Source organism: Neophocaena asiaeorientalis, unplaced genomic scaffold, assembly GCF_003031525.2.
Source record: "Neophocaena asiaeorientalis asiaeorientalis breed wild unplaced genomic scaffold, Neophocaena_asiaeorientalis_V1.1 scaffold59, whole genome shotgun sequence".
NCBI lineage: Eukaryota > Metazoa > Chordata > Mammalia > Artiodactyla > Phocoenidae > Neophocaena > Neophocaena asiaeorientalis.
In genome coordinates, this window is record NW_020174268.1 from 6,032,995 (window position 1) to 6,177,173 (window position 144,179).

General features: G+C 40.1%; 4 protein-coding genes across 12 annotated transcripts in view; 3 read left to right on the forward strand and 1 right to left on the reverse strand.

Annotated features, from left to right (window-relative positions):
- The window catches only part of FNDC3A (fibronectin type III domain containing 3A), a 160,156-nt gene extending 134,185 nt beyond the window's left edge, over positions 1–25,971 (forward strand). For 3 of the 4 annotated variants that reach the window (XM_024755384.1, XM_024755383.1, XM_024755385.1), the window contains exons 15-26: positions 1,417–1,555; positions 2,016–2,084; positions 2,894–3,012; positions 4,982–5,087; positions 5,175–5,350; positions 6,804–6,917; positions 7,639–7,788; positions 7,888–8,171; positions 8,278–8,490; positions 10,866–11,032; positions 12,422–12,549; positions 23,475–23,789. In XM_024755384.1, the coding sequence (XP_024611152.1) occupies positions 1,417–1,555; positions 2,016–2,084; positions 2,894–3,012; positions 4,982–5,087; positions 5,175–5,350; positions 6,804–6,917; positions 7,639–7,788; positions 7,888–8,171; positions 8,278–8,490; positions 10,866–11,032; positions 12,422–12,549; positions 23,475–23,789 (1,980 nt within the window). Of the gene's footprint in view, positions 1–1,416; positions 1,556–2,015; positions 2,085–2,893; positions 3,013–4,981; positions 5,088–5,174; positions 5,351–6,803; positions 6,918–7,638; positions 7,789–7,887; positions 8,172–8,277; positions 8,491–10,865; positions 11,033–12,421; positions 12,550–23,474 lie in introns of all 4 variants that reach the window. The other variant, XM_024755381.1, reaches the window with a different exon arrangement.
- Positions 25,972–42,906: 16,935 nt separating this feature from the next.
- Positions 42,907–46,946, forward strand: MLNR (motilin receptor). Its single transcript, XM_024755312.1, is given in 4 exon segments — positions 42,907–43,210; positions 43,213–43,938; positions 44,732–44,843; positions 44,845–46,946. Coding segments are annotated over 4 exon segments (1,272 nt in total). The 5' UTR covers positions 42,907–43,032; the 3' UTR covers positions 45,101–46,946.
- Positions 46,947–73,951: 27,005 nt separating this feature from the next.
- On the forward strand, positions 73,952–110,444 carry CDADC1 (cytidine and dCMP deaminase domain containing 1). Of its 2 annotated transcripts, XM_024755651.1 has the most exons (10): positions 73,952–74,123; positions 74,857–74,954; positions 81,308–81,382; positions 84,793–84,970; positions 90,530–91,099; positions 96,772–96,821; positions 100,027–100,196; positions 101,897–102,086; positions 106,571–106,631; positions 109,966–110,444. In XM_024755651.1, exons 1-10 carry the CDS (start codon positions 74,042–74,044, stop codon positions 110,037–110,039), a joined length of 1,548 nt encoding a protein of 515 aa, XP_024611419.1. In that variant the 5' UTR covers positions 73,952–74,041; the 3' UTR covers positions 110,040–110,444. The 2 variants fall into 2 exon arrangements, with proteins under 2 accessions (XP_024611419.1, XP_024611420.1); XM_024755652.1 differs by lacking the exon at positions 81,308–81,382 and having other exon boundaries at positions 73,969–74,123.
- A 21,697-nt stretch (positions 110,445–132,141) lies between these two features.
- CAB39L (calcium binding protein 39 like) overlaps positions 132,142–144,179 on the reverse strand; it is a 96,480-nt gene continuing 84,442 nt past the window's right edge. For all 5 annotated transcript variants that reach the window (XM_024755600.1, XM_024755595.1, XM_024755599.1 and 2 more), the window contains 2 exons: positions 143,285–143,428; positions 132,142–134,437 (listed from right to left, as the gene is read on the reverse strand). In XM_024755600.1, the coding sequence (XP_024611368.1) occupies positions 134,258–134,437; positions 143,285–143,428 (324 nt within the window). In that variant the 3' untranslated portion in view covers positions 132,142–134,257. The remainder of the gene's footprint in view (positions 134,438–143,284; positions 143,429–144,179) is intronic.

Here is a 144,179-nt window from a genome sequence, read left to right on the forward strand (position 1 = left end):
GAACTTTAAGTTCAGTAGAAGAGACAGGTAAAAATATAAACATAGGGCTTAATTTCTCCTTTAAAAATATTGTGGTGGGCTTTCCTGGTGGCTCAGTGGTTAAGAATCCACCTGCCAATGCAGGGGACACAGGTTCGAGCCCTGCTCTGGGAAGATCCCACATGCCGCAGAGAAGCTAAGTCCGTGTGCCACAACTGCTGAGCCCATGTGCCACAGCTGCTGAGCCCGTGTGCTCTGAGCCCGTGCTCTTCAACAAGAGAAGCCACCGCAATGAGAAGCCTGCACACCTCAACGAAGTGTAGCCCCCGCTCGCCGCAACTAGAGAAAGCCCATGCGCAGCAACCAAGACCCAATGCGATCAAAAATAAGTAAAATAAATAAAAATTTTAAAATATATATGTAATTATATTTCTGAAGTGAAAAATATAATTATATTGAATAAGTATAAATTATTATAAATATGAATTATATTCATTGTTGCACAACTTAGCTTGAAAAAATGAACATTTTTTTATAAATGAAATGAACATTTATTTATCTCACAGTTTCTGTGGGTCAGGAATTCAGGACAAGCCTGGCTGGATGGTTCTGATGCAGGATTTTATGAGGTTGCAGTCAAGATATCATCTGGGGCTACAGTCCTCAGAAGGCTTGACTGTGGCTGGAGGATGTGCTTTCAAGTTCACTCAAGTGAACTTTTTGCCAGGAGTCCTCAGCTCCTTGCTGTCTCTTGGTCAGAGGTTTTAGTTCCTCACCACATGGGCTTCCCATAGGGAAGCTACACATACCATCATTTCTTCTACATTGTTTGTCAGAAGCAAGTCATTAAGTACAGTTCAAAGGGAAGAGGAATTAACCTTTATCTTTTAAAGAGAGGAAATTCAAAGAATTTGTGGGCATTTTTTTAAACCCCTGAAGAATAATAAAAGAATAAGTTAAAGCAAGCCTAAAGCCCATCAAGTATCACCAGATTATAGCTTGTTCCAGTGATGACTCTTGTTTAGTATCAAAATGTTAGACTTATACTTGTATTTTCAAGACTGATTCTAAAAGGGGATTATTTTATACCTGAATTTTCTTCATATATGCTAAGTCCCTTTTTTTTGTTTTTATTTATTTTTTAAATTGGGGTATAGTTGTTTTACAATATTGTGTTAGTTTCTACTGTACAGCAAATTGGTGTTCCCTGTGCTATACAGCAGGTTCTCATTAGTTATCTATTTTATACATATTAGTGTATATAGAGACGTAGATGGATCCCTTTTTGTTTTTAATGCTGAGTCCCTTTTGAAGACAAGCAATTCTCACATAAATCATTTGACTGAGCCTAGTTGTCTCTCATCACTTTTGTTCGTTAAGCCAATATCATTAGGTATCAAACATTAATTATTTTATGTCTTTGTGTTCTCATCATAGGTTATTGCTTATAACTCAGAAGGTAAAAGTAATCCAAGTGAAGTAGTTGACTTTACTACATGCCCTGATAAACCGGGAGTACCTGTAAAGCCCTCAGTTAAAGGAAAGATACATTCACATAGTTTTAAAATAACTTGGGGTAAGATATTATGCATACCTGTATATATCATTACTTTTATATTTGATTTAAATGATTTGAACATTTAGATCATTTTTAAGATACTTGAATAAATTTGTTAGCTCAAGTAAGTTCAGTAAGAAATGTGAGACTCATTTACTGTTTGAGGATGGCTTTGTAGTCACACATACTAAGTTCATATTTGATGGAGGAAGAACTCAGGGTCCACTGTAGAACTTTGAGCAGGGGCAGCAATGTGTAAAATGAAAGATTACTGAACTTGTAGCTACAGTTTCTTGTCATCCTGGTTTTCACGAGAAATTAAAATCACTTATTCATTTAAAACAAAAATTAAATCATTGCAGGTGATTCTTCTTTCTTTTAGAGTAATCCTGAGTTTGGTATTCTGTCTATTATGAGTTTATGTGATTTTTTTAATTGTATATACTCTGCCTAATAACACTTTTGCTTCTTTGGATAGACCCACCAAAAGACAATGGAGGGGCAGCCATCAATAAATATGTAGTAGAGATGGCAGAAGGTTCTAATGGTAAGAATATCTATTAAAAATTGATATTTATACCAGTCTACCTTTACTCTTCATGATTTTAAATTTTGTATAATCTCTCTTTTTTCCTCTTGATTTTTTCCTTTGTTTGTAGCATTTAAGATTTTGTCTATTATGACCCACTTTAAGATGTAATCTCCAGAAATACAGTGACTCAAATGCAAGACTGCTGTATAGCTATATTATTTTCTTATTTTTTTCCCTCCTTTGTTTGCACTACTCAGTTCCAGTATACTTAAAGTCTTCTGAAGGTTAGCTTACTAGATTTATACCCAGATGTATCAGAAAAACCATCTTCTAAAATTTAACTTACATTATACTAGTTTTAGTAATAAATTCTTTGCCTAGTAAAATTTATTCTTGAATCACACATTTAACAATCTTTATTTCTATCAAATGGCCTATTTCCTTGCAAAAAATAAGGATGTCTTTTAATGAAGACTAAACTTCCTATGGTATTGGTTCTTTCTATTCTTTGTGTGTTATAATGTTATTACCGGCCCAGTAAACACATTTAAAATGTTTAATTAAAAGTAAATTATCAGTCTAAGCCAAAGTCTGTACAGAGTTACAGAGATATTTCACTTCAACAAAGCCATGCAAATTTGTCTAGGAAGCTGCACACATAAAGAAAATTAGATCATTTCCAGGAAACTCAAAACAGGCTTAAATTGTTTCTGACAGATTACATAAACACTTACCTAGTGAAGCTAGGATACCTGCTGTGTCTGTGATACCAAAATGTTAAACATTACCTGGTAGCTGATTGAACATAATTCTTCACCTTACAGGAAACAAGTGGGATATGATATACAGTGGAGCTACTAGGGAACATCTTTGCGATCGACTGAATCCAGGCTGTTTCTATCGTTTTCGAGTTTACTGCATCAGTGATGGAGGACAGAGTGCGGTAATACTTACATGCAGATTTTTTTTTTCCAAGTTTGGTCAAATGAGATGAGATCATCAGATGCCACCTCAATTATTGAAATAAATCATAAATGTATAACGCAGGTGGTTAAATTTATAGTGACCAGACTATTCTAATACATATAGTACTTAGCTTATGGTCAAAATTCAGTGAATATCTATTGTCTGGTTGCTGTTTGGCTTTGGGAGAATAAATATATGAAAACATTGCAGACAATTTTATAAAGATAAATTTTAGGATGATGCTCAATAATAACCCTACCTAACAAAAATAGAAACAAAATAATCGTAGGCTTATTTAGTGTACTGTAAATTATGTGTATCAGGACAAACCATAAAATACCATTTACTGTTTAAATACAAATTCTAAATATCCACGTATTTCAGGAAAGTTTCGCAATTATTTCACTTATTAGAGACCCCAAAACCAAAATGGACTTATATGTGCCATTGATTATATATGAGACATTTGTAATGTTCTGGAGAAGTATGTTTTTTAATAGAAGTGATTTTTTTGTTTTTTAATGAATTCAACCAAGAATGTTTCTTGGAGCATTCATAATTGTTATTATTTTTCAAATGGGATTTAATGCAATGAAAGTAGGGTTTTTTAATGAATTATAAGCATTTTGTTGAAAATGAGAGAGTACTGTGAAACTGAGTTGCAAGTCCTGCCCAACAGGCTTTGGATCCAATTGCTTCATTTTCTTTAATAAGAAAATCTTCCTAGATTTAAATAAATGTGAACCCCCACTCCCCTCCCCCCCACCAAAAAAAACACCTATCTTTCTAATATAGCATCTATAGTATTCTTATATGAATGCCTTTCTGAATAAGGTGATGACCAAATATTTTATTTATGTTTGGAATAAGTTTAAGTGTAAACCTTAATACAGTGCAGATAATGAATATGGCACTGAGTTTGTGTCAGTGTTTTTAAGAGAAAGTTTTTTAAAATAAAACTAAAAGATTTTTTTAATAGCATAGAAATTAAAAGTAATACCAAATACCTGGAAAGATGCCAAATACCTGGGAAAACTTACCTGATTTTTAAATTATTTTTAGGGTGAAAGAAAGAAGGAAATATTTTTTTTAATAATAAATAAATTAATGTTTAGGTTAAAAATACAGTCAGGTGGACAAAATAGTCTAAACCTCCTGAAAACACAGCAGATAGCATTTACAGACTGTTAAAACATCCTTTTTTAGAAGAGGTTTGTAGAGCCATTTGGACATGATCAAAAATAATGTCCATTAGGTTATATGGAGGGAGGGTTTTGTTGTTTTTTTTATTATGGAAAGAAGAAAAGAGAGGTTTTTTTCGGGGCGGGGGGGGTCTGGGAGCTTTCTAGAAATTAAAAGTAATACCAAATACCTGGAAAGATGCCAAATACCTGGGAAAACTTACCTGATTTTTAAATTATTTTTAGGGTGAAAGAAAGAAGGAAATATTTTTTTTAATAATAAATAAATTAATGTTTAGGTTAAAAATACAGTCAGGTGGACAAAATAGTCTAAACCTCCTGAAAACACAGCAGATAGCATTTACAGACTGTTAAAACATCCTTTTTTAGAAGAGGTTTGTAGAGCCATTTGGACATGATCAAAAATAATGTCCATTAGGTTATATGGAGGGAGGGTTTTGTTGTTTTTTTTATTATGGAAAGAAGAAAAGAGAGGTTTTTTTCGGGGCGGGGGGGTTCTGGTAACTTTCTTTGTATCTAGTAGTCACATAATACATGTCTATTTTATTTGCCTGTATAAAATTTGAATTTTAATGATTTAATTGGGTTTGATTTTATTCAGAACTTTATTCCTTTTCTGTTGAGTCTAGTACAGTTTCAAATTATTGGTGCAATCTTTGTGTTTGTCTTATTTTCCTCTAACAAAAGCAGTCTGATTATTTGGCTTGGGGCATTTTCGTTTTGTTTTTGCTTTTGTTTTGGCAGGTATCTGAATCTTTACTTGTGCAGACTCCAGCTGTGCCTCCTGGCCCATGCCTCCCTCCCAGATTACAGGGTAGACCCAAAGCAAAAGAAATACAGTTACGATGGGGTAATTTTCACTTTGGTAATAAATTATAATTAAGTTAGTATTAAATATATTCCTCTTGCTAAATTGCATGAATTTTTCCACCTTTAGGACCCCCTTTGGTCAATGGTGGATCACCCATTTCTTGCTATGGTGTGGAAATGTCTCCTGTAGAAAGAGATGAACCCAGAGAAGTTTACCAAGGTTCTGAAGTGGAATGTACAGTGAGCAGCCTTCTTCCTGGAAAGACTTACAGCTTCAGACTGCGTGCAGCTAACAAAATGGGGGTACGAAGACGGAGCTGACTGAATTATAATCACAGTGGTATTTCATATAACATACGTCATTGTACCCATTATTTGACCATTTTGCTTTCAACATGCAACTCCAAATTTTACAGTTTTTAATAAGCCTCTGTTGATAAATAAGAGAGAAGTCAGTGTATACCATAACTTAATTGTTATAGAATCTCAGTATTTTCAAACCCCACTTACACTATGTGACACTTTGGACTTTAGCTAAGCTAAAGCTTGCCTTTCAGGCAGTGCTAATAGGGTTTACTTTGTGAAAAGAGTAGAAACATGATCATAAGATGAAATACTTAGAGTTATTAAGTGTTTTGAGGCTGGTTAAATGCAGCATTTACTTTCAGTTTGCAACTAGTTGTGATTCATTTTTTGCCTAAAGGAGAAAACTTACATTCTAAGCATTCTGGTTTTGTGTGGGTTTATTTAAAAATATGTATGTACAACTCCATAAAATGGACAAAACAGGTGATGTCTCCATTTTACTGCTGAGGAAGCTGGGGCTCAGAAAAGCTAATAGCTGCCCCAGCAGTCACACAGACGAAGAAGTGGTGGAGGCCAGCCACTTCCTCAGACCCCAGAGCCAGAGCCCTTTTCACCCAACTGTGACACCTACCGTCCCTCTGAATTAAAACTTCTCTAAGGACAAAGCAGTGATTTCTTACTTTAACTGAGTTAGCACTGTGTTTCTTTAAACTACAGTATAAAATTTCATAAACTGACAAGTCCCTCCCCATTATTTCAGATTTTAGTAAACTGTGCTGTTTTATGTCTCACTCTCCAACTGAGTTCATTATATCTGTAAACTTACTTTTACTTTTAAATTTCTTACATGTCAGTTTTATATACTTGGTTGGTATTCCTTGCGTACGTCATTCCTTCCTTTCTGAAGTCATGATCTTGTCAGCCCCTCAAGGCTGCAGTACACTGGGATTAACATCTTTAGTGCTAGTGTCTTTAACCTATATTTTCAGGTTTGTGATAACCTGTCAAAATCATCTTAATATTTGTTCTCTGTATTTCCAGAGAATTTAATTTTTACACCCTACTAAAGCTATTCTAAATTTTAAGATATAATTTATGCCCATCACCTCTCATGCCTTTAATTGGTATCCATTTCTTCACCCTTCACAGAATTTTTTCTTATTTATTGGACCAACCCAATTGCTGAATGCCCCGCCCTTTTTACAAAAACCAATTCATGAAGTAATGGGGCAAGTGAAGAAACTACAGTAAATGAAACTTTAAAACACCCCACATATTACTTCCATGATCATTAATTAAATCTTTACTTTCTGTGATTTCTTTTAGAATTTTATGTCCAGTTAGTCTTAAAGGAAAGGGATGATGAATTTGATTTTTTGTGAATATTTATGGAGAGCTGTGCAGTTGGTAGGTGAAAAATGAAAACACTAGTTAATATTTGTTTTTCTAGTTTGGACCATTTTCAGAAAAATGTGATATTACTACAGCCCCTGGACCACCAGATCAGTGCAAGCCCCCTCAAGTTACATGGAGATCTGCAACTTGTGCACAAGTGAATTGGGAGGTATTGTAATTTCCTTGACTTATATTAAGTGATTAAAACAGTTTATATAAAAGAATAAAGACACTGTGTATTCATCTCCATAAATTATACAAAGAGTAAGTCCTAGTTAAATTCACTTGGTAAAAAGTGAATTCTTTTTTCTCTTTGAAGCATTTAAATAAGGTATATTTACATTACTAGTATTTAGATTCTTGTTCGTGATGTGCTTTGTATTTTATCAAAGGCTTTGTCTCGGTACTGAGATATTTAGCCACGGTGAGCTTAATGTTCAGAGCAAACATTCATAGGAATTACTATAATACTATTTCTCTTATGTTTATTATCTCTAGTATATGTATTGCATATAGTAATAATCAATAATATAATTACGTTTTCATTTTCCTTTGAAATTTAACAAAGAAAATGTCCTTGTACAATTTAACATTTATATTACTTAATAGAATTGTTTTGAAGTATATTTACATTAAAGTACTCTTTCTAAAGTGATTCAGTGATATTTCTACTTCTAATTGAAAACAAAGTTATACTTTTTGACAAATCTTAAATTCAGGTGGCCTTAATGAATAAAAATGTAATATTGAACAGTTTAAATTCTGTTAAACATTTTTTAAAAATCCAAAAACAATTCAGTTTTTTATATGCTCAGGTAAAGAACATTTTTGCCCAAAAGCTATTTAATCATGTCAGGACTTAAGACCTTTATCCTCTTCTTAATTTAAAGGTCCCTTTGAGTAATGGAACTGATGTCACTGAATATCGATTGGAGTGGGGAGGAGTTGAAGGAAGTATGCAGATATGTTACTGTGGGCCCGGTCTCAGTTATGAATTAAAAGGACTTTCACCAGCAACTACCTATTATTGCAGAGTCCAGGTAAAGGTCGTCAGGGCCTTGTCACTCTATCCAGAGTTTTGCGTCTTGTGAGCATTTTCATGATCGCGTCTTTACCTTTTGGGCTCTGTTAATTTGTAGGCTCTGAGTATTGTGGGTGCAGGCCCTTTCAGTGAAGTAGTAGCCTGTGTGACTCCACCATCAGTTCCTGGTATTGTGACTTGTCTTCAAGAAGTAAGTGATGATGATATAGAAAATCCCAATTATTCACCGTCTACATGCCTTGCAGTAAGCTGGGAAAAGCCTTGTGATCATGGTTCAGAAATCCTTGCCTACAGCATAGACTTTGGAGATAAACAGCCCTTGACTGTGGGAAAGGTTACAAGCTACATTCTAGACAATTTGCAACCAGATACAACATACAGGTACACAGTAAAAACTATGTTAATTTTTGCCTAGACCAGAGGGACACTTTAAATAGAATAATCATAAACTAAACTTTTTCTTTTTTTTTTTTAATACGGCACTTAGAATACGAATTCAAGCCTTGAATAGCCTTGGAGCTGGTCCTTTCAGCCACATGATAAAATTAAAAACTAAACCCCTCCCTCCTGATCCACCTCGTCTGGAATGTGTTGCCTTCAGCCACCAGAACCTTAAACTGAAGTGGGGAGAAGGAACCCCAAAGACATTGTCGACAGATTCTGTTCAGTACCACCTTCAGATGGAGGATAAGAATGGAAGGTAGGTGTTTCTAATTGCTTCTTTATATAGTTTCTCAGGTCTTAAGTACATAAATTTTTTTAACAATAGAAATAAATTAAGTTTTAAAAAACAGAGTTAGAAGTCTCATAAATAATTTTCAAGTATGCCATTTTTGAAACATCAGAAGACATAATGAAGATTTTCTGTTTATAATTGGGATGCAAGAGAGAAAAAATTAGGGGTGATGCAAGAGAGAAAAAATTAGGGGAACTATTATTTGGCTCTCATCTCTAACCCATTTCCTCTCTTCAAGCTAGTAAAAGAAACGTAATCTGTGCTGGAAAATAATCTCTTCAGTGCTTATTTCCAGCAAGAGACAGTTTTTACAGTAAATCATTGATTGGCTTAAGGCCTTTGAGATCCTTGAAGGCAGGGATTATATCTCACCCTCCTCCACACCATCACAGGGCCTGCACACTAAGTGAATGCAGTAGTTTACTTCCTCACCATCAGATCTTAGACTCTCTGAATAAATAGTCCAGTCCCCTGGCTACTCAGGTTCTTCTCTGTGCTACCATCCTTTACAGTCTCGTTACATCCATGCCATATTTTACCCCACTAAATCATGCATTTGAATTATAGTGTTATTCAAAATAATTGTGGTGTAAATTATTCAAATTCCAGTCTGGGGTAATTTATTGATATTATATCCAAAATAAACAATGCCCATATATCTTTCACAGCCGTTACTCTAATCTTTTAAGAATTTGGTGGGTTTTTCTGTTGGTTTTTCTTTTTTATTTGTTTGCTTTTTCACTCAGTTTATTAGAAATAATTTGTATGTCTGATAGATTCAGAGTACCAGGGACAGTATTTCCCAAGATTACTCTTAGCCAAGTATTCAATAATGGAATATTCAAGGTACTTGTATATAAGTACTCTCTATCAGAAGTACTTACACATTTAAAATAGCATACAGAATTAAACATACTGTATCAACAGTAAAAGCATTACACAGAGCAAATAGTATTGATCATTTCGTGAAATCTGTGCGTCTATGAATGTTCACCTTTATTCTTGGCAGAATTTTATGTACTGTTTGTAGCCTTATCTCTGGAAGGAAATTCTTTGCCTTGCCACAGATTTTTGGTATAGCCATTTATCTTTAATATATATTGTTACTGTTAGGTTAATTAATTCTTTATTTTTATCCCCTTTCTAGCATTTACATTTGGGGTAGTGCAAGAAGATTTACTGGAAACAGGTTTAATTGGTGTTTGGTTGAAAGATAATAGAACAAAGATTCTATTAAGTATAGATTATATTAGTTTATATTCTTATTTTAGAATTTTAGCCATAATTAATATTTAGCTAGCATCTAGAGAATTGTTGTAGGGTATGGGGTATGGTCTTTGGCTGTGGAAAATAAATAAATTAAAACGTTTTATGATACGGTAAATTTACCATATAAACTTAATGCACTAAATCAATTTAATATCTTTAGTTACTTTCTTTTGACTTTTCATAACTCTTTACACTTGCTGTGGGATCATGTCAGAATGCTACCTCAGCTGTTCCCTGACCACAGGTTTTATCATCGTTCAGCTTTTTTCGACAGTGTTTTTTTCACTGGTTGTTTTCCTATCATTAAAAAAAAAAAAAAAAATTGCAGATTCAAAAGGCAAGGCTTATCTAATTACTGCTTCTTGGAAATACTCTTACTAAAGATTATTAAATATTTTTTCATTTTTAATCTAACTACAGTTTTCAGACTGTTAGAACTATATGAGTATTCATTATTCATTCCTCAGTTTCCAAAAATTTTTTAAATAGCCAATCAAAAATTTGGGGAACATTCAGCATACGGATAACATATATGATGTTAAACTTTCCATTGAACAGTTCAAGTGGATAATTTATGGGAAATTATATATTATCTCATACTGTTATGTAAATCTTAAGAAAACCTCACCAAATCAATTAAAATTATGCCTGGGAAAGGGAATTCTCTTTTTTATGTGACAAATTGTATGCCTATGACTCTAGTTAGAAATAATTTATATTGAAAATTGTGATGTACTGAGTATCCTTTAAAATGTAAACATTAAAAAACAGCAGTCAGAAACAAAGCTTATACCAGAAGCCTGAAGAGAAAAATTTAGCAATAAGTTTTCAGGAAACCATGTCAAATTGGGAAATTTACTAATTCGGTGATTTTCATCATCTGCCGAAAAAACACAGATTTATTGTGTGACAAACCATTCCTGGCATTAAATTCTAGAAGTAACTTATTACTCCTAGGAGTAACTTATTACTCCTAGATAATGTCCAAACTATTTTCTCTTTAGTGGTTTTTAAACGTTTTTCATAAGGTAGTCAAGGTTTATTTTTCATAGGAGTCATTTCCATTTTAGGTTTATATCCCTGTACAGAGGTCCATGCCATACATACAAAGTACAAAGACTTAATGAGTCGACATCTTATAAATTCTGTATTCAAGCTTGTAATGAAGCGGGGGAAGGTCCTCTTTCCCAAGAATATATTTTCACTACTCCAAAATCTGTCCCAGCTGCCCTGAAAGGTAAGTTATACATCCTCAAGTTATTTTCTTTAATAATAAATTAAATGCATTTTTCATAAAGTACTTTTGTACTATTAAAATTTATCATCCAGGGGGCTTCCATGGTGGCACGGTGGTTGAGAGTCCACCTGCTGATGCAGGGGACACGGGTTCGTGCCCCGGTCTGGGAAGGTCCCACATGCTGCGGAGCGGTTGGGCCTGTGAGCCATGGCCGCTGAGCCTGCGTGTCTGGAGCCTGTGCTCCGCAACAGGAGAGGCCACAACAGTGAGAGGCCCGTGTACCGCAAAAAAAAAAAAATTATCATCCAGGATGTGTCCAATATTTAAATTATAAGAAGGAAATTAGACAAGCCTACCTACTGGGACTTTCACTTAATAATAAAAGCTATTTTATCTGGCATATTGATCATCAGACAAGTGCTGGTTTTTGTCACTGATCTTTTTAAGAAACATAAAAGTACTAAACTGAATAGGTAGGCTCGTTTTCTAATAGGGTTTTTTGCTGTTTCCACTATTGTTACTTAAAGAAAAAAATCACAATTCTGGTTGTTTTGAGTCATTGCTGTTTTCATTCGGATTTCAGGGAGAGAGCCAGGTCATCTGTTTAGCAAAACATAAATAAATAGTTAACTTGAATTTTTAAATCAAATTTACATACACACACACATTTGTGTATATATTATATATTTAAAATTAATTTCAGCAGGGTTCTTACTTTAAAATGACCCTGGAAAGTAAAAAATACTAAAATTCCTCACCCTCTGAGGACAAATTACAAAGATTTCTAGTACAGTGTCCTGGATCATATACTTGAATGTATCATTTGTTAAGCAGATCCATAGTTAGCAAGACTGTTCTTTGATAGTCTTTCTAATAATGCTGATGGATTTCACTGAGTTATTTTTCTGTTCCCTCATCTGGTTTAGTGTCTCTTTACCTTAAGAAGATTGCTGATTTTAACACCTTTGTACCCCACTATTGAGTGAGGCAGTCATATATGTGGTCAGGCAGCTAGGTGTATTTTTCAACTCATTCTCTTAGAAGATTTCTTAAATTATAAAATTTCATGTTCTAGTTATGCTCTTTGAAGTACCATAAAAGATGCTGTAGAACTGCCATTGGCTTTTTTTAGCTCAGGGAAAATAGTACTTATCTTTACAGATCTTTTAATCAGTCTGGCCATTGGAGTGCTTGTAGATTGTATGGCCTGGAGATGATAAGAGTTAGCCATTGACCGTTTCTCTGAAAATTTCAAAAATTCACTAATATTTATTTCAAGTTTGTAACTATGTTTTAAAGTCTGTTGATTTTGATTGAAACAAGTGTCTGTTTGATGTGCCATGTTAAAAATCAAGTAGAGCAGATTTTATTTATATTTGTTCTCTACAGCCCCCAAAATAGAGAAAGTAAATGATCACGTTTGTGAAATTACATGGGAGTGTTTACAGCCAATGAAAGGTGATCCAGTTATTTACAGTCTTCAAGTTATGGTGGGAAAAGATTCAGAATTCAAACAGGTATGTGCCAAAATATAATTCTATAGATACACACTTTCACCTTTTTCATTTTTATGTATTTTCACTGCAGGACTTGACTACCTTTATCTTCCTAATTCAAAAACATTTGTTCAGTGCTTACTATGTTCCAAAACATAGTAACTACACAGTATATCAGGATTCAAAATCTTTTGGGTGTGAACTGCATTTAAACGGAGTATTCGTTCATTTGACAGGTATTTATTGAACTCTGTGCCAGGCACTCGGGATACAAGTGAACAAAAAGTCCTTGCCTCCGTGCAGCTTACATTCTAGTAGAAAAAGAGATTCTAAAAGCAGATAAACACATCAGTATATCATATGTTAGACAGTGATAAGCACAATGGAGAAAAAATAAAACTGGATAAAAGGATTAGGGAGTACTAGGGCGAGGGACAGCTAGTGCTATTTTATATAGGGCCGTCAGGTGACATTTGAACAGAGACCCAAAGGAAGTGAATATGGGGAGAAGAGTGTTTCAAGAAGCAGAAACAGTAGGTGCAAAGGCCCTGAGGCAGGAGCATGCTTGTTAAATTTACTGTACAAGACGAAGGCCACTATGGCTGGGGCAGTGTGAGCAAAGGGAGGATAATAAATGAAGTCAGGGCTTTAATGGTAGGGCGTCTATGAGCGGGCATGGAGATCGTGTAGGGCATTATAGGTCATACTCTGACTTTTACTCCATGTAAAATGAGAAGCCAGTGGAGGATTTTGACCAGAGTAGGCACATGATCAGACACAAGATTATTGTGACCAGAGTAGGATGAGGACAGATGCAGAGACAACATTGAAGAGGCTTTTACAATGTTAGTAACAGTCATAGTTATAATGCAGTGTTGTAAATATGACAATTGACACAGTTATTATGGAAGCCTAGAGGAAGTATCACCTTCCTGGTAAAATTTCAAAGACAGGTTCCTGGTAAACAGTGAATAGCCGATGAAGTGGGCAGCTGTCAGTGTCATTATGACTTTTATAAAGAAGTTTTTATGCAACTCAAAAGCCTTATTTCTGTAAGCATTTCATCTGCTTCTTCATTTTTGCTGTTACTCTTCTTGATTTTGAGAGCTTTTAAGCTGGGTTGTTTTCATTTTAGTTTCTTATTTATTTTGTATTTTCTCACTATTAAAAAATCATTCATCTGTTTTATTTCACTCTTCTGCTATTATAACTATTAATAATAGACTACCTTTCAATAAGGTATAATTTTTTCCTTTCAATTTTGCTAAATATGGAAGCATAATTTCTTAACCAAAATTACAAAAGGCCCCAAAGAGCTGGATTAAATTTGGCATGTGATTGTTTTTCTTTATCAAGCCATCTGCAAATTGACATGATAATTAGACTTGAATATGATTTACAGATAAGTAGGTTTCCTTCCAAGGAGGAAACAAAATTAATATTAAAGAAAATGTAATTTCATTACATGTTTAAAGGAAATAGGGACCCCACATTTGAGTAGTATATGAATTTTAATAAACATATATCACTACATGAAACAGCAGTGCTAATTCTAATTTAACTTAAAAGCTAAATTAACCTTATCACCAATTTTACTTTAGATTGTAAGCATACTGTAAAACTTAAAATACTGATTTCCTTAGAACTTCATCATATATATGCTCATCTAAATCTCTTAAATGTTTATAAAATTTTATGATTTATTGTCAAGTTGTATTCCAGAAGTTTAAAGGTCATTTTTTTAAGAGTTCAATCTCATTCGTGGGATTTTAATATTTTACTTAAAATTGACTTGCTATTCAACACACATGCATATGAAGAATTTGAGGGGGCTACATTATTAATAAGCTACTGTTCTGATTTCAAGAAAGTTGTTTATTAGACGTTAGCAAGCAAGCAGAAATTTCATAATCATGACATTCTATGTAAGCAAACAAATAAAAGATCATGATAAAGATAAAACATACGTTATTAAAAGGAATGATTTTTTTTCCAGCTGGACTTTGGAATGTTTTCCAAAAGGATTATCATTAAAGGGAGTCTTTTTGGGGAGCTGATGAGCTTAGGGCTCAAGAATGGAGTGTGTACAGTGGGGAAGAGCAGGGGGTATGCTTGTGGGATGAACTGGGAGATTGGGACTGACATATACACTAATATATATAAAATAGATTACTAATAAAAAATAAAGCTAAAAAAAAAAGATTGGAGTGTGTAGTGGAGGAGGCCAAGTCTTAGTGGGTCTTCATTCTACAGCAGTAGGAACTGTTGATGTTTTTAAGAAGAGGATTATTATTTATAAGTTGGTGGTTGAGTTTCTAGGCTAACTAGGCTAGCCTATTAAAAACTGTTTAACCTGTAGTGTTGCTGGGTTTGGGGACCTAGAAGCAAATTAGCCTAGCAGCAGCCAGTACTTACGACCCTGGGCCAAACTTAGAAACATATTGATTTCTTTACATTCTTCCCTTGCTTCATCCCTCTTTGATCAGTCAGTGGCTTTCACCAAACTCTTCCTGCCTTCTTGCTGCTCTGTGCCCTGCTCTGCAGCACCTCCCCGAGGCTTGGCCCTGTTCTCTAAAATTACACTCTTCCTCTTACTCTTGCCTCCCTCTCTCACATACATCATAATTCTCATATACACAGTATAACTGACCTTATTGCCATTAGGAAAAAGACTCTTTCCTTGGGAAAATTCATGTCAAAAGTCGAGTGTCTGCTGGCTCTTTAATCTTCCCAGAAGTGTACACATTTTTTAAAGCAGGTGCTTTTAAACCAAAAGCAGCATTTCAAGTGGTATAACAGGGTGAAGTGAAAATATTGGGGGACAGTAGAACCACCGTCAAAGCAGATAAGCACCATCTCGGAGTCTGTACCTAAGAGAGTTCTTGTGTCCAAGCTCATTAATGTTACAAGTGCCAGAAAAATTAATACAGATTGGCTTATAGGGGCTTCCTTGGTGGCACACTAGTTAAGAATCTGCCTGCCAATGCATGGGACACAGGTTCGAGCCCTGGTCCGGGAAGATCCCACATGCCGCAGAGCAACCAAGCCTGTGTGCCACAACTACTGAGCCCACATGCCTAGAGCCCATGCTCCGCAACAAGAGAAGCCACCACAATGAGAGGCCTGCGCACTGCAAGGAAGAATAGCCCCCACTCGCCACAACTAGAAAAAAGAAAGCCTGCATGCAGCAACAAAGACCAAACGCAGCCAAAAATAACTTTAAAAATTAATTAATTAATTTTAAAAAATTTCAAATTGGCTTATAAAGTATAAATCCTCTTAGGGAGAAGCCTGTAGGTAGGTAGGTTGATCGAGGAGCTTAATGAAGTCATCAGGGACATAGTTTCTCTCAGTGTTCAGTGCCTGCCATGGGGAACTTACACTTCCTTATTCACATTCAGGGAACTTACACTTCCTTATTCACATTCAGGGAGAAGATAGCACTTGAGTTACAAAGTCATCCCTAAAGCAGTGACTGTGCCAGGGCTTAAGCCAGCCAGGGCCCACCTCTGGACTTAAGCCTCGCCAGCTTCTCCGAGTACAGGGGCTGTACTTTGGATACCCCATCCAAAATTAGGGTATTGTTGGCAATGTAGGAGAACGGTTGCTGGGACAGTGGCCTGTTGGATTCTATACAATTTCTTCCGTTCTTAAACTTCTGAATTCTGAACTTGAGATTCTCAAAAACAGTTGTTCCTCAGAGTGGCCTGCAGACCAAATAAATCTGAATGTCTAGGAGTGGAACCCACAATTCTGTTTTTCTTTCGCTGGTTTTGTTTCTTTGTTCTTAAGTTCCAAGTGGTGCTTAAGCACCGCAAATTTCAGAATTGCTCTAGAGATAGCCTCATCCACCAGAGGGCAGACAGCAGAAACAAGAAGAACTACAGTACTGCAGAGCCTATGGAACAAAAACCACATTCACAGAAAGACAGACAAGATGAAAAGGCAGAGGGCGACGTACCACATGAAGGAACATGATAAAACCCCAGTAAAACAACTAAATGAAGTGGAGATAGGCAACCTTCCAGAAAAAGGATTCAGAATAATGATAGTGAAGATGATCCAGGACCTCGCAAAAAGAATGGAGGCAAAGGTCAAGAAGATGCAAGAAATGTTTAACACAGATCTAGAAGAATTAAAGAACAAACAAAGAGGTAGGTGAACAACACAATAACTGAAATGAAAACTACACTAGAAGGAATGAATAGCAGAATAACGGAGGCAGAAGAACGGATAAGTGACCTGGAAGACAGAATGGTGGATTCACTGCCATGGAACAGAATAAAGAAAAAAGAATGAAAAGAAATGAAAACAGCCTAAGAGACCTCTGGGACAACATTAAATGCAACAACATTCGCATTATAGGGGTCCCAGAAGAAGAAGAGAGAGATAAAGGACCAGAGAAAATATCTGAAGACATTATAGTCGAAAACTTCCCTAACATGGGAAAGGAAATAGCCACCCAAGTCCAGGAAGCACAGCAAGTCCCATACAGGATAAACCCAAGGAGAAACATGCCGAGACACATAGTAATCAAATTGGCAAAAATTAAAGACAAAAATCACTGAAAGCAGCAAGTGAAAAATGACAAATCACATACGAGGCAACTCCCATAAGGTTAACAGCTGATTTCTCAGCAGAAATTCTACAAGCCAGAAGGGAGTGGCATGATATACTTAAAGTGATGAAAGGGAAGAACCTACAACCAAGATTACTCTACCGGGCAAGGATCTCATTCAGATTCGAGGGAGAAATCAAAAGCTTTACAGACAAGCAAAAGCTAAGAGAATTCAGCACCACCAAACCAGCTCTACAACGAATGCTAAAGGAACTTCTCTAAGTGGGAAACACAAAAGAAGAAAAGGACCTACAAAAACAAACCCAAAACATTTTAGAAAATGGTAATAGGAACATACATATCGATAATCACCTTAAACGTGAATGGATTAAATGCTCCAACCAGAGGACACAGGCTTGCTGAATGGATATAAAAACAAGACCCATATACATGCTGTCTACAAGAGACCCACTTCAGACGTAGGGACATATTCACACTGAAAGTGAGGGGATGGAAAAAGATATTCCATGCAAATGGAAATCAAAAGAAAGCTGGAGTAGCAAAACTCATATCAGATAAAATAGATTTTAAAATAAAGAATGACACTACATAATGATCAAGGGATCAATCCAAGGAGAAGATATAACAACTATAAATATATATGCGCCCAACATAGGATCACCTGAATACATAAGGCAACTGCTAACAGCTGTAAAAGAGGAAATCAACAGTAACACAATAATAGTGGGGGACTTTAACACCTCACTTACACCAATGGACAGATCATCCAAAATGAAAATAAATAAGGAAACACAAGCTTTAAATGATACATTAAACAAGATAGACTTAATTGATATTTATAGGACATTCCATCCAAAAACAGATTACACTTTCTTCTCAAGTGTGCACGGAACATTCTCCAGGATAGGCCACATCTTGGGTCACAGATCAAGCCTCAGTAAATTTAAGAAAATTGAAATCATGTCAAGCATCTTTTCTGACCACAACACTATGAGATTAGAAATCAATTACAGGGGAAAAAAACGTAACACACACACACACACATGGAGGCTAAACAGTACATTACTAAATGACCAAGAGATCACTGAAGAAATCACAGAGAAAATCAAAAAAATACCTAGAGACAAATGACAAAACACGACGATCCAAAACCTATGGGATGCAGCAAAAGAAGTTCTAAGAGGGAAATTTATAGCTATACAAGCCTACCTCGAGAAACAAGAAACATCTCAAATAAACAACCTAACCTTACATCTAAAGGAACTAGAGAAAGAAGAACAAACAAAACCCAAAGTTAGCAGAAGGAAGGAAATCATCAGAGCAGAAAATAAATGAAATAGAAACAAAACAATAGCAAAGATCAATAAAATTAAAAGCTGTTTCTTTGAGAAGATAAACAGAATTGATAAACCATTAGCCAGACTCATCAAGAAAAAGAGGGAGAGGACTCAAATCAATAAAATTAGAAATCGAAAAGGAGAAGTTACAACAAACACCGCAGAAATACAAAGCATCCTGAGAGACTACTACAAACAACTCTGTGCCAACAAAGTGGACAACCTGGAAGAAATGGACAAATTCTTAGAAAGGTATAACCTTCCAAGACTGAACCAGGAAGAAATAGAAAATGAACAGACCAGTCACAAGTAATGAATTGAAACTGCGATTAAAAATCTTCCAACAAACAAAAGCCCAGGCCCAGATGGCTTCACAGGTGAATTCTATCAAACATTCAGAGAAGAGCTAACACCCATCCTTCTCAAATTCTTCCAAAAAATTGCAGAGGAGGGAACACTCCCAGATGCATTCTGTGAGGCCACTGTCACCCTGATACCAAAACCAGACAAAAATACTACAAAAAAAGAAAATTACACACACCATACACAGACGTAAACTCAAAATGGATTCGAGACCTGAATGTAAGAATGGACACTATAAAACTCTTAGAGGAAAACATAGGAAGAACACTCTTTGACATAAATCACAGCAAGATCTTTTTTAGAATCACTGGACCAAGGATTAATCTCCGAAGTATATGAACAGCTCATGCAGCTCAATATTAAAAAAACCACCCAATCCTAATATGGGCAGAAGACGTAAATGGACGTCTCTCCAAAGAAGGCATACAGATGGCCAAGAAGCACATGAAAAGATGCTCAACATCACTAATTATTAGAGAAATGCAAATCAAAACTACAATGAGGTATCACCTCACACTGGTTAGAATGGGCATCATCAGAAAACCTACAAAGCAAGAAATGCTGGAGAGGGTGTGGAGAAAAGGGAACCCTCTTGCACTCTTGGTGGGAATGTAAATTGATACAGCCACTATGGAGAACAGTATGGAGGTTCCTTAAAAAACTAAAAACAGAACTACCATATGACCTAGCAATCCCACTACTGGGCGTATACCCAGAGAAAACCATAGTTCAAAAAGACACATGCACCCCAATGTTCACTGCAGCACTATTTACAATAGCCAGGTCATGGGAGCAACCTAAATGCCCATCGACAGACGAATGGATAAAGATTTGGTACATATATGCAATGGAATATTACTCAGCCATAAAAAGGAACGAAACTGGGTCATTTGTAGAGATGTGGATGAATCTAGAGACTGTCATACAGAATGAAGTCAGAAAGAGAAAAACAAATATCGTATATTAACGCATATATGTGGAACCTAGAAAAATGGTACAGGTGAACCGGTTTGCAGGGCAGAAGTTGAGACACAGATGTAGAGAACAAACGTATGGACACCAAGGGGAGGAAGCCACGTGTGGGTGGGGATTGTGGTGTGTTGAATTGGGCGATTGGGATTGACATGTATACACTGATGTGTATAAAATTGATGACTAATAAGAACCTGCTGTATAAAAAAAAATTAAATTAAAAAAAAAGATTGCTCTAAAAGCTCCAAGTTCACTTACAACTCCCTGGACAATAATAGAGGGGAAGAATGGTAGAGACGAATTACGTGGTTATTTGTCCATATTCAGTTGTTTTTGAGGGTTTTTACTGTTCCCTTCATTTATTGATCACTAGGAAATAATTATTTGCAATAATACATTCATAAGTTACAGAAGGATCACATTATGTGACCATATGTGCCAAATTATATGACAACATATGCCTTATTATTCGTCTTAATGAATACAGTTGACCCTTGAACACCACAAGGGTTAGCAGCACTGGTTTTTCCCCAGTGCAGTGGAAAAACCACATAGAACTTTACGGTCGGCCCTCCGTGTTCACTGTTCCACATTCATGGATTTGGCCAGCCTCTGGTTGTGTAGTACTGTAGATTGTACTTATTGAAAAAAAATCTGTGTATAAGTGGACCCTTACAGTTCAAACCCGTGTTGTCCAAGGGTCAACTGTAATTACTTTTAAATGCAGTCAAATCTATAATAAATCTTAGGAAAGTTTTGAGTAAGTCTGCATTCAGTCTAATAGTAATGTATTGCTGAAATCATTGTCTTACACTAATTTCTATAAATAATACAGACTGTATTATTACTCATTATAAGATCAGATTGTGGATATGTAATGTACACAGAAAGTAGAAATAGTTAAACAGAATTTGTTCCTCTATAATGACGCTTCAAAAGTGGTTGTCTTTGGTAGTAAACACGTATACTTGTCCTTAAAAGGTAACAACAAGGACTGTCTTGAATTTTAGTATGGGTACTTGGTAAATTTATCTCACCAACCAAACAGATTTTTAGAATGTAGATATAGAGGTAGATATAAATAGGTAAAATAGTGATTTCAGTCTTATTGGCCCCAATTCCACAGTTGTTATTTTCTCCATGCTGTAAATATATTCACAAAGCTAAAGTAAGGATAAATACCAATTTATGAAACTCGATAAGCTTTCTATAAAGGTTTCCTGTAAATTCTGTTGCAGGTGGTGTACTGTTTCAAAGTTCTTGGCCAGCTAGATATGCACAAACTTTCCAAGCTTAAGTTTTAGTCTGCATTTCTCAGTTAAAATGCAAAGAAAGTGAAAACATTAATGTCTTACCTGCCATCCTCTTAACTACAAATCTGCATTAATTTATATTTGCCACATTCTGCCTTGGTAAATGGATAGTTATTGATAGCAAATATAAAGGGGATATTTTAGTTTTTCTTCTGATTTAATTGTATGTAATACTATCTGTGAGCAATAGCTATGGACCAAAACATTATGAATTTATTAGAGTTTTTACTTGCCCTCTTGTTTATTAGGGTCACAGAATTTATCTTGTCAATATGAAAGGGGGTGGTGGAAATGGTGTTAGTCATTTTAATTCTTATTTCTCATTCTAAGGCCTAACCCAGCTATCTTGAGCTTGAGACTCTTTTTGAATAGCTTCACTTAGATCTATAAAACTTTTAAAATCAGCTCTAGCAGATGTATCTGTTTTCTTCAGTCCTGAGTCTACAGTTAGCTATAGGATGTCTCCCTGTTTAGATATCTTCCCAACATCTAAAACAAAATTGAAAATTTGATCTCATCGTCTTCCTTCCCAGTCTCTCCTCTCCAACCTCTTCCTCATTCGTCAGAATCATAAACACTAACATCATTTTGGTCCCCAAGCTTTAAACTCTTGGAAGAATTTTTTTTTTTTTTTTGCCTGCCAACTTTTATTAAAATAAACAGTCACTTTTTAAGTGATCCATGAAAATTATACCAGGGCCTCATAACTCAGCAAGAGCCCTTGTCCTGCCCAACTCCCTCAATCCCTCTCAGCCTTATGATCAGGATTCCTTAAACAGTTTAAATATCACACACTACAGTGGCCCCTGTAGAATTAAACTTAAATTTCCAACTAGTGTATTAACATATTCCTCCTTTCAATGTCAAATCTCTTCACCTATCACCCTCATGCCATTTGTTGAGTTTTTTTTCCTGATCACGTTACCACGCTCATTTGGAGACAAATAGAAAGTAAAGAAAATTTTAAAGACAAAAATAAATATCACCCATTATACCCATAAGACAAATACTATTTTTTATTTTTACTAAATTGACTTCATTGTATGTATACTGTTTCACACTGCTTTCTAATACAGTCTTCTGATATACTTAAGTTCATCCTTTTACTGTCGCTGAGACATAAATCATTTCTACATTCTCACTTCCTGAAATGCTCATATGCATCTTCAGAACTCATATTCCGCATTTTTTTAAGATTTGTCTTAAAGCTTACTTTTTCAGTAAAGGTTCATTTATATATCTTCTCAGTATCTTCTGACATACATTTTGATGTATACACAGTACTAATTTAGTGGCCTTTCATTAAGTACCTATTATATGCTATATTCTGGAGACACAAAAATGAGGGAAAGATCTTACCTTTCTCCTTTGGAAGCAAACCAGTATGTAAAAATGTAGATTTACAACACAGGTACAACTGAAGCTACTAAAATTGCTTGAGGGAATGCTAGCCCACAGGTTTTGGTTGATCTCTTAATATAACCCACCAACTAGCTGGGGAAACTCAACTGGGAAATCACTGAGTCTTGGTCTTTTCATTTAAAGAATGAGTGAAGGGGTGCAGTAGTGGAAGTGATAGCTTCCATATATTGAGCACTCGCTATATGCTGGGCACTGTGCTAAGAAGTGCTTTAACAAGTATTAGTCTATTTCATTCTCGTAATTACCGTACAAGATAACTACTATTATGCCCTGGAGGAGTGTGCAGTGGTAGAGCAGAGCTTGGACCCCAGTTCCAGTACATATCCTCTCAATCACTAGCACACTGTCTTGAAAAATCTATGGAATTCCATTCTTGTTATTTCCCTTCTAAGGGATGAGCCAGAGGAGTTGGGTTTTAAAATCCCATTCTTTGATTCTAAGTGATCTCTCCTTTTAAAGTTTATAAAATGATTTGCCATAGGCACCTATGGAGAGCTCTCCTTTTTCAGTTATTGTTTCATTTAGCAGATCTGTTTGAAACTTTACAGAAACCAGTTATACAAAGATATCATGGGAGAGCAAGGTTAGACACTGTTCCTCCTTTCATGGAATCATTTCACAGAAGTCTGACTTCTTACATTTGGTGAAACCAGAGAAATGCCCGTGGGCTGATTTTGCTTGTTCTCTAGCTGTTCTGGGGACACATCTTTACTCTTCAGCTGGTCTGTAAGCTCTGTGAGGGTAGATATCACATCCTTACTTTTCAGATTTCTCCAGCCATTATACAGCAAACAGTTGAGTTCTTTAATGGATAGGTATTTTTAAAATGTCATTTAAAAGATACAAGCAGTGGCACTCACTAGCTTCCATGTCAAAAATAATTCTAAAACTAGCCAGTTTTAACATAGATTTTCTACCCAGCCTTCCCATATAATTCTTTTTCTAATATCTTACTATCAGATTTACAAAGGGCCTGACTCTTCATTCCGGTATTCAAGCCTTCAGCTGAACTGTGAATATCGTTTCCGTGTGTGTGCCATTCGCCAGTGCCAAGACCCTGTGGGGCATCAGGACCTCGTAGGCCCCTACAGCACAACAGTGCTCTTCATCTCTCAGAGGACTGAACCACCAGCCAGCACCAACAGAGACACTGTGGAAAGCACGAGGACCCGGCGGGCACTCAGTGACGAGCAGTGTGCAGCCGTCATCCTTGTGCTGTTTGCTTTCTTTTCCATTTTGATTGCCTTTATCATTCAGTACTTTGTAATCAAGTGAAAATATAACTTTATTTTTAATATTGTATTACATTTTATTTTGTCATGTACTAAAATTATTTCTGTATTGCTTTTACAAAATCAGTGACATTTAGCACTGGCATTGAGACTATAGTACATCATTTTTGCCATTTTTAATGCTTATATTGTTAGGTAGAGGCTGGCACCTTATAAGAATGCAAGCCACAGAAATAGCACGTTTCAGTTTTTTGTTCGGTTGGGGCTCTTTTTCTTTTTCTTTTCTTTTTCTTTTTCTTTTTTTCTTGTTTTGACATGCCTTCTTGTGAAACAAACTTTTTGAGAGGCAACAATATATAATTGATACTTTGACCGTCAGCATGAGTGTAACAGTGACAACCTGATCTGTTTGTTTTAATTATTACCTAGTGAAAAATTCAGAATGATTAAAATTTACACTAACATGCTATATAAAAATGTTAAAGTATGATGCTGTGAAAGCAATCTAGTGCTATATTTCTACCTCCTCATTTGTCTTAATTTGGTAAGTGGGATTATGATGAATAACTGGAGGGGCTTAGCAGACAAAAACTGGATGAAAGAATATGCATGGGAAAAAGAAGCTTCTTGTTTGATAAATGTGGAGTTCTTCATTATAAGTATATATTCATGAATTCACAGGTAAGTCACTTGAAAGCACATACCGTTTACTTGGCCTAAAAGTATTTTAATGTTTACTCAAAAACCCATCTTCAGGTCTTGAGAACATGGAAAAGAACAGAGGGCTTTTACATACTTTTTAAAAGTAATCATAATTCTGAACTTCAAACCTATTTAATTTGGTTTTGTGAGCCTTTGAACTATATGTGTGTGTATAAGGACATGCACGTACATATGGCTTTATATATACCAGGTGTAGAAATATACACACACACACACTCACTCTCACTCCATCTATCTGGTACAGGCTAATTTTGAAGAACTCCCATAAGTTTTGCTGCTTCTCCCATAACTACTGCCATCACCATCAGAATTCATAATCAAACCTAACCTTTTGTTTGGGGCACCAAATCCGAAGACAAAATTAATTTGCACCAGTAAACTTCAAGCTGCTTTCTTTCTTGAAAAACTAATGTTTAATGTAATGTCTGTTTGGATACTGTTCCAGTTGTTGATTGCATGTGGTTAATGTTGCATTAGAGCACTTTGCAATTACATAATTCGTTAATGTTTTGTGAGCTTGCATTTGTGAGTTATTGGGTGATCAGATTGAATTTTGTCAAGTATCACATTGTACATCTTGCATAGATGTCCATGACTGCCAGTAATAATAGTTTGTAATGAAACTATCTAAAATTCTTGTTTTATCACATCTGTTATCTGTGAAACACTTGTAACTAGACTTTTTAATTTATTATTTGAATTTTAGGATAGTGAGTCACTAATTTTAAGTTGCTGAGGTTAGCAGTTTAGTGATTACTAAGCACTTCTGTCAGTCTTTGAAAAAAAGGACGTATGTTTTGTGCTTTGAAGATCTCTGAAGAATTTCTTATATTAGAATGAGCATGTATTGTAATTGTTTTATGTCAAATGATCTGTGCTGTAGAAAAAACATTAACCTTTGTTCAAAAAAGAAATGGATAAACTTGGCCTTCCCAAGTGGTAAGAATGATCACTATAAAATACTGTATGTTTACATTTTATTTAAATTTAATCTCTTATGTGTAGGCTAACTTCCCCCAAAACAGTGATTGAGATTGTTTTCTAGAAACTTCTTAAAAGTGCCACATTTGGCAGTACAAATGAGTTTGAGTGTAATAGCCCAGAGATTTCTATATAGTTGAATGTCTAAAATTGTAAAATGTGCCACTGTGGCAGTTGCAGTGGCTTATGTTTTTCATAGTAACTCAAATGAACTCCTATTTTTGATAGTAAATGTCATTTAATAGTGTACTTGCCATTTGAGCCTCACTGCAAAATTAGTGCAGAGGAGAAACAATTTTTAATGTAATCTTGATTTTACCTCATATACTGTACATTCCAAAAACTCTAAAAACTTTTTAAAGATTATAGATACACTACCAAACGTATCACCTTGAAATTGTATAAGGTTGAACTTCATACAAATGAAAAAATATAATCTCTTAAAAATACATAAACTATGTAGCAAAAGTATCTTTAAATCCATGGAAAATAAAAGTTGTATCATTCTTTTTTGAGATGTGTTTATTGTATTCATAAACATTATTTGCTGCCTCTTTTGGAAAATGAAATGTTAAGGCCTCCCCTCTTGCAGTTGGCTTACAACAGTTTTCTCAAAATATTTAAATCATCAACGTGAGAGGATCCATATTCAAGAAGGTCAAGTTTTATCCTAGTGACCTGATTCTGTTGCACATTATATGTATTCTTTTATATATGTGTGTATATATATATATATGTATGTGTGTGTGTATATATATATATATAAAGGAAACAATATATCTAATGAATAAGGATGGGTCTGAGGTAAACTTCCCATTGGAAAGAAAATCGGACCATGCCTCACCTGTCCTGCATTCTTTACCTACTTCTTAGTACCTTCTCTTTCCCACCTACAGGGGCCCAGAACCTTCCTATTACTGGCACTGCAATCTGCCCCCAGGTCTGCTCTCCACCAGAAAGTTCAACGTTCCCATCTACTTAATACCACACCAGAAAGTTCTCACATGCACCAAGACATTCAACATTCCTCCTCAATCTCTTTAAAACTTCCATCCCACAGACCTCATCCAGGGATACACTGCTTTTTAAAATCCAAGTGGGGCTTTCCTGGTGGCACAGTGGTTAAGAATCTGCCTGCCAATGCAGGGGACACAGGTTCGAGCCCTGGTCCAGGAAGATCCCACATGCCACGGAGCGACTGAGCCCGTGCACCACAACTACTGAGCCTGCGCTCTAGAGCCCATGAGCCGCAACTACTGAGCCTGTGCTCTAGAGCCCATGCTCCGCAACAAGAGAAGCCCACGCACCACAACGAAGAGGCGCCCCCACTCGCCGCAACTAGAGAAAGCCCACACGCAGTAACGAAGACCCAAAGCAGCCAAAAATGAAAATAAAATTAATTAATTAAACAAAAAAAATCCAAGTGGATCTCTAATTGCCACAACTGCAGGCACCACAGTAAAGTTTACAGTGTTAGGCTGGGGAAGAGGAGATAAACTTTGGATGTAGGAGCGTCACTCCATGGAAGCAACTGAGTTGGAATCCAGCCTTGAGAACAATATGATACTGACTTACCTATCACCTCTTTTTTTTCTGTAGATTGGAAATAGGAGTATTACACGTTGTGCTTGAGCATTTTGTGGGTTGGTTTCCAACGTAAGTACCTTACCATCATCATCATGAACAGATTCTCTGCAGGAGGATCCCTGGTGTATGGTGGCTCAATTAGGCAAACAGACTGCAAGAGGAAATGGGTCCCCAAAATCTAACACCAGTCTTCCTACAATCTAATCACCTACCATCAACATAGGTGATGACAGTGCCTTGTATTTTTTAAACGCTTTTTAAATATACAGTTTTAGGATAATCTATATGCCCTCAAGAGTATCCCTTTATTCATTTGTTATTTTCTCCCTTACACTCTTAAAAGGGAAGTTGAGAGAACAACTAAGATTTTAATAGTTGGGGTCAGCAAACCTACAGTGTATGGAGTGGTGCCTTCAAATGTTTAGATGCTATAAGGACTATTTTTCATCTTATGTGACAGGATGCTATGGGAAATTTGCCAAGAGAAAAGTTTCAAAACTGGATAGATTTTAAAGCCGCATGACCATTCAAATCCTAATAGCATCTACTGACCACTCAGTGTGTGCTAGGTGTTGTGTTCAGGGCTTTACCTTAGTTATTTCATAATCCTCTTAATTGCTCCATGAAGTATAAACTGAAACACGGAGCAACAAGCATCTGCCGAAGATCACATGGCTAATAGGTGACAGAGCTGAGATTGAGGTTTGAACCCATGTGATTGGTCTAGTGCTCCCACACTTGACCACTACCCTCTACTGTCTCCCAGAATTCTAGGAAGGAAATCAAAATAATAGTTGACTTTAATATTGCGTTTATGATAGCATTTACTGAGAGCTTCCTGTATGCCAGGCATTGTGCTGAACACTTCCCCACATCCAAAACAACCCACAGCCCCACTAAGTATTGAACAGAAAGAAAACAGACTAGGAGACTGGTACAAGCGTTATCAGACAGGTTAAACACGAAGCTCTAATTTCTTTTCTCTAGAATTTCATCCTTTGCTACACTGATTCCCATTTTGAGCCTCTACCCTGCCCTAGGAATAACCCATTCTCTTAAATACTCATTCATCCACAAATGAGAGAAGCTAACTTGTCCAAAAAGGGAATATAGCTACATATAGCTACATGCTAAGTGAACGAAACTAGACACAGCCAGTCACATATTGTGTGACTGCATTCATAGGCAATATCAAGACTAAGTAAATCCATAAAGATAGGTTAGTAGTTGCCAAGAGCTGGAAGGAGGGAGAAATGGGGAAAACCTGCGTAACGGGTATAGAGTTGTATTTGGGAAATGTTTTGGAACTTGACAGACGTAGGTGGGTGTTGCACAACGTTCTGAATGTACTAAAAGCCACTGAAATGCTCACTTTAAGATGGCTGGTTTTCTGTGAATTTTTCACCTCAGTTTCTAGAAGGGATTATAAGACATTCCTAAACACTGATATACAGAAAGCACACCACTAGAGACTCCTGGACATTGAGTCAATAAAATAAATTCACTTAAGTCCATGTTTCTAAGGACACAGACCAACTTCTCACTTCCTTTTCAGACTTCCCAGACCTCCTTGGGCGTTCCTACTCCTTTGAGTCGGTGGGTTGTGCCTGGTACAACTGAATCTTTATGGATGTCATTGATAGCTATTAAATGAGTTGGCCTGCCCAAGCCTAAGTTATCAGCTCGCTCTCTCTTTTTTTTTTAATTTTATTTATTTATTTATTATCTTCCACTGCCTTGGGTCTTTGTTGCTGCGCATGGGGTTTCTCTAGTTGTGGTGAGTGGGGGGCTACTCTTTGTTGCAGTGCGCAGGCTTCTCATTGTGGTGGCTTCTCTTGTTGCAGAGCACGGGCTCTAGGTACGAGGGCTTCATTAGTTGCAACACGCGGGCTCAGCAGTTGTGGCTCACAGGCTCTAGAGCACAGGCTCAGTAGTTGTGGCACACGGGCTTAGTTGCTCCATGGCATGTGGGATCTTCCTGGACCAGGGATCGAACCCGTGTCCCCTGCATTGGCAGGCGGATTCCTAACCACTGCGCCACCAGGGAAGCCCCTCTCTGACTCTTAATGTTTCTAGGATGACCTGGTGGTCTTGGAGAGGAAATTACGTTTTACAGTTTCAGTTTACCAATGACAGCAGCTGTGTAGTAAGAAATGTTCATATACAGTAATATAAGACCTTTTTCCTCACAGCCTATATTCTGAAAAGCAACCTAAAAAACACTTGAGGAAAATTCATGTATTAATGCTCAAGTACTAATACTAACAGAATTAATTTGTGATTCTCTAAATTTTGATTCAGACCATTAAAACCAGCATGAAGTCTAGTATCCAGTCATGCTATGAAAAACTTGGAATCTATTCACTGTAAATCTGGCTCAAAATGACCTCAGACGGGTGAGGAGTGTAAAACTACAAAGGGTCCAGAGAGTACACCATTATTCTAGAAAGAGCACACGCAGTTTATAACAATATCGTTAACTTTTTTTTTTTAACAGGACACCAAATTTTAAAAGATACTATAAATCCACTGTAAATAAATGAGTATAATACTGCCATTCACTGGGGAAAATAAAAATAGAAAGACTCTGAAAAAGAGCAATGAGAGGGGATTAGCTACACTAAATTATAAAGATTTCATAACTGATAATACCAGTACAAAAAAATTAAAGGACAGAATAGAAAGCCCGTAGTCCCAAGTACACAGAAGAATTTAATACTTGATAAAGCTGACACCTCAAGTCAATGGAGTAAAAATGATCAAGTCAATAAATGATATTGGTACAACTAGGTAGCAACCTAAAAATTAAAGTTGGATCCGTATCTCACACCTTACACCAGGATGAATGCCAAATGAAGTTAAATGTAAACAATGAAACCAAATAAATGAGAAGAAGTGGGAATACTCCTTTATAATCCTGGAGTGGTGGTGACCTTTTGTGCCTCAAGATACAAAAGTCACAAAAAGGCTGATCATTTAAATGCCATAAAAATAAAGACTTCTGCATATGAAAAAAGAAGTTAAAGCAAATAGCAAAGCAGGAAAAAATACTTGCGCACATATCCCAGAAAAGGGCTAATCTAGTCTCTCTAACATAGGAAAATGTAGTAAGTTCTGAAATATGGAGATGAAAGGATTAATAACCCAATATAGAAACAGGCAGTTCACATAAAAGGAAATACAAAGAACTCAATCTCACACACAAAAGGAACACAAACTAAAAACACAGAAAAACCATTTTCACTCTCATTGGCAAAAATGCAAAACTTGAATTACACACTATATTGGTAAGTATAGAAAAACAAGACATCGCCTGTGTATGTAGCTTAAGCTGTACAGTCCCTATGAAGGGAAATTACATATTGTTTATACTCTGAGGAGGCGAATTCACTGACAAATATTCATCTACACCCACATGTGACACATTAGACACCACTATTCATTGCAGACGTGTTTGTAACAGCAAAAGACTCGAAATGACCTAAATGAGCAAAAATGGGAGACTGGTTAAATAAATTGTACACCCAATACAACGGAATACTATGCAGCTATAGCAAAAAGATTACAGCAGCCTTCTAGCTACCAATGTGGAAAGAAAGCCAGGATATATCATTAAATGACAAAGTGCAGAAGGCTGCAGCCTCCCGGGTCAGGTGCCCTAGTCCTCACATCTCCTGGGCCCAGGCCAGCGAGTGAATGAGCTTTCAGATGACGCCAGCCCCCAACTGTCTCCCAGCCTTTGGGGCTTTACAGCTGAGGCCCCAGTCATCATGGGGTAGAGACAAGCCATCCCTCAATTCCTGATCTGCAGAACTGGCACAATAAAATGGTTGTTTGAAGCCACAAAGGAGTCGGAAATTTTTTTATACAGCAATAGTTACTGGAACACATAATTCAAATTCTAAAACACATGGTTCTTGACCAAATATTGATTCTCCTTCAGGGCACTCCCCACACACCCGCCCCCATAACACTGAATTTGGGACTGGCCAGGTGACTTTCAGCCAGTGAAAGGTGAGCAGAAAAGACATTCACCCCTGTACTCGTTAGGGTTCAATCAGGAAAACAGATGCCACACTAGGTATTTAACACGGATCATTTAACATTGGGCATTTGGTTAACAAGTGTTAGAGGACTGAAAAAGCAAGCAGGTGGCACTGACGTAATAGCCGTATTTAAAATCTGCCACTTTGGGGGTTGGGAGCAAAGGAAAGATGTTAAGGGTTTCAAGCCTAACAGGTTGGAGGAGGAGCCCCGGGCACCAGGACTGAGACTCCTGAAAGTGGCTGCTGCCTGCTGCTGATGGTAGGGCTTCTGTTTGTGCCCAGAGAAGCTGCAGACTGGAGCCCATTTTGCCGGGAGGGCACGGGGCCGTCGTGGGATGAGCAGACAGGAAGGAGCCAGTGCCTTTTCCCCTCGCCTACCCGCTAGCAGCCCCACTGACAAGCCCAACGATGGGCAAAAGCGGTTCGCAGAATCCAAGAAGGGAGAGTTTAGAGCCCAGAGACAGTAGTTTAAAGCTTCTACTTTCCATTTTATCTCTTCCCCTGCCTCAGAGATTATGGGAGCATCTGCTCTTTACAGAGAGGCCGTGTGATCAAAGCAGCCTTTGAACTGGTGGAACAGTGAGCCATCAGAGAAGACTGCTCTGGACCGTCCCCCAGATGCGAGGCAGACTCTTGGGAAGCAAGAAACAGATGCGTGGCGTGTTAGGCTGTTGGCTCTGTTACAGAGTCCAAGCTTGTAGTGCTCACTGCACGACAGGCCAATAAATCAAGAGTTGTTGGGACAAGGAATAGCGACTTTGGCTGGAAAGCCAGCAGGCCACACAGATGGTGGACTTGGGCCCCAAAGAACCATCTTGCCTGTTTTAGGATTAAGGTTTATCTTATACTAAAAGGGGAGTAAAGTGAAACATTTCCTGGTTCCAGTCAGCCTCCGGAGAGGCTGTGTTCATTTCTTCCTTCCTGTAGTCTTCACAGGGGGGCCAGGTCTGGATGTTTCCTGTGAGCTAAACAAAGGCCTTTACATTTAATGCTCACTACCTGGGAGTGAGGGCTCCCAGAGACGGGCCATTATGAATAATTTAAGCTTACAGGCAACATCCCTTTAGTGATTAACTTGTAATTGAATACAAAGTTTCTTCCTTATTACAATTCCCCACTATCAATGTCCATTCCAGAATCTTGTGGGAAAAGGGATATAAACGGCTCTGGCTACTTCTTGCTGAACAGGCAACTAATATTCCTTAGAATCTCTAGTCAATCCTTTTTTTATGTACAACTCTTTGAAGCTGATGAAACCCCGCTTCTTCACAAAATAGCTATAAAGTCATTCAAAAGCCACCGTGAAATAAATAGCAATTGATCGTTTCTAACCATTAAAAGGATGCCTTTTTACTTCAGCATCAACCAACAGGGATCACAATGCAGTTGAAAGGAAACTTGGTCACTGCTGTGATACACAACGATTTAAGGTAATTACTGAAACTTGGTCACTGCTGTGATACACAACGATTTAAGGTAATTACTGAAACTTGGTCACTGCTGTGATACACAACGATTTAAGGTAATTACTGAAACTTGGTCACTGCTGTGATACACAACGATTTAAGGTAATTCCTGAAATTATGACTGATTACCATTTACCAGGATATACCAGAATTTTAGGAATTTCATGTAATTTCTAAAATGTGTATATTAATAATGTTTACCCACATGATACAATCTAAGAAGTTTTATCACCACTTATTTGACCGTGCTTCCCATGTAGTTTAACATACTAAATAAGCCTAATTAGTTTGATATTCCTCTCTCTGAGATGGAAAAAATAATTTGAGGTGTTCCAGGGACCCTTTGGAAAACCTCAAAGTTAGCTAGAGGTCAAATGAACTTCATTTAGAATTTGATCTTTGGGAATTTTGTCAAAAATATCAAAAACTTTTAACCAGTGATAATAAAATATCTCAATGGTAAGTACAGATCACTTAAAGAAACTCACAATTACCCAAAGTAGTCTGGTATTTTAAGAAACCTTTGTCCTCTTAGAGAGCCAAATTCAGGTTTAGTACCACTTTACCTTTAAAATTCATTTTCTTAATAAGTTCAATCGTATCTTAGCCAGTCCTGACCATGCACAAAACTCTTTAGCTGTTCCTCCTCCACAATCCTTCCACAATTTTTCTGTACCCATATTAATCTGTCCCTCACTTTCTTTTCCATTCATAAACAACCAGCTCTAGGACAAAACCACCTTCTTCCTTTAATAAAATGCATTTTCATTCCTCATACCTTCTTTGCTGAAAACACACGTCCTACATCTTTGTATATTGAAATTTTACCTTATAATTTTTAACCTTAAAACCTTCACCTCTAGTTAAAAAAAAAAAAAAACAAGAAGCAAGTAATTGTAAACTGTGTGTTATAACAGCATTTCCTGACTGACAAACTTACACTCTAGTCTTCCTCTCCTAAGAAGGCAAAGGTAGGTAAACTTAGACCTGCCCACCAATTAATGCTCTAATATTTTATCCTATTTGAAATGACCCAGATATTCAATGAATTCTCTTCGTTTAACTTAGTTTAGTTTCAAGTTACAGAACTCTGGAGAGACTATTTTAGATAGACATTCCCCAAATACAATTATTCCTATAGAGTTTACCTAAAACTCTTACCTCATTTATCTCTATTTTATTTACTTAAAAGCTCTGTCATATGGTTATTTTTCTTGCTGACAAACTTTGTAATAGAAATAATGTCATTTGATTTCCAGTAAACCTAGGTACAATAAAAGTATTATACTTAATGTTGATGACTCTAAAAACATGTCTGTATTAATCAAACCAACAAGCTTAAGCTATCTTTAATACCAGATATTAATTCAATACTGAATATTTCCCAGGTCATGTGAATGCAAAATTCATTCTGGCCAGTTTTTTACACCTGAGTATTTATTTAAATGCTTCATCTCCTTTAAGCCAATTAAATAGAGCTCTTTTACAAATTCATTTTGACAATGCCATACATCTATAACATGTACAAACACAGGGACCTCAGAGTTCCCATTCCAAAATTTCAGCCATGAATCAGGTACGATAATCTGTTCGGGTAAAACCCCTCAGTTACAAAAGAGGTTCGATTCAAACTGGGTTTCTGGCAGATGGGACCAATCAAGCTCATCTGTCTAGATGGCTAAACCCTTGTTTACTAATATTTATGGAAAAGACACTTCTATTTCTATTCATAGCTTTTGGTGACTTCAGGAACCAAGTAGAATCTTTCTCTTCTTCCTGGGAATGTCCCCCTCTTGGACAAGAACAGACAGGTTTGGTTTTGTTTCTGTTCCTTTCCTCTATTTGACATTAGTAAAAAAGTTTTTAAAATCACAAAACTGATTTGACTGTAAATGGAGAAAGAGTATCAAACAAAATGAAACAAAAAACCCAAAGGACAAACAGAAAATCCTAAATAAACCCTCAAGTTTGGTCTTGGGGTTTTACATATACCAATGACACAGGAGACCCTAAATTACACAATTAACACAACAAGGATCGCAGTACATGGTGCACAAGGCCCCAAGATAACCCTGCCTAAACCCCTTGTGGAGATCCTAACAAGTTCTGTGGCTACACATTGTTTCAATAAAATATCATCTTCCTTTCACCCAGGGGCTCACAGCTGTAATCAGATCCCTTATCCAAAATGCACCTCAGAGGACTTTCTTTTGCGATAGTTGAAACATTTCCCATTTTTGAAGACAGAAATTCAAGACAAACAAAACAAACTGCACACACAAATGATGGCATCCAAAGAAACAAATGAACCGGTTCACAAATCAGGTAAAGGTCCAACAACTCTTTCCTCTCTCCAGCACGTTACTGTAAGGTCAGCAGGTCCGGGGAAGGGCCCAGGGAGCCAGACGGAACCCCCGCCAAAGTGGCTAATGCAACCGACACCTGACATTGCCACACCACTCAGCCCCGGTCTTCCCAATCCCCGAGGGGCGGAACCAACGGCTCTGAGGCTGATGCAACCGACACCTGACATTGCCACACCACTCGGCCCTGGTTTTCCCACTCCCCGAGGGGCCGAACCAACGGCTCTGAGGCTGATGCAACCGACACCTGACATTGACACAACACCCGAGAGATTACCAAAAAAGTGCTGCTTCACACAGCAAGCACCTCCCCTGCGTCCACCCCTATAAATTTTGTTCGCGCCCACACCCGGGCGCGACTTCTCTGACCCCTTTCTCTCAGGCCAGTGAACCTCGCCCGGGAGCGTTCCCAAATAAAGCTTGTTTAAGCTCTCCTCCATCTTTGGTGCCGTTCCTTACAGTTACCCCACTCAGATACAAAACAAATTGGCTTATTCTGGAGAAAATGCCCCAAACGGAGCGGAAATAAAGTTCCCGGCTGTACACACCGGAGCGACTTACCCTACTGTAGCCCGTCAGCTCCCAAACGTCGATTCCTTGCTCCAGCTGCCAAGCACGGGGGGCAGCCAGGGCCGTTTTGCGGAATTCCGGGGGGAAGACCCTCCAGACAAGTGGTCCCGGCAGCTGCCAGGGCCTTACCGGAAATTCCCCAAAGCGGACTGGGAGCCACGAGCAGCAAGGCTCCCGGCCGGCTGCACCACAATTCGTCACCAAGTCCAAGCTGGTACTGCTCGCCACACAAAAGGCCAATAGATTGAGCACCTTTATTCAGAAAGCCAGCAGACCAAGATGGTGAACCGTCTTGCCTGAGTTAGAATTCAAGCTTCGTTTTTACTAAAAGGGGAGGGAGTAAAGTCAAACACTTCCGGGTCCCGAGTCAGCTTCCTGCGGGGTCGTGTTCATTTCTTCCTCCCTGCAGTCATTCACAGGTGGGCCTGGTTAGGTTGTTTCCCCGGAGCTCAACAAAGGTGTTTTAGCTCAATGCTCATTACTTGGGAGGCAGGGCTCCCAGAGATGGGCCATTATGTATAATTTAAGCTTATAGGCAAGGTCTCTTTAGTGATTACCTTGTAATAGAATACAAAGGTTCTTCCCCCTTACAGTTGGGCCGAAGAAGCTCTCCTCTCCTCCAGGCTGACCCTGCACTCCACCTGAGGACCAGGTGGAACTGTGGCCCGCCCCCAGGCACCTGTGCAGGTGCAAGAGGCTGCAGCCTAGGGGCAGCTCCCTAGGGAGGTGAAGGTGAGCGGCAAGGGTCTGCTCAGTGATGCCTCAACCCTACATGTCAGGGGTGTCAGGAGGTAACAAGGCCGCCAGGAGCATCAGGGAAGACACTTGCATCCAGATGAGGAGGTGGGGAAACTTCACCTGGAAAGGGTGACATTTTCGGTACCCTTAAAGGGCAATCGGGATGGGCTCTTGAGAGAGATGGAGCAAAGGCAGGAGTGAAGACATAGGGACCAGAAAGCACAAGATTTGGCCAGAGAAAGAACAAGATGGGGGCTAGTTTGGACCGAAGGACAGCCTCATTCTTTTGTTATTATTATGATTAATAAGAACTAATAGTTATAGAGAGCTCACTATGTGCCGGTCGCCGAGCTAAGGACTTTATGTTTTCTTGCTGGTACAATCCAATGAGGTGGGTCCTGGTATTAGCACCTCTATTTACAGATGAGGAGTAGAGACATTAAGTAACTTGCCCAAGTTCACATACTAAGCGGTAGACTGTGCCCCCTGGGAGCACTTCGGCATCCACACTCTTCATCTCTCCATTCAGGGTTCCCTGAGGAAAATCCCCACATTGACCCCTGCACGGAAGATTCAGGGATTCCCCAAGGACAAACTTCCTTCAATCTCCATTCCATTCCCCAGAAATGCAGTGAGAACACTCATATTCCTAATTCCTTAGACAGAAAGTTACACCTATGGGGCCCCCTTAGGAGGTAAAAAAATAATCAACGATAAAAACTCTGTCCACCTAGGAGATGAATATTGGGGTGAGGGTTGCAGATAGTGTTTTTTTAAACTCGAAAGGAGGGAGGTGGGAGCAGATGACTCAGGGGGAGTACTTGGAGGTGTTTCCAGATGTGCACTTCAAGTCAGTTGCATCAGAAACAATGGTTTGAGTGTTCCTTATTTTTATTTTCATCTTTCTGAACATGTTGGGATCTCTGCTACTACAGAGCAGTGAGACTTGTGGCTTACATCTCCCCGTCTCCTTAATTTGGAGGGCGGCACCACACTTCTAGCAGTGGTGGCTCCACAGCTGTGAGACAGCTGTGTCCCGTGGCTGATGGCTGTGGAAGTCAGTGGAAGATGCCACTGACTCCATCACGGCAGAGAGGGCATGTGAGGGAAGCCTAAGCTGGGCCCAGGTGAGCTGCTGTATTGTGGGAGGAGGATGGTCATTCTTGACCACAGACTGGGTCTTTGCACGTCCTATACCCTCTTCCCATCCACCCCTCACAGGGACTTGCTCCCTCTCTCCCACCCACCTTGATCATCGTGGCCATGGTGAGCCTGTCTCCCTCTTAGGAGGAATGGAGACCAAGAGGAAACTGCTAAAGCAACAGCTGCAGAGCAATAGGCCCCCAAAGTCTTGCCTTGAATTTGCCCTGCTGTGTCCCTGCTATGCAGAGAAACCTGGAAAAGCCTGAGGCCCCAGCTCCATGCATCCGTCAGGTCCTGGAGGTGAGGTCTGACCACAGCTGGCCCCTGGTCTTCTCTGTCAGAGGCTCCCCCACCAAGGCCAGCTTTGCCATCTCAGCACTGGATTAAATAAGATGCCGCTTGCTAGCACCTGGAGTCTAGAGGTGTCAGCAGGTCATGCCAAGGAAGCAGGGGCTGGGTGTGAAGCCCACACCACCTCTGTGCAAGCGAGGAGGGCTGCAGGGGGCAGGCACAAGGTGGCCTGTCCATGGGGGCAGCTGCTACTTAGCCTGGATTCCATGGCCTGTGGGCAGTGTGGGACCAGAGCAGATCTTCCCCTTTCGCAAGACAAGCTGGAAATCTGGAACTCCACATGAAGTTTCCCGACTCTAGGAGGTTGGCTCAGAGTGTTATGAGATGTGGGTCAACCACTGTACAAACTCACTTTTCAACCTCTGCCTCATATCCTGCTCTTCTATGGAGAAAAGAGTATAAAACCTATGGAGTTTTTGCAAGTTTCGACAGGTACACTGAAATTTATGGATGTAATGCAATTCCTAACGCCCCTTCAAACCTTCCATATCTTTTCAAATTATGGTTTTCTCTGGATATATACCCAGGAGTGGGATTGCAGGATCATATGATAGCTGTATTTTTAGTTTTTTAAGGAACCTCCATACTGTTTTCCATAGTGGCTGCACAAATTTACATTCCCACTAACAGTGTAGGAGGGTTCCTTTTTTTCTCCACATTCCACTCCTGGGCATATATCTGAAGAAAACCATACTTCAAAAAGATACATGCTCCCCAGTGTTCATGGCAGCACTATGTACAATAGCCAAGACATGGAAGCAACCTAAATGGCCATCGACAGAGGAAGGGATAAAGAAGAGGTGGTACATATATACAATGGAATACTACTCAGCCATAAAAAAAGAATGAAATGTTGCCATTTGCAGCAACATGGATGGACCTAGAGATTATCATACTAAATTAAGTAAGCCAGACAAAGACAAATGATATGCTTATATGTGGAATCTAAAAAATAATGATACAGATGAACTTATATACAAAACAGAAATAGACCCACAGAGATAGAAAACAAACTTATGGTTACCAGAGGGAAAGCAGGGGGAGGGAAAAATTAGGAGTTTGGGATTAACATATACACACTACTATATATAAAATAGATAACCAACAAGGACCTACTGTATAGCACGGGGAACTATACTGAATATTTTGTAATAACTTATAAGGGAAAAGAATCTGAAAAGAATATATATATATATATATAAAACTGAATCATTTTGCTATACACCTGAAACTAACACAACATGGTAAATCAACTATACTTCAAATTTAAAAAAAGAAACCAAACTTCTGTTTCCTTCCACAAAATCTGGTTTCTGGAATCCGAGCTGAAAAACACTTTCCTAGCAGAAGCCGATCACACCAACCACTCCTAAGGTTAGTTGTGCTATGGTCTACATAGCAAGAGGTCCTGTGCCCATGGCCTCATGGAAGCAGACAGCACTCCCATTTATTGGCTGCATGACCTAAGGCAGCTTCTCTGTGCCTTGGTCTTCTCATCTATAAAATGGATGTACTAAAAGCACCCACACAAAAGGCTGTTGTTAAAGACTCAACGAGTTACCATATGCAGGTACTTGAAACAGCGCCTTGTGCACAGCATGTGTTAGATTTATTTTTCTCCAGAACATTCCAACCTGTGAGGTCTCCAGCCAGGGGCCAAGTGCCTATTGAGGACACCAACCCTTTGCTTCCAGGTTAACAGGGGGACAGCAAGGCCAGACCTAGACTCAGTTTTGTCCTGCACGATCACCAAGTGTGGAGGTAGAGGAGAAAGGTATCCACACACCTTGGACACTACTGAGAACTTCCTCTTCCTCTCCTCAGACGAAGTATGAAGTCATGAGCTGGTGGATGACTTAGAAATACAAAGTACAAAACGCTTTAGTCATTCTTCAGATGTCTGATCCCGTATCTTCCTAAAACATGGAAGGCCAAGCCGTTATAATAGGGTTCAGATCTGCCCTAGGGGCCAAGTCATGCTTGAGCCAAAACATAACAAAAAGCCAGCCATGAATCTAATTCTCCATATCAGTATTCTATTTCCAACAAGATTATCAAGGAGCACTTGCTGAGCACCCACTATAATCAGCTGCTGTTTAGAATTGTAGACTGTTCTCAGCTGCTGGGAATTGTAAAGAAAATAATGGTACCTGGTTCTGCAGAAGCTTATTCATTCCTGGAGTTAACAAATATTTGTTAAATTCTCACTTTGTACCAGGCACTAGGGAAAGATTAAAGCCTGCCTCCTGGAACATGTGATGTCGGGAGATGGAGCGGGGCAGATAACAAACAAAGAGCTACGCAAATTCAATAGTAGGTCAGTTGGTAATAAGCTATACAGAGAAAATGCAGCAGAGCAGGGGAGTGTCTGAATGGAGGGTGTGTAGTACAGAACAGTCAGAGAGGGTAGAGTTGGCATTCATGAGCCTGATGGTGCAGACACTGTCTGAGCCCCAGTTAGCCTTTCTCAGAGCTGCTGTGGTGGTGGAGACAGGTGAGGGAGCCTTCAGCAGAGGTGGGCAGGCCACCAGGCCATGGAGCAGAATGGATAAAAGGAAAGAGACTCAGGGGGCTGCAGCCTGTGAGAGCCAATGGGAAGGTACCAGGTGCTCCCAGGAGCATCACTTGAGTCAAAGAAAGAGACCACAAATTCACTGGCCACAGACCTCTCCCTTTGGGTTAGCAAAGCACCTGGTGGCCAAGCGGGAAGGGGACACTGAACTAGAGTCTAGCAAATGCCAGCCTGGTCCCCCCAGGAACTGGTACAAAGCTAGGTACCCCTCTCCCTCCTAGTTTCCTAAGGGCCTTTAAGCCACCTGACCTTCCCTCCCCATCCACCTGGGCCCCCTTAGGGAAAGACAGGGCAGGGGGAGGAAGCCATTGGAGAGGAGAGGATGTTATTATCCAAGAGGACTGAACACTACCCAGAGGAGCTGTTTAATTCATCCAACTGGACAGTGCTATACTCAGGCTGGATAATTGTTTCTTGCTACCCGGTAGGTGAGAGTAGGCAAGTTGAGATCAACTAGAGATGGAGAAATTACATTTCCGCTGCTTAGGAGGAGGAGGGAAGGGGGGAGGGAGGAAAAGTGGAGAGAGTGAATGCAGAAACTCTTTTGAGTTTTGCTGAAAACATGGAAATGATCCAGAAGAGGGAGAAAATTTGATGATGCAAGAGAGAGAGAGACTTTCTAAAGTGATTTCTAGAATTTCGAGGAGGCGAATGAAGTGCTGAGGGGCAGAGTTCACTTCAGGCACAAGTACCATCCACTCATTCATCTGTCCAGGGGGTGGATGAGGGGGGTCGTGGTGATGGGAGCATGTAGTCCTCTTCCAGCTGTTTCTATTCTTTCCAAGAATTGGAATGCAAGATCATCACCTGAGAGCGAGGATGGGGACGAGGTCTTGGGGATTAAGGAGAGAGGAGGATGTACAAAAGAGTGGTTTGGAGGGCGAGAGAGCGAATTAAATAGGATGAGGATGGTGGGAGAAAACTAAGCATCCAGCTAGAGGTTGTGAATTTCAAGTGAAACAACTCTAGGTGCTTGGGAGCCTGCACAGAGTAAGCAGAGGGTTCCACTTAACCAGGGTTATGGTTGTGCTCTCATAAGGAGACAAGTATGACAACAGAGAAAAGAGCACGGGAATTGAGGGTGTTTTCCTTGGGGCGATTAGTACTGCTCTCGGAGTTTAAATCCATTAAAGTGGGGAAGCGTGGACTTGAGGCAGGTGAGGGACAAGGAAAAGGTAGGAGGAGAAGCCAAATGGAGGTCCCAGTGCGGTTGAAGGATTGCAGGAGTTGAGGTATTAGAGAAAGTGAGCTAGAAAGACAGAGGGTGAAGGTCAGAATCTGGGAGGGCTGAAATTGAGATGAAGGCGAGCTCCCAGGTCCTGGTACTGATAAGGTGTAAGGGATGTACACAGGAACCGCTGCCTGAGATGGGGGGGAGGACAAGACCATTGATAGAAAGGAGAGGCAGGGGAATTGTGCAGGGGTGTGAATTTTAGGAGGAGTGCTTGAGAGAGTGAAGGTCAGGCACCCAAATTCTCAAGAATGAGGGTGAGCGGTGGGGGAGGGGGCTGCAGAGGGCAGAGTGTGAGGAAGTTAGATTCAAAGGTAGGTTTTAGGATGGCTGGGAAGAGCAATGATGAGGAAGGTGACAGGTATCCCTCCTCACAGCCCATGGCTCTGCTTGTGAAAGAGGACCACGGGGAACGGGGCGGGGATGCAAGGCACTAGAGCAAAGCCTGGTTTCAGTTCCAGAAAGAGGAAGGGAACCTTGGGAAAAGAAGTTGAGGATTTAAACCACAGTAGGATGGATGGAAAAACCACTAGAGGAGCGTCCATCCATGAAGAGATAAAAAACTCTGTTCTAAGGACTTGAAGATTAAATGGAAAGCACAGCACCAAATACATCCTGAGCTCTCAGTGTCAGCTATTGTCATTAGGATCACAATGAATTGACTCATAAACCAGTTTTTAGTCTTTTCCCCAGAATTTTAGTTATTTCTGGTGTTGGCCAATACTCTGCTTTATTACATTTACAGCATATTTTGTACACAGGAACAAAATAGCACACGTTTAAGTACGCAGAGGTAAACGTAAATACTTAAGCCTTGTTCTTTAAAATGAATAGACGTGGTCATATCCATAGATTTCAAAGTCATAGACATCGTTGAAATTACTCGGTCAACTCCATCACCGCTTGAAAATTTACAGAAGAGGAGAACTGACTGGGCAAGCAAGGCTGGGACTGATCCGAGATGATTCGGTTGTTGAGCCGCGACCAGAACCCGGGAGGGGCTCTAGATTCTGGTCTAGGCTCCTCTCCTATTATTGGTATTGCGGCACCTTCCCGAACTGTCAAGACGCAGCCACCAGCCGAGGTCCCTCAGAAGGTCCCCTCCGAACCCAACCTACAAAAGAGCCCACGCTCCGCTGGGTCCAGCAACCAACTCGCTGGGGTTCACGAATCGCTTCCCGCGTCTGGGCGGGGCTCGTCCGCGGCGGCCGCCTCCAGCGTTCAGTTGGTGGGGAGGGAAGCGCCTGGAATACGTGGAATACCACGGGCCTGGGAGCGGGAGCGGGGCCGGGGCAGGCCAGGCGGTGGCTGGGGGCGGGGACTGCGCTTCGCCCGGTTGGCAGCCCTCAAGGCGGACCCTTCAGAACCGCGTTCCCGCGCGCGGTGCCGCCGGGCTCGGGCTGTGCGAGCTGCAAGGGTTTGGCGCGCCCAGCGCGCACCGGCCGCCAAAGGAAGCGCTTTTGCCGCGGGACCAGGCGCTAGGCTCCTGGCCCGGCCCGGGGGCGCAGCGCGCCCATGGGCAGCGCCGCGAACCGCAGCGACGGCTTGGAGGGCGCAGGGGAGCCGCCGTGGGCAGAGCTGCTGCCTTGCGACGAGCGCCGTTGCTCGCCCTTCCCCCTGGGGGCGCTGGTGCCACTGACCGCCGTGTGCCTGGGCCTGTTCGCCGTCGTGGTGAGCGGCAACGTGATGACGGTGCGCTGATCGGGCGCTACCGGGACATGCGGACCACCACCAGCTTGTACCTGGGCAGCATGGCCGTGTCTGACCTGCTTATCCTGCTCGGGCTTCCCTTCGACCTGTACCGCCTCTGGCGCTCCCGGCCCTGGGTGTTCGGTACGCTGCTCTGCCGCCTCTCGCTCTACGTGGGCGAGGGCTGCACCTACGCCACGCTGCTGCACATGACGGCGCTCAGCCTCGACCGCTACCTCGCCATCTGTCGCCCGCTCCGGGCCCGCGTCCTCGTCACCTGCCGCCGCGTCCGCGCGGTCATTGCCGCGCTCTGGGCCGTGGCGCTGCTCTCCGCCGGGCCCTTCTTCTTTCTGGTGGGCGTCGAGCAGGACCCCGGCCGCTACGCGGTCCAGGACCTTAACGGCACCGCGTAGCTCACCCCCTCGCCCCGCGCCTCGCCGCCACCGCCACTCCTCGGGTCCTCGCGGGCGCCACCGCTGTCCCCGCCGTCGGGGCCCGAGGCGGCGGCGGGCGCGGCGCTGTTCAGCCGGGAGTGCCGGCCGAGACCGGCGCAGCGGGGCGCGCTGTGCGTCATGCTGTGGGTCACCACCGCCTACTTCTTCCTGCCCTTCCTGTGCCTCAGCGTCCTCTACGGGCTCATCGGGCGGGAGCTGTGGAGGAGCCGCGGGCCGCTGCGAGGCCCGGCCACCTCCGCTCGGGAGAAGGGACACCAGCAGGCGGTCCGCGTCCTGCGTAAGTGGCGCCGCCTCTGTTCCAAACACCCCAACCCACGGTCCAGGCTGTGTCCCCTTCCCCTGGTCTCCCAGCCCTCGGCGCCTCTTCTGGCCACGTTTCATTCTGTCGTTCTACCCCAGCCTCCACCTGCTTCTCCTTCTAGTCTCCAGAGAAAACCATCTCCTGTCCTCCAAGGGCTCTGGGTCACCCCAGGCGTCCCTTGAGAGTGGGGTATCCGGGTCCTGAAAACAGCAATTATTTCCCAAAGCCTCTGTGATCAGCGAGCTGGGCTGATCCAAGATGGATAATTACAGGCTCTTAAGCCAACTGCCTGTCTCTGTTTGATGCTGCAGTTATGGAATTACAGAACCCTGGAGAAGACGGGATAGCTCACGCTAAGATAAAGTTTCTTTACTTAATGTTATGTTATCCTGAACACTAAAGTGAATCATGCCCATATCAAAAAAATAAATAAAGATTGTGCAGACTTGTTGCAGAGTTCTTTTCAACCGAAAACAGAGAACACGTCAACGAAGTGGGTTTGTGGAAGGAAGCCTGCCAGAACAGCTTGTTAGTAGAAATCACTCCTGGTTTATGTCAGGCCTTGATAGTAAACGTATGAGCCGAATACTCAGCTTTAAAGCTAATATCGATGCTGTCTGCAACCTGGTAGTTTTTCTGGGGTGGGGATTTGGCTAGGCAAGAGTTTTATTTATCTTGCTGTTACTTATTACTTCAGATGGTTTCCTGAGGATGCTTATTTGTTTTCAGATGCTTTAGCTAATTCTGGTGCCTATGTCTTGTTTTGCAGTGGTGGTGTTTCTGGCGTTTATAGTTCGCTGGCTGCCTTTCCACGCTGGCAGAATCATTTACATAAATACCAAAGATTCCGGGATGATGTACTTCTCTAGTACTTTAACATTGTGCCCTGCAACTTTTCTATCTGAGCGCATCCATCAACCCCATCCTCTACAACCTCATTTCAAAGAAGTATAGAGCAGCGGCCTGGAAACTGCTGCTAGCCAGGCGGTCCAGACAGAGAGGTTTCTGCAGAAGCAGGGAGGCTGAAGGGGACCCTGGAGGAGACATGGCTGGCTGCACCGAGACCAGCGCTAATGTACAGACACCGGAAACCGGCATGGCCAAACACAGCGCCTCATCCCACAGCTCTGGGACTTAAGGGAAAACAGGTCTGCAGGAAGAAAAGAACTGCGAGGGGGGGAACCGAAGCTGTTAGGGAGAATTAGAAAGAGTGGTTGACATTTTGCAAGTTGGTCAGCAACTTAGCATGATTTTTTTTTTTAAACAAAGGTATGAAATGTAACTGTACCAGTCTCTCTGGTTTTCCTTTCATGTACCCCCCTGGGGACGTTCATTTTATCCTCCTGATATCCACATCACAAAATGTTCTCTGGGGAGGTTTTGTAAGTCCTCATTCTTCTACTCTGGGGAAATATGACCACTCATTTTCCAGTTAACAAGTGATCCAGAGAGATGCTGTCGTAAAAATTGTCACCTGTGAGGTCAGAGGTGTATTTTGTTTTATGTTTTGGATATAAATGTGATGGTGCATCTACAAGGAATCCAGGATGATGAGAGTTTTAATCCAAGAAATTACTTAATGCTTATATATGACAGCAAAAAATGTTTAGAAACAAGTGAAAGGAATTCTGGGTAGAGTGCAGTGTTCAGGGGTCCCGCCTCTCTCAGGCTCAGAGCAAATCGTTAAGTTTAGGCACAGTACCCTCTTTCAGAACCTGGGTACCGAAGTCTGAGGGCAGGAAGCTGCAGCAGGATGTAGCTTCCACAGAGCGACTGTTGATCACATGGATAAGAGCTTTAATACGCCTTATTTGCCTCAGCTTGGTGGGATAAGCAATGATGGAACCAAGTCTGGGGTCTGAGTCTGAAAACTCTTAAGAGCCTTACCCACTCCCACCCCGAGAAGCTGCACTAACAGAAAAAACGAGAGTCAATGGATGTACTCAAGGGTGAGAGAGACTGTGCTGGACATTCTGGCCAACGACTCTGTAACGCTGTTTTAGTTTTCACAGTTTAAAACATAAACCTGTTTTTGGAGAGCTCCTACTGCCTCGCTGGACTCCAAAGGGACTCAGTCAACCCAGGGTCTTATGAATGGCGCCCCCTGGAGGTAGGCAGGATACAACTAGGTCCGCTGTAAACTACAAATGGTGACTCCATAAACAAGGGTCCGCTCCACACGCTGACAAGGTCCTTTGCTTTTTCATGTGATTGACTATGTACAGTGATGCCTTCAAGTCCCCTTGAAGTGTCCTAACACCCTGGCCTTGCCCTCAGCTGGTGTGGCAGTGAAGAAGTCCCCGTCTACACTGTGTTTCTTCCAACTTGGGGCAGTGGTCCCTAAATTGTGTTCTGCAGATTTTCAGGGAGTATTTGAAAAAAGGATTCTGTGGTCAAATATGGCAGAATAACAATGCATGCTGTACCCACCTTCCCAAGAGTCACAACACAAAATATCCCATCAGAGGCTCTGAGAAGTTGTTGCTGGGGACACTGATGGAGGGTCTCACGGTGCAGGTGCCAGCCTTGTGCCACAGCCACTCCCCTGCTTGGTGGCACTAAGTGGGGACGTCCTGGAGATGCAACCACACAGTCTTTCTTCTCTCAGGGTTCCTCTCTGGGACAGTCAGAAGCGGCTTCTTCCCTGTAGAAAATCATGGCTAAGAAACTTACTGATATGTTATATGTAGTATAATATTTTAGATATAGAAGCAAAGACCTCTCCTTTGAGTTTTCTTGTTCAGATTTGCATCACCCTTTCCTGTGACCTAGGTGTGTTCCCAGGTGTGGGCAGAGAGGGATCATCCTTTCTTGCCACTGGGTCCCTGAGATGGAGTATCTGAATTCCATCCCTCCTGTGGATTGCTGTGCACCTGTTTTCAAAATGCCTATCTTACCCATTAGTGGATTGTGAGATGAGTGGAGTGTGTCACATGTTTCTTTATTGGATTGCGAATAGAATAGAGAATCAGTGCATCATGTGTAGTAAGGCTAACTGTTGTGTTGTGAAACTTTTGTTTCAATTATATATTGGTTGGTATCTTTCATGGTTCGTAAAATAAAATATATTCTCATTGTGGGTCATGGTCAAAAATATTTGAAAAGCTGTTCTAAGGTCTAAAATTGTTCTCTACCACAGAAGAAAGTGTCCTCTGGTGTTGACAACTGGCTATAAAGGGGAGGGGCATGCTGGGAAAACTCGGGGTGGCCAAGTCAGGGATCACTGGAGAGGGATGGCCGGGCTGTGGGCCTCCCTCCACCCTGGGGATGGTATCCTGGATGCTGTGTCTGGGACCTCTCGCTGCCCTCGGATGAAGATGTGTGCTGGGTCCCTGCAGGGCTCTTTCTGTAGGCCAAGTTGCTTTTTTTAGGTGAGGCACCAACCTTGGGGAAGGGTTTGTGTTTCATTCATTCACTCCACAAATATTCACCAAGCAACTGCTAAGTGCTAGACGTGTATGTCAAAATACTCTAGAAACATTAGTCCATGTCATGGTGTTGAAATCAATCAAATTTTTAATGGTCTTTTTTGCCTTGAAATGTGTGATTGTTCATCTAGACTAGACATCTAGACTCAGATTCAGCTCACAGGCCAATAAAAGCACTCACATCGGACGGACCTGCAGAATTTCAGGTTAGTGTCATCTACACGACTTCCCTCCGCCTTTCTATAGGAGACTTTCCCACTTCTGAAGCAATTGCACAGCACCTCCGAGGACCCAGGAGTCCAGGGGACATGAGAGCAATGTGTTGATGATGTTTGAAAGTCTGAACATGGCCTCTCCTACAATTTCTACCCAGGTAACAGTAACATTTGCTAGTATGTGGAACCATTCACATATAAGTATTAGTGACTGTACAAGTGTTTTATGTGGACCTTTAATAAAAGGCTTTTCATAAACTGTGGGGCCATTTTCTATTGTGAACCAACTTTCTAAAGATTCAGAACTCTAAATATTACAAAGAACCTAGTCAGCTCTGAGCAGCCTTCCAAAATCAGCATCCGTGCTCCTAAGAGCACAGGAACCTTTGTCATTGAGAGGCGTGTGCTCTGTGGGTGGCATGCTTTGTGGCAGTCACTCAGCATGTCCCTCACTCTGTGTAAGCTACAAGGAGGTGACAGAGGCAGACTCTACTGGCCACCTTCTTAGGAAAACAACACACACACTTTTGAAAGATTAGCAGACGCTTGTGTAATAAAGGGCCAAAAAGTGCCATCCGGACCAGGAGAGCTGAGTGTGGGCAGACAGTCAGGCGATGCTGTATGCGAATCTTTTTCACGGCACTTGGTCCGTCACATCTTGGGGACTGGTTCCCAGAGTTTGTAACTTGCTCCCTAAGGACAGACTGTGCTTTATCCCCCTTGGCATCTCTTGCCCACAGGTAGATATGTGTTGAACTCAAGTGGACAGGGATCTTGACCCAGTGGGTGGACAGAGATGGAGGCTGAGTAAGCAGATGACTGGGACGTCCATTCTGAGCCATCGGTCAGCCCGAGGGAAAGCACAGGACAGGGGCGAAAACGGCACACAGGGGGCGTGGGTGCTGAAGGGAGGAGAGGACAGGACTCTGAGGAAGAGAGGAGGGAGGCAAGGGCACCGGTGTAATCAGGAGTTGGAGCCTGCAAAGCAAATGAAGCAGGGTCTGGGGAGGCTGAGCCTGGGAGGCCAGCTGGGACCAGTTAGGCACTGTAATCCAGGCACAGGGCACTTGTGGGTAGAGTGGTGACACTGGATCAGTAACACAACCAGGTTCAGCACCTCCCATCACCAAGACGCCGGCAACCTCGTGGCCTCAGAACAGGGAGCATCCCTTTCCCCACCCTCAATCCCCAGTGCCAGGCATTCCCACCTTATTTTCCTGCATCTGTGCCTTTGCGCCCCACCCCAGCTCAGGCAGGCCCACAGCATGACGCGTCCAGTAATGACATCTCCTTTCCCTCATCTTTGCAGTGAGTGTGCAAGTCTCGAAAATGTTCCAATAATTCCTATGACTTATGATGATACAAAGATTAAAAAAAAAACCTTAAAAAAATTTTTTTTGAAAACCTGCAGTTTTCAAAGTCGTGGTGTCTTAATTTTACTATAATGGTTATACCTGTTCATAACTGGAACACACATAGGGCTCCACGTGATCTCTCTCTGTCTTACTTCCACAAGAATTCATTACTTTGTCCTTACAGTGATTATTAGCGCCCTTCCCTCAGGCTTTTTATTCCCCTCTGTAATTCTCTACAGCAGTGGTTCCCAAACTTTGACACGCGTGAGAATCACTTGGAGGGAGAGTTAAAACACGGCTTGCTGGGCCTCATCCCCAGAATTCCAGATTCCGCGGGTCTGGGCTGGGACCCGAGAACGTGCCTTTCTCTCAAGTTCCCGGGGGATGCTGATTCTGATGGTCAGAGGACCACTCTCTGGGAGCCTCTACGGTAGATGGTTGCTACAGAAAATGTGAGCCAGAGCAGTGGCATGCGCATTACCTGGCGTCTTGTTAACATGCAGACTTTCAGGCCCCACCCCGGAGCCTTCTGAGTCAGAACCTGAATTTTAACAAGAGCCCCAGGCGCCTCCGACGCACATTAAAGTTTGAGAAGCACCAGTCGAGAGGCTAGATCGACGGTATCAGAACCTCTGGGGGTTGAACCCAGACGTGGTTTTTACAGCTCCTCAGGCGATTCCAATGTGCAGACAAGACTGCGAACCATCAGTAGGCTCTCCCTCACCGAAATCTCTTCCATTCTCGCTCCACCCTCTCCCCCGCCCCACCCCTTTCCTCCCTTTCCCCATATTTACCTCAGGATAAAGGAAAAGATACGAAGCCAGTAAACAAAGATACTGCAGGTGGCTTTGGGCGGTGGATCCATGGGAAAGTCATTTATATTCCAGCAGAAACTGGAATGACTGTGGTCCGGCGATGGCTCCTGACTCCTCAGCACCCCCCGGTCCCCTTAACGTCTCCCGCCCACGCCGAGGTCCTTCCACGCACGGGCCAGGCTGAGCCCACGCCTCCTCGACTGCTCCTTCCCGTCACCAGGCCTCCACCCCGTTTCCTGCTCTTCTAGACACCTTCTATTCTTCTTTTCCCTCAAGTCCTGACTGGCTCCTTGCGCTCTGCTCCATTTCTCCAGAAGAGGCCTTCTCAGCTCTTCCTGTGGCCTTCTCGGAGACGAGACCCCATGTCACCTGTGGCCCTGGGGGGCAGCCCCGGGACTTGTGCCTGGGACTGGTTACTGAGGTCAGCCGGGCGGACGGGCCGGGCTGCGGGTCCCAGGGAGTGGGCCTTGACTCTGCGAAGTCTCAACAAGAGCTTGCTTCACGCTCCAAAGCCACGTCAGGTCTCCAACCTTTCAACGTTATCGTAACTGAGTCCCTAAAACTCAGAGGCTGACTGCATAAGGAGAAGAGGAAGTCAGAACGCCAACATTTTAGGTCTGTTTGAAAGAAAAGGGACGCCAGAAGCCCGGGTGCTTGACGCAGCGAGCGGCGCGGGGCGTGCGCGCCGAGGTCTGCCGTCTGCGCCTGCGCGCAATCTCCGCACCGGCCCGGGCCTTGAGGGCGCTGGCCCCGCGGGGAGCCCAGCTCCGCTCTCCGTGCGTCAATTCACAGGCGGACGTGGACAGATAACAACAGAAAACGGTGTTGCAGCAGCGGGAATCAGCAATTTTGCACAGAGAGCTTTGGGAGATGTTGCTTACTGTAATCTGCCTGAAGTTGGGACAAAATTGAACAAACAAGAGGAGTTTGGTGCTTTAGAAAGTTTGAAAGCTGCCTCCATCAGAAGTAACTGAAATTAATGAAGCTCTGGCAGAAAATCCAGGACGTGTCCAAAAAATCTTGTTATGAAGATGATTGGCTGATCAATGTGACACTCAGGAACCCTTCAGAACTACATGAACTAATGAGTGAAGAAGCATATGAGAAACACATAAAATCTATTGAGTGAAAATGGAACCCCTAAATAAACTAGTATGAAACAACTTAATCTAGCATAGTTGTCTTCAATTAGTTGTGGACAGATTTTTTAAAAAGCAACTTGTAGCAAAGGAAACTACTTGCAACATGTTACCAGAAGAAAATACCCCCTAACTTCCTAATGACTGCAGATAAACACTATGCATCTTTTCCACAGCACCCTACGATTTTTAGGCTAGGCTCCAGTTTCCAATACTCAGAATTCCTGAAATTATCTGTGGTAATGAAACAACTTAATCTAGCATAGTTGTCTTCAATTAGTTGTGGACAGATTTTTTAAAAAGCAACTTGTAGCAAAGGAAACTACTTGCAACATGTTACCAGAAGAAAATACCCCCTAACTTCCTCTGCTGAGCAGATAAACACTATGCATCTTTTCCACAGCACCCTACGATTTTTAGGCTAGGCTCCAGTTTCCAATACTCAGAATTCCTGAAATTATCTGTGGTAAAACTAGTTATAAAAATTATGTAATTCAAGGAAAACATTGTTATCTTAAGCCTTGTAACAGTTTACAGCCATCCCTGGACTGGGTCAAAATACTTGATGAGGGCTTCCCTGGTGGCACAGTGGTTGAGAGTCCGCCTGCTGATACAGGGGACACGGGTTCTTGCCCCGGTCCGGGAAGATCCCACATGCCGCGGAGCGGCTGGGCCCGTGAGCCATGGCCGCTGAGCCTGCGCGTCCGGAGCCTGTGCTCCGCAACGGGAGAGGCCACAACAGTGAGAGGCCCGCGTACCGCAAAAAAAACCGAAACAAAAAATAAACTTAATGATCTTCCCGTTGGAAGTAGCTGGCGGTGGAGAAAAGTTTTTGTTAGTATTGTTCTTCATCTGACACTGTACAGCTATCTTAATTTTGCAACATACTGTGTTTGCTGGTGCTATTTTTATACAGTGAAGCTACAGCCTTGCAGGAAAATAAGAGTCTAATAATAAAATATTCAACTTAAAAAAATTAAAAAGAAATAGGCTGTAGAGGTGGTTTAGCAGGGGACAATAATGAATTCCATTTTCTTTTTTTAAATTGAAGTATAGTTGATTTACAACATGGTTAGTATGAATTCCATTTCAATTCATCTCTTTTCCAGTGACGCTGTCCTGTTGTTGCATCCTCCCACAACCACTGGGAAATAGGTCCCAATAGTCAAATCTTAAGAAATGCTGCAATACCATGGAAACTGTTTTTTGGGGGAGAGGTGGGGGGAGGGCAGGGAATTCCCCCATGGAAATTCTTTTTGACCATAGAGCTATGTTTTTCTTTCCTCCCATTTCGTAACATTCCACAGAACACTCCAGTTTGAAATACCAGAGGGAAGTGTGGGTATAAAATCAGGGCTAATGATAAAGATTGGGGAGTCAACAGCTTAGAAGTGATCATTTAAACAAGTGGTTCTCAAACTTTAGCGTGCATCAGAACTGACGGGCTTCTTAAAACACAGATTGCTGGGCCCCACCCCAGAAGACCTGATTCTGTATGCCTGGACCCGGGCCTGAGAATGTGCATTTCTGTCTGGTTTCCAGGTGATACTGCAGCTGCTAGTCCAGGACCACACTTGGAGAGCCACTGATGTAAGTGACAGGAATAGATGACCTCTCCAAGGAGAAAGCTGAGAGAGAGAAAAGAAGAGGCTTAGGGTTACATGCTGATGTTACAGCACAGGCTGGAGAACTCACTGAACCAGGCAGGAGGAGCAGAAAAAGGGAAAGTGATGAATTGATACTATCCAAAGGAAGAGAGTTTCAGGGATCAAGTACCCAGAGGATACAAAGAGAATGAAGTAGGGTTATTAGATAAAATACAAGATTACTAGTTCAATTTGAAATTTGGATAAACAAATGATTTTTTTAGTATAAGTTTAATAAGTATATAAATGATGTACTTAATCCCAATTTACATGACTCGACTTATGATTTTTTGACTTAATGATGGTGTGAAAGTGGTACGTGTTGTATAGAAACCATACTTTGAATTTTGAATTTGATCTTTTCCCGGGCTACCTATGTGCAGTATGATCCTCTCTCGTGATGCTGGACAGAAAGCCATAGCTCCCAGTCAGACCGTGATCACGACAGTAAACAACCTGTACACTTACAACAATTCTGTACCCAGACAGCTATTGTTTTTCCCTTTCAGTACAGTATTCAATAAATTACATGAGATATTCAATAACTTATTATAAGATTGGCTTCGTGTTAGCTGATTTTGCCCAACTATAGGCTAATATAAGTGTTCTGAGCACATTTAAGGTAGGCTAGGCCAGGCCAGGCCATGATGTTCAGTAGGTTAGGTGTGTTAAATGCATTTTTGACTTATGATGTTTTAAATTTATGACGGGTTTATCAGGATGTAACCCCATCACAAGTCAAGGAAGATCTGTACTAAAAATATCATTCGTTATTTATCTGAAATTCAAATTTAACTGGACACTGTATTTTTGTTAAATCTGGTATCCCTAAAAGAAGGGTAATGGAAAGGCCCCAGGATTTGGCAAAAGGAAGGAACTTGGAGAGCCTTTCAATGGAGTGTTGAGGGCAGGAGCCAGAAGCTGCTAAGTTACAGAGGAAATGGCTGTGGAACAGGGCTGAGGTGGTCCTGCCTTGGGGCTTCCATGAAAAGGGATCCCAGCAGCTGAATAAAGGGCTTTGCTGCTGGTCCTGCCCTAACTGTACCCCAGGCCAAGAGCCAGTCTCTCTTGCTGTGGCTTGTGCCCAAGCTCCTGGGAGCACGGGGCACTTGTGTGCTGAGTATTTGCAACTCGCACTGATGTTCTTAAATCACAAAACTGAAGAAATGTGTCTGATTCAGAACCACCTGAAACAGAGTATGTAATCAAAATGTGTTGAACTGAACACATTTAATTTATATATAATCCATTCCTGGCAACTTTGAAAGGGCTTATTTTTCTTTCTGCAAAGGTGTGGAGTAAAATAAAATTTTGTTAAGTGACCGATTAATTCACAAGGTTGCGGGGGGGATTCTCATTCTGGAAAAATGTATCTCTGTGTGACAACTGAGACCACAGATAATGAAGTAATATTTCACTGTATGTATAGAATCTGGCACCATGCCCAGCACATAGTAAGGACTTAATAAAAGTACTTGTATGTGTATAGAGGATAGTACATATTTTGAGCAGGGAGAAAGACTGATTTCTTAAAAAGTTAATGCATTGCAATATTATAACTGAATGTTTAATTACATAATTATTGCAATGTATTTATAATAATACAATGTACTTGGCACACCGTTCAGCATGCGGTAATCCTCAGTGTGAGCTAGCATTATTGTCCACAGTTCACATGCTACTAACTTTCCCTCGTTAGAAAGAATCAGTCTTTTTCCCTGTCCCTTCACACACACAGTGGAGCCTGATCGTGGAGTAGTGATGTGGTCAGGTATATACTGTGTCCAGTGAACTGCTTTCCAAAATGAAAGTCCTGCCCACCCAGCTTTTACAGAAATATTCCCAGGGTATCTATACACTCTGCTCTTCATGGAAAGTCAGGGCTTGTTATTGTTATTGCATTGAGAACACCTGAGGAAGACCGTTCTCTTTTTCAACAGTCGCTGCAGCTGCTTATAGGATTTGACAATGTAAGAGCTGCCCTTTTTTAGAGCATGGAAAAAGGTACACTAACTGGAGGAAATGGGCCTTCTTCAATAGGCAAGAAGATATTGTGCTTCTGAAATGTAAGTGGAGCTCTTGTAAGCCTTTGTTTTATATAAAGACAGTATAAAGAATGACACAGGCTGGAGGGAATAGCTTTATAGCTGGTCAAGCATTTGTGCTCTGTAGTATGTTAACAGATTTCTATTTCATTGGTTTCATTTGTCCTTCTTAAAAATGTCCCATCTTAACAAGAGCTGTTGGGGAAAAAAAATCCAGCGACAAACTTCTGGCATCTTTTTGGCAGCCAGCTGCTCGACTACTGTGTCACATTCACAAATCAAGTGATGGAAAATAGGGAGTTTTATTATGATTTCTGGTTTGAGGAAGCCACAGATTTGGTCACTAAACACAATATTCAAATGAAACTTTGTGGGAAGTTCTGCAGGGCTTGCCAAGGTAACCTAGAATCTCAACTAACCTTTGAAGTTATTATAAACAGTCAATGTTCCAACAGTGGAGGACATTATTCAGCAAGTTGGAGAAAGATTCCCAGATTAGCACCTCAAAGCCCTCACATTAAGACACGGATCATCTCCAGCTCAACATGTCAGAGGAGCACTGTGCCAACACGTATAGAGTGACTTACCAATCCTGACACTCTCTGTGGAGATTCATTCCCAGAGGCTCAAGTGGAAAAAGAGGAAAAGATAAAGTGCTTCTGTCCACAATTTATGACATTCTACAGCTGCCTGATATTTATGTATTTTTCCTAATGCTTCCGTATTGCTTAAGGTCCTGCGGATTCTTCCCAGGATGAAGATGGAGAGGAAGCACGAATGCAAGCATCACAAAACACACTCCGAAACACTGACTCAACAGAGGTCAAGTCACAGGGCTTTGTGAACGTAACTCTTAATACAAAACATGATCTGGATTTCATGAGACACACACAGAAAACTCTACACAATGTGTCAGAGCTTCCTAAAGTAATTCAGAAATCACTGAAAATATCCAAGAGAATTTTTAAAGGTGCCTTTTATTGGCTTATTAGGAGGCAAAGCTGTAAGGTACATGCAGGCCACTTAGTCATTGAAGGTAAATTGCCAACAGGCCTCTCACCAAATCCATCAGCCACTGACCACTCACCTGTTGAACAGCCACAATCTGAACTTGCAGACTTTGAAGACTTCTGAGTTCTCCCAGAAGATGGTATGGAAAGTGCTGCTTTGAGATTCCCCCCTGGTGGCATAATGGCAGGGCTGAAGTCATTTGGGACATGATGTTTATTATCATTGATCTAATGACCAGGATTTGAGTTATCAGTTCTTTGAGGAAATAAATGTTGAGGAGGTAGGGAGTGAAAAGGGAGGAGAACACATTTATAAAGTGCAATGGTGCTTCTGACTTAAGTACATTATGTTTGGAGTATGTTGTTAAAAATCTGTAATGGCTGGTTGTGGAAGTTACCAGAAAGTGACAGAAGCCATGTGCTCACCTGAAGAGGATTTCAGTGTAGCCTTTGTCCTCAAGGGAATGTAAGTCCACCAAACTGGACATCAGCTTTTTAGCAGATGTACCATGAACACTTTCACAGGCAAGACAGAACCTGAGTTCGCAGACGTTGATGACTGATTTGTCTGGTTTTGCCTGTTTTCCTTTGGGTGTTTTTCCATGACCATATCTGCTTCCTCATCTTGATTTATATGCATAACCAGGAAAACTGGTCTTCTTGCAAAAACAGGAGTTTTGTGGTTTATCTAGGAAGAATACAGAAAATATTGCTTTCTTGTTGGTGAAGATGAACAATTTTGTGGTTTATTTCAATCTAATAAAATGTGGATTTTGTTTCAAAAACAAACTCTGTCTAGAGTTCTTAGGCGGGATGAGGTGAGATAGGTGGGATGCACATGTCAGCCAAGAACATTCACCTTTGGTCATACAAGTGACCATCTAAATGTGAATACATTATGTTTAAGTTGGTGTGTTAAGATATCACATGTGGGGCTTCCCTGGTGGCGCAGTGGTTAAGAATCCGCCTGCCAATGCAGGGGACACGGGTTCGAGCCCTGGTCCGGGAAGATCCCACATGCCGCGGAGCAACTAAGCCCATGCGCCACAACTACTGAGCCTGCGCTCTAGAGCCCGTGAGCCACAACTACTGAAGCCCGTGCACCTAGAGCCCGTGCTCCCAACAAGAGAAGCCACCGCAATGAGAAGTTAGAGCACCACAACGAAGAGTAGCCCCCGCTCACCGCAACTAGAAACCCCGCGTACAGCAACGAAGACCCAACATAGCCAAAAATAAAATAAAATAATTAAAAAAAAAAAAAAAAAGATATCACATGTTTTGTTTTCTAAGTATACAGATACCAGCTTCACTTCCCCTTCATCCTCAAGGCACATTGAACTAAAGAATCCTCAAATTTGAACATTCTCTTTCTTTTTTTTAGTGAATTAGTTAATTTATTTATTTTTGGCTGCATTGGGTCTTCGTTGCTGCACATGGGCTTTCTCTAGTTGTGGCGAGCAGGGGCTGCTCTTTGTTGCAGTGCGCGGGCTTCTCATTGAGGTGGCTTCTCTTGTTGCGGAGCACAGGCTCTAGGTGCATGGGCTTCATTAGTTGTGGCACATGGGCTCAGTAGTTGTGGCTCACAGGCTCAGTAGTTGTGGCTCACAGGCCCTAGAGCACAGGTTCAGTAGTTGTGGCACGTGGGCTCAGTAGTGTGGCAAATGGGCTTAGTTGCTCCGTGGCACGTGGGATCTTCCCAGACCAGGAATCGAACCTGTGTCCCTGCGTCGGCAGGTGGATTCTTAACCACTGTGCCACCAGGGAAGTCCTGAACATTCTTTTTGATTTAAATGAATTTGTATTCCAAAAAGGACAGAAGACAATTTACAAAAATGCCCCCAAATAAGACAAACATTAAGGAAATGGAGAAAGTAGAAACTAAGTAAAAACTAGTGTAGGTAACATAAGATTATAACACCAGAGAGAAAGTGAGGACACGAAACTCATGCCTTGGTGTCTGGTTAGGAAGGTCACATGATTCACAGGAGACAGGAGAGTTTATCCTGTGGGGACTCCAAGATGACATCCTATAAGCTAGAAAACCATAATAATCTTTACAGCATAATAATAACCAACAGTAATCCTTACAGCAATCAGCACTGAGTACCATAGGGCTTTTTCTCATCAGGCCAATGAGAAAAGTTATCCCACACTTGGAAAATGATAAAAGGTGATTACTTTTTTTAAATGCCTTTTCTATTATTAGAAAATAATATGGCTGCTTGAGTAAAAACAGGACCTTGTCAAATGGAACTCTCACTTGATATTCTCGGGGAAGGTAAATTTGTTGGCACACTTTTTTTTTTAAATTAATAACACAAATGATAAAAAACAGTGACAATTTATAGCCTGTGAGATGAGAGGTTTGCAGAAACTGATAAAGTATTAGGATTTTATAGCCTGGTAGAAAAGTTACCCCAAAGGTGTTATAGTTTAATCAGCCTGAAGAAAGTTAACTAGGCATATGGTATGGAGGGGGTTCAGAACAGGCTGCCCCAGAAAGTACCACTTTCACATGTGGATTATTTTGAACTGAAAGCAGTCAAGACCCAGCAGACTCAGAAAAAGCTTTTTAACTCCCTCTTAACTGCCTAAAAGAAATTAGAAAGGGGCCCTGTACCAGGAAGAGAGCTATTACCTAATATCACTTTTTCTTCTGTGAGACTTATCTGCACCTCTGGCAAACATCTGTTCACCAAACATCTGCTCTTCTCTTCCCATGAATGGCCCTCCTCCATTTGAAGGCCCAGACCCTTGTCCCTTTTCTCAGCTCAGGGTGGTATATAAGCCTCAGTTGCCTGGCTGCCTTTTGAGTCTCCTATCTTTGCAGCTCTCCCTTACATAGTAATTAAAATGGTTTTTCTTTTGTTAATCTGTATTTTGCTACAAGGGCGTCTCAGCCAAGAATCTAGAAGAGTAGAGGGGAAACTGCTTTTCCTCCCCTACAGTATGAGCTACTTTACTTAGTCCTCTCCTTTCCAAATGTTAAGATCCCCATTCTTCAAATCCGCTCTGCACTAGGGCATGCTGCCATCACCAGAGGTTCCCTCGGTTTTGAGTTAAAGGAGGGGGAGTTGATTGAGTTGTACTGGAAAACAAACACACTGATTTGTTTACATACTGACCATGGCTGCTTTTGTGACATGACAGAGACCCAGTGGCCCACACAGAGTAAAATATCTACAGTTCGGGCCTTTACACAAAAAGTCTGTCAACCCCTGAATTAAAATGAAACTTTGACTCCTGTTCCTAAACTGGTATGAAAATTTTGCTTTTCAATATCAGCTAATGTTGGTAGATGATGTGATGCCAAAAACAACTTATGGAAGCAACTCTACAGAGGGCCAAAATACTGCTGCTAAATACCAGGGACTCAGCATCTCCAAGGGTGGGTGGGGCCCAGTAATCCAGGTTTTAACACGGTCTCTGGGCGACTCACATGCACGTGCAAGTTTGGGACTCGCTGGGCCCTCTGGTCTAGACCGGTGGTTCTGTCCAGATTCTGCCTTGGTAGGTTTGAAGTGGGGCCAAAGATTTTGCATTTCTAACAAGCTCCTGAGTGATGCTGATGTTGCTGGTCCAAGGGCCTTAGTTTCTTGCCTGTAAATTGGAGATGATGAAAATCTATATCATTGGGTTGTTGTGAGTATTAAATGAAGTGATGAACATATATATCCTGCTCCCACCCCTCTCAAGCTGTGTCTGCTTGATCAAGGTACTCAATGTCTTGGTTCTTATAAGCAGGGATAATAATAAAAATACCCACTTCATAATAAGGTTGCGGAAAGGAGTAAATGAGATAATATATGTACAGTAGCTAGAACGGAGCCTGGAACATAGTAAATGCTGAGTAATGTAAGATAGCATTATTATTATTACCATCATTGTTACATAAGCTGACTGATGCAAGCAGCTATTCCATCAGCATTAGTTTCCTCTTTATTTCCTCTTACCTGTCCTCTCATCCCTACCCCTCCCTCCAAATTCTGTTGATTTCTAACATGTCTAATTAGAGAACCTCTTCAGGCTGCTGATTCAGAAATGCCCAAACCCAGTCCAGAGCATGCCACACTAATGGGGACCCTGACCCCATTTGGACCGTGGTATCAGGCCCATTGCCTGCCCACTCCCAGGCTGCCTATGGTAGAGTGACCCAGGGTAACATAGGAAGTGGGCTTGCCTGTCCTTCCCATCTCATGGGGCACAGACGTTCTCAGGGTTCCTGGACAGTCTTACTTTGTAGCACATTAATCTATGTGGCACCCAAGTTTACTTTTCTGGGGACACCATTAGGGACAATATATGAAAAACCTGAGAAGTCATTTCTCTTTGGCAGCACTGCCCTCCATAACAAAGCAAACGTTCCATGAAGGGTATCTGGATTTTGTTTTGGCTTCTCTTTGCTTCTTTGGGGTTTTAGTGCTGCCAGGAACTGCCTTCCAAGAACTGCTTGGGAAACCTTAATTTCTGGATTCAGGGTGGTGTTTATAGTTACATCTTTGCCTGAAATGACCAAATTAGGGCCAATCCTTTGTACAAGGGTGCACTGGCCACCAAGAGTCCCTATTGGTCCTGTGGCCGCCTCATCCCCAGGCATGCAAAAGACATGGTCACCGGTCATGTGTGCCTTCCATGTACGACAGCAAGACCGAGTGTGAGGTACATTTTCTTCTACAAGCCAGGTATTCAGTCTCTGCCAAACATCACCAGTATCAACAAATCCAGTATAGATTCTATGTATGGATGATGAGCTCCATGGGACCTCAGCTTGTTTTGCTGTGAGAGGATTCTGTCCAAATAAACACACTGCTAGGACCAAGATTCCCAACCAATAGGACCTAGAATAAAAAGAAAAGATCTGGGTTATCTATAGAGAATAAGCAAATGAAACAAAGTGGGGAGGGATACTAATTAATGATGCTGAGTACCTATTCTTTGCAGGAGCTGTGCTACTTGGAATCATTTAGTTTTCAAGAAAATTTGTGATAAACATATATCCCTCCCTCCCTTCCTCCATCCCCTCTATCCGTCCCTCCTTCCTTCTTTTCTCCCTCTCTGAATAATTCAGTCAAAAAAACCATTTGACAGGACTTCCCTGGTGGTCCAGTGGTTAAGACTCTGCACTTCCACTGCAGGGGGTATGGGTTCAATCCTTGTTAGGGAAGTTCCACATGCTGCACAGTGCGGCCAAAAAAAAAAAAACAAAGCCATTTGGCAACCTCCCCTCCCCTCCTTTTCCCCTCCCTTCCCTTCCCTTGAAGGCAGAAGGGGCTGTAGAGGCAGCAGCACAGGGGCTGGGAAGCCAAGGAGGTAGCCACTGTGCTAGGGAGATTGGTCACATAGTGGGAATTGAGTGGGGGGAAAAAAAACTATATTGAGAATAATGGGAGCCAGGTTTCCTGCTGTTTGGAGAAGAGATTTGCAAGTGTGGCAAGGGGGAAGGCTAGAAAAAACCCTGGTGTGCTAGACTGGAATTGAAGGTATTGGTGTGAACTCTTTTAGATAGTTAGCTAGCTAGCTATTGAGAGAGATAGAGTTATATAAGTGTGTGTACATGTATTTATACACACATATATAGATATAAATGTTTTGTAGATCTAGCCTCTCAGAGGGTCTAGTGGTAATGACATACCAGTAGCAATGAGCACACTTACTGCCTAGATCTTAAATTTTTAAACACTAAGGAGCGGGGGATTGGAAACAAGATGGTGGAGTAGAAGTCCCTTGAGCTCACCTCAAGGTCTCATGACAACATCAAGAACACAACTAACTGCTGAACAGCCATCAATAAAAGAGACTGGAACCTACTAAAAAAAATATTCTACATCCAAAGACATAAAAAAGAAACCAAATGAGACAGTAGGAGGGGCGCACGTGTGATCTAATCAAATGCTATACCTCCCGGATGAGCAACCTACAAACTGAAGAATAATTATATCACAGAAGTCTTCCCACAAGAGGAAGAGTTCTGAGCCCCATGTCAGGCTCCCCAGCCTGAGGGCCTGGCATGGGAAGGATGAACCCCCGGAGCATTTGGCTTTGAAGGTCAGTGGGGCTTGATCACAGGAGCTCCACAGGACTGGGGGAAACAGAGACTCTACTCTTGGAGGGTGCACACAAGGTCTCATATACACTGTGACCCAGGGCAAAAGCAGTGACTTCATAGGAGTCTGGGCCAGACCTACATGCTGGTCTCAGAGCGGGTTGGGGGGAGGGTGGCCATGGCTCTCTCTGGAGTCATATAAGCCGGTGGCAGAAATATCAGGGAGTGTTCATCTACTTGAACTCTTGTTGGAGGCAAACATCTTGTTTGGGTAATTAGCACCAAGATCTGGCTCCATCCAGAGCCTGTAGGCTCCAGTGCCTCAGGCCAAACAACCAACAGGGCGGGAACACAACCTATCCATCAGCAGATAGTCTCCCTAAAGACTTCCTGAGCCCACACCCACATTTAGACATGCCCTGAGACATGGCCATGCCCATCGGAGAGCCAAGAACCAGCACATCCACCAGTGGGCAGGCACTGACCCCTCCCACCAGGAAGCCTGCACAAGCCTCTAGACCAGCCTCATCCACCAGAGGGCAAACACCAGAAGCAAGAAAACTACAATCCAGCAGCCTGTGGAACTGAGTCTGCAAAGGCAAGTCAGAACCTACCCTGGGACCAGCTGGTCATTGGCCCTTAGATGACAAGAGGAGAGTGCACTGCTGGGACATACAGGACATCCCCTACAGACGGCCACTTTTCCAAGGTCGAAAAACATAACATTCCACATACATAAAAATACAAATAGAAATTGAGACGAAATGACATGGCAGAGGAATATGTTTCAGACGAAGGAACAAGATAAAACCCCAGAAGAACAACTAAGTGACATGGAGCTAGAAAATCTACCCAAGAAAGAGTTCAGAGTAATGACTGTGAAGATGATCCAAGAACTTGGGAAAAGAATGGATGCACAGAGGGAGAAGTTACAAGAAGTTCTGAACAAAGAGTTAGAAAATATAGAGAGCAACCAAACCGAGTTGAAGAATACAATAACTGAAATGAAAAATACACTAGAAGGAATCAATAGCAGAATAAATGAGGTGGAAGAATGGGTAAGTCATCTGGAAGACAGAGTGGTGGAAATCAGCCATGGAACAGAATAAAGAAAAAAGAATGAAAAGAAATGAGGACAATCTAAGAGACCTCTGGGACAATGACAAACACACCAACATTCACATTATAGGGGTCTCAGAAGCAGAAGAGAGAAAGAAAGAGCCTGAGAAAATGTTGGAAGAGATAACAGCTGAAAACTTCCCTAACATGGGAAAGGAAACAGTCACCCAAGTCCAGGAAGCACAGAGTCCCAGACAGGATAAACTCAAGGAGCAATACGCTGAGACACAGTCATCAAATTGACAAAAATTAAAGATAAAGAGAAAACATTAAAGGCAACAAGGGAAAAGCAACAAATAACATACAAGGGAAACCCATAAGGTTACCCGTTGATTTTTCAGCAGAAAGTCTGCAGGCCAGAAGGGAATGGCATCATATATTTAAAGTGATGAAAGGGGAAAACCTATAACTAAGAATACTCTACCCAAGTAAGACTATCATTCAGATTTGATGGAGAAATCAAAAGCTTTACAGACAAGTTAAAGCTAAAAGAATTCAGCACCACCAAACCAGCTTTACAACAAACGCTAAAGGAACTTCTCTAGGTGGAAAAGGCTGCAACTAGAAACAAGAAAACTATGAGAAGACCTAAATAGACACTTCTCCAAAGTAGGCATAAAGATTGCCAACAAACACATGAAAAGATGCTCAACATCACTAATCCTTAGAGAAATGCAAATCAAAACTATAATGAGGTATCACCTCACACCAGTCAGAATGGCCATCATCAAAAAATCTAGAAACAATAAATGCTGGAGAGGGTGTGGAGAAAAGGGAACCCTCTTGCACTGTTGGTGGGAATGCAAACTGATACAGCCACTATGGAGAACAGTATGGAGGTTCCTTAAAAAACTAAAAATAGAACTACCATATGACCAAGCAATCCCACTACTGGGCATATACCCTGAGAAAACCATAATTCAAAAAGATACACATACCACAATGTTCATTGCAGCACTGTTTACAATAGCCAGGACACTGAAGTAACCTAAATGTCTGTCGACAGATGAATGGCTAAAGAAGATGTGGCACATATATACAATGGAATATTACTCAGCCATGAAAAGGAACGAAATTGAGTTATTTGTAACGAGGTGGATGGACCTAGAGTCTGTGATACAGAGTGAAGTAAGTCAGAAAGAGAAAAACAAATACTGTATGCCAACTCACATATATGGAAACTAAAATAAAGCGGTACTGATGAACCTAGTGGCAGGGCAGGAATAAAGATGCAGACGTAGAGAACAGACTTGAGGACACAGCGGGGGAAGGGGAAACTGGGACGAAGTGAGAAAGTAGCATTGATATATATACACTACCAAATGTAAAATGGATGGCTAGTGGGAAGCTGCTGCATAGCACAGGGAGATCAGCTCAATGCTTTGTGACGACCTAGAGAGGTGGAAGGGAGGCTCAAGACAGAGGGGATATGGGGATATATGTATACATATAGCTGATTCACTTTGCTGCACAACAGAAACTAACATAACATTGTAAAGCAATTATACTCCAATAAAGATATAGTAAAATAAAAAAAGAGAAAACTATTAAATGGGAAAGCTACCAGTAAAGGCAAACATACAGTAAAGGTAGGAAATCATCCACACACAAATGTGATATATAAACCAGTAATCCTGAGAGAAGAAAAGTACAAATGCAGGATATCTGAAATGCATTTGAAATTGACAGATCAGCAACTTAAAACAATTATGTATATATAGACTGCTATATCAAAACCTCTGGTAGCCACAAACCAAAAGGCTATAATAGATATACATACACAAAAGAAAAAGGAACCTAAACACAACACTAAAGATAGACATTAAATCACAAGAGAAGAGAACAAAAGAGGAAAGGAAGAAAAAAGACTTACAAAAACAAATCCAAAACAATTGACAAAATGGCAATAAGAACATACATATTGATAATTACCTTAAATGTAGACAGATTAAATGCTCTATTTCCAAAAGAGAAAGACTGGATGAATGGATACAAGAACAAGACCTGTATATATGCTTTCTACAAGAGACCTGCTTCAGATCTAGAGACCCATAGAAACTGAAAGTGAGGGTATGGGAAAAGGTATTCTATCCAAATGGAAAATCAAAAGAAAGCTGGAGTAGCAATACTCATATCAGACAAAATAGACTTTAAAATAAAAACTGTTACAAGAGACAAAGAAGGACACTGCATAATGATAAAGGGATCAAATCAAGAAGAAGATAACAACAATTGGAAATATATGTGCACCCAACATAGGAGCACCTCAATATATAAGGCAAATGTTAACAGACATAAAAGGAGAAATTGACAGTAACACAATAACAGTGGGGGAATTTAACACCCCACTTACAACAGTGGACATATTATCCAGACAGAAAATCAATAAGGAAACACAGGCCTTAAATGACACATTAGACCAGATGGACTTAATTGAAATTTATAGAGCACTCCATCCAACAGCAGCAGAATACACATTCTTTTCAAGTGCACATGGAACATTCTCCAGGATAGATCACATGCTGTGCCACAAAGCAAGCCTTGGTAAATTTAAGAAAACTGAAATCAAGCATATCTTCCAAATACAACATTATGAGATTAGAAATCAACTACAAGGAACTTCCCTGGTGGCACAGTGGATAGAACTTCCACACTCCAGGGGGAGGCTGGGTTTGATCCCTGGTCAGGGAACTAGATCCCACACGCATGCTGCAACTCAGAGTTCACATGCCGCAACTAAGGAGCCTGCGAGCTGCAACTATGAATCCTGTGAGCCGCAACTATGAATCCTGTGAGCCACAACTAAGACCTAGTGCAACCAAATAAATAAATAAATTTTTAAAAAAATCAACTACAGAGGGGCTTCTCTGGTGGCGCAGTGGTTGAGAGTCAAAGAAAAAACAGAAAAATATCTAGAGACAAATAAAAATGAAAACACGACAATCCAAAACCTATGGGATGCAGCAAAAGCAGTTCCACAAGGGAAGTTTATAGTGACAAAAACTTACCTCAGGAAACAAGAAAAATCTCAAATAAACAACCTAACCTTAAACCTAAAGCAGAAACTAAAAGCTGATTCTTTGATAAGATAAACAAAATTCATAAACCGTTAGCCAGACAAATCAAGAAAAAAAAGGGAGGGGGGCCCAAATCAATAAAACTAGAAATGAAAAAGAAGAAGTTACAACCAACACCACAGAAATAAAAAGGACCATAAGAGATTACTACAGGCAACTACATGCCAAGAAAATGGATAACCTGGAGAAATGGACAAATTCTTAGAAAGGTACAATCACCCAAGACTGAACCAGGAAGAAAGAGAAAATATGAACAGACCAATTACAAGTACTAATATTGAATCTGTGATTGAAAAACTCTCAACAAACAAAAGTCCAGGGCCAGATGGCTTCACAGGCGAATTCTATCAAACATTTAGAGAAGAGTTAACACCCATCCTTCTGAAAGTATTTCAAAAAATTGCAGAGGAAGGAACACTTCTAAACTTACTCTATGAGGCCACGATCACCCTTATACCAAAACCAGACAAAGACACCACAAAAAAAGAAAATTACAGGCCAATATCACTGATGAACATAGACACAAAAAAACCTCAACAAAATACTACTGAACCAAATCCAATGATACATTGAAAGGATCGTATACCATGATCAAGTGGCATTTATCCCAGAGACGCAAAGATTTGTCAATATCTGCAAATCAATCAGTGTGATATATCACATTAACAAATTGAAGAATAAAAATCATATGATCATCTTAATAGATGCAGAAAAAGCTTCTTATAAAGTTCAATATCCATTTACGATAAAAACTCTCCAGAAAGTGGGCATAGATGGAACCTACCTCAACACAATAAAGGCCATATATGACAAACTCACAGCTAACATCATACTCAATGGTGAAAAGCTGAAAACATTCTCTCAAAAATCAGAAACAAGACAAGGATGTCCACTCTTGCCACTTTTATTTAACATAGTTTTGGAAGTCCTAGCCAGAGCAATCAGAGAAGAAAAAGAAATAAGAGGAATACAGATTGGAAAAGAAGTAAAACTGTCACAGTTTGCAGATGACACGATACTACACATAGAAAACCTAAACACATTACCAGAAAACTGCTAGAGCTCAACAATGAATTCGATAAAGTTGCATGATACAAGATTAATATACAAATCTGTTGCATTTCAATACATTAGCAACAAAAGATTAGAAAGAGAAATTAACAAAACAATCCCATGTACCGCTGCATCAAAAAGAACAAAATACCTAGGAATAAACCCATTTAAGGAGGCAAAAGACCTGTACTCCAAAAACTATAAGATGCTGATGAAAGAAATTGAAAGTGACACAAACAGAAAGATATACCATGTTCTTGGACTGGAAGAATCAATATTGTCAAAATGACTGTATTACCCAAGGCAATCTGCAGATTCAATGCAATCCTTATCAAATTACCAATGGCACTTTTCATAGAACTAGAACAAAACTTTTTTTAAATTTGTATGGAAACACAAAAGACCCTGAATAGCCACAGCAATCTTGAGAGAGAAAAATGGAGCTGGAGGAATCAGGTTCCCTGACTTCACACTATATTACAAAGCTATGATAATCAAAACAGTATGGTACTGGCACAAAAACAGGAATATAGATCAATGGTACAGGATAGAAAGCCCAGAAATAAACCCACACACCTATGGTCAACGAATCTACAACAAACGGGACAAGAATATACAATGGAGAAAAGACAGTCTCTTCAGTAAGTGGTAATGGGAAAACTGGACAGCTACATGTAAAAGAATGAAATTAGAACATTCTCTAATACCATACACAAAAACAAACTCAAAGTGGATTAAAGACCTGACTGTAAAACCAGATATTATAAAACTCCTAGAAGAGGGGCTTCCCTGGTGGTGCAGTGGTTAAGAATCCACCTGCCAATGCAGGGAACATGGGCTTGATCCCTGGCCCAGGAGGATCCCACATGCCACGGAGCAACTAAGCCCATGCGCCACAACTACTGAGCCTGCGCTCTAGAGCCCACGAGCCACAACTACTGAGTCCGCATGTCACAACTACTGAAGCCCACGCACCTATAGCCTATGCTATGCAACGAGAAGCCACGACAATGAGAAGCCTGCACACTGCAATGAAGAGTAGCCCCTGCTTGCCACAAATAGAGGAAGCCTGCACACAGCAATGAAGACCCAACACAGCCAAAAATAAAAACAAATAAAGTAATTAATTAAAAAAAAACTCCTAGAAGAAAACATAGGCAGAACACTCTTTGACATAAATCACAGCAATATCTTTTTGGATCCATCTCCTGGAGTAATGGAAATAAAAACAAAAATAAACCAATAGGACCTACTTAACCTTAAAAGCTTTTGCATAGCAAAGGAAACCATAAACAAAACAAAAAGACAACCTACAGAATGGGAGAAAATATTTGAAATGATGCAACCAACAAGGGATTAATCTCCAAAATATACAAACAGCTCATACAGATCAATATATAAAAAAAAAACCAAACAAACAACCCAATCAAAAAATGGACAGAAGATCTAAATAGACATCTCCAAAAAGACATACAGATGGCCAAAAGGCACATGAAAAGATGTTCAACATCACTAACTATTAGAGAAATGAAAATCAAAACTACAATTAGGTATCACTGGGCAGAACAGCCATCATCAAAAAGTCTACAAATAATAAATGCTGGAGAGGGTGTGGAGAAAAAGGAACTCTCCTACACTGTTGGTGGGAATGTAAATTGGTACAGCCACTATGGAGAGCAGTATGGATGTTCTTTAAAAAACTAAAAATAGAGCTACCACATGATCCTGCAATCCCACTCCTGGGCATATACTCGGAGAAAACCATAATTTGAAAAGATATTTGCACCCCAGTGTTCACAGCAGCACTGTTTACAAGACATGGAAGCAACCTAAATGTCCATCAACAGATGAATGAATAAAGAAGGTGTGGTGTGTATACATATACATATATATATATAATGGAATATTACTCAGCCATAAAAAAGAATGAAATAATGTCATTTGCTGCAACATGTATGGACCTAGAGATTCACTTCATACTAAGTGAAGTAAGCCAGAGAAAAACAAATATCATATGATACAGCTTATATGTGGAACCTAAAAAAAAATGATACAAATGAATTTATATACAAAACAGAAACAGACCCACAGACATAGAAAACAAACTTTTAGTTACCAAAGGGGAAAGAGGAGGGGGAGGGATAAATTAGGAGTTTGGGATTAACATATACATACTACTATGTATGAAATAGATAACCAACAAGGACCTACTGTTTAGCACAGGGAACTATACTCGATATCTTGTAAAAACCTAAAATGGAAGAGAATGTTAAAAAAAACAGAAGAATATATAACTGAATCACTTTATTGTACACCTGAAACTAACACAACATTGCAAATCAACTATATTTCAATAAAAATTTAAAAAAAAACACTAAGAGGAACCAGGGCTACTTGGGGGAATGGTTGATTCCAGGTCTGGGGCAGGGAAGGAACATGATGAGCCTGGAGCATCTTCTTACACCAGAATGTAAGAAAATGCTCAAAGAATGATAGGGTCACATCAAAAGAATAAAGGAGTCAACTTGTAGGGGATTTTATCAGCCAAATGTGGGACAATTTGAGGATTAAAATAAATAACAGATTACAGGCCACTGAATGAAATAGGAATTCACAAATCCATACTGATATACATGAATAAACAAATGAATGAGGAGGAGGGCAAAGCTCTTCCTTATAGTAGAATGACAACTACTACATGTAGAAGAAATGATGGAAACAGAAAATCACAATCGGACAACCGTCATGATGGTAGTTAATTCATGTGGGAATCACCAATAGATGTTAAAGTTGGTGCATGCGGGTTTAACATATATAGGGTATTGGTATAGTTTTGGGAGTATCTCCCCACAAAATACTTACAAATTACAAAGGGAAAAATAATGACTTTATGGTGTAGAAAACTGACAGGCACTAACTTTCCAGATGACTGAGGTTGGCATCACCAGGGGTGGGATGAGTTAACACAGAGTTGCTTCCTGAGGTCATCCATGGAAAACAGCACAGCACCTTCTGCAGCATTCCCATCTGCGTCTGGTTGTGAGGAAACCTCAGAATGACCCTCGTTGACAGAAATCTTACAGAATGAAAAGCTTGTACCCTTTAAAACTGTTAATGTTGTGAAACAGAGGGAAAGACTGAGGAAAATGTTCCAGGTTGAAGGAAATTAACAAGATGCAAAACTCAGTGATTCTGGATGGGATGCTGGACCAGAAAGGAAAATGACACGTTGAAACACTTTTTGAAATTTGAAAGGGCCTGTGGGTTGAACAGTAGTGTCCAATCGATAGTGATTTCTTGTTTTGGATGGATGAATTAGCATGAGTTAGAGTCCTTATTTGGGGGCAGGGTGGAATTGAGTATACTGTCTTTAACCTGCTCTCAAATGATTCATAAAAAAGAATGAGGGGGAGTGGTGTGCAAAGATAAGAGAGAGAGAAAGAATTATAAAAGATAGTGTAAATGTAGTAAAATGTTTAAAACTGAAAATTTGGGGAGAGGATATGGGAGCTCTTCGTACTGACAAGAGGTGAAGTAACAGGCAAAGGATCCATGATTGGTGGGTAATTTAGTAGTACGTAAAAATTTTGAGAAAAATATAACGTACCAAAAACTGACCAAGAAGAAATAGACAGTCTGAGTAGTTCTTTAACCAATAAAGAAATTGAATTAGTAGTGAAATATTTTTCCATTTAGAAGACACTAGGCTCAAATGGCTTTTCCAAGAGAATTTTAATAAACGTTCAAGGAACAAATAATTCCAATCTTACACAACTTCTTCCTGAGAAAAGAAAAATAGGAAACACTACCCAACTCATTTAAGAGGTTGCCCTAATCAAGACATCAAAACCAAAGAGACCATGGTAAATTACACACTAAGCTCACTCATGAACACAGATTCAAAAATCTTAATAGGATATTAGCAAATTTAATCCAGCAATGAATAAAATAAAAACCCATAATGACCAAGATGGGTCTACCAAAGGAACACAAGGCTGGTTTAACATTAAGCAATCTTTTAGTATAATTCACCACATTAATTGATTAAGGGAGAAAAAGTATAGGATCATATTATTAGATGCAGAGAATGCATTTGATAATACTCAACATCCATTCATGATAATAATTCTCAGCAAGACAGTAGAGAAAGGACCTTTCTTAAGCTGATTAGAGGCATCTACCGTGAGCATTTAATAAAGTTCAACATCTGATTAAAAATATAAATATAAGTGAATTTGCATAATATGATAAAGGACAGCTATCAAAAGCCTACAGCAAAAACCATACTTTAAAGTTTAACATAAAATAGTTTCCTCTAAAATCAGGAACAAGAAAAGATGCCTGTGCCTTTATCTCTACTCAACATTTCCCTAGCGATTCTAAAGTGCAGTAAGACAAGAAAATGATATAAAAGGTTTGAAGATTAGAAAGATACAAATAAAATTTTCATTATTTATAGATAATATAGGTTCAGTCTAGAAAACAAAAGAAACTAAAAGTAAATAGTATTAGAATTAATAAAATTTAGCAAGATTGCTTAATATTAATATATAAAAATCACTTGCATTTCTATATATTAGGCACAAATACATACAACTTTTAAAAAGATGTTATTTATAAGAGCAACAAAACATAAGATTAAATCGTAAAATATATGCAGAATCTTTGTGGAGAAAAATTTTAAAACCTTTTGAAAAACCCAATATACAAAGTTAACACAGATACACCATGTTCAGGGATGGGAAGCCTCTATATCTCAAACTGATCTATAAATTCAATTCACTTCCAATCAACATGTCAGGGGAACTTTTTGAGGAATGTGACACTATGATTCTAAAACTTACATGGAAGATTATAGGGTCAAGAAAAACCAAGAGGGACTTCACTGGTGGTCCAGCGGTTAAGACTCCACACTCCCAATGCAGGGGGCCTGGGTTTAATCCCTGGTTGGGGAACTAGATCCTGCACGCATGCTGCAACTAAGAGTCCACACACCACAGCTAAGAAGTCCGCATGCCGCAACTAAGAAGCCCGCATGCCACAACTAAAGATCTCACATGCTGTAACGAAGATCCTGCATGCTGCAACTAAGACCCGGCACAGCCTAAATAAATATTTTTTAAAACATTTTTAAAAAGAGAGAGAATAACCAAGATATTCCTGAAGAAAATAAGGTGTTTGGGGCGGGTGGTAAGGGGGCAGAGGTGTAATCAACCAATGATATACAATATAGAACCCAGAAACAGACTCACGTGTATATGGAAATCGATACATGACAGAGGTGACACTGTCGATCAATGAGAAAATAGTGCTGGGATAACTGATTATCCAAGTGGAAAAAAAACTGGATCCCCACCATTGTAAAGCAATTATACCCCAATAAAGATGTTTAAAAAAAAAAAAAAAACTGGATCCCTACCTTACATCATACACAAAAATAAATTCTAGATGAATGAGAATACAAATATAAAAGGAAAAACGTATGGCTTTTAGAGGAAATATAAAAGTTATTTTTTAAAAATGGAGGTATAACTGACATAGAAAAATAAAAATAATTTATAACCTTGGGTAGAAAATGCTTTTTAAAAAGATACAAAACCCATTTAAGAAAATTATTTGTATATTTAGCACATTAAAATAAAGAACTATGCACTGAAAAACATCATTAAGTGAAAAAGCAAGTGACAAATGGGGAGAAGATATTTACCATACACATACCCAACTGAGAATGAATATCCAGGATGTATAAAAAATGCTTACAAATGAATAAGAAATAACTACCAAATGGAAAATGGTTAACAGGTATTTCATAGAGAGGACACATGTATAGCCAATCTATCTAAGTAGAAATCAGGGGGAATCACAACCACAAGATATCATTTTATGCCAACCAGATTGGTAAACATTAAAAGTTTGACAATACCAAGAATTAGTGGGGATATACAGCTATGTAAATTGGCCCAATCTCTCTGGAAAAATTTTCAGCATTATCAGGGAAACTTGACAACAACAACTCAAGAATTCGACTCCTAAGTGTAGTCCCTAAAGAAACTCTTCCATATGAACATAAGGAACATACACAAAAATGTTTAAATCAGCATTGCTTGCAATAGCAAAAAGCTGGAGATAGTGCAAATGTCTTTTGACTCAAATATGGATAAATAAATTGTGGTATATAGCTACAATGAAATACTATACAGCAGTGACAATTAATGAACCACAGTCATACCCATCAACACTGAAAATTCTCTCTTTAATCCTTTACAAAATAATGTACTTTCATAATGTTGGCTTTTGCTTTCAGAGTCTCGGAGAAGTTTTTGTGTCTCACTATTTTTAAGTATTTCAAGTTGTGATAGCCCAAGTTGGTGATGGAAAACAGGCTCTGAGTCACTGGTGGAGGGAGGGGCTTCATTTTGAGTCATGCCTAGGACACTTATAAAATAATAAATTGCACTGGGCACAAGTCCACAAGGCCAGGTACTTCTCAGATTTTCCAGGGGCCACTTCCTCCTATCTTCAATTTTCCCACAACTACAGTTCTACCTCTTAATGTCTTCATGTGTTTAATAAGAAGCAGAACGTTCCTGTGGTGGTCCCTGGCACTAAGTTCCCCAGGACTGGCCAATCTTTGAGGATAATAACAATCTGGACCGCCCAGCTCCCACCCCGTTTGTCTCCCAAATTCTCCAAGACCTTGACCACGACAGATTGGGCAGGTTTCCATTTCAATTCTCCTTCGCTCTCTGACCAAAACTCTCATGTATGCGAAGCCCTCATCACCCTCTGAGAGTCTGCGCAACTTGCGACTTCGAGCCAAGACATCCTCAAGCGACCAGATTTCAGCAAAACCTACGAACACAGTCAAATACAAGTGTCAAACGATTTACTGCGTTGTGTTTCCTACACACACGGTCGCCGCCGGAGGAGCAGCCTTGCGTCGCCTCACCCACGCCTCGCCGTGACGTCACACAGGGCGCCGGGAAATGGCCGCCGGACCCTACGTCATTCGGTCGCGCAGAGTTGGCCGTTGCTATACAGTTGCTGGGAGGAGGCGACAAGTTGGGTAGCAGGGGCAAAGATCATGCAGGACAGCGAGAGGTTTCCTGGGCAGCAGAGGCCGCTGGGCTGGCGATGAAAGAAGCAGGACAGATGCAAAATCTGGAGAGCGAGGGGGCCGGACGGTCAGTCAGCACCCAGACTGGCAGCATGACCGGTGAGTGCCCCGAATCCTCCCGCCACTCTCCTTTCGCTCTCCTCTGTGCGTCTCCCGCCGTTTCACTCTGGGTTCCCTGCCTGGCCGTCTTCGCCTGCGTTTCTGCTCCTGGGTGTCCCATCCCCGCCCTGGGCGCGTCCCTACCTCGGTCACCGGAATCGCTTGGCCCGGCTGCACTGGCTTTTGAAGTTGCGCTCACTACTCCCCTTTACTTTTCCTCCCAGGACCTGGAGCTGGGATCGACGAGCCTGCAAATTCCCCAAACTGTGTTTTTTATTCGATTTCAAAATTATCCGCACGCGACGCTTTCCTATATTTCAACTGCTTTTCCTTCTAAGGTCACCGCATTTTTAGGTCTGGGTTCTAACCACTGCCCTTGTTGCAGCGCTTCATCACAGTCCAAAGTAAAGGTTGCTCCACGATGATCTCAGATGCAAGGACTTTTCATAACTTTTTTTGGAGTGTTCCCATAGCTACGTGTATCAGCTGTACTGTTTTTTTCTGCTGGGTGAAACAGGTCCCAACTTTGGAAAATGCTGGAAGACGTTGCCGGCAAGGAGGTTGAAATCAGTCTCCTGATAAGAGAGAACTTTGATTCTCTTGCACACGAATCCTTTTGCTCTGCCACCTGCTAAAACAGCTGAGCTAAGGCTGCCGCACCCAAGTGGCATTGAACTTAGTTCTTATTTTCATCATTAGTAAAATGTTAAAGTGTTTGCCCTCTCTTTTGCAGGTGAAATACCAAGGCTTTCTAAAGTCAACCTTTTCACTCTGCTCAGTCTCTGGATGGAGCTCTTCCCATCAGTCAAAAGTCAAAGACAAAAGTGTCAGGTATAATTTGTTTCCTTGGACAGTTTTTCCCCTTAGACAAGCGGTGGTCTACAATTTGATTTTATTGCTCTAGTTTCGGTCACACTTAAACTCAACAAGGCTTCAAATTTGCAAAAACCTTCATGGTTTAGTGTGATACTTGTAATTCATAGCTGTGATAGTTTCTCTTTCCAGTCTAAAAGTAGAATATGTAGTTACCCTCTCAGACTGCCATCTGTATTTTCTTTGGTCAGGTGTCTGTTAAGGTCTTTGGCCCATTTTTAAATCAGGTTGTTTGTTTTCTTACTGTTGAGTTTTAAGAGTTCTTTATATATTTTGGAGAACAGTCTTTTATCAGATGTGTCTTTTATGATATTTTCTCCTAGTCTGTGACTTGTCTTCTCATTCTCCTGACATTGTCCTTTGCAGAGAAGTTTTTAATTTTAATGAAGTCCAGCTTATCATTGATTTCTTTCATGCATCATGCCTTTGGTGTTGTAATTAAAAAGTCATCGCCATACTCAAGATCACCTAGGTTTTCTCCTATGGTTATCTTCTAGGAGTGTTATAGTTTTGTATTTTACATTTAGGTCTATGACGCATTTTGAGTTAGTTTTTGTGAAGGGTGTAAGGTCTGTGTGTAGATAAGGAATTCACTTTTCATGATACAATGATATCTCTTGGAGTAGTTTTCTCCCAATACCTATGTAAAATGTTTTATAAATAATAAAACATTATTTAAAATGTTATGCATTTTTATTCCCTATTTTTCAACCACTCCCTTAACCCCCACCCTGGCTCCACATATTATTAATGGCTTTGAGAAAGTTCTTCATTTTCTTCATGGATTTTGAAGTCCTTTATTCTTCCTAGTTATTAACAGCTTAGTATTATTTTATGAAAGTAGAAGACTTCTAAGCTGTTGGGTTTCTTTTTTTTGGTTTGTTTTGGGTTTTTGCTGATGAAATTTCTCTTGAAGAGACAGATTAGAAGCAAATGTTTAGAGATTTAAGCCTTTTAAAAGTGCATTTAAAAAGCTGGGCTTTGCAGTGGAGTGTTATTCAACCACAGGAAGGAAAGACATCCTGCCATTTGCAGCACTGTAAATGGACCTTGAGCACATTATGCCAAATGAGATAAGTCAGAGAAAGGCAAGTACTGTATGATCTCACTTATATGTAGAATCTAGAAAAGCCAAACTCAGAGAGAGTAAAATGGTGGTTACCATGAGCTGGGGCGGGGGGACAAGGACAGATGTTGTTTAAGGGTACAAATGTATGAGTAGTAAGTAAGCCCTGGAGATCTAATGCACAGTGCAGTGAATGTAGAAAACAATATTGTATTATAATCATCAAACATGCTAAGAGATAGAGGTGCTAATTATTATTGTTATTTTATTATTATTTTATTTTTCTGCACTGGATCTTAGTTGCGGCATGTGGACTTGCTGGTTGTGGCATGCGAACTCTTAGTTGCGGCATGTGGGATCTAGTTCCCTGACCAGGGATTGAACCTGGGTCCCCTGCATTGAGAGCGTGGAGTCTTATCCACTGGACCACTAGCAAAGTCCCTAGAGGTGCTAATTATCGCTACAATGACAATCATATTACAATATATAAATGTATCAAATTAATGTATTATACACCTTAATTTTGCACAATTTTATATGTCAAGTATATTTCAGTTAAAAATAAATTAAATAGGGCTTCCCTGGTGGCGCAGTGGTTGAGAGTCCGCCTGCCGATGCAGGGGACACGGGTTCATGCCCCGGTCCGGGAAAATCCCACATGTCACGGAGCGGCTGGGCCCGTGAGCCGTGGCCGCTGAGCCTGCGCGTCCGGAGCCTGTGCTCCCCAACGGGAGAGGCCACAACAGTGAGAGGCCCGCGTACAGCAAAAATAAATAAATAAATAAATAAATTAAAAGCTGGGCTTTTTACAAATTGAGTAATAATTTTGAAGAACCTTTTTTAGTATCAAGATTTGGTCTCATTTTAATTCATTCACACACCACACACACACACGCACACACACACCCCAAGAATACATCCTGTTCTTTTTCAGCAGAGAGACACATTAAATTAAATAAATAATTCCACTATTAATTGCACATGATGTTCATAAAGTTGATTAAGATCTTTTTCCTATTAAGAGAAGAAAAATGTTCTTTAAGCTAAAGTAATAAATTTGTTTCACTTAAATTATTTATCCTGCTTTTGCTATACAAATTAAGTCACAGAAACTCTAAGATGCAATTTCACAAGTACTTGTATTGGAAACATTGCTTCTGATACTTTACAAACCTTTGTCTTTTTAAAAATAAAATATTTTTATGTGTTATGAAAGTAATACATGTTTGTTATTATTATTTTTTTTTGCGGTACGCGGGCCTCTTACCGTTGTGGCCTCTCCCGTTGCGGAGCACAGGCTCCGGACGCGCAGGCTCAGCGGCCATGGCTCACAGGCCCAGCCGCTCCGCTGCATGTGGGATCTTCCTGGACCGGGGCATGAACCCGTGTCCCCTGCATCGGCAGGCGGACTCTCAACCACTGCGCCACCAGGGAAGCCCCATGTTTATTACTTATAAAATTGACAGAAGAACAAAAAATCCCTCATAATTCCACCACCTAGAGACTACTAACATTTTTGTGTTGTTTCTCAATCTTTTTTCTCTATTTCCTTTACTCATTTGGTATCATTTAATTCTGGATCCTGCCCTTTTCACTTAACATAGGAAAATCCTCATGCTGTAATACTATCATAAACACTGGAGTGGCAACTTAGTCTAATGCTTTGGGAGTAGCCAGTGGTTTCGCAATTAGCTTGCCTGGGTTCAAATCCTGGCTTCATCTCTTACTAGTTGTGTAACCTTGCGTGAGTTACTTTACCTTTTTCTGTGTCATCTTCCTCATCTGTAAAATGGAGTGTTACTGGTACATACTGCATGGAACCTTTATTGAAAAATGAATGACTTGATATTTGTAAAGGTCTTAGATAGTGCTTGGCATATACTATGTACTTTATGTGTTTGTTATTTTTATTTTATTTTATTTTTAAATTAAGTTTATTTAAACTAAATTTTTTTTTAAAGTTCACCAATTTCTCCCACCCCCACCCTTATCTTTGTCAACCACCATTCTGTTCTCTGTGTCTGTGAACTTGGGAGTTTTTGTTTGTTTGTTTTTAGATCCCACATATAAGAGAGATCATATGGTATTTGTCTTTCTCTGTCTGACTTACTTCACTTAGCATAATGCTCTTGAGATCCCTGTGTGTTGTTCCAGATGGCAAGATTTCATTGTTTTATGGCTAGATCATGTTCCACTGTGTGTGTATGTATATATGTGCCACAATTTCTTTATCCATCCATCTGTTGATGGACACTTAGGTTGTTTTCATATTTTGGCTTTTGTAAGTAAATGATGCTTCAGTGAACATTGGGAGTGCATATGTCTCTTCAAGTCAGTGTTTTCATCTTCTTTGGATAAATACCCAGAAGTGAAATTGCTGGATCATATTGTAGTTCTATTTTTAATTTCTAGAGGACCCTCCATACTGTTCTCCATAGTGGCTGCACCAACTTACACTTTCACCAACAGTGCCTGACAGCTCCCTTTTCAGCACACCCTAACCCCAACACTTGTTACTTCTAGTCTTTTTGATAATAGCCATTCTGACAGGTGTGAGGTGGTATCTCACTGTGGTTCTGATTTGCATTTCCCTGATGATTAATGATGTAGAGTATCCTTTTGTGTACCTGTTGGCCATCTGTATATCTTCTTTGGAAAAATGTGTATTCAGATCTTCTGCCCGTTTTTTAACTGGATTTGTTGGGTTTTTGCTATTGAGTTGTATGAGTTCTTTATATATTTGGGATATTAGCCTTTTGTCAGATATGTGATTTGCAAATATCTTCTCCCATTCAGTAGGTTGCCTTTTCATTTTCTTGATGGCTTCTTTTGCTGTGCAGAAGCTTTTTAGTTTGTTGTATTCCCAGTTGTTTATTTTTGCTTTTGTTGCTTTTGCTCTTGGTGTCAGATTCAAGAAATTGCCAAAATCTATGTCAAGGAGCTTACCACCTGTTTTCTTCTAGGAATTGTATGGTTTTTATTATCATTTTATTGTCCTCTTAATGATTGCATAACAGTCCATTGTAGCAATGTAACATGTTTATTCCCTTATTATTGAACATTTAAATTGTCTGTCATTTTCACCAGTCTTATGGAATTATTAACTTCAACCACTTCAGAATATAACTACTATCTGAGTTTTCTATGTTGTCAAATATTTACAGTGTATGAGTGTGCCTTGAGGATTGTTCAGCAAGTTATATATTGAGTATAAAGAAAAAGAATTTTTAATAATCCAGTCTAAAACTAGATAAATGAGTAGGAGAGAAACTATTTAGGAGACTTCTGAGTACTTACTTTTAAGTAAGTACTTAAAAGTTTTGAAGTACAAATCGAGTACTGTTGAACATGGCTGTCATTTAAAAATAGTTCTCTCTCCTACTGGTTTGTAGTTTTAAATTTCAGTTAAGTAAGACTTACCTAAATTGCCTGAATGTTACTTTAGTAAGAATTAGAATAACTGCATTGTTCCCTCATATTTCTCTGAACATTACATATTTGTCTTTCTCTCCCAGCTCTTCCCATTGTGTCCTCTGGTGTTGTGCCTTATCTTTATGCTGAAAGACCTCACATACTTTTCCAGAACAGAAGTAATATAGGATAACAGTGAAGACAATGGATTTGGGGCTCAGATCCTTGCTTACCCATTTATTAGTTATGTAACCATGTTTGAGATATTTAATCTCTATCCACAGTTTCTTCATCTGCAAAATGGGAATAATCATAGCTACTTTTGTAAAGATTACATGAGGTAATTTAGGGCCTGATACATGGCCAACACTCAGTAAATGTTAGGTATTATTATTATTATCATACATATAATCAGCATCACCACTACTACCATCCACACCCCCATAATTACATTACCAACATAATTACTTCCTCCACTTCCCCTTCTACTTGAACAGAAACCTCATTCCCAGGACATGGCTTTTCTTGTAAATTTCTTAGAGGTTACTCCTTTTCTAGCATCCAGACCTTGTTTCAGAAAACCAAGAGGTCAGCATACACCGAGTTTGTCATTCACTTTCAAACTTTCTTCAATTTATTGCATATCACACCTACTTTGGGGCTCACAGGATTCTGCTATTTCATTCTGTCATCTGCTTACCTCATAATCACTTTCCTGTGTTCTTAAATCATAAGCTCTGTAAGAGCTGCATCCTGAGCAACTGGGTTTATGGCTGGCACATAGAAAGGGTTCAGTAAATATTTGTTGAATTAATAAATGAAAAATAAATCTGCTAAGAAAATTTATGTTCAAAAACTGGTTGCATGGATGGATGGATGGATGAATGAAATTATCCCCTGGTTCAAAACTTTCTACTTCAAGTTTTACTTTTAGAGGAGACTTATGGACATTCCTATATTAGTGTCAACAGAGCTCATGGCTCAAAACAACACAAATGTATATTCTTACAGTTCTATAGATCAGAAGTCCAAAATGGGTCTCACTAGACTAAAATCAAAATGTTGCCAGGGCTGCATTCCTTCTATAGACTCTCAGGGAGAATCTGTTTCCTTGCCTTTTCCTGCTTCTAGAAGCTGCACACATTCCTTAGCTTGTGAACCTCTTCTTCCACCTTCAATGCCAGCAATGGCGGGATGAGGCTTTTTCATGTTGCATCCCTCTAGCACTGACTCTCCTGCCTCCCTCTTTCACTTTTAGGACCCTTGTGATTACACTGGTAATGTGATTACATTGCCCAGATAATCCAGGACAACCTCCCCATCTCAAGAGGATTCGCAACTTTAATTCCGTATGCAACCTTGCCATGTAATATAACATAGCCACAGGCTCCAGGGATTGGGACTGGGAGGTCTTTGGGGGACCGTTATTCTGCCTACCACAATCCATAGTTCATATCCTTGCTACATAGTTCTTCACCTTCCCAGTGCCAGGTAATTTACCTCTATTCCCCTTTTGTCCTTCTTAGCCATGGCCACATTAGGACTTTTCCATTGCTCAAAACTGCCCCAACTCTGAAACCTTAAACTACAGAATTTTATTTTCAGTTCTTCTGTAATTTGGAAAAGTATTCAGGGGCCAGATTATAAAAGCCTTATTTACTAGGTTGAGTAGCCTGAACTTGAACCTGAACAAAGCAGGAAGTCAATACAGAGTTTCATCGAGGAAAAAAATAAATGGCCACAGCCAAAGAAACCAGTCTTTAAATAGGAAATATTGAATTAATCACATCTTATGTACTAATCTTTTTTCCCCCCTTAATCTGCGTTTAATTAGGAAAGGGAGGAAGGAAAGCATGGACCCTTAGGAGATAATGAAGAGATGGCCAGAGTATCTACTGACAAAAAACAGGTGAATTTTTATGATTTAAAAAAAAAGCATAGGCTCATAATAACAAAGCAAAAGGAATGGTATAAAGTAGAATAAAAGTCTCTTTTATACTCAAGTTCCCCATTCCCACTTCCAAGAGAGTTTTTGTATCCTCTTCTAAAAATCATACATTTACAAGACTATACATGTCTCTCCAAAGGTTGGGGGTGGTGAGGGAGAACAGATGGGATTATGTATTCTGTAATATGTTCCTACATCTTGCTCTTTCTTAAAATTTTTCAAATTTAACTCTTCTCTCCTTCCCATATTAGTTTACATAGATGTGTTGAGAAACACTCTTCATGTTCTTTCAAACTCCAACACATCCTGCTGGTCTTGCCAAGAATGCAAGGCCCTAACTGTTCTTTACCTAGGCCATTTCTCAAGAGTTGTGTTTGCCACAAGCAACCTTGAGGGTTGAGATAATGTCTCCCTCTGGGACATAGAGCAGGTTTGCTCACTATTTGCAATAAAACATAACAGATTCCCGAGCTCAGTGTTCCTCTCCTGTAACACAACCTGCTTCATGTCCAGGAATCCATATGGACCCATCTGCATGACCCCTTGTGGGACTTGGGGGCAAGGGAACCATCACAAACATGATGTCACATGGCTTGCTGTGCTGTGAACCATAAAGTCCTTTGTTTCTGACCCAGGAGTTTCATGTCTTCTGCTAGCATCCATGAAACAGTAACAGGCTAACTTACTAGCTTGTAAGTAGGGTAAAATCAAAGCCCAAACCTGGCAAGATGAGCCTTGTTCTTTTTAATATTGCATAGTATTTCCTTGCTATTTTAATCTTTTGAGTTTTCCAGAGAGATTCTGATTCATTGGGTGTGAAGTGGAGACATGTATATTTTGAAAAAAGTTACCTTGATGATTCTGATGTACATTCCTGGAGATTTCCTGACTATTTCTGAGAGTGAGGCTCTAAAATGCCCAAAAGAATATAGAAATAATTTATTTTAGAATAGTTAGATGTTTTTAATTATAAGAAAGGCAAAAGGGAAAAGAGTCGTGAATTGCCATTTAAGTAAATGTACTACTTCATGTACAAACCAGACTGTCCTCTTTTGCCTATGTTTTAATGTAAAACTCTGTGACTAGGATTACATAGACACTTGCCAAGATGTTAGTGAAGTGAAGCAAAATCAGGATCCAGAACAGTGATTCACTGCAAAGATTCAGTCTTCTGGGAGTTGGAGTAAGTGGAAGTATTGAAATGGAATGCAACTTAGGCTTTTATTGGTTTTGTTTTGTTTTCAGTTTGGGATGGAAAAATCTTGGTCTCAAACTTGATATTTTGGCCTTAACTAGAAACAAAATGGAAAAAGAAAAAAGATATTTTCTGAAGTGAAAAGGACTCTAGACAAAAAAGTGATAAACTTGGCCTAAAAGATTGTTCCAATAAAAAAATAAATTGTTGAGTATGTTTCCCATTTTTTAGGAATAATTTTTTTTAAAGTCTTTTGTGGTCAGGGTTTCTGGCTTTATTTCTGTCTGCATAACTACTTAGAAAATCTAAAGCTAAAATCATTTAATTGCAGCCATTTCCATTGGTCACAATTGGTTCATTTAAATAAAAGGAGCTCTAGTCTACTGAGATCTTTTGATAAGGCCTCATCAGTGGCAATTTTTTTAAAAGCTTGCTGGAAGTATTTAGAAGTCAATACTAACATAAACTTTATGTTTGAGGAACATAAAGCTCTTAAGAAATTTTGGGATAGGGAGGGGAAAGGAGTCAAGGTAAATTTCAGGCTTATTTTAAAAGCCAGTATAGGCAGGTCTTTCATATTTAATCTTTGTTTTTGGACATATATTTTGTAAGGGAAGGATTTTTATATTCCTTTTAAATGTCCAGAATGTTTAGGAGATGGTTGATTACCTCTGAAAGGGAATTCTATGAAATCTTCTCTGTTCCTTCACATTTCACAAAGTATCATTCTCCATAGTTTCAAAAATTTATACTCATAATTGAAACCGAAACTTGACTATTTTAGTAAATACAGCTTTGGACTGATGTTTAAAGTGATTTCAAATGTGTCCTATTGGGAATAACTGTAGAGTAAAATCCCTTTGAAAGGGAGTAGGGAATAATGGACACTGTTCTCAGCCCAAGTCCCCCTCATATTATAAAATCCTGTATGAAACTAAGGATTAGGTTTACATTCCTTACTTCAGGATCTTTTGCTGTGAAAACAGCGTAGACTGTTTTGTGGCTTATGTAGAACTGATTTTTAACCTTAGTCTATTCTATCTGATATTAATATTGTTATAGCAGCTTATTTGATTAGTATCTGTATAAGTTAGGACACTTTAGGTTTAAAGTAACCACTCTTCAGAACTCCAGCCAGTGCTCAGCCTCTGGGGCTTAAAGCAAAGTCGGCCCAGTCCCTTACTGTGGGTGGGAACCTGCTGAGATAGCTGCACTTTACTGCTTATGCTTTGAGTTCTGTCTTCCTTTCTAACACCTGAGGGTTATGTCTTCCTTTCTTTTGAGCTTGACTATGCATTTTAAAACATTTTTAAAATTATAAATAATCTGTATATTTGTAGGAGGTGGGTCCTACCACATTAGGCTAGACTGCCATAGTCCTAAAGATTGTTAGAGTCAATTTTTAGAAAGAAGTTGAGAATTATCTTTATTTTAGTCAGTATTTAAAATATTTAAAAATTTAGTAGATGTAAGCTATTGTATATAGGATGGATAAACAACAAGGTCCCTGTATAGCACAGAGAACTATATTCAATATCCTATCATAAACCATAATGGAAAAGAATATTTAAAAAAAAAAGACTGTATATATATGTATAGCTGACTCACTTTGCTTTACAGCAGTAATTAACACAACATTGTAAATCAACTATACTTCAATAAAAAAAATTTTTTTGAAAACTTAATATGACCTCTGATTTAGTTCTGCCTTTTACCATCTATGGGTCTTTCAGAAAATCATGTAAACTCTGGGCTTCACTTATTCATGTGTAAAATCACAGGGTTTTCCAAGTTTTTACTTATTATCTAGAAGCTTAATACTAAGTAGTCTTAGACTAGATTAAGAAACAAGTCAAATCGACTTCATTATTGCCCTTTACTAGGTTAAAATGTATTCATTTTTTACTAGGGTAAATTTATGATAATTAAATGCATAATTGTTTGGTTAATAAAGCCTAGATTTAGAAAATTTCTGGTAGAAAGTCAACAGTAAACTTTCAGAAAAATTTTTGGACCTAATGAGAAATGTGCTTTTGTTCAAACTGTGTTCAGATGAAGAATTAAACAAAACTTTCATTTTATTAATAAATCAAGTATAATCCATGATACGATCATTAGATATTATAACTAATCACATAAATTATAAAATAAATTATTATTTTGTATCTTAATGTAGGTGAAGAGAACTGGTCTTGTGGTGGTGAAAAACATGAAAATTGTTGGTCTCCACTGTTCAAGTGAAGATTTACATGCTGGGAAAATCGCTCTGATAAAACATGGGTCAAGGTTGAAAAACTGTGATCTTTATTTTTCCAGAAAACCATGTTCTGCTTGTTTGAAAATGATTGTAAATGGTAAGTGCAGATAAGGCTTTGTTGGAGATTAATAGCATTTATCTGAGAACAAATCCAGTGGGAACAAATTGCCTAAATACCACAGAGATAATTTAAAAATATAAATATATATCTGAAGACAGTTTGATGTACTGTAAGAAGAAGAGTCAGAAAACACGGATTCTGGTCTCAGCTCTGTCACTAACTAGTTAGATGACCCTCAGTGTATTGGTAGATTTAATACTAGCTGCTGTAACACATAAACATCAACATTTCAGTGGCTTAATACACTAGATACTTATCACTCATGTAATAGCCCAGTGCAAGTGTTGCTGAACAGCAGACAGCTATTCTCCATGTGGTTGATCTGTGGGCCTAGGCATCTTCTGTCTTGTTGCTACTGTCATCCTTCTGGCCTCCTCTGCATCTAGAGACAGAGAGTAGAGAAGGCATACCTGCTTCTTAAAAACCCTGGCCTGGAAGTCACAGACATCATTTCTGTTCACATCCATTGTGGGAACTGTAGTTACTGGCTGGGCGGCTGCCTCCCAATGACTACTCTACCCTTTGGAAGGAGGAGAACAAAGTATTAACATATAGCTATCTATCTCTGCCACTCTGGGCTACTCACTAATCCTCTTTGTGCTTATGATTCTATTTTGCACCCAGGTAAGTATTCAGACCACTTTCCTATTTAAAAAATAGTATATCTTTTACATAGGCACTGTGATGATTGTGATTTATAATATGAATTATATACTTAGTCTTCATTCCATTCTGGACACAGAGCAACTAAAATCTTTTGAATTTCCTGAGTGTTAAGAATGAGAAAGGGGCTTCCGTGGTGGCGCAGTGGTTGAGAGTCCGCCTGCCGATGCAGGGGACACGGGTTCGTGCCCCGGTCTGGGAAGATCCCACATGCCGCAGAGCGGCTGGGCCTGTGAGCCATGCCCACTGAGCCTGTGCGTCCGGAGCCTGTGCTCCGCAACCGGAGAGGCCACAACAGTGAGAGGCTCGAGTACCGCAAAAAAAAAAAAGAATGAGAAAGGTGTCTTTTGTTATTCATAACAAGTCCCTTTCCACCATTACTGAGTTTATGTTAATGAAGTAACTTTTGGGAATCCCCTATGGATGGGGCCTGGTTGCCAGGGGAACCAGCCAGGTGACTAGAGGGTTGGAACTTGCAGCCTCACCCCGACCAGACCTCTGGGGAGGAGAGCCGGGCTATAGTTTGAGTTCAAACACCAATGGCCAGTGACCTAATCAATCATGCCTATGTAATGAAGCTTCCTTAAAACCCAAAAGGACACGGTTCAGAGAGCTTCTGGGGAAAAAAAGGCTAATGTAGTTCCTAATCCTTTCCCTCAAGCTGTTATTTGGGGGCAAAAAGGGGCAAAAACCAATTTAATGTAATACATCATGTAATACCAAATGAGTAATAACAGCTGTAAATGATACATGAGCTCAGAGGAGAGACAAGTGATCCCTGCAGGCTGGCATGTTATAAATAGCTGGGGCTTAAGCTGGACCTTCATGGGTCAGATGTAGAGGAGGAGGAACACATTCCTGGTCAGGAGGACAATGCATGCAGGGTCATCAAGTTGTGAGAAGCAGGGTTCTGGGGGTCAGTGTTCGGGGTGGAAAATTATTCTTGAAGAGAATAGTGGCAGAAGGATTATATTGATAGGTTGGGGCCTTAATGGAGAACTTTGAAAAACTGTCTGGCCTTTGGGCTTTATCTTATAGAACAGAATTGCTAAATTGCTTTGAGGAAGAGCTGTTTTTGTTTATATCAAAGTCTTAAGAGTAATGATCAGATCGGTGATCAGGGCAGTTCCCTTAAGCTACAAGTGGAAGCACTTCCAGAAGAAATGGTCATGTGGCTAGAGTCTCCTGGCCTGCATCGAGTATTTCAAGCTGGTAAGTAGGTACCTATGATAAGTTATTAGATTCTGTAGTCTTTCCCCTGCAATTACGAATAGAGAAGGTAAGTGTGATAGTGGTGGTGGCATTTTTTTCTCCTTTTCCCATTGAAGAGTTTTGAGCAGGATGTAACGTGATTAAGATGATTATTTGTTGTTGTTATTGAATTAGAACATGGAAAGATAAAGAGCTTGATTAGTAGACTTGCATTAGATAAGGTGTAAAATAGGGTTCAGGTGGCGGCATTGATCTAGAAAGGAAAGAATGTGAAAGAACCAGACATTTGTCGACTGATCTCTTTTAGAGTCAAGAGAGAAGAATGAATAAAAGTCGTGTTTTGCGCTGAGTTGACTACACTTAAAGCACTCTTAATAGCCTCAGAGCCAAGAATTAGAAAAATGGAGGAGTACGAGTAATTCACCATTGCTTGTGTCTCTGAGTTCAGACACTTAAACCTTGCAAGAGAGATAATGAAATGTGGAAAATAAGGAAGAACATGCAATGGAAATGCTTTTATGCTGGTATTAGAGCCATATATAAATAAAATTGCTATGTTTGATTAGGCTTATACGTTATTTACTTATCTTGGAAAGGGGCATGGTTTAACCCCATGCTCTAGCTAACTTATTTCAGTTATAATTACTGTTACCTCAGTTACAAAGCAAACATTTCTAAAGCATAGTGGTTCTCAAAGTGTGGTCTGTGACCTCCTCATGGTCCACAAGGTCAAAACTATTTTCATAATAATACTACATTTATGCTAATAGTACTAAAAAGATGTTGAGTAAGACTACTGTTGCAGTTGTATGAATCAAGGCAATAGTAGTAGTCATTGTACTCTTACATAGCCACCTATTTGGAGTTAAAAAAAAAAGGTGGAGGGTGTGGAGTTTCATGTAAGACAATGTCATTGATGAAACAGTAAAAAAAAAAAAAATCAATTTTATTAAACCCAGCCCTTAGTACGCATCTTTTTAAGATTCTGTATGAGAAAATAGGAGGTGGACATAAAGCACTTTTGCTATAAACCTAAGTATGAAGTTTGCCTTAAGGAAAACCGCTTATGCAATTGTTTGAGTCACAGACTGAATTATCCAATTTTTTTTCATGGAACACCATGAACTAACAAACCATAGTTACTTAGACTTGGCTATTTGGCAGACATTTTCTCAAAAATGAATGAAGTGAAACCGTCACTTCCAGGAAAACAGCTGACAGCATTTATTGCCACTGATAAAATTTGAGCCTTCAAGTGAAAATTAGAATTGAAAAACTCCTATCTACCATCATCATAAGCTTACAGCTTCCCACTGCTTAAAGACTCTTCTGATGAGATTGGTGGTTATATTAATGAATGAGTTTTGGTTTTTTCTTAAGTATTGTGAAATCAGTAAACTCTTGTTTTCCAAATGACCAGTGCATGATGCTAGAAAATCATGCGTGAGTGAAAGAGCCATTCTAAGTGTAAGATAGACAAGTGGACTTTAACAGTACAAAAAGTTTGTTGTGTGATTTTAGATTCCACACTGTTACTTACCTCTAAGAAACTATCCCTTCTCAAAATTTTATGTAGTGTGAAGAATATTCATAATTATTTGAAATGGCTGTTAAAATACTCCTTTTTTAACTGCATATCATGTGAGGCCAGACACTTTTTATATATACTTCAGTGAAAAGCTAAGGCAAGAGGTTGAAAGCAGAAGCAGACTTGAGAACCCAACTATCTTCTATTCAGCCGGATAATAAAGAGATTTGTATAAACTTTAATGCCATTCTTCTCAACTGGTGTTTGTTTTGGAAAATTGTTATTTTTTATTAAACTGTTATTTATATTAATTTATGATGGTTCTTATTGCTATTTTTAATGAATTAATATTTTAAAATTTTGTTTAAATTTTCTAATGCAGTAAATATCAGTAGATATAGTCCACATAAACAAAAACTCTCTGGAGTCCTCATTGATTTTTAAGAGTGTAACAGAGTCTGAGACAAAAAATTTGAGAACCTTTGCTGTAGCTTCTGCTACTAGTACATGAAAATACGTTTAAACATTGGTCATCCCCTCTTCTTGAATCAAGATTACTAGAAGCAACCAGAATGCTTAGATGAAAGATTGATCATTACTGCTGGTTAGGAAATGAATTATGAGAACTCCAACAGAGGGAAAAAGAAACAGCCAGAGGAAACATTCTGATAGCTTTGAGGCCTTCAAGATTACTTTACAGCCCAAGGCACAGTAAGGGTCAGTAGTAGGAGGGAGTAGATAGAAATGTGTGTTTGTTTAACTCGAATTTTTTAGTTCATCTGTATCTTTGAATGAAGAAAACGTGTGGGCCATCTGCCTGTTCACTTCTGGGCACAATTATCAAAAACATAAATGCCTCTCCTAGCAGAAGTTACATGAGACACTAGCAAAGGCGTTTCTTTGTTGTAAAATAGTAACTAATTGATAAACATTTATGTGCTTAGTTTTGTATAAGGCATCTCATCGTTCATTCGCAAACACAAATTAAAAATTTTTTCATATTATCCAGATTTGTTTTCTCTTTTGTAAATTGTTCATTTATTTTGTCTCTCTTGGAGGCTTTATTCTTGTCAATTCATATGTGCTCTTAGTGGATTAAAATCTCTATATCAAAGATTACTAACCTTTTCTCTGTTACATTTATTGAAAAACGTTCCTTCTAGTTTGTTGTTTTGGCTTCAGTTTTGTGGACTTAAAAACAATTAATATTGCTTCCTCTCCCCCCGCTTCCCTGCTGCCCTCACATTACAAATTCTTTGTGGACGTTTTGGATAACTGCATATTTTATTATGAGGAAGACTGTAATGTGTTAAACCATTCCTCTATTTTGGCCATTTAGATTTTTTCTATGTTTTTACTGTTTTAAACAATGCTGCACTAAACATATGCATGCATGAATTTTCTTTTGTCTTTATTTCAAATATTTTCTTAGAAGAGCTTCCCAGAGGAAGAGTTTAGAGTACAGGTACATTTTTCATGTGTGGATGAATTGTTACTTCAGGTACAAAACTCTAGCCAGTATCAGTTATGTTATGGTATTTCTAAAAGCCGCCATTTGATTACTTGGAGGACTCTGGTATATAGTCCTATCTCTGGGCTTTGGGACCACACTTAGCAAAGGTAGTGATTCCACAGATACCTTCCATGGGTTTTGTTGTTGGCAAACTTTTCCTATAAAGGGCCAGATAGTAAGTATTTTAGGCTTTGCAAGCCATAGGGTATCCATACAGCTAGTTATTCAGCTCTCAACTCAGCTACTCCATTGTAGTACAGAAACAGCTGGAGACAATGTCAAAGATTAGGTTTGTCTGTGTTTCCACAAATCTTTATAGGCACTGAAATTTGGGTTTTATATGATTTTCATGTCACAAAATAGTTTTCTTTTGATTTTCCAACTATTTAAAACTGCGAAATCCATTGTTGACCTGCAAGCTGTATAAAAATAGGCAACAGGACAGATTTGGCCTGTGGCCGTAGTTTGCCAGCACTTGGGCTCTATTATTGGTGACTTGGTAATAGACTTTTATTATATTGGGACCTTTGGACCTACTGCAGTGATATGGTGGATTTATCAAGAAAACCCTTAATTTCAGCATGCATCTGATAACTACCGTTCATATTTTGTGTTTCAGCTGGAGTTAACCGAATTTCATATTGGCCTGCTGATCCAGAAATAAGCTTGCTTACTGAGGCCTCTAGTTCTGAAGATGCAAAGTTAGATGCCAAAGCAGTGGAAAGATTGAAGTCAAACAGTCGGGCCCATGTGTGTGTCTTACTTCAGCCTTTGGTGTGTTACATGGTGCAGTTTGTAGAGGAGACCTCTTACAAATGTGACTTTATTCAAAAAATTTCAAAAACATTGCCGGACACCACCATTGACTTTTATTCTGAATGTAAACAAGAAAGAATAAAAGAATATGAAATGATATTTTTGGTTTCCGGAGAAGAAATGCATAAGCAAATACTGATGACTATAGGTTTGGAGAACCTGTGTGAAAATCCGTACTTTAGCAATCTAAGACAAAACATGAAAGACCTTATCCTACTTTTGGCCACAGTAGCTTCCAGTGTGCCCAACTTTAAACACTACGGATTTTATTGTAGCAATACCGAACAGATTAATGAAATTCACAATCAGAGTTTGCCGCAAGAAATTGCAAGGCACTGCATGGTTCAGGCAAGGTTATTGGCATATCGAACTGGTGAGTTATACGCTTAGTTCATAAATCGGGGCTGCTCGGGTCGTATTTGTCTCAGAAGTAAAGTATTCATTTCATCTATGGTAGCGTTTACTGACTCTTAGATACTAAGGTTTTGTTGGTCATACAAATAAAGAGAAGTTAGTGAGACCCTTGAGTAGACAACTCTTAGTTTTAGGATTTCTTGTGGCCTGTATCGGGTGCTACATTTATAAGTCAGGATCTGATTAGGCCCTTTCTGCTTCTTTTATCATTTCACAGTTGAATGAGCCCTCCGCTAGAGATAGGACAAAAAGAGAGGGGAGAGAGAACCAGAATTATTCATTTTTTTCTTAACTCTTCAATATTCTGTAGGTATTCAGTATTTAGTAAAAACTTTAAAAATCTTTAAACTAAAAATATGAATTCAAAATAACAAATAGAATCAAAGTAAAGGAGAATTTTTTCATATTCTTCCAATTTCTGGTATGTCTTCAATCAGCAAGTGGAGAAATCAAACATTTTTACTTTATTAAGTTGTACCTGAGTAAGTATGTGAAAAAGGAAAATATTACTTGGGAATTTTCTCTATCATGATAAAAGGCGGTATCTGTATTTCCAATTATAGAACAGTGTTTTTACATCTCAGCAGACATAACATTTTTCAAAGTAGAATCATGATCACTTTTTTTTTTACATCTTTATTGGCGTATAATTGCTTTACAATGGTGTGTTTCTGCTTTATAACAAAGTGAGTCAGTTATACATATGTTCCCATATCTCTTCCCTTTTACGTCTCCCTCCCTCCCACCCTCCCTATCCCACCCCTCCAGGCGGTCACAAAGCACCGAGCTGATCTCCCTGTGCTATGCGGCTGCTTCCCACTAGCTATCTACCTTATGTTTGGTAGTGTATATATGTCCGTGCCTCTCTCTCGCTTTGTCACAGCTTACCCTTCCCCCTCCCCACATGATCACTTTTTAAAATGCAACTTTGAAATAAGGAAAAGAAAATGCAGGCAGGAGGAACAGTAGAGTAAGATTTGGTGAGTAGGCTATAGTAGGAATTTTTAAACTTATCCCAAGAAAGAAGGAGAAGAGAGAAAATCTTCAGAAAAAGTCCATACAAATGCCACTGCTCTGCGGTATATGCTCAACAAAGACCACAGGTTGAAGTAATTTCAGTAAAATGGAGGTTTTCAAATGGCAGCATGTTAGAATCACCCTAGAAACTTTTATTAAAAGTAAGAATGCTCAAATTCTAACCCAGACCTACTAAACCTGGTCCCTAAGGGTATGTCCTAGGTCTGTGAGTTTTAAAATTTCTGTAAGGGATTCCAACATTCAGCAGGGTTAATAATCACTTGATTCTTATTGAAGAATTTGATTCTACTATAGGCACAAACTACGTGATGCCAAACCACTGTATTCTGTAAAGGTCTGACTTAATGTAAGTATCTTGTATCGTGGGCTCTATGTTAGTCTCTGCCAACTCCAGCTTTATAAAGAATTTTTCTCCCAACCATTCTGGAAGGACAGAAACATAAATGGAAACAGCTGTTACAGCTATACTTCACTAATTCTCATTTGCTAATTAGAATTCAGCAGATTCCAGAGTGAGCGTAAGATGGGAGGTGTGAGTCTGTTTTTTTACTTAATCTCAGGAGCTCCTCTCCTAATACCTAATAATACCGTGTATGGCTCCACTATTTAAAGATGCAGTAATGTATAGATATAAATTTGCATATATATTCTTTATTAGATACTCTACTAGTGTAGTTATAGTATTGTAAATTTACCTGCTGTTACTATGCAGAGTTTTGTACTTATGCGCTTGATGGGTGATATAGGTTTTTCAAGGTTAATTTTTTGTCTATGTATGACTTTCTTGCCTGGAACCCGAATCCTGAATAGAATGCGACTCTTATGTCATGTGCTCCTTTCCACTGTGAGCTCTGCCAGGGGAGAGACCATGTCCTCATCATTGTTTTTCCCTTAGCACAAAAGAAATATTTTTATATACAAAGATAAATGGTCCATAGTCCCCTACCCAAAGCTCTTGAAGCCAGATGAAAAGGAATTCAGATTTTAGAAAAATAATACGTACATGCTGTATGTATGTGTGTCAAGCTGTTTTAAAAAACTTGATATAAGGGATTGCAGATAGGGAATTCTGGACTGATACTCCTCATTGATGATAATAAAAAATTTACTGAGCACCTACTATGTGTCAGGCACAGAGCTAGGTGATTTATATATGTACCTCACTTAACATTGAGGACAATCCAGCAAGGTAGATATACCCTTGACTTAGTGTGTTTCTAATAACTAAATTTTATGCTGTTCAGCTCACATAACTTTATTTCACTCTAATAGGTGAAGAAATCATTCCGTTAAACCATTTCATTTAAAAATATACATATGATTAAAAAGAATGCCGCAACTTCTAACAAGAGTTCTGAAACTAATTGAAAGTAGGTAATTAATAATTGATTTTTGAATGATGAGTAAATAGGATCCACAGAGGTGTCATTAAAAATATATTTCTAAGCTACTTTGAGGGTAGCAAAAAAGTGACAAAATTTGTTTAGACTCTAGGGGAAAAAAACAGAGATAGGAGGGCATCACATCTTACCTACCTGGTTTAAGTGTGAGTTTTGATTTCTTTTTATGTCCTGTTTCCCATTAGACTAGGCATTTTTCCAAAGCTGACGATTATGCCTTCCTTCTGAACCACAACGCTAATGATGAAAGTAGGTTGGAGTAGCCAAGAAAGTTAACTGTTTCAAATCATAACTCAGCGGTTCTCAACTTTTAGTTGCCTACGAATCAGAGGTGATGCTCATGAGAAGTACAATTCCTGAGTCTGCCGCCTCCCTTGGAGAGGTTGATTCATGGAATTTCCATGGGAGCCAGGAGTCTGCCTTTGTAACAAGCGTCCAGTCATTCTGATGCAGTTGGTTTGTGAACCACACTTGGACAAACCCTGACATGACCACAGTATTGGGAGCTAAAATAACCATGCCTGTGTTCCAGAACCATAGGATAAAGAGTCCTCTGACTTTCAGTGACCGAAGAGTCTCAGGAATTTGGCTCAGTGATTTTAAGTTGACCTTTCCTTCAAGGGTATACAGAGAAAATCCTGTGAATGACCAGATCCTGGGGAGCAATTTACAGACATGAAAGCTTTTTGAGAAACTTTACATAAAAATTACTGATGTGAAAAGATTTTTGAGAAATTACCTCATCTGTCATCCAACCTTGGGGGCTGGGTGAAATCTACTTATCGTATATGGATGAAATTTTATTCTGATTTCAAAAGACATGTAGTAAAGAATATCTTCTTGGTGAAACTAACCTTAGCTAAGCAGTAGAGCTTTATTTTTGGCTGTGTTGGGTCTTTGTTTCTGCGCGCAGGCTTTCTCTAGTTGCAGTGAGTGGGGTTACTCTTCGTTGCGGTGCGCGGGCTTCTCATGGTGGTGGCTTCTCGTTGCGGAGCACGGGCTCTAGGTGCGTGGGCTTCAGTAGTTGTGGCATGAGGGCTCAGTAGTTGTGGCACATGGGTTTAGTTGCTCTGCGCCATGTGGGATCTTCCCAGACCAGGGCTCGAACCCCTATCCCCTGCATTGGCAGGTAGATTCTTAACCACTGTGCCACCAAGCAAGTCCCTGAGCTTAGTTTAAAAAAATCACATTTTTTTTCCTCCTGACAAGATTTAGGCTGTCCCTAGACTGAAACAGAAAAAGTGGCTCCTGGACTAAAAAATAATAATATGAAAACTACTTAGTATCAATGGTAGGAAAAGTAGACTCTTGATATGAAGAGTTTCTATTTGAGTTTTTCATTTTCTGTTTCAGATTTATACATGTATTAAGTACAATTTTACTTAAAGGCTTTCATTTATAATATAAATGAAATATAATCTTAGGTTTTTAACTTCTATACTGCTTACCTTAGAAAGGAGCATAAAGCCATAATTATATTCTTTTCCCTTCATGTTGTATTCTGACAATCTTGGAAGGAACAAAACTTTTACCCCCAAATTCCTTTCCTGACAGTCTCCACTCTATAAAGTATGTTTCTCCCATACACTGTTCCTCAGCATCCTGCTCCTTTCCTTCATAGTCCAGCACAGCACCTAGGTTCTTAGATGTTTCCTTGTTACCATCTTCCTTCTCCATTGGACCATAAGCTTCGTGAGTATAGGCACTCAGGTATTCAGTAAAGGGGAACCTTTGTTACAAAATTCTTCACATTGGAGGGAGGCAAGCCGGTTGGGTGTGGAGGGCTAAATTTTAGTCATTTAATTTCTTTGCCTGTTTTCTCATCTAGAAAAGGAAATTTTGTCTGCTTTACCTTTAGGATAAAAATGAGATAATGGACAAGTGCTTAAAATAAATTATAAAAATGCTTTGTGGTATAATTTTGAAAACCCAAGCTTGCTTGACCTGAAGATGGGGAATTTCATTATAGTATCATAACTTTCTTTAAAAATTAACTTTATCAGGCATCCTAGTTTTTCATGCATAGGTAGAATAATGTTTCTTTGTACTTTCACTAGAAAAGTATTTAAATATGTTGTTATTGGAAGGATTAACTTTTAGGAAATTGTGGGGTGAAGTCACAGTTTCGTTTAATCCTCATCAATATGAACATGCCTGAGAGCAAGTTCACAGATAATTTTCACTTTCTCTGTGTAAATGTACCTACTTAACTATATTGGTCTCTTATTAAGATTTTGATAAATACTATGATTTTTATAATTTGTGTATAATTGTCTTAGAAATTTTTAACTCACCCTTAGTAGTAGTAGAAAGAAAAAGTCAGTTCTTAATATTTAGAATTTCTATTTTGGTTTTGTATTTTCTGTTTAAGGTTAATAGTTTTAAGAAATACAGCCTTTCTTGTTGCAAAGTAAATAGGTTGGTTCTGCAGGGAAATTATAATGTTATATTTGTGACTTCTGCCACTTGATTTAGAAACGGGCATCATGTCACTAACTTGGCATTCTTTTCCCCTCAAGGTAAACTGTGAAGGTCAGGGAAAGGGCATCATTTTATTTAAATCAAAATTCCTTTCATGTACCTTCCGGCAAAAAAAAATTGTGTGTGTGTGTGTGTGTGTGTGTGTGTGTGTATATATGAAAGCCCATAAAGATTTATGTTTGTATTATGAATTTGAACTTTTTTCATAGCAAGAACACTTTCATGAAATGTATTTTCCATGATTAGAGTGCAAAAAATGCTAGGAGACAGATTTGATTGTTGTGAATGGTTATTACACTAAATCCATTAGTTCAGAAACTTCTTTCTTAATTGATTTCATCGTCTATTAGAAATAGTCATTTAAAAACTGACTAGTTGGTGGAAATTCAATAAAGTTACACTCAGTTCTGGTTACAGCTTTGAAGTCACCTGAGTGCGGGCACTGCCACTGTGTTATCTCCGCACATAGATCATGTGAGATTGGGTTGGTAGTGACACTGTCTGTAGTTAGTTCGTACCTAGCTCCCATATATTCTATGCTTGACAATACTTATTTTCATATTTTTCTGTAATTAGTGAGGTTGTCAAGGATTGCTGCTACATTTATGAAGTATATTTCAATAAATACATGTTTATTATTTTTGGAAAAAATGTATTTCTGAAACTAACAAATCATTGATTTTTACTGAGTTACACGCCATGTATCTTTCAGAGGATCATAAAACAGGAGTTGGAGCAGTCATCTGGGCAGAAGGAAAATCTGTAAGTATGAAAATAATTCTTTATAAACATTTAAACTTGATTTTGTTTAAACATATTTCGATCTTAAGTACATGACATTTTGTTGACCCCTGGGGATTAATATTATTGGTGTATTTGTTAAGTTTTATAAACATTTGCATATTCTCTCAACAGTGTTTTATATAGATTTATTCATTTAGTGAACATTTATTAAACACCTTCCACAGGATAGGCTCTGTGCCACAGTGAACAATGGGGAGTTAAGGATCACATAGTCCACCCTTCATAGCCTTTTATAGTCTAGAGATGGAGACAGAGGTGAAAAAGTGACTGGTATATAACTGTAATTATAACCTGATACCGTGAGAGCACAGAGGAGGCACCTTTACTCCGCTTGGAGAAATGAGTAAAATACTATTAGGGGAGGTCAGGTGCTATTAGTCTTGAAGAATGAGTAGGAGTTCATCAGGCAGAGCAAGTTAGCGGGACTAGAAGGGTAACATGCAGAGGTAGGGCGTGAGAATGTGGAGAAATGCAAGTGATTTGGCACATTGAAGTCCAGGGTCCTGTGTCTAGCAGAGTAGCAAAAAATTGGGCTGCACCATGAAGAGCTCTGTATACCACATAGAGAGTTTAGACTTTATCCATCAGATAAAGTGGGATACACTAGCACAGTGCTAACCAACAGAAATAAAAGGCAAGCCACATACGTGATTTAAGTTTTTTTAGGAGCCACATTAAAAAAATAAAAAGAGGGCTTCCCTGGTGGCGCAGTGGTTGAGAGTCCACCTGCCAATGCAGGGGACACGGGTTCGTGCCCTGGTCCGGGAAGATCCCACATGCCGCAGAGCGGCTGGGCCCGTGAGCCGTGGCCGCTGAGCCTGCGCATCTGGAGCCTGTGCTCCGCAGCGAGAGAGGCCACAACAGTGAGGGGCCCGTGTACCGCAAAAAATAAATAAATAAAATAAAAAGAAACAGGTGAATTAATTTTAAGAATATATTTTACTTGGGACTTCCCTGGCGGTCCAGTGGTGAAGACACCGCGTTTCCACTGCAGGGGGCACGGGATCGATCCCTGGTTGGGGAACTAAGGTCCCACGTGTCGCGCAGCGCGGCCAAAAAAAATATATATATGTATTTTACTTAATCGTCTGTCCAGAAATATTATCATTTCAACATGTAACCAATATAAAAATATTGGTTAATGTTTTTAATAAAATGTTTTGCATTTGGGGGAAGTATTGATTCTTCACAATCCTGTATGTATTTTATACTTACAGCACCTCTCAGTTTGCACTGACCACATGGTGCTACTGGCTACTATACTGGACAGAGCAATCCAAGAATATTTTAAGTGGGAAAATGATTTGATTAGATTTGCATGTAAAAAATGAAGTGGGGCTAGACAGGAACTAGGGAGGTTAATAAAAAGAGATGATGAGGACTTGGAATTCTGTGGATGGGTTGGGAGGGCATGGAACCAAGAGATACTTCGTAACTATGAGGATGACTAAAAGATGAGTAGGGCGGCCTAAGTGTCTTTCAACAGACTTTATAGCAAGTAATTTTACTATTTGGCTGGATATGTCATGAGCCCCTCAAGTTCAACCTAGCCAATACATTCAGTATCTTCCCGGCTAACCTATTCCTTCACTAGTGGTCACCATCCCATTCCCCATTCCACTCAAACAATCCATCACCAAATGCTGTGAATTCCACCTTCAGACTATCTCTTGACTCTTATTTCTTCGCAAATTGTTAGCACCTATTAGAATAGGTTCCTCTGCCAGAAACTCCCATAGTATTCTGTACAACTCCGTGGTGACACTCATCACAGTTAAATTTACATGTCCAGTTTCTTATCGTCTCCAGATCAGAAGGTTCATGAGGGCTGGGATTCTCTGTCACATTTACCAGTGTATTCCCAGAACCTAGCACAGGGCCTGGCCTATGGTTGGAACTCTCCCTTGGATTTATATAAATGCTCAGCAGCCTTTTGGCTTAACACCTAATTCTCAACTACTTTTTGGAGAATTTAGGTTTCCAGTTATATTATCTAGAGTGTAGGCAGCATGGTAAAGTGGAAGGACATGGGTTTGGAGTCAAGCAACCCATCCTCGAATTCTGGCTATGTTGCTTACCAGCTTTGTGACTTTGGACAAGTTATTTAATCTCTTTTGGCCTCAGTTTCCTTATCTATACAATGGGAATAGTAATAGTACTACTGTCTAGGATGTTGTGAGGATTAATTAAATGAAGTGACACATATAAAAGTGAGCATGATGTTTAACCTTTAGTGAATGCTCAAGGATAATTTATTATTAATGAGATAATATATTATTTGTAAGCTTCTGTCGGCTCATCATAACAATGATTTTTATCAAGCTGCTATAGTACTGAGTCTGTTGAAACTATCACATGAGTAACTATGTATAATATATTGAAATTTAGTGAGGTTTACGGCATATTCCAAACTATTATAAACAGGTCTGATTTATAAGATATTTTACTTTTATAGTTGATAAAACATTCATATTGACACCTAATATGCCACTGACCAGGAGAAATAAAAAAACCACTCAAGTAGGAAGTTCTATTACATACACACACACACACACACACACACACGCACATATACACAAAAACACAGTAGAGGCTCAGTAAACATGAAAATTAAAGGAAAGTGCATTATTTATTTTCCAACTATATACACTAACACATTTTTAGCCCAAAACAGAAATTGTCTGTTCAAAATATTTTTAGGATTTCTGACTTGCTAACCAGTAGCACAGCACAGAGCATATAAGAAATTAACAATAATTTATTGTGTACCTGCTGTGTATGGAACACTGTAATAGGTCTACTTTAAGGGGTAGAGAGGAGGTATAAAACATGGTTTCTGTTCTCTAGGATCTTATAACCTATTCAGGGAGAGGTGTCTGAATCAAATGAAACAGTTTGTGAATTAAGCTACTGTTTAATTAACTGCTAAAACATAGGACTGCCTTGAGATTATATACTAGAGATGATCAGGCTGCTTGAAATTTAACTTTGACAAGACCACACTGTGGCAGGAAAATCTAATATTGTATTTTTCTGATGGCTCAGTTTATCATGGAAAAGTGAATTCATTATAAGAAGTATGATACTAGGCTTTAAAGATACAATGTAAGATGCCTTTTCAGAATGTTGAAAACAGCTTTGTTGGTTTGCTTACTTTTCATAGAGAAATTGTGATGGAACAGGAGCAATGTACTTCATAGGATGTGGTTATAATGCTTTTCCTGTTGGATCTGAGTATGCTGACTTCCCGCACATGGATGACAAACAGAAAGACAGAGAAATAAGGAAATTCAGATACATTGTACACGCAGAACAGAATGCCTTGACATTTAGGTATGAAATTTGTTCGCATGTATTTTCTATAAAATGTAGCAAGGGTTAGTTAAAATTAGTTTTATTTTAGCTGTAATTTATTGCCTTTTTAAAAAATTCCAAGAAATATTCTTTTCAGAAGTATAACTTTGGTCCTACTTGGTCTTTGCTACCTGACCTGAAGCCATTGTCAGGGATCCTGCAGGCCTTCAAATTTATTGAGCAAGTCTTTTTTCCTTTCTTCCTTCTCTGTCCGGTATAAAAATGCTTGAAGTTTGTCCTTAGGGTCTTGCATATTTCTGCATTATATAATCAGTTTTGTTTTCTAAATGTAGAGCCCATATATTTATATTTATGAATATATAGATTTTATTATGAATCAAATTGCTTTAACATAGTTTTTGTTAGAGATTATAACTGGCATTACCTCCTTCTAATGTTAATTTAGATCATTTCCACAAACATTTCTCAGCATTTACCATTAAGTGGGTGATCTTAGGGGATTTAAATCTGCATAAGTCATGGTTTCTGTCCTTGAGGAGCTTGTAACACAGTATGGGATATAAGACTGTATTCAACCTAACATGGTCAGTTGTGTGGGAAAGGCCAACACAAAGTGGGTGGAAATTCAGGGGCTGCTACGCATGGAGGGGGAGTGAGAGGGAAAAGCTTTATGGAGAAACTGGCATTTGAGCTGTGCTTTAAAGGTTTGGTAGGATTATGGCCATTGGAGATGCTTACTTGAAGGGAAACCATTCTTGCTTCAGGCATAGCAGTGGGCTAGAAGTAGGAAAATGCTTGTGTGTTTAGGAACACAGATGTTCCACTTAGGCTGCACCATGGAGCACATGGGATCGGTTGGGACTGACAAGGGAGGACTTTGAGTTTAGACTTCATTTGGTAGGTAGTGGAGAAATTGAATGACATTGACAGAGCCACACTAATGATTACTTAGGTTGCAAGCATATTGTTTGAACAGACTAGATGCATACAATTCTGCTGCCCTAGTACAGGGGGACAGAATGAGAATCTGAACTAAGGACATGGATGCAGAAGGCTGGTGGTGGGGAATGTAAGACTGAGAGCAGTGTAAACCATAGAACCCAGAAGTACAACTCCTGTATCCTCAGATGAAGCATTCCTTAGTCCTAAACTACCCCTGGCATGTAAAATTTCACCAAACTCCTCTGTTTTTTTTTCCTTGTGCTCTTCATTACAGATTACTTGCTTTGTTTTGTCAAATCCAAATGCTTGTTAAATAAAATTATCCTGTTAGGGAAGGGAGTAAGGGAACTGTAACTCAAAACAGAACTCTAATATTAATTTATCAATTTAGTAAGCATTATTAAATATCTGTTAGTTACCAGATAAGAGGTAGACCTTTTGGCTACCATGATGACTTAATGTCTAATCACACATGGTACATTCTTAGGGAGGGTGTTAGTTCTAGCCCCTAATTCTGGCATTATAAAGAGTTTCTTACTTAGAAAGCATTGTTTTCTCTCTCTCTCTCTCTCTCTCTCTCTTCATTTCCTTTGTAATGTAATACTGAAAATCTTGCCATTGACTAATTCAGCAAGAATAAGGCTTGATCATTATTGTGTATAATGTTGTAAATCTGTTCTTAAAGCAGCTCAATTTTAATGTTTAAAGATTTTTCTCAAACATAACTTACCCTTTTAGAAACTATCTTCCTGATATTTTATATATATTTTTTGTAGGTGTCAAGAGATAAAACCAGAAGAAAGAAGTATGATTTTTGTGACAAAGTGCCCATGTGATGAATGTGTACCTTTAATTAAAGGTGCGGGCATAAAACAAATCTATGCAGGGGATGTAGATGTTGGAAAAAAGAAGGCAGACATCTCTTACATGAGATTTGGGGAACTTGAAGGTGTTAGCAAATTTACAGTAAGTAGATACACATTTTTTCAAATATACTTTTTATTATATTGTTAGGTACTCTGCTGCATATTTTAAATTAGTGATTCTTACCCTTTTAAAGAGTTATCATTGAGTTTATTTTTATGTGCAAGCACTTGCTTAACTACAAATGTTCAGCTTAGGATCTGCCTTATGAATATAGATCTCTGTCAAGAGTTGTGCCTTGACCTTACAGATCTTGAATTAGTTAGTCCTTTGGTGCCATCTGGTGGCTAACAAAAGAAAATCCTTGACTCACCTCTTCCCTCACCCTTCTTTCTGGATTGAAGTGGTAGACAGAGGTGAAAGTAGTTTAAGATTACCCAAAAGAAGGGGACACGGACACGGACACACACACACACACACACACACACACACACACACACACACACACGTGTGCATTTCTCATGAGAAAAACCAGGAAAAAATAAGAATTTAATATTTGACATTTCCAAAAAAGTGCTGGGGTGGTTTGTGGAAAACTCAGAACTTTAATTCTTTGTGCTTTTTTACTACTTTGGTTTCTAAAAAACTTTTTGTTTTTAGAAATAATCTCAAGCATATAGAAAAGTTACAAAGAATGTTTATAAAAAACTTTTCCTTGGGCTTCCCTGGTGGCGCAGTGGTTGGGAGTCCACCTGCTGATGCAGGGGACACGGGTTGGTGCCCCGGTCTGGGAAGATCCCACATGCCACGGAGCGGCTGGGCCCGTGAGCCATCGCCGCTGAGCCTGCGCTCCGCAACGGGAGAGGCCACAACAGTGAGAGTCCCGTGTACCGGAAAAAAAAACAAAAAAACCTTTTTCTTTTTAGAAATAATCTCAAGCATACAGAAGTTACAAAAATACTACAAATAATTTTTTTTCCAGAACATTTGAGAGATAAGTTGTTGCTATGATGCCAGATCACTCTCAGATACTTTCTTGTATATTTCCTCAAACAGTATATTATCCTATATAACCACCACAAAACTCAGGAAATTATCATTGATATGTTGCTACCATTTAATCCACAGAGTCCAGTCAGGGTTTACCAGTTGTCCCAATAAAGTTCTATACAGCAAAAGGATCCTGTCCAGAATCATATGTTGCTTTGATAATTCTGGCTTTTTTTTTTTTTAATATTTATTTATTTGGTTGCACCGGGTCTTAGTTGCAGCTCGCTGGCTCCTTAGTTGCAGCACATGGGCTCCTTAGTTACAGCAGGTGGGCTCCTTAGTTGCGGCTTGCCAGCTCCTTAGTTGTGGCATGTGAACTCAGTTGTGGCATGCATGTGGAATCTAGTTCCCTGACCAGGGATTGAACCTGGGCCCCTGGCATTAGGAGCACGGAGTCTTATCCACTGCGCCACCAGGGAAGTCCCATAATTCTGGCATTTAATATAACATTTATATACTGTAGTTTGCAGTGGTTACAAAAGGCATATGATAGAACTGTTTATAAATTTCAACTTTACTTTTCTGTTTGAATCCAGGGTGCCTGGAACATATAAGGCACCTAAAAATTACTTACTAAACCATATATATATTTAAAAATTTATTTAAAAATTAATATAGCAACACACTATTTAGTTTTCTAGTTTGTGTGTGAAGAATCATATATTTTTATCCTTATTTATTTTTTTATTATTATTATTTTTTTAACATCTTTATTGGGGTACAATTTCTTTACAATGGTGTGTTAGTTTCTGCTCTATAACAAAGTGAATCAGTTATATATATACATATGTTCCCATATGTCCTCCCTCTTGCGTCTCCCTCCCTCCCACTCTCCCTATCCCACCCCTCCAGGCTGTCACAAAGCACCGAGCTAATATCCCTGTGCCATGTGGCTGCTTCCCACTAGCTATCTACCTTACTACGTTTGTTAGTGTGTATGTCCATGACTCTCTCTCGCCCTGTCAAAGCTCACCCTTCCCCCTCCCCATATATTTGTTTTTTATTTCCAGTTGTCTTATTTAAAAGACATGATTTTAAAAAGAAAAGGGGGGCACTGAAAGAAGGGAGAGATGGGACAGATGCCTCTTGTAAAACTAAACAAGTTTGTATCCATCTAATCAAAAGGGAAATCACCAGTTCTGTATTTTTGTTTTCTGTTCCTTCATTCCTCCTGAAGATTGGGAGGAAATAATTCTCTTTAAAATGTAAGTGACCTAGCTCTTCAAGACTGTCAGTGCTGGGTTAAGTGAATTCTGAAATATCTTGCTTACTGGTGGATTTTAGTAGCTTTTCTACCGTAAAGAGAACGAAGAGATCAGAAGAATGTAAGACAGGGCAAGAGAAGCAGGAAGAGACAGGAAGACAAAGGGAGTGAAGGCCCCTCGGGCAGAGATGGGATTCAGAAATACCTGTTGGGCCAAGACCCACCCAGGAGTGCCCTCATTCAGGTACACCTGGTCTCTCTGTACTCCTTCCAGTGAAGATTAGCTCTCCACCCTCTCATCCTTTCCCTCATCTGGCCTGGCTTGCAATATTATGTCAATGATTTAAACTACTTGGTTATAGCTAAATGCCTAGTTTTGTAAATACCAGTAACTAACACGAACTAGTATTTGTTCCACATTGGAATTTTTATAATGATTATATTGCTTTTAGACTGTCAAAAGTAGCATGAGTACCAGTAAATTTCATTTTTTTAAACATTAAACCAATTGAAATTAATTTTGTTTGAAAATTTTTTTCTTTTCTCTTTGAGGTGTTACCATATGCCTTGAGGTAAGAGGTTCTGTTCTGTGGGGTTGTTGCAGACTAGGCTAGGGCTGGGCAACAGTATTTCCAAGAATATATTTTACCTGTGTAAACCCAAGTCCATTTACTGAGAAACTATTTTTTTCTGTTTAATACATGTAAATTTTTCTTTATTAGGTTATATTACTTTTTTTAAATTGTGAAAGTAATGTATGCTCATTATAGAGGAAATAGAAAAAAGAACAAATATATAGATGAAAATAAGAACAGATATTATCCCACAGTTCATAGATACCACTGTTAACATGTTGCTGTATTTTCTGTGTCATTGAAAATTCTTCAGAAATAATTTTTAATGATTACACAGTATTGCAACCTATGGACATAACTTATTTAAGCATTCCCTTTTTGTTGGACACCTAGATTGCTTCTGAGTTTTCACAGTTAGACAGTCTTTTTATGATGATCCTTAAATATAAATTCAAGGTTATTAGTTTTTACTTTGCCCAAAGTAATAGATTTTAATGGTTTGACATGTTTTGAACATGACTTTTTTTTTTTTTTAATTTCACATATATCTTCCCATTGCTTGGAAATCCTCCTTTTTCCTGGTGCTAATCCTAACCGTCCCATTTCTATAGGTGACCAACCAGTTCTAGATGTCTTCCCCTTCCAAGGACTTTTTTATACATGGTAAAATGTCTGTCTTATATCTCATTCTCCCTCAAGGCCCATGATATTAATGACTTCATCTGATGAACTAACTGATGCTTCTGGAAGAGGCCCCCAGGAACTATCCACTTAATTGTGTCTTTCTGGAGAGAGTGCCCTAGTGGGGCTTTTTTGGTTAAGTCATTAGTGTTTCTTATGATGGGGATTTCTAGGCAAATAAGAAAGGAAGGGTGTGCTTTGAGATATTGATTACACTCAGTTTTTATTATCTGCTGCTCCAGTCTTCACTGTAATATCTGAGAATCTTCATGCTTCTGTATTTCTTTCTGAATGATTGAGATGGAAAACTATAATCAGAGGAGATGTGATATGATATGATATGATACAATGAATGGTATGCTATGATAAAAATAATAGTATATATTATATTACTATATTAAAAGGCAAGATAGTCTTTGTCTTATTTTCATTCTTTCTATCTAGGTCTTCTCTAGCTATTATAAGATTCTGTAGGACCTGGAGCTAGAATATGAAGTGGTGGAAATTCTATAGTATTGGGCATGGGCAGACCCAGGTTCTGGTGCTACTGCTGTCTTTAGTCAGTATGTAACCTTGGGCAAGTCACTATGCTTCTCTGGTCTTCCACCTCCTTACCTGTAAAACGAGGGTAAAGGAGGATTTTTACACTTCCTTCTGTAAGAATATTGATTCTCATTCCAGAAGTCATATCATTCAGGGTCATTCAGAGTCCTTATTAGGGCTTGGTTGGTATGACACACTAACTCTTTTTTCTTACATTGTTTTAAGCTGTTTTGATATTTGAAAGCACAGTGCTGAAATGCTACTTTTTTTTTTTTTTTTTTTTTTTTTTTGCGGTACGTGGGCCTCTCACTGTTGTGGCCTCTCCCGTTGCAGAGCACAGGCTCCGGATGCGCAGGCTCAGCGGCCATGGCTCATGGGCCTAGCTGCTCTGCGGCATGTGGGATCTTCCCAGACCGGGGCACGAACCTGTGTCCCCTGCATCGGTAGGCAGACTTTCAACCACTGCGCCACTAGGGAAGCCCTGAAATGCTATTTATTAAACATATAAATAAAATTTTTGTGTCCTTTTACAGTGGCAAATGAATCCATCAAGAACTTGTGTTCTTGGGCAAAATGAGCCTGAAAGCAGAGAAAGTAAGTATTTACAAGTCCTTTACTGAGGTTAACTTTGCTGCTAAGAAGAAAAGAAACATAGTGAATTATAATGATCAGGTGTTGGAAATTGATGTGGTTGGAGATGGAGTATATTCTTTCTGCAGGTTACATTTTCGCCATTCAATTTGTTCACAGACGTTTGTGTATCTACTATTTGCTAGGTGTCATGGAAACTGCTGATTAATGACTAGTCCTATGGGCTCTGCAGTTTAATACAAATAATCATGAACAAATTGAATTTATAAATTAAATTTACATGAGAAAGTAGACGACAGTGCTCTTCTATACCAAAACAAAAGCCTCTTGGGCAGTTAGAAAGGAAAAATACATATAATTAATACAGATGGATTAGGGCCAAATTATGAGGATATGTACTTTCTTATTAGAGTAAAGCCACATTAGCTTAGATTGGTCAGAGAGTGGAAATATTCTGGTTATTTGAATAATCTAATTAAGAGTCATCACAGTTACCATAAATGAATTAGTAATCTTCAGAGCTTTATTATTTGCATATTAACCAGATATTTTTAATGTAATACAATCTTTGGGATATCTTGCAGTTCCTCAGGCACATAATTTGGAACATTAATTATTATTAACTGTACAATATTATGTTAAAATATGAGCCATGTTATCTGTTTGAATTCAATTCAAGGTAAGTAGAAGTTTAGTATAAAAAGTAAAATTTTCTTGTTAATAACAATGATTTGACTACTCTGAAAAATCAGGAAATATAAGCCTTTATGGACAGAAGCAAGAAGAACAATCCTGTGGAACAAAAACCACATTCACAGAAAGACAGACAAGATGAAAAGGCAGAGGGCTATGTACCAGATGAAGGAACAAGATACAACCTGAGAAAAACAACTAAATGAAGTGGAGATAGGCAATCTCCCAGAAAAAGAATTTAGAATAATGACAGTGAAAATGATCCAGGACCTGGGAAAAAGAATGGAGGCAAAGATCGAGAAGATGCAAGAAATGTTTAACTACACCATATTAATAAATTGTAGAATAAAAACTATATAATCATCTCAACAGATGTAGAAAAAGCTTTTGACAGAATTCAACAGCTGTTTATGAAAAAAACTCTCCAGAAAGTGGGCATAGAGGGAACCTACCTCAACATAATAAAGGCCATATACTACAAACCCACAGCAAACATTCTCAATGATGAAAAACTGAAAGCATTTCCTCTAAGATCAGGAAGAAGACAGGATGTCCACTCTCACCACTGTTATTCAACATAGTTTTGGAAGTCCTAGCCGCGGCAATCAGAGAAGAAAAAGAAAAGGAATACAAATTGGAAAAGAAGAAGTAAAACTGTCACTGTTTGCAGATGACATGATACTATACATAGAGAATCCTAAAGATGCCACCAGAAAACTACTAGAGCTAATCAATGAATTTGGTAAAGTTACAGGATACAAAATTAATGCACAGAAATCTCTTGCATTCCTATACACTAATGATGAAAAATCTGAAAGAGAAATTAAGGAAACACTCCCATTTACCACTGCAACAAAAAGAATAAAATACCTAGGAATAAACCTACCTAGGGAGACAAAAGACCTGTATGCAGAAAACTATAAGACACTGATGAAAGAAATTAAAGATGATACCAACAGATAGAGAGATATACCATGTTCTTGGATTGGAAGAATCAATATTGTGAAAATCACTATACTACCCAAAGCAATCTACAGATTCATTGCAATCCCTGTCAAATTACCAATGTCACTTTGTACAGAACTAGAAAAAAAAAATCTTAAAATTTGTATGGAGACACAAAAGACCCCGAATCGCAAAAGCAGTCTTGAGGGAAAAAAACGGAGCTGGAGGAATCAGACTCCCTGACTTCAGACTATACTACAAAGCTGCAATAATAATCAAGACAATATTGGTACTGGCACAAAAACAGAAATATAGATCAATGGGACAGGATAGAAAGCCCAGAGATAAACCCACACACCTATGGTCAACTAATCTATGACAAAGGAGGCAAGGAGATACAATAGAGAAAAGACAGTCTCTTCAATAAGTGGTGCTGGGAAAACTGGACAGCTACCTGTAAAAGAATGAAATTAGAACACTCCCTAACACCATACACAAAAATAAACTCAAAATGGATTCGAGACCTAAATGTAAGAATGGACACTCTAAAACCCTTAGAGGAAAACAGGAAGAACAATCTTTGACATAAATCATAGCAAGATATTTTTTGATCCACCTCCTAGGGTAATGGAAATCAAAAATAAACAAATGGGACCTAATGAAACTTCAAAGCTTTTGCACAGCAAAGGAAACCATAAACAAGACGAAAAGACAACCCTCAGAATGGGAGAAAATGTTTGCCAATGAATCTTAGGACCGAGGATTAATCTCCGAAATATATAAACAGCTCATGCAGCTCAATATTAAAAAACAAACAACCCAATCCTAATATGGGCAGAAGACCTAAATGGACAGCTCTCCAAAGAAGGCATACAGATGGCCAAGAAGCACATGAAAAGATGCTCAATATCACTAATTATTAGAGAAATGCAAATCAAAACTACAATGAGGTATCACCTCACACTGGTTAGAATGGGCATCATCAGAAAACCTACAAACCAAGAAATGCTGGAGAGGGTGTGGAGAAAAGGGAACCCTCCTGCACTGTTGGTGGGAATGTAAACTGATACAGCCACTATGGAGAACAGTATGGAGGTTCCTTAAAACACTAAAAATAGAATTACCATATGACCCAGCAATCCCACAACTGGGCATATACCCAGAGAAAACCATAGTTCAAAAAGACACATGCACCCCAATGTTCATTGCAGCACTATTTACAATAGCCAGGTCATAGAAGCAACTAAATGCCCATCGACAGATGAATGGATAAAGAAGATATGTGGTACCTATGTACAATGGAATATTACTCAGCCATAAAAAGGAACGAAACTGGGTTATTTGTAGAGACGTGGATGCATCTAGAGACTGTCATCCAGAGTGAAGTATGTCAGAAAGAGAGAAACAAGTAGGTGCATTTTGTTTCCCCCAGCCTAATAAGAATAACTGTCCCCCCAAAACAGTTTTATGAATTGTTGGCTATACACTGTTGAATGAATCCAGTTTTTAAAAGGTCAGATATTGTGTTACCTGAGTTATCTAGAATCTGTTCTTCAACAGTTGAGAATTATTTTAAGATAAGATCAGTATTCCTTTTTAACTTAAGCATTATTTTGATCTTACAACCTCTGTGACTTTAACAAATAGTCATTTATTTGAAGTGACGTTTTTCTGACGTTACGTTATTCTTGAACACTAGATGGTGTGTTGGGACCCATACCCCGGGATGAAGAACAGCACCAAAACAAGAAGCTGCGTCTTGCAAACCACTAAGAAGTCTTGTGTAAACTAGGGTGAAGGCCTCAAGAATTTTTATTGCACTTTTAAAATCCAGCCTTCTTAACTCAGAAAATAAGAATGGATTTTGGATATAATTGAAAAAAATTTTTAAAGAAAGCTAATTTATTACTAGCATATGAATGATATTAATGAGAATATTTTTATTTTAGATTTGTGTGTTTTCCAGAGTATAGTGGTGTGTTTTTTTATTACACTGAATGAGGTATCAATAATTTAATGAGACCCAGTTCAATCGGCCATACAGATTGATTTCTCCTTGTCTTAGCTCTACATTAACCAGTTTGAAAGGGGCTGGTTTATTGGATCACACATCTCAGCAAAGAATTACATACCTTTTCAGAAATATTAATTTTTAAAAATAAATTAATTTATTTATTATTTTTGGCTGCATTCGGTCTTCGTTGCTGCATGCGGGATCTCTCTAGTTGCAGCGAGAGGGGGCTCCTTTTTGTTGCGGTGCGCGGGCTTCTCATTGCGGTGGCTTCTCTTGTTGTGGAGCAGGGGCTCTAGGCACGCGGGCTTCGGTACTTGTGGCTCGCAGGCTCTAGAGCGAAGACTCAGTAGTTGTGGCACATGGGCTTAGTTGCTCCGCGGCATGTGGGATCTTCCCCAACCAGGGCTTGAACCCATGTCCCCTGCATTGGCAGGCGGATTCTTAACGACTGTGCTACTAGGGAAGCCCAGAAAGATTAATTCTGGTGATAATTAGTAAACTACTCCAGGAAAATAAACGGCAACCTGGCCATTTTTAAGTCAGTGTGTGGCTCACCAAAAGTTCCCATTTATATTCAAAGCTTTCTAATAATCAGAATTTACTTAATTAGGATTGAGTCATAAAAATGAAGTTGGTGGACCTGGTCTCCATTATAAAAGTACATTCCTAACAAGGTTATTCATTTTTCTTCAGTCTTTCGATATGTAGAAATCACGATCATTTGTTGGACTAGTGTGTTTTTATATCACTGATTTTGGGTAGCAAAAGGAAGAGAATATAATTCTGAGACAGTATTACTATTTGATATCACTGACTCTTTAAACCACTAACAACAAACTTCAAATTTGGTTATGATGTTAACAGAGAAGAAATATTTTAGTCTGGAATACTGAAACTAGCCTTTTTCAAGTTCCATTCATAAATGCTGCCCATTATTCCCTCCATATAATTAGCACAGAATGTCTCATGGCTTTGAATGGAAAGCCTTATAAAAACACTTGCAAATCTTAAGAATACTGAAAGTCTTGAAAGTAAACGTTATGGTCAGTTCAGTTATTTTCCAAATTGCTCTTTGTGAGTCCTCTCATTTTTATTTGCTGAGAAACTTTCAGAAAATTAGCCCGAGTCAGAGAGGGATTTGCATGGCCTATGGCCTGCAGGCCTGGGGTGTGACATGCTGAGGAATGACTGCCCTGGTTATATGTGGGGAATCAGGTTCGCCTCTGCTGTTGCCCCCTTTCCAGGGCATCACATATCATCACAAGGCCTCCTATCAGTTTCTCAGAATTTTACACAGGACAATCCACATGTTGACCGATGTCCCTGCTTGGACAGCAGCTTAGGTCCTCCGGGGGTTTAGTCATCATACCTGGCAGTTGAGAACTGCTGTAAACATTTCACCACAGATGTAGGACATGGAATAGAGAGGGATGGGAGAAAAGATGCCTTTAGAGGTAACTAAGGCTAATTTGAAAACCAGTGGTTAAGCTATTCTTTAACATTTATCGATATTAAATATTGAGATTTGCTTACATTATGCTTAAGTTCATCTTATATGATGTGTTGTTTTCAACTGATGTCAGCTACATCAACTATTTTGTAAATCAATGAGCAAATGTTTTGCCAGTTTTGTGGATTTATGTGTTGGACATGGTGGGGAATATCAGAAGGGAGAAACATACAAATGGAAAGAGCTATGATTAGGAAATGGAAAACTGGCTATTTCTGTAGCACTATTAAAATGGTCATGATAATGCCATATTTTCTTCTGTACAACTGGCCGGATTTCAACATTTATTGAGAGTTTACCATGTAGTACCAGAAGGAAAGCTCTTTGAGTGTAGGGATGTGTGTATATGTGTGTGTGTGTGTGTGTGTGTGTGTGTGTGTGTGTGCGCGCACGCGCTCACGTGTGTATTTAAACTGCTGAATCCAGTACCAACAACAGTGTCTGGCACATAACAGGCATTCAATAAATATTTGTTGATTGACTGAATGACTGCTGGACTCTGGCTAGACCTGTAGATGATATGTGTAAGAAATGCGTCCTGACCTCAAGAAGCTCACAGTCTAGCGGAAGTTGCAGGCATGAAATCAAGCAATAGAGTGATTCTCAGAAGGGGGTCCCTGGACCAGCAGCATTAGCCTCGCCTGGGGACTCGTTAGAAGTGCAAGTTCTCAGGCCCACCCAAATCTACTGAGTCAGAAACTCTGGGGGCGGGGCCCAGCATTCCTGTGGATGTAACTGTAGGAACAGTGGTGGCACAAAAGAGGACAAGCATACACTCTGGTGAGTCATGGAGAAAGGGTCTTGTAGAAGTGGAGGTCCTGAAGGGGCTACAGGGTGTTGCCAGGCAAACAGTGGGGGTGAGATGAACTTCTGGGAGAAAGTAATGGAGATAGATGGTCACACTGGGAAGCAGGAAAGGGAAGTGTCAGGGACCCGCACAAAGATTGCTGAGCTGTACCAAGAGTGCCCTGGGGTAGCCCCCTGCCTAAAATCTAGGAATTCACAGTCAAGAGGGTTCATCCCTTAGCGTGAGAAATCAAAATTTGCACTTAAAAACACATCATCCTTAATTTCAAAGATGGGGAGGATAATAGTGAATTCATAATTTGAAAAAAAGAGCTCTGCATTTGTTTACTGCCAAGTGACAATATAATATGCCACCTGGAGGCGGGGTGAGTGTGGGCCTGGCTCGCCACCCAGCTGTCAGGTAGAGTGCATGCAGGTTTACATGTACTGTTTCATTGCATCACTGCCAAAGCTTTTTCTTTTATTCAGCTTTTCTATGGGTTTCTCTTCCTCAGTTACTTATTGAGTTTGAGAATATACCTTCTCTCATAAATCTTCCTCGTTTTATGCATGAACAGTTCAGCTTTAAGATCTGCCACAACAATCTGCTTTTGACCCACTTTAGAGCAATTTTTTGAAGTTCTGGTATTGCCAGTAGTGGCCACTTGGCATTTAGCTGAGGCTATTACTGTTGCTTTTTAGGATTAAGCAACAGGTTAGAACCCTCATTTCATGTGTAATATTCTTCAGGGGTTTGTTTTTTTTTTTTGATATCATTTAAAATTATAACATTTCTGATATACAAGAAAAGTTAAAAGCCCCATTAATCAGTATCAGTTGAAAATGAGACCCATTTAAAATGGAATACCCTTTAGAACCTTGTCCATAAAAATGTATTTACTCTATTCTATGAATTGCATTCAAATAGAGTCAGATTTCAAAGGAACTCAGATCTCATCTGTTTGGAATACTCCTTTATAGTTCTGGAAACAGAAGCATCCAGAAGGTGAATGATTTCTTCAAGTCTAGTTCAGAATGTCACAAGGGCCTAAATCAGTATCAGGGTTTTTTTGTCCATTTTCAGTTTTGCTTTTAATGTAAGTGCACATTTGTCCTGTACATGTTGACATGTTGGCTGATTTTAACATGTATATGACAGTAATAAAAGACTTCCATTACTATAAATTATTTTTTAGTAAAATTACACCTACACATTTTAAATGAGCAAATAGTCCTATAAACCTTACTTTGAAACAGTAAGTCTCACGCTGTCCTCTGTATCACCCCACCCCAGAGGCCACCAGGCTCAATTATTTTAGCTGATTATTTTGTATTTATCTCCAAATGTCCAAATCACATGTTCCTTACTAGTGTTTCAGTTTTAGGTATTTTCTTTTGAATTACCATTATGAAAGAGCTTTCTTTCACCTCACTCTCTCCACCCACTTCCATCTTTCCATCCTCCCCACATTCTTTTATTTTGGTGGCATCAATATTCATTGTCTGGTATTATGACTATGTAAATGCTACTCACAGGTTTGTCATGTTGTGTACTGTGATTACTTTCCCTTTCCTTATAAAATTTATTTTTCTGAATTTAAAATTTGACTTTTTTTGAAGGGGGCGAGCTTGGTTTTCTATATTTTATTGCTAACCTGTAGCCAAACTCTTCTCCCAGTTGTGTGACCAACTCTTCTCCCAGTTGTGTGACCTTCTCTCAGTATGTTAAAGCACATTGAGTGTCCTAAAAAGCTCTTCTTATTGAAGAAATCCCTCCTAGAGCATCTGACCACCTCTAGCCTGGGCTAATTGGTCACTAGACCTTCTGCACTGCTGGCTTCCTGGGGTCTTCCTCCACAGCTCTGCTGGAGGGAGTTGGGGGGCATTCTTCACCCTCTCCTTGAATTGGAACACCTGTTTCCTGGGATCCAGTCTTTTTCTCAGTTTGGTGGGCATATCTTTCAGAAGGGCTCTGAGAAAAGGGTACATGGTGGTGGGATGACTGTCAGACAAGACTATTGTTGGGGAACATTTTCGATGCTATGAGTATCTGCAGATGTCTTTATTCTACCCTCAATTTAACTGATAGTTTGTTGGGTGTAGAATTCTAGATTGGGAATAACTTCCCCTCAGAATTTTGAAGGCATTGTTTCATGATCCTAGTTACACTACTAGAATACGTTTCAAGGTTTGGGTTGTCAATCAGACTCACAGGAATCAATGAAGGGGGGACTTCCCTGGTGGCGCAGTGGTTAAGAATCTGCCTGCCAATGCAGGGGACAGTTCGAGCCCTGGTCCGGGAAGATCCCACATTCTGCGGAGCAACTAAGCCCACGCCACAACTACTGAGCCTGCGCTCTAGAGCCCGCAAGCCACAACTACTGAGCCCACATGCCACAACTACTGAAGCCCGTGCGCCTAGAGCCCGTGCTCCGCAATAAGAGAAGCCACCGCAATGAGAAGCCTGCGCACCGCAACAGAGAGTAGCCCCCGCTCGCTGCAACTAGAGAAAAGCCTGCGTGCAGCAACAAAGACTCAATGCAGCCAAAAATAAAAATAAATAAATTTATATTAAAAAAAAGAATCAACAAGGGTTACTTGGCAGCAGATGTTTAGAACAATGTAGAACACAGCACAGCCTCATGCACTACAGCAGCCTCCCGAGACCTCACATTCATAGGCACAGCTTCCAAAATGTCACCACTGAGTCCTCTTTTCTCTTTGTCCTATAAGTTTATGTTTAAAACACAACTCCTTTACTTTCATTTTATGATTTTGGGGGAGAAAAAAGAGGTAAATTAATGTTTGTTCACTTCCATTTTTGTATTTTCTGTAATGTTCTGGCTTTAAGCATGAAATTCCTTTCCCACAGTCATTTTAAACATTTTAATTAATATATTTAGTATAAATAGCCACCCCCTAATATCATTATATATCTTTTCCTTGGGGATAAGCCCCAAAGATATTGTGTCAGAGGAGTATGTGTTCTGCTTAGGGCTATTTTTAAGACTTGATGCAGATGAGGAATACCTGAAAAATACGGATTTTCTAAAACACAACCTTTGGGGATAAAGAATTAAATCTTGTTCAACATCATAGCATTTGGGTGTCTTTCTATTTGTTATTTCTGATTGTATATTTTAAAAGGCTTGAAAATAGAAACACTTTACCAGGCTAACCATGTATTTTGGTTCTTGTTTAACTCTCATCTCTGCTGGAATTGGTCCACTAGGTGGCTTCAAGCTCAAGTTTATTTGCAAACCATATATCTGATAAAGAGTTAATACCCAAAATATATAAAGAACTCATAAAAATCAACATTAATAGAACAAAGCACCCAGTTAAAAAAAAAAAGGGCAGACATCTGAATAGACAATTTTCCAAAGAAAACATACAGATGACCAACAGGTACATGAAAAGATGCTCAGCACCACCAATCATCAGGGAAACCCCAATCAGAATCACAATGATATCATCTCACAGCTGTCAGAATATTCTATTATCAAAAAGACAGTAACAAATGTTGACAACGATGTATAGAAAAGGTAACCATTGTGCACTGTTGGTGGGAAGTAAATTGGTGCAGCCACTATGGAGAAAAAGTATGGCTACTTCTCAAAAAAAATTAAAAACAGATCTACCATATGTTCCAGCAATTCCAATTCTGGGTATTAAGCAAAAACACTAATTGGAAAATATTTATGCACCACTACATTCACTGCAGCATTATTTATAATAGCCAACCCAAGTGCTCATCAATTAATGGATAAAGAAGTTACACACACAATAACTGTATGATTTCAATTATTTGTGTAATCTAAAAAATGAAGCAAATGAACATATAACAAAACAGAAACAGATTTGTAAATACAGAGGAAAAAACAGGTGGTTGCCAGAGGAGGCGGGGGTGGGAGGAGGAAAGAGGTGAAGGAGATCAAGAGGTACAAACTTCCAGATGCAAATAAGAAACAGTCTTGGGTATGAGATTTGGGAAATATAGTCAGTAACTATGTAATATCTTTGTATGGTGACATATCATAACCAGACTTACTGTGTTGATCATTTTGAAATGTATAGAAATATCAAATCACTATGTTGGGCAACTGGAACTACCAGTGTTGTAGGTCAATTATAGTTCAAAAACAAACTCACAGGAAAAGAGATTTGTCCTTACCAGAGGCAGTGTGTGCGTGGAGAAGGAATTGAACGAAGGCAGCCAAAAGTTACAAACTTCCAGTTACAAGATAAATAAGTACTAGGGATGTAATGTACAACATGATAAATTTAATTAACACTGCTGTATGTTATATATGAAAGTTGTTAAGAGAGTACATCCTAAGAGTTATCACAAACTTTTTTGCTATTTCTTTAATTTTGTATCTATATGAGATGAATGTTCACTAAACTGATTGGGATAATCATTTCATGATGTCTGTATGTCAAATCATTATGCTGTATACCTTAAACTTGGATACAGTGCTGTATTGTCGATTATATCTCAATAAAACTTAAATAAACGAATAACACATTAATAAACCTAACTTAGGAAAAAACTTTATAGCAAGATTAAGTGAATCCTATGCCAGGACTCCAATGTTTTGGTTGTTAGGAAGTATATTAATATAACTAATCAGCTTACAAATTTAGGAAAGGCATGTGACCAACTTGATAGATGCAAATAAAGTAGCATGGTAGAATATTACAGGTAAAAATTATAGAAATAAAGAAGATATTAATGCATATGTACTCAAAGAAATGTCACACACCCACAACACGAGTTCACCTATAGAGAAATAATAGATTAATTTCCTCTAATTGTCAGATCACTAGGAGACATGAACACCTAACTTACTTAACACTTTGAGGTATTAGTACGAAAAAAAATACCACTGGAAAAGGATTAAAATTATCTCCATTTGCAGAGCATATGGATATATATCTAGTAAGCCCAAAGAACAACTGGAAATTTGTTACAGAAAATAAGACAATAAAATATTTTAAAAACTATAACATAAGCATGTAGTACACAGTTCATATAGACACATCGCAAGCAGTTACCAGGTATGTTAAAAGGGAGGCTGCAATTTTTAAAGTATAAAATAAAAATAACAACACATGTGAAAAGCCTACATGAATAAAATTATCATGAACTCCTTATATAGGTAATACAGATTCAAAGAAAAGGAAAAATCTATTTCCTTAAATATAATAAGAAATCTTATATAGAGAGAAAAATATACCAATATGCATATGTGTATGTATATATTTGTGTGTATATATGTGTGTGTATACATATATATACACACACGTAAAAGTTTTTCTGGAGATAATTTATTGTTTACATAAAATGAGAAAAAATGTACATAAAATAGTTATTTTATGAAATAAAAGATTAATTATTAACTTAAATATATTTTACATACAAGATACTTTATATATGTTTCATGGAAACTACAAAGAAAAATATCTATTGTAGTTACACAAAAGATTAATCCTTTTTCTTTAAAAAGAATTAATTCATATCACATCAAAAAAAAATACAAAGGAACTACAACAACGACAATAACAGAAAATAATGAAAGTCCTTATCAACAATTAACTTAAACATTAACAGATGAAATTCTCCAATTAAATGACAAAAAGTGGTTGAATTAATCTAAAAAAAGAACCTACAGGGAATTCCCTGGTGGTCTAGTGGTTTCACTGCCAGGGACCTGGGTTCAATCTCTGGTCGGGGAACAGGGATCCTGCAGGCAGCATGGCGTGGCCAAAATAAAAAATAATTTTAAAAAGAACCTACAATATGCTGTCTGCAAAAGACTCAATTTAACTTTAAGGACGTATATAGGTTAAAGTGAGAGGATGTAAAAATATATTCCATGCAAAGGCAACCCCAAAGAGAGCAGGAGTACCTAGACTTAGATAATACATATTTTCAATCAAAATCAGTCATGAGACAACATTACTATACAGTTATAAAGGAGTCAAATTATCAAGAGAAAAAAAAAATTATCAAGAGAATATTACAAGTATAAATATGCACCCAACACTGGAACATGTAGACATTTAAAGCAAATATTAACAAAACTACATACAGAAAAAGCAATAAAGTAACAGGGTACTTCAATACCCCATTTGTAAATGTGGATAGATCATCCAGGGAGAAAATTCATGCGAAAACATTGACCTGCACAACACTTTAGAAAAGTAAACCTAATGGATATATACAGAACATGCCATCCAAGGGCACCAGAAAACACAGTCTTCTCAAGGGCACATAAAACATTCCCAAGGATATGTCATTCCTGGGCCAAAAAGCCAACTTTAACACATTTAAGACTAAAATCTTATCTCAAAGCTTTCCAACCACAATGATATGGAGCTAGAAATCAATAGGAGAAAAGTCTGGAAATTTTACAAATACATGGAAATTAAACAACACATTCCTGAATAACCAGTGGGTCAAAGTAGAAATTGAAAGAGAAATTAGACAGTATCTTGAAAAAATATAAATACAAAATACCACAATTTAGGGAATACATCAACAGTAGTTCTTATGTGCCTACATTTTAAAAAATGAAAGTTTTCAAAAACAACCTAACTTTACACATCAAGAAAGTAGGAAAATAAAGAATTAAGCACAAGATTAGAAGAAAGGAAAGAGCAAAGATTAGAGGATAAACAATGGATAAAGAGACTAGAAAAAAAATCAAGCTAAGAGTTGGTTTTAAAAAATGAAGCAAACTGACAAACTTTTAGCTAGACTAACCAAGGAAAAAAGAGAAGTCAAAAAATCTGATAAATGGAAGAGGAGACATCAAAGAAATACAAAGGACCATAAGAGTATATTATTAACAATTACATACCAACAAATTAGATAAATTATAATAAATAAATTTCCAAAGCATGAACCTACCAAGACTGAATCATGAAGAGAAAGTCTGACAGACCAATAATAAATGAGGACATTGAAACAACAAACATAAACCTCCCGACAAAGAAAAGCCCAAGACCAGATGGTTTCACTAGTGAATTCTACCAAACATTAAAAAACTGAACTTCCCCGGTGGCGTAGTTGTTAAGAATCCGCCTGCCAATGCAGGGGACACGGGTTCAAGCCCTGGTCCGGGAAGATCCCACATGCCGTGGAGCAACTAAGCCCATGCACCACAACTACTGAGCCTGAACTCTAGAGCCGGAAAGCCACAACTACTGAAGCCCGCGCACCTAGAGGCCGTGCTCCACAACAAGAGAAGCCACCGCGGTGAGAAGCCCACGCACCACAATGAAGAGTAGCCCCCGCTCGCTGCAACTGGAGAAAGCCTGCGTGCAGCAACGAAGACCCAATGCAACTAAAAAGAAATTTAAAAAAATAAAATAAAAAATTTAAATCTATAAAAAAAAATAACACCAATCATTCTCAAACTCTTCCAAAAAAATTGAGGAGGGAAGACTCCCAAGCTCATTTTATGAGTTCAGCATTACTTTGACACCAAAGCCAGATAAGGAACACTACAAGAAAATAAATCTAGGGGCTTCCCTGGTGGCGCAGTGGTTGAGTCCGCCTGCCGATGCAGGGGACACGGATTCGTGCCCTGGTCCGGGAAGATCCCACATGCCGCGGAGCGGCTGGGCCCGTGAGCCATGGCCGCTGAGCCTGTGCGTCCGGAGCCTGTGCTCCGCAACGGGAGAGGCCACAACAGTGAGAGGGCCCGCGTACCGCTAGCTAAATAAGTAAATAAATAAATCTATAGGCTGATATTCCTGATGAACATAAATGCAAAAATTCTCAGCAAAAGTCTAAATAAATCAATAAGGGTGATACACATTGCTAAAAGAATGAATATATGATCCTTTCAATAGATGCAGAAAAAGCAACTGACAAAATTCAAAACATTTTTATGACAAAAGCTCTCAAAAAATTGGGAACAGAAGAAGCATGCCTCAAAATAAGACCATATAATACACACCCACAACTAACCTTGTACTGTACCTTGTAACCCTGAATGGTGAAAAATTCAAAGCTTTTCCTTTTTAATCAGGAACAAGATAAAGGGTATCCACCCTCACTACTCTTATTATAAAAGACAGTACTGAGGTCCTAAGCAGAGCAATATGACACAAAAATAAATAAAAAGGCATTCAAAATGGATAGGGAAAAGTAAAGCTTCCTCTGTTTTCAGAAAACATGATCTTATATACGACCTCTTCTCTCCCCCAATATGGTGAAAATAAATTCAATAAAGTTGCAGGACATAGAACCAACATACAAAAGCCAGTTGCATTATGTGCAACAGTAACAAAATATTTGAAAGAAATAAAATAATTCCATTTACAAGTAATTGTTGTCCTCGACCACCCTAAGGGTCCCCGGGCGTCTGTGACAGCACGGGTCCGACCTCTTTAGTCGGCTGAGGCACCCATCCCCCGTCCCCTCCCCCCTGGTACTTTATCTAATAGCGGAAGGAGCGCAGAGGCACTTGGCTAAAACAGGAGACCTGCGAGCCTGTGGATGAGTTTTACGCCCGAGAGCGCGAGAGGCAATTAAACATTATTGGAACCCACTGTAAGCGCGGGGAGGGGAGGTTAGGAGGCGGAGTCCCGCCGCAGCGGGTCCCGCCCCAGGACCCCGCACAGACACGCCCCCGCCCCTTCCCCGCCGTCAGGAGGAGGGGCTCTGCACCTCCCCCTCCCCGATTCCCCTCAGGACGCTCAGGTTTCCACCCCCACCCCGGGGTCCAAGCAAGCCGGGCGGAGGTCAGGGGCGAGATGAGGGGCCCAAATTCCTCTTGACTAAGGTGCTACGGGGCAGCTCTTCCTAAAGAGCAGTCGCTGCTCCGAGCGAACCCCTGCGGCTCGAAAGTTGGCCTCGCGACGCCCCGCCCGCCCCCGCAGGCGGTGCAGGGTGCGGGCCACCTTACCTGGCCCGAGGCCCCAGGGGCGGCCGGGGCCTCAGCGGGCGCGGTCCGTCGTAGCGCAGCGGCCAAGCGGCTGTGGGCTGGGTCCCCGTCGCGCCGCCCTCCCCTCAGGCTCCCGGGAGCTAGGGCGGATGGACGCAAGAGAGGCCATGCAGGGAGTTCGGGCTCCGCAGGGACACGGGCTCCATTCCGGGCGGCGGGGCACTGGGCCCTCAGTCATTTGCAGGGCCTTTTATCCGTTCCCTTCCTCGCCCCACCCCGGGCGCTAAACGTCAGGTGCCCCGGATTTAGGGCAGGTGGCGGGCTTCTAGTCATGTGACCCGGCTCCACTCACTCTGCCTCTCAAGCCTGAAACTTCAGAAGTCGGAAACTTCTCCTTGATCCCAGCACCTAACATAACTTTTGACGTAAAGGCTGGGATCAATGATTGTACAACAGATGGATAAGCGAGAACCTTCTGCTGAGGGGAGGGGTGTGGAGACAGGAGGGGGAGACTCAGATGGAAAGGGAAGAGGGAAGTTGGGGGAAAACTCTGAGAGGAAGGGCACAGGTATGAGCACAGCCCACCCACCAGAATACCACCGCTTTTACAGGCTCCACGTTTTACAGGACCACCAGCCCCGTTTCCCAGATGCCAACACCCACGCAGGCTTACAGCTTGCAAACTGCAAGCCCAAGAGTCAAGCCGGGTATTTCTGGGTCCAGAGTCTTGCCTCTGGAGAAGCAAAGGGCAGTCACACCGCAGACAGCCTGTGAGGCTGTCCAGCCACTGGGCCACCTGACCAGGCAGGACGTGCCCCGTCGGATGCTGAAGGGGCAGACCTCTGTCCTCTGTGTGAGGCGAGGCAATTTGGGCCGGAAAGTCAGAAGCGCCCGGTTACCAACCCCTCCTCTCTGGGCACGTCCTTGGGGTTCCTCCATCCCCATCTCCCAGCCTGCATGTCTGGCCGGGAGCCACAGGTGGGATCCGCCGGTGCTCTGGCGCCCTCTAGCGGCCGTTCGCTCTAAGGCCAACTCTTAGCCCTTCCTCCTGCCTCCCTCCCCAGCCCTGGGGGCTGTACTGGCCTTGGGCACCTGCCAGCCTGATTTTGTTCCTCTTCTCCCTTTAAGCACAATGAAGTGCCCTACAGAGGTTTAGAATCTCTTGAAGAAAGAAGCTCTTTTAGTCAATACACCTTGACCCTGAGAAGGTGGTTTCTAGAATGAACCTGAAATACTGTATTTTTCTCCATGTGTTTCCAAGAAGAGAGAGCTCTAGTTTTCTAAGTCAAAAGAAATACAAAGTTATAAATACGATGTTGTGAGCCAGAGATGGAAAATCAACATTTTAGAAAGTTTATCCTTTTTGAATGGACCTTTCATTGAAGACAGAATAAAGGATTCCCCTGCAGATTCCTTGAACTGTAAACATATAAAATCCCTCTGGACTTGATTGATTCAGTTGTGACATTTAAAAGAGAAAGCTAGAACTGTGCATGAGCAATTCTTCTTGACAAAACCGTTCGATCAATCAGCCCCCTTAAATCCCGTGACCCCTGTAGATCAAACAATCAGCCCCCTTAAATCCCGTGACCCCTGTAGATCAAACAATCAGCCCCCTTAAATCCCGTGACCCCTGTAGATCAAACAATCAGCCCCCTTAAATCCCGTGACCCCTGTAGATCAAACAGGCCCCTTAAATCCTGAGACCCCCTTTGATTTATCAGCCCCCTTAAATCGAGTGACCCTTGTTGATTCATTAAGTTCCCTTGTATCCCTTATATCATGACCCTTTTTGATTAAAATAGCCCCCTTAAATCCTGTGACCCCTGTGTGATCAAGCAGCCTCCTAAAATCCCGTGACCACCGTTAGATCTATCAGCGGCCTTAAATCCCGTGACCTTCTTTGATTCAATTAGCACCCTTAAATCCTGTGACCCCTGTTAGTTCAGTCAGCAAGATAGCGGTTCTGGTTTCACAGGGAAATATCAGGAAGTGTTATCAACAGCACAGTCCTATTTAGGCAAGTTCATGCAAAAAACAAAAACAAACAAAAAAAACCTTTTGAGTTCTGTATACATATCCTACTATTTAAGACTTGCAGACCATTTATCTCTTTTTCCTTAACTTTAGAATTTCCATTCAGCTAAAAACACATTTGAATCTTTTATTCTGGTTGCTTTGCACCTAATGAGGCTTAAATTATGGCTTTAGCATTTTTAGCAAAGTTCTTCTGACTGATAAACGATTTACAATTTTCTTTTGTCCTCAGTTGCTTTACCTGCCTTTCAGGAACCGCTCTCATTTTCAAGAACTTGAGAGTGAGACTTTGTGATTTGAGGAATTCCAGAAGAGGATGCATCCTTATAAGGTTAAAAAGAAAAAATAGTGTCATTTAGTAGTGTACAGAAGTGTGAGGGCCAAGATAAAGGATGAAGTTCCCCAGCTTCTTAAAAATGTGGAGGAAGGGGTCTGCTGGTGGCGATAAAGACATGGGTTAGAATGTTTCATGAGGGTCACTCATCTCCCTCTTCTGGGACCACAAGCCAGTAAAGAAGCTGGTCCCTTTCAAATCGTACACCCGTGTCCCTGAAAGGAACCAGGTGAATGTGCGTGGCTGGATCAGAGTAAAACGCACATCTAAAAGGGTCTGCGTTAATGAGGCTGAAGGGCTGGGACTACTGCCTTCGTATACAAAGGATAGTCCTTTTTATTTTATGTTATCTCTTGTCTATTTGATGACAGCCATCCTGACAGGTGTGAGGTATCTCACTGTGGTTTTGATTTGCATTTCCCTGATGATGAGTGATGTTGAGCATCTTTTCATGTACCTGTTGGCCATCTGTATGTCTTCTTGGGAAAAGTGTCTATTCCGTTCCTTTGCCTGTTTTTCAATTGGATTACTTGATTTTTTTGCTGTTGAGTTGTAGGAGTTCCTTATACGTTTTGGGTGTTAACCCCTTATCAGATATATGATCTACAAGTACTTTCTCCTCTTCTGTTTGTTGCCCTGACTTCTGCTTTCTGGGTGACGGGGGTCTAGGCACTCGGGATCCTCTGTTTCTCACACATGTGGTTACAGTAGTGGCCGGGGCTGTGTTCTGATAAAACTGCACGTGGCCGGGGATCACTAACCCCTCTTCTAGGAGGCAGCATGCGGAGTGCGGCGGTGGGCGGGCACAATTCCCCTGAAGTCATCAGTCAGATGGTCATGTGCTGTGGAGTTCACATCTCCCAGCCCCAAAGTGATCTCCCAGCAACTTCTAAAGGGAGGACCTTGCAGATGAAACACTGAGCAGGTGCTCTTGTTCCTTGTTGGAACGATCTGGAAACCAAGTTGTGTGGAACAGGGAACTCCCCCAAGTCACAGAAGCTCAGTTCAGACTTCCTGGGACGCCAAACCTGCTCCGAGTCACCCTCACTGAGGAGCGAAAGCCCTCAGGCAGGGACGGGAGGAGCTGCTGGATTGCCCTTGCCCTGCTGGCCAAGGAGCAGCTCTGCGATGAGTGGCATATGCCTTTTGCTTTGGGAGTGGTTCTTTGGGGAGACTGGCTTTTTCCTCTGGTCGAGGGCCTCCTGTGTGCCAAGCACAGCAATCCTCTGTCACGGTTGGAAAGCTAGACACAGAGAGGTCAGGGAATGTTTCCAGGTCACACAGCTGGTAGGGGCAGCGCTGGGGTCAGATGCAGACCATCTGATGCAGACCAGATGCCCAGCCCTCACTCTCTCCACTTTCCCAGGAGCCGTCGTGATCCCACATGTCAGCGTCCCTCAGAGAGGCCCAGGCATCGGCGCTGGGAGCCTTCCCTGCCTAACAAGCCAGGACGCTGTAAGAGGGAGGACAGGATGCCCAGAGACTGCTTTCAGCGAGGGACCCAGCACACACTGGGCTGTTTCTCCTTGGAAACACATGGAGAAAAATACAGTATTTCAGGTTTATTCTAGAAACAACGTTCTCAGGGTTAAAGTGTATTGACTAAAAGGCCTTCTCCGAGAGATCCTAAACCTCTGTAGGGCATTTCATTGCACTTAGAGGGAGAGGAGGAATGGAATCAGGCTGGCAGGTGCCGAAGGCCCGGGCAGCCCCGGCGCGCTGGGGAGAGAGGCAGGAGGAAGGGCAGAGAGTTGGCTTTAGAGCCGATGGCCGCTAGAGGGCACCAGAGCCCCGGAGGATCCCCCCCTGCGGCTCCCCGGCCCGACCTCCAAGGCTGGGAGATGGGGTTGGAGATGGGGTTGGCGGAACCCCAAAAAGGTGCCCAGAGAGGCGAAGCTGGTTACAGGGCACTTCTGACTCTCTGGCCCAAATTGCCTCGTCTTCCTGTTTAGGAAGAGCTGCGCAGCATCCTAGTCTGGGGAATTTAGTCCTTCATCTCGCCCCTGCCCTCCCACCGTCTCGCTAGGCCCAGCGTGGGTGGGGAGGGGGCCCCCCCGCCCTGCGCGTCCCGGGGGAATCGTGGAGGGGGAGGCCCAAAGTCCCGCTGGAGTCGCAGCGCCCCTCCTCCCGACGGCGGGGAAGCGAGGGGGGTTGGGAGGGCTGTGCGAGGGACGGGGGGGGGTCCCCGGGCTGGACCTGCGGCGCTGGGACTCAGCCTTTCAACCTCCTAACCCCCCTCCCCCACCCCGCCTCCCTTTCAGTACGTTCCAGTAATATTTAACACAGATCCGTGCGCGCCACCTCCAGAGTTTATGATTCGGTGGGTCTAGTATTAGAGCCAAATAATTTGTCTCTCTGACAGTTTCTCAGGTGATGCTAATGCTGCTGGTTTGGGAACCACACGCTGAGAACCAGCGCTTTAGCGATTCACTTAGACAAACTGTGCATTTTCTCTCCTGTGAGGGTACAGTGGAGGACAGCACTGGTGGTGAGGAAGCGATCTGCCATCTACTGAGCACCTGTGACATCTGCCGTGTGCCAGGCACCTCAGCAGCACTTTACGCGTATTATCCCACTTAATCCTCTCACCCGGCCCGCCAATCAATTCGTAATTATTTATTGAGACCCCGTCGTGTATCATGCCATGTGCTGTGCTAGGCTCTGAGGATGTGAAACCAACCCCACAGACATAATCAGGGACACATTCTTGAGCAGATAATTATAAGGGGAATTAGCCTAATCCATAGAAAGTGGAAGACCAGAGAGTTGAAATAACTTGGCTTGGGTTACGCAGCTAGCGGGTGACAGAGGAGACAAAACAAAAACCACTTCATTCCAAAATGTACAGTCCTTCCGCTAAACCAGAGGTTCTCTGGTTTTTGGTCTCAGGGACTCTTTACACTCTCAAAAATTATTAAAGACCCAAAAGATCTGTTTGAGTTAAATCTATCAACATTTACTGTACTGTATTAGAAATTAAAACAAAATGGTTCACACTTTGAGAACCACTGCACTAAACCAGGCTGCAAATAGTAACATCTTTCTTAGGTTCTGAACCCTGACTTGTTTTTTGTTTTTTTGATTTTGGCTGCGTTGGGTCTTCGTTGCTGCGCGCAGGCTTTCTCTAGTTGTGGTGAGTGGGGGCTACTCTTCGTTGTGGAGCGTGGGCTTCTCATTGCTCTAAGATGTGCACAGATCCTCTCAGCTGACACAACTGGGCATGCTATCCCCTGGCTCCCATGGCCTCAGTAAGGGTACTGAAGTGGGTTTGGTACTAAGTAGGATAAAGCTATTCTTATCCTTTGAACAACCAAGTCAATAAGGACTTTTTTTTTTTTTTTAATTTTGGGGAGGTTTAAGAAATGGCTGGGTGTCTATGGTCCAAAAAAAAAAGGTGTTCCTCTGCACCAGCAAAGTTGACAGTGATAGGAAAATTCCTTGTGGGTGGGAAGGGCATTGAAGGAAGAAGAAAGGAGGAACAGGATGGAAGGAAGAAATGAGGGGAGGAGGGGAAAGTCCCCAGTTACAAGGTTTTAAATAGTTGCTTTGCTTGTCCTATGTGTTTCCCAGCAGCACTAATGGGGGAGAGTATTCAAGGAAGGGACAGGAAAGAGCAGGCAAAGAGGAGGGGACTCCTCTAACAGCCCAAGACTTTATATTCTGTGGCCGGAGGCCCATTTGCCTCTGTAAACGAGAGGTACAGGGAAGGTGGCAGGGAGGGCTGAGGGCTGCCTCTCACATACCATTTCCCATATACGAGTCCCAATAACACGCACAGCATGCAGGAGGCGGCTGTGTACCAAGGGGACGCTTTTAAAAGTAAACCTTAATTAGTCCCTGGGACTCACTGAAACTAATTTTTAGAAGCAAATCACCTACTCTGATTCTAATCTTGCCAGACACTTTTATATCTGGCTTTGTCTTGTTTTTTTTTTTTTTTAAAGGTATCCCAAACTAGCCTGCCTAAATTAAAACATGCTTATTCACTCCATACTGCTTCCCATCAAGGGCCAGGGAGCTACATTTTAAGGCTTTCACCTCAAAGAAAGAGTACTGGCCTGGGCAGAAGCGGAAGCCTGGGTCTTGGATCTGCTCAGTTCCTGATGATAAACCAAAGTGATTTCTAGACAAAAGGGGGAGGGGGGGAGGACTGGGAAGGGGGAGGCTGAGGCAGTTCCATGGTAGTTTGTCCTGAAACCCTAATGGAGAAGCCAGTATGAGGCACCTGCTGAGAGAAGCGCCCAGAAACTGCTGGCTGCATCTGTAGGAGTTAACAGTAAAGAGGTAGGAGTGTGTTTCTGAATCAGAGTGGAAGTGTCTCAAGAGGGCCCCACACTGGTGGTCCCTGAGCTGCCTCCCTTCCACGAGTGGGAAGAGCGAAGCCCATGCAGAACTGAGATGAAGCAGGGGTGGGGTTCAGCCAGGCAAGAGCTGTGCTGTCTGTGGCAGGGAGCCCCACAAGTCAGAAGAGAAGAACTAATCATTTGTTGCAAGAAAACTTGCTGAGTACTGGGGGCAAAAGTGAGAGGGGCCACTAAAGGAAGGTGGAAGTTCTTTGATGGAGAGCAGAGAAGCCTAGGCACAGTGGCCCTGAGTCCACACTCGCCCTGATCTTTTAAAAGTGATGTGTCCCGGTTATTGTAACTAGTGCTGCAATGAACAGTGGGGTGCATGTATTGTGGAACTAAGCCCAGTCAGTGTTAAGTCCTAAGTATCTCACAGGTTCTAAAGCTCCTGCCTCTGAGCCCTAGGTTTGAATCCTGCCCCACCATGGGCTCAGTGGACAATCAGGCCGGTGACCCTCTCTGCGCCTCGGTTTCCACACTTGTAAAGTCAGGATAATCAGAGCACGTGCCTCACAGGTGGTTCTAAGGTTTGAGTTTAGTATTTGTGAAGCACCTAGAACAGGGCCTTCTCAGAGCAGGCACCAGCTCGGCCATAGATGTTCTTAGGGGGTCCTCACTGTCTTGCATCCCCTCACTCAGTGCTCCCCACGCCAGGCCACTCTCCTCCTGACCGACCGTGCTCTGACAGGCAGGATGCATGTCACTTCCTGCTGAAAGGCCAGCTGCCTCCATGACGGCCCGAGACCCTTTGGGTGGCATTGAAGGCTCTCCTCCCGGTTCCCTCCACGTGTCCACACATGCCCAACACTCAGGGCACACACCTGTCTCTGGCCACACGTGCTTCATGCCCATGGACCCTTTTGCCCAGATCCCACACTGGAGTGGAATTCCCTCTCCCACTGGCTGTGAGCCCCGCAGGGTAGCTGAGGGAGTTCAACAAGGGAGCGTCCCCCGGGCCAGCACATCACAGACTTTACCTCATTGATTCCGTGAGGCAGCTCCTCTTTTTGCCTCATTTTACAGGTAGGAAACTGAAGGTCAGTGATTCTCAAGATCAAACACTTGTAGTGGAGCTGGGATTGAGTCCAGGCGTGGCTGTCCCCAATGTCTACATGGGTCCATCGACACCGCACAAACCTCTCATGTCGCTTAAGAGGAAAAAACAGCCAGAGGTCTTCAAGGGGGGAAAGACATTAAGAGGATGTGGAAACACCTCCTCCAGTGCAACACATAAGTGGTGGGTTTGGGATGTGTCCGTTTAGCTGGAACACGTTCCCAGTCTCCTCTCCTGCATGGTGATGAATTAGGGCTGGGGTCAAGAGAAAGCTGGCAGCGTTGCAAGTGGAAATGAGGTGGCAGCCACACTTTCTCCGGGAAGGTCGGGGCCATCACAGCTCAGGACGTTGCCACAGGCCTGCTGGCTTACCCTGCTGCTGGGGCCCCAGCTGCCCTGCCCCTCCTCCGTCAGCTGCTCCAAATCTGGGCTCAGCTGGGGGAGCTGTACAGTGAGTTGTGCGGTCTTACAGTCAGCCACAGCGTCGGAAGTGGAGGCTGGGAGGCCGGGAAGGCAGTGTGGGTTCCAGATCATATCCATGGATTCCAGCTGTCCTCATGGGTGCCCACTTCAATCTATCTTCCCTTCCCTGCTGACTCAGGCCCAGTGCCAGACACAGGGAACAGGCTTACGAAGGCCACTTACCCAGCCCCCACAGCACATAGTTCTGACCCCTGCAGTCACCCCCTACAGTAACTCTGTGGATCAACCCCTGATGGGCACAGAGACTGAGTTCAATGAATGTTGGTTGAATAAATAAAGATTTTGGTTGCTTTATCTAGGCTTTAAATTTCAGAACTAAAATGAGGGGAACTCATTTTTTTCAACCTTCGCTAATGGATAAATTATTAATGTATATTACAACAACATGTTCTTCCAAAAGGCCCCTGTGATCACAGCTTTCATGTAACATAGATGGCTCACAGGGCAGTGATTAAATTACAATTGATATTGAATTGATGGTAAAGGGACTGGGACTTTTTGTATGGTTCTGTGACTTTCAGGGTATTGGTAATTGTACACTTTCCTCCTGGGAGGGAGTGATGAGGGACTTGGTGATCTCAACAGGATCGTTTGTACATGCATCAGAACGTCTGCCTTGTGGTAGCCCCGTGGTGCTGGGCCGCTGAGGAATCTGAAATGGAGGCATGGCTGGCTGGGCAGCAACCAATCTATCAGGAATCTAAGCTGATTTATGTCCAACCGCAGAAGTAAGTCAGGAAAACAGAAGCAGATGCAGAAGAGTGGTTTGGAATTAACACCCGTGTAGAGTCAAGAGATTGCTCAAAATGATACAGAAATTCAAGATCGAATCCCTTATCCCATGCAGAGGTCTAATTTGATCTTCCAACACCAGACAACCACATGAAGCAAAGTTACCCCCTGAAATGAAACTAGCTTTTGAAATCTTTCTATTGAGTTATCCTTTAGGTGGAATGCAATATTTCCTCCTTTCCTTGGGGGCCATGATGAACGAAGTGTCTGCCCCTGGGGTGGAGTCAAAGAGCAGGCCTGGCGGGAGGCGGCCCAGACATGCAGCCTAGTTTCCGAAGACATGGACTCTGGGGTCAGACTGGCCCTCAATCCTGGCTCTGCTGCCAGCTGTTTGACCTGGATAAGTTACTCACCCTTTCTGCGATCCAGTGCTCTCCTCCATAAAGTGAAGAGTGATACGACAGGGTCTCTGAAGAGGCTTAGTGCTGGCCAGGCTGATCATTTTGTCATACTTTGCTTTAATTACGGTAGTCACATAACAGCACTTTCTGTATGTCAAAAACAAAATCACATCCTTGTTCACAGCCATCTTCTGTCTTTTCAATCTTCTTAGAAAGACTAAGTCTAGCTTTTCCAGGTCCCTTTTTGTTTCCAGCCTTTATCTAACTATGGGCCCTCATTAAAATAGCCAAAACCTTCCTGAAAAAACACGCAGGAAAAGATGTACGTGCCATACGTACAATATTCTTTTGGATAAAACAGAAAAAAAAAGGTAAAAGATATAAATCTTAATTTCCTCTAGTATAGTAGACTAGAAAGATCTGTAAACCTATTTTGAAACAACTATCTTTTCATACTAAAAAAACAATCCTAGTGATTTTTGAATTTCATTTTCCTTCACTTTATTACAATCACTTTCAAGTCCTGTGTAGTTTCCAGACGGCACTATGGCTCAGAGCAGCTGCGTCTCACACAGACCAACCAGTGTGGCTGGCGACAGAGGCTTTGGAAAGCTTGCTGCCCTTCCTCAGCATATACTGCTCCCCAGAGCCCTCCAGGACGAGAACCCACAGGGCTGGCAGTTAGAACACTTGCTCAAAGGCTGAGTGCCCCTCGGCCTTTTCTCCCAGGGTAATAATCCCAACATTTGGGCAGATGCCTGGCTTTACCCAGAGCCTCGTCCAAGAATATTATGATTTCAATCCATCCTGGCTTCATTCTAGGACCTTCACCCCCGGGAGCCTCCCAGGCAGCAGTGGGGTATGGCACGACCTAATTCCCCACTCCCAGGACCTCCCTCCGTTCACAGCCTTGAGGATGAAAAAATGAATAAGAGCAGGAGTTTGGCCTCTGGCCACCGTGGCTTTGTGCCCCAAGTCTAGTCCCCATTGTCTGGGATAAACTGCTCAGAGCCTCAGTTTCTTCAGATATAAAATGGGAATGACTCTGGCTGTGGGAAGCATCAATCAATAATGTGGAGTGTTTCTAGACTGCCTGACGGGCGGCCCTTGGTCAATGGCAGTGAGCCTCACTGGGAGGACGGGACAGCCAAGGACAGGGGGAGTGGGCGTGGGGCCTCTGGGCAGCCTGGGGTGCCCTCCGCCTGGGGCTTTCCCTGTTTGGAGCAGTGACAAGAACACAGAGGCGGGACATGCAGAGGAATGAAACCGACCAAGGAATATGTGGCACCTTTTCATTTAGTCAGTTTTTATTTAAATGTGTGCTTTTGAAATAGCTTATTAAATATGACCTTTTCAAAACCCAATTCTCACAATATTTACAGTGATTTTTATGCAAACATATTTTAACTGTGAGCTTCTTGCTCCCTCTTTCACATTAATAATCTACAAATTTGTATCACAGCAAAATCCCAGCTACTTCATTTATTGCCTTTTAGACTAGTTTTGTTTGTGAGGTACTAAGCTAGGATAAGGGATTGCTAGGAACGAGCTAATTCAAGCTCAGAGGAAATAAAATATGTTCTATTTATCAAAAAAGCATTATAACAAGGCCTTGCTTTCCAACTGAAAACATGTGTCCCATGATTTGTGGAACAGTATTTAAGCAATGAAATACATTTCCAATGGTCATTATTGCGCCGCCTTCTTTTTTTAAAGAAATATTTACACTCATCTCTCTTAAACAAATAAAATCAGAAAAGTCAAATTTGAAGAGATTATGGACTGTCAGGGAATGTTATAAAAATAATCTGACCTCAGTGACTGAAGAATGAAGGTCATCAGATGGCCCAGCACTGACCAGAGCTGCTGCAAGAAGGTCCCGCAGGCCCTGCAGCATCTGCCTCAGGATCTGACGCTGGACACGGAAAGACACAGCCAAGAAGGATGAAACCGCACCAGGTGATTCTTCAGATGCTACATCTACAAGGGCACTGATCCTGGAGAGGGATCTTTCCCTCTCTGGGTGGAGAAATATCTGGTTGAAGAACACAGTACCCAATGTTGTAAAAAGTGAAGATTCCTATGGAAGCCATAACTCATGATTTGGAAACAGAATTATGAAAAAAATACAGATTAACAATTGTACCTTTAATGTCTTGCAAATATAGCTTAAAATTCCATTTTATACACTTGATGTCTGAAAACAAACCATGGCCTTTTTAAAAAAACAAATTAATCCCTTAACCATCCTAGTATGCAAGAGAGTATTTGAGACCAACATTTTTATAAGTTTTCTACCTTTTCACTGAGGAATTTGATGTGAAATTAGAACGACAGCTTATTAGAAAATAAAGTGGAAAAAATTTTTAGTCCTTTGAGGATTTTTTTCATGCATTTAATCATTTGCGCTTCCAACGGCAACGTTCCCTTATTTATAAAGGCCTGTGCAACCCTCTGGACCCATGGTTTTGCACACGCTAGGCATCTCAATGCAATGATTCCTACTCTAAAACACACTTTCACCACAAAACTTTTTTCCCATAATGAGAAGTATGAATGAAATATTCCAAACATTCACTAACCTGACAGAAGTCTGTGGGAAACAGCAGTGACTTTCGCTAGAGCTGTGGTTCTTACCCATCTGTTCCAAGTTCTCAAGTAAGCAGGTCCTACCCTGTGGGTGCTCTACGCCCATGACCCTTGTTAGTCCATCCTATTTGGACTTAGTTGGTCCCATGCTAACCTGGTCAGAGTGGAGGAGTGTGTGTGTCTGTGTGTGTACCATGAGTTGGTCATGCTGAGGAGATCCATTGGGGTGAAACATGGGGCAGTAAGCAGAAAGGTGGGCATCAATTCCCTAGGAAGTTAGGAATGAATGATTACAGTTAAAAGATATAGGCAGGAAACAGAATACGTAATGACTGAAAACATGGATCTTATTTTCTTGGTACCTTGAGAAATTTGTTTGTTCAAGTACAGATGGGCAAAACAGTTTTGTGCGTCTTGCCCCCATGCCCAGTCCTCTTCGAGGACTCAGTGACGCCCATTCTTTGGGCTCCTACTACTTGGTGGCTCGTGGTGACTGCGGGCTCAGGTCTGCAAGCCCACAGCCTTGTTGCCCTTCATCAAGAAAGGGTTAAAATTGCTTCAATGAATGTCTAAAACAATGGCTCTGATTTCACATAAATAATCACAGACTCGATTAAGATGAATATATTATTCTAAATTAATTTTTTTCTTTCAGACATTTATATTCCATCTACCCTGAACAATGAATTGAGAAAAAAATAGCCACCTCCAAAGCCTTCCCAAGAATGACTACTTTTTGAAATGACACTTTTAGTACAAACTGAACAAATGAGACAGTGACAGTGGCAGGAAACTGGGTGAGACTTCAAGGCGCCGTTTTCTTCAAGTCTCGAATCTGTTTAATCAAGTAGTTCTTCTCATCGGTGAACTGCTCATCGTCCGTCCTTTCTTTTTGGAAGCTGCTCAGAAACTCGATGAGTTTGGGTTGGTTTTTTAGTAGAATCTCCACAATAGGCTGTGCTTTGTGAGGACTGGCCACAAACACCTGAAACATGAGAAACAAATACCTAGGACAAGGAATGCACATCAGGGAAAACACGGATCCCACCTGTGTCTCATTTGTTACATGTGTTAGTAAAATACAGAAAGCCCCGGATTATACTTCCTTATTGAGGAAAATGAGAGGAAAATGAGTAATTCCCCACTCATATCCATTTTCTACAGAGAATATACAAATATATTCAATATATTTAAATTATATATGTAATCATATATTTTAAATTACCATTATAACTAAATATGTGATTATAAAATTAAATAAGTACATATAATTCTATATAATGAAATAGATAATATATAAATATATAACCATATATATATAAATATTCAATATATATAATATATTGAATATACTTAATATATTAATCTGGCTCAAAATTCAAAAAGGACAAATGTGAAAAGTCCCCCTCTCACCTCCTCTCCCTGGAGGTCACCAATGTTATTATTTTCTTATGTATGTGGAGCTTTAAAATTTATAACTGCCTAGGTCCCACCTCCCAGAGACTCCAGTTCAGTAGATCTAGAGGGGAGGTCTGTCTCTCTGTATTTTTATAAAGTTCCACAAAGATTCTTTTGTGTACTCCTAGTTGAAACCATGATCCTGGGCTAATAACTCAGCTGTACTATAAAAGACAGTGACAACTGTAATAACAGGACACAATAACTCAAAACTATAATGCTGGGACTTCCCTGATGGTCCAGTGGTTAAGACTCTGTGCTTTCACTGCAGGGGTCGTGGGTTCCATCCCTGGTTGGGGAACTAAGATCCCACATGCTGCGAGGTGTGGCCAAAAAAAAAAAAAAAAAAAAGAAAGAAAAAACCAAGCATATTAAAAAAAAGAAAAACTATAATGCTGACTGGTACAGTATTTTGCAAAGGACACACTTCCTAGTTAGATGCTATATATATAATGACATGACCAGAATATCCATAAAACTGTTGACTGCTATATAGCTCTCTGGTTTCGTGTTCTGGGCTCCCCACTCCTCAGAAGGGCTGAGTGCTTCACCACCAGCCCCTCTGCACGCCGCCTCCTCTGCACGCCGCCCCCTCTGCACACCGCCTCCTCTGCACACCGCCTCCTCTTCCTGAACCTCCAACAGCGCACAAATCCTCTGCACGCCGCCCCCTCTGCACGCCGCCCCCTCTGCACACCGCCTCCTCTTCCTGAACCTCCAACAGCGCACAACTCTACTCCGAACACACCGTGGCCAGTGATCGGTTATGGAGACAGCGGGAGCTACCAGGTTGAACCCTCAAGGTTCCTCCAATCCAGCAAGCATGAGGAAGGAAAAACTACACCAGGATGTAAAGGACCTATGAGAGGGAAATGAAAAGCTGTGGAGGTTCAAAGGAGGTGGAGATAACATTAGATTTCTGAGTTTGGAACAGGAAGGGCTCATGGTGTAGGTGAAATGAGAGTTCATGAATCAGATTTTCTCTTTTTTTTTTTATATCAGTTTGGTAGTTTGTGCATTTCTAGGGATTTGTCCATTTCATCTAGGTTATCTAATTTATTGATGTACAATTATTTGTAGTATTCCCTTATAATCTTTTTTATTTCTATAAGGAGGTTGAATCAGTAACCAAAAACCTCTCAACAAAAGCCCAGGACCAGATGATTTCACTGGTACATTCTACAAACTTTTAAAGAAAAATTAACACCAATCCATTTCAAATTCATCCAAAAAATAAAAGACAAGGGAATACTTCCTAACTCATTCTATGAGGTCAGCATTACCCTGATACCAAAGCCAGACAAAGCTATCACAAGAAAACTACAGATCACTGTCCTTTATGAATAAAGATGCAAAAATCCTCAACAAAATACAAGCAAAACGAAGTCCAGAATAATATTAAAAGGATTACATGCCATGACTAAATGGGATTTATTCCAGAAATACAAGCATGGCTCAACATAATAAAATCAATTGATGTAATACACCACATGTACTAGACTGAACTGCATCCTCTAAAAAGATGAATGTTCAAGTCCTAACCCTTGGTGCTTGTGAACATGACCTTATTTGGAAATAGGATGTAATCAAATTAAGATCAGTTCATACTGAGTTAGCTTGGGCCTGAATCCAGTTACTAGTATCTTTATAGGAAGAGGGAATTTTGGACACAGAAACACACAGAGATATGCAAAGGAAAATGCCATATGAAGATGGACACAGAGATTGGAGTTATGCATCTATAAGACAAGGAATGCCAAGGATTGCTGGCAACCACCAGAAGCTAGGAGACAGGCACAGATTTCCCCTGAAAGCTCCAAGAGGAAGCAACCCTGTTGACACCTTGATCTTGGACTTCTAGTTGCCAGAACTCTAAGACATTGACTTTCTGTAGTTTTAGGACACTTAGTCTTTGGTACTTTGTTATAGCAGCTCTAGGAAACTAAGATGACACATTAGTACATTGAAAGAAAACCATATGATCATTTCAACTGATGCAGAAAAAGTATTTGACAAAATCCAACACCTTTTCATAATAATAATAAACACTCAACATGGGACAACTAGATATCCACATGCAAAAAAATAAAGTTGGACCCTTACCTTGCACCATAAACAAAAATTAACTCAAAATTGATCCAAAAACTAAATATAAGAGCTAATAGGGCTTCCCTGGTGGCGCAGTGGTTGAGAGTCCGCCTGCAGATGCAGGGGACGTGGGTTCATGCCCCGGTCCGGGAAGATCCCACATGCCACGGAGCGGCTGGGCCCGTGAGCCATGGCCGCTGAGCCTGCGTGTCCGGAGCCTGTGCTCTGCAACGGGAGAGGCCACAACAATGAGAGGTCCGCGTACCGCAAAAAAAAAAGAGCTAATAAAACTTTTAGAGGAAAATATAGGGGTACATCCTCATGACCTTGTATTTGGCAATGGTTTCTTAGCTACAACATCAAAAGCATGAGCAACAACAAAAAAAAAAGGATAAACTGAACTTCATCAAAATTTAAAAATTGTGTGTATCACAGGACACTATCAAGAGCGTGAAAAGACAATATAGAGAATGTAAGAAAATATTTGCAAATCATATGTATGATCAGCATCTAGTACCCAGAATATATAAAGAACTCATACAACACAACGACAAAAAGGCAAACAACCTTTTTTAAAAAGGGGCAAAGGGGGACTTCCTTGGTGGTCCAGTGGGTAAGTCTCTGAGCTCCCAGTGCGGGGGGCCTGGGTTCGATCCCTGGTTGGGGAACTAGATCCCGCATGCATGCTGCAACTAAGAGTTTGCATGCCACAACTAAGAAGTTCACAGGCCGCAACTAAAGATCCTGCATGTCGCAACAAAGATCCCGTGTGCTGCAACTAAGACCTGGCACAGCCAAAACAAATAAACAAATAAATATTAAAAAATAAAATAAAAGGGGCAAAGGACTTGACATTTCTCCAAAGAAGATGTACAAATGGGTATTAAGCATGTGAAAAAATCCTCAAATCATTAGATCATTAGGGAAACACAAATCAAAACCACAATGAGACTAGGCCAGCTACAATTAAAAAAAAAAACTAACAATAACAAGTAAGGAATGGAGAAATTGGAACCCTGTACACTGCTGATGGGAATGTAAAATGGAGCAGCCTCTATGGAAAACAGCTTGGTAGTACCTCAATAAGTTACACACTGAATTACCATAAGACTGAGCAATTCTGTTCCTAGGTATATACCAAAAGAATTGAAAACATTTGTTCTAACAAAAACTTGTACATGAATATTCATAGCAGCACTATTCACAATAGCCAGAAGTCCATCAGCTGATGAATGGATAAGCAAATTGTGATATATCCTTAAAATGGAATATTATTCAGCCATAAAAATGAATGAAGTACTACTGATCATGCTACAACATGGATGAACTTTAAAAACATTATGCTAATAGAAGAAACTGGACACAAAAGGCCACACATTATATCATTTCATTTATATCACATATCCAGAACAGGTGAATCCATAAAGACTGAAAGCAGGTTAGTGATTGCCAGGGGCTGTGGGTAAGAGAAAACGAGGAGTAGTTGCTGAATAGGGTTTCCTTTTGGGGTGATGAAAATGTTCTGGAACTAGAGAGTAGTAATAGTTGTATAACACTGTAAATACAAAATGCCACTGAACTGTACACTTTAAAATGGTCAAAATGGTGAATTTTTATGTTATATGAACTTTACTACCATAAATTAAAATTGTTACTTATTAAAAAAAAGTACCCCAGGCTCGTTTACATTGTTACACAAAATGCCTGATGCTTATAGAACACCTAGTATGTTAGGAAATCACATACTGGAGCCAAACGTGTGGCTCCTCTGGCTACCATTAGTTTACAAGTGAGCTGCTGGGAAGTTTTAGCTAGGAACTGTCTGGCATTTGTGTAACTACAGCAATAACTCATAACAGTCTTTATTCCCAAAAAAATTTTTTAGAAGATTAAATATATAGAACAAACTAAGCTTCTCTGTTTGAATCCAAAATAAATGTAAAATGTAGTGGAATTTGCAGACAAGGCATCACTGGATCAACTCTACTGAATCCGTACACTGTACAACAGACCTAAAAAAATGTTCAATTTGTTTTCAAGTTTAAATTTTTTCCTTATTTTTATTTTTTTATGGCTTCTGAACTCTGCTGCCTGTAAAGGTAGTTGCTGATTAGAGGTGACTAATGCTCTAATGTACAATTCCTTTGGGGCATCCGGGACACTGAAATCAAAGCTTGAGATGAACCTTTCATGAGGAAAACCATTCTTGTTCTGTGTACTTTTTCAGGTGAATTGTCAAGCTGGCCTTTGGATTTTGGAATAAGCTAGGGTGGAGCTTCTTGTTTTCATAGAAATGGCTATTGTGGCCAACTGCTAGGATCTGAGCAACAGAGCAGTACACTCAGACCCATTTTCGGCAATGGCCATGCCTGAGTTCCAGCAGCTCTGAGAGGTGAGCCAAAAGGCACTGGCCATCCCCACCCTCTAGGTTTGAAAGACAGTGGCAACATGGTCCTTTGCTATTAAGGATGTTTACAGGGAAAGGAAAGAAAGATCAGCTCATAGCTGATCCCTAAATTCACGTTGGCCATATGTCTGGAAGAGGCAGGATCACAGAGACAAAGGTCTCCTGAACCTAGTATCTTAGAATTAGACTTTTTTTTTTTTTTTTTTTTTTTTTGCTGTACGCGGGCCTCTCACTGTTGTGGCCTCTCCCATTGCGGAGCACAGGCTCCGGACGCGCAGGCTCAGCGGCCATGGCTCACGGGCCCAGCCGCTCCGCGGCATGTGGGATCTTCCCAGACCGGGGCACGAACCCGTGTCCCCTGCATCAGGAGGCGGACTCCCAACCACTGCGTCACCAGGGAAGCCCAGAATTAGACTTTTGATTTTAATTTAACTTTTTAAATTTAACATTTTGCAAGTGAGGAAACAGATCCAGATGGATTTGCCCAAAGTCACTGGTGGCAACCGAGCCACAACAAAGACCCAGATCTCTTGACTTCCATGACTTCCATCTAGTCCTTTCCCATCATACCATCCTGTTCGTCAATAGCAGAGAAAACATGAAATGGCAACTTATTCAAGTCCTTGAACTTTTCAAGCAAACTAATGAAAATTGGCCACTAATAATCTGGCAAAGACATTTTTAGTCATGTGTTCCACATTTTCTGTACTTTATGAAAGGTACCTGGGGAAAAAAGACTATTAATAAAGAACTGTGAGAAAACTCTAGGACTCAGCTGTTACTTTTTCTAAATAACAAAATATTTTTGGCAAGTAAACAATTCAGTTTGCCATTCAGTGCAACAAACATAGTTAGGGTCCAGAGTAAGTCCAGTTTATACACATACAAGTAAACAAGTGGTCAACTATTTTTAAATGCACCTATTCTGTCCAATAATGAGATGATCCAAATTCTGATCTCAGAGGATGGAAGTAGGTTATTTCTATTTTGCCACCCACTGAATACTTCCATAATACTGCATTTTGGAACCAAGTTATATGAAGCATGTTCTCATCTAGGATGATATATTAAAATTCTGTGGGAGCTGGAAAGACAAGACACACAGCCTTCTATAATTTCCTCAGTCAAAAGGCAAGGGTCATAAGAGGGCCTATCATTTTATACTCTGCAGGCATTTTCCTGTCCTACAAGAGCCTATTTTTGTCTCATCCAATTTGTGTTTATTCTTTATTAAATAATTCTAACACAGAGAAGAGCACAGCAATAACATATGAGATTTCAAGTTCCCACCATAGAGCTCTATCATTTTTGCCAAACTTGCCTTCAGGATTTTAATAAAATAAAACATTACAGATATAATTAAAGGCTATTAGACATTTCTTCATGATATCATTCGCTTTCCTACCCCTCCCCTGAAGTGACTGCTATCCTGAACTTGGTATTTATCATTCCCATGCAGGTTTTTAGACTATAACTGCATATGTCTGAATCCATACATAGCGTTGTTTTGCATGTTTTTAAACTTTAAGTAAATAACATCCTTTTAACATTTGCTTATCCCACTCAGTGTTTCTGATACTTATCTACACTGATCCATATAACTCTATTAATTTTAACCCATTACTATATGCTATTGTATGAATACATCACAATTTATTTTCCCAGTCTCCTGTAGATACCCATTTTTTTTTTCTATTTTACAACATGCGAAACAATGTTGCAATAAACATTTTGGTACAGGATTCCTTATGCATGTGAGCAAGATTGTCCCTAGGAAATTGCCAGAAAATGAGATTTCAGGACTGAAGAGTATGGACACGTTCAGTACTTTATTTTGCTAAATTGCTCTCCCAAGTGCTTGTACCAATTTACAGTGTATGACCTACTGCTCTCCAACCTTACCAAAATTTGATGTTGTCAGACTTAAACATTTTTATCAATATGAAAAATGTAAAGTGATATCTCATTGATATTTTAATGGCCAATTCCACAATTACTACTAAGATGAGCATCTTCACCTATTTGTTGGCCAATCAGGTTTCCTCATCTGGAAATTACCAACTTGTATGCTTTGCCTATTTTTCTATTGAATTGTTTGTCTTTTTCTAAATGATTTGTCAGTTACATGTGTCACATTCTGTCCTGTTTTTCACTTTGTTTATGATGTCTTTTCAAAAAGAAGTGTTAAATTTTAATGTAGTCAAACTTATTTTCTATTATGTTTTGTGATTTTAAATTCTTTTTAAAAATTCTTCCTTCCCCAACATCATAAAAAGTCTCCTATTTTCTCTTTTAAAAGTTAAAAAATTTTGCTTGTCAAGTGTAGATCTTCACCAGAATTTATTTCTGAATATAGTGGAGAGTAGGGTTTTCTATATGAATAATCTATTACCCTAGAACCATTTATTAACAGTAACCCTTTCTTCACTGATTTACAATCCCTCCACTATGAAATATCAAATTTCATATTTGCACAGACTTATTTCTAGGCTTTTTACTCTGTTTTGTTGTTCTATTTATCTATCTCTAAGCCGATACAATATTGTCTCCATTTACTATAAATCCATAATAAGTCTTAATATATGGTAGGATGGATTTCCCTACCTTGTTTTCCTTGAAAATTGCCATAGATAATCCCAGGCCATCGTTCTACCTTACAAATTTTAGAGTCAGCTTGTCAAGTTCCAGGAAAAGTTCTGCTGGGATTTTGATTGTAATTAAATGGAATTCATAAATTAATTTGGGATTTGAACTGCTCCAGTGGCCTTTTGGACAATAAAGATGTGGTGGCTGAAAGATGGACTAAAATTGTTTTTTACCTCTCAAAGCAACAATTACATACCTTATAAACTGCCATGTCTCCCATTTATAGACTTATAAATTCAATCACTGAATATACATTATAAAGGCCCCCCCCCACCAAAAAAAGCCTGGAACTCTCTGAATCCTTAATTCTACTCTAGATACCTATCCTAAGAAAATAATCCTAAATATGGAAAAAATTAGCTGAATACATAAAATGCTCATTGTAGCTACAAATTGAAAATAACCTAAATATAAACGACACAGGAATATTTAAGTAAACTAGAGTAAGTATACCTAATGAAAAACTATGATGCCAATAAAACTACTAGCTCTTTTTAAACACTATATATAACAACAGTGAATTAATGTTCACTTACGGTATAGCATTGAGTGATAAAATTAGTGTATCAATTGTGTGTACAATGTAAATACAGCTGCAGAAAAAACCTTCAAATATGTGCACAGGAAAATAAAATTTACTAAAATCTTTACAATAGTTAAGTCAGGGGTATGGGATTACAGATTAGATTTCTTCCACCTACCCTACTTTTAAACAAATCTATTGTTTAAAGTTTCTAGGAGATGATTTTATTACTCTTACATCAAAGAAAAGATATTAGAAAGAAAAAGCAGGTGTTACATGGACTACTTTTCTTTCAAAACGAATTAAAATATTTCTAAGCAAGTAACAAAGCAAGTAGTACTCAGTGTTTCTTTAGGTTTCACTTAAAGTTCAAAGAAGCACTTCAGGCAGAAGCAAAGCATTCAAATTCTGACACAGGTTTTTGGCTTCAACTCAATCACTGATTATTTTAGTAACTTTTGGGAAACAGTATTCCCCTATTTTCTCAGTGAAAAAAAAGAAAATATGTCGAGATATGGATTAGTTAGCAAATCTTTTAGAAACAAATGGGCATTCATTAAAATAACTCTAAAATTTCATCTAAGTCATGCAAAACAGAAAGACTGCCTATTTAATTTTCTCTCAAGTATAAAGGAGGGTACACAGTAGGGAGTTTGCCATTTGCAACTGGAAAACAAATGCCCACATTATTTCTGCAGCTTGCACTTTACCTTAAAGACATGAAAGGCTTCAAACTGGATGTTGGGACTTTTATCCCGGAGGAGGTTCATCATCAGTTTGAGGTTCTCTGGCTTGCTGATGTACTTTGTCATGATGGCAAAGTTGTGCCGGTCCAGGATCAGTTCACCTAACAGCTACAAAAAACACAGAATCAAAGTAGAATCTGTCCGAGAGTCATCTTATTCAAAATATATCCCACTTCTTCACACCAGAAAACAAAATATAAATGTGAGTTATGAATGTTGATATGAAAAAAATTCAGAGTCCTTAAGTACAACTTAAAGCATAGGCATGGAAGCTGTAGTTATTATTAAGTTATTTTTAAACTTTTCATACAGTTTTGCTAAAGTCAGTGCTTAATGCATTTCTGAATCTGTTTTTTTTTAATCCAGTCATTGCTACTGCTTAAAAAAGCTTTCTCTGCTGCCCTCATCAAGAGCTAGCCAGAAATAAATTTATTATTTTCATCCCTTATTTTAATGTGCTTCCCAGTAATGTATTGCTCCTTAGGCATTGAGATAGGATAAGAATTTAAAAATTGACTTTAAAATTATACCTTCCTTATCTGAATAAATATACTCTAGTAGCTTGTTGGAAAAACAGGTTATATTAAGTGACTCTTACCTTCTCCCTAAATTTTATTACAAAACCTGATATAGAGCCAGAAAAAAACTCTGACCCTGAATTCATATGAAATTTAATATGTGCAGCAAGTTTTTATAAAAAGGTAAAGCAAAACATTTTCTGGTGACAAATTATTAATTCCTAAAATGCAGCATTATTCCATGTTATGAACAGGATGTTTATGTCCCTCTAAATCTATATGTTGAAATCCTAATCCCCAATGCAATGGTATTAGGAGGTGGGGCCTTTGGAAGGTGAATA

Excerpts from the sequence above, each read along its gene's own strand:
- CDADC1 (XM_024755651.1), top strand. The coding sequence starts at position 74,042 with ATGAAAGAAGCAGGACAGATGCAAAATCTGGAGAGCGAGGGGGCCGGA. Across the intron at positions 81,383-84,792 it reads TATCTACTGACAAAAAACAG|GTGAAGAGAACTGGTCTTGT; the intron begins GTGAATTTTTAT and ends ATCTTAATGTAG. Across the intron at positions 91,100-96,771 it reads GTTATTGGCATATCGAACTG|AGGATCATAAAACAGGAGTT; the intron begins GTGAGTTATACG and ends TGTATCTTTCAG.